The sequence below is a fragment of the Trachemys scripta genome, chromosome 1 (assembly GCF_013100865.1).
Source record: "Trachemys scripta elegans isolate TJP31775 chromosome 1, CAS_Tse_1.0, whole genome shotgun sequence".
Classification (NCBI taxonomy): Eukaryota; Metazoa; Chordata; order Testudines; family Emydidae; genus Trachemys; species Trachemys scripta.
Genome location: NC_048298.1, coordinates 51,274,763 through 51,418,941, shown reverse-complemented (window position 1 = coordinate 51,418,941; position 144,179 = coordinate 51,274,763). Strand labels below are relative to the sequence as shown.

Sequence of the window (144,179 nt, the reverse complement as noted above, 5' to 3'; positions counted from 1 at the left end):
TTCCAATTATTTTAAATGTTCTAAAAATACACAGTATATAACCACAATATATATAAATGGTGGTTTTAAACACGCCATTTAATGGAAGTTACCCAGAATGTGTTAAACATATCAATTTGTTTTGTACCATAGATAAAACTCAACTATATTCCTTTCTAACCTCTCTTTCTGGCCTTTGTCTACTGTCAGCATCTCATCAGGGGCTCATATAGACTGCAAGGTCACAAGTGGTTTTCAAACTTTTTTTCTGGTGACCCAATTGAAGAAAATTGTTGATGTCCGCCACCCAACGGAGCTGGGGATGAGGGGTTTAGGGTGTGGGAGAGGCTCAGGGCTAGGACAGAGGGTTGGTATCAGGAATGAGGGGTTCAGGGTATGGGGGGGAGTGTCTCTGAGCTGGGGCACAGGGTTGGGGTGCGGGAGGGGGTCAGGGCTCTGGGGTGGGGTTGGGGCTGAGGGGCTTGGGGTGCAGGAGGGGGCTCTGGGTTTGGGGGATTCAGGGCTGGGGCAGAGGGTTGGGGTGCAGGAGGGGGTTAGGCCTCTGGGCTGGGAGTGCAGGCTCTGGGGTGGGGCTGGGGATGAGAGGTTTGGGGTGCAGGAAGGGACTCTGGGTTTTGGGGGTTCAGGGCTGGGGCAAGGGATTGGGGTGCGGGGTTGGGGCGCAGGGTTACCTTGGGCGGCTCCTGATCAGTGGCGCAGTGGGGGTGATAAGGCAGGCTTCCTGACTGTCCTTGCACCGCAGACCACACTGCACCCCAGAAGCAGCCAGCAGCAGGTCCAGCTCCTACGCAGAAGCCGCTCCGCACTGCTCTCGCCTGCAGGCACCGTCCCCCACCCCCAGCTCCCACTGGCCAGGAACCAGCCAACGGGAGTACGAAGCTGGTGCCTGGGGCAGGGCTAGTGTGCAGAGCCCCTACTTTCTATTCCTTCTACTGTTCTTCTCCAAGTAACTAATCTTTTCTGCTTCTGAACTTCTTTCTGGGGATTCTGCCTTCCCTCCTGATCTATTTTATTTTTCACTTTCACCTCTATTAGCTATCTTTTCTACTGTTGTTTCTCCAATTCATACCACAATCTTACACCCCAATTGGTTCCCAAAGGTGTACATTTTTCTTCAATCCATTCAACTCTCAATGCTCCATCAAAAACTATTGTCCTTTCTCCTCAAATCTCTTAAGTATTTTATTCTCAAGTCTCTCACTTTCATTGCTACTTTCTATTCAAGCCTCCAGTACTTTTTGCCCTTGACCCTTTCATTTACATGATCGCTTTTCACATAATAGATTTTGTTCTCTACCCACCAACTTCTACAGCCTTTCCTTTCCACATATACCACACTTTCCACATTACAGTATTTTCCCCAGTGACAATAGCAGGAGAAGAGGTTCTCATCACTCAGTGCCTTTTGTTAAAATGATTCATCCTTACAGGTGAGCTAACACACTACCATTGAGTTTTCGGTCATAAAACGTTGTGTGAAGTTAATTTGTGCATCTGCTGGTCATATAGTGTACCTTAATCTGTCCAAACCCTGTAGCAAATTTTGATTTGTCCATCAATCAATCTGATGCATTTAAGCTATTAAATGTCTCTTTGTTGGTGTTTTTGCTAAAAAATGTTTTGCTGATCTTTATATTGGTGTAAATGGCATCTTACTGGCCACTTTAAAAAAAAAAAAAAAAAAGTCCCTTCCCAGAGTATTTTACAATCTAAATTAAACAAACAGCACGGATGACAACAAACAGGAATGGCGAGATACTGAGGGGGAGAGGGAAATGAGAAACAATGCCTATAACAGTGAAAGATCATGCTACTCTAATTTTTATAAGCATCTTGGTAACCCCTTTCTGGGATAATTATGTTTTAAAATTAATATTCATATTTGGGGATATTGTCTAAAACGAGGACCTGAATACAGATCAGTGATATTAATTTATCCAGCAATTAAGTTACAAATCAATTCTATTTATTCTAAGGAAAAATATTAAACAACTACAGATATAACTATATTTAGAAACAGCTGAAATAAAAATGTCTCAATATATTTTAATGGTGCGGCAAACACCACATAATTAGGGCTAACTTATTCTTCCTTATGCCTCACCAAAATTCTGAGATCTTATGATTAGACTTATTAAAAAAAAAAAAAAAAACAGACGAGAAGCCAAGTTAGTCTTAATTGTGTCTTGTTTAATTGACAATTTGAAAGGCAAACTCTTTTCTAATGCAGCTGTTTTTTAAAATTATCACGTCTTTATTTCTGAACTGTTCTTTTTCCTCATTTGACTTTTTTTGCACACATCTGAGAGATTTTGGATCAAATACTAAGTATAGTTGCTTAAAGCAGAAAAGGGGTACTGTGAGCTCTTACAGGAACATTTTATAATTCAAACTGTTATGTTTCATACTAAACGTTAACAAGGAGAAAGCTGTAATCACATTATGAATTGAACCATTTCAAAACAAACAAATGCAGGAAGTAATAGAAGATCCAGATGAACATTTCTGTATGTATTCAACAAGCACAACAAGAGGAAGGCTGAAGAGTGGTCAAGATGAGTATTTGCAATGCAATTAGGCTAGACAAGTAAATCTGAATGTATGCCAGCTGCAAGGGCTTGCCCTTAATTCACACAATCAAATGTCTAGTGTTGCACAGTGTCTAGCATCACTACCAACAATCTTAAAAATCTCATCAGATAACTCGATGTTTACTGAGCATTTTAATCAAGGACTGAACACATTTCTAGCTATACTATGTAGCGCGCTCTCTCTGTTGGTCCATCACCATCTGTCACTTATAGCTTCCATAAATACAAATTTTTTCAATTCAAACAAACTCACTCAGCACTCAAACTAAGCTATCATTCAAATTTCGACATGAGAGCTGAATTCCTTTTTTAGTGTTCTTCAACTCTGACCCAGCTGTACCCCCTCCTTCACTGAAAAGGGCAAAGACAACAACCCAGCAAGTGGGACAGGCAAAACAGACCTCCTTTGTTCACTTTTTTTCCCCCTCTCAGTTTTCTATTGAGGTAAATAACTGAAAAGCTCAGCCAGCCTTCAGTGGCTCAGAAGAATGAAATATAGCTAGCTTGCAACTATGCTTTACTAAGCAACAAACAGTATGATGAAACTTAAGGAGCATCATTTCAATCTTAAAGAACAATGTACTGAAGCTTAGAACATCTTTTAAATGATAGTAGGAATAGTTCAATCTACAACATTAATCAAACGTATACATAAACTGACAATATCTTTAATATGACACACAATAGGCTCTATTTGCTTCCTATCTTAAAATTCAGTAATCACTAATATAAAGAAAATAGATTCAATTTTTTACATTCTATCAGCCCACTCAAGAAGGCAATATCAAATCCATTGCATATTGCAGAGCAGATGACCTGCTACTTCATTCCCTCAATTTACACTCCTGGGATATATATTTTTCAATATTGCTTTCCATTTCTTTCCTGTTCTCTACATAAAACAGCATGTAAACATACATGCAATAAGAACTATTACCAGCCTGTCTTAATGCAACTTAATAACAATGTCTGCTTCGACTGTGTTTGGCTTTGTTATCTGACAGCCAAGAAAAACATAGGGTAAATAATATCTCAATTCAAGGTGATTTGGGGCAATTGGGGAAATTATAGACCTACAGATATGCAAAACAGATTTATTTAACATTGCTTTTTGATATTTATTCTGTAGTTTAATCTATGTAATAGGCCAATTAGCCTTTTTAGGACTCAGTATTTCTTATATTCAAATAGTAACTGTAGAGATTCACGTCTCTGGCTTTAAAAAAAAATCACCTTTGACTACTTGAAATTTGAATCCTACACACCAATAAAACAAGTAAATTAGGGTGATGCTGCCGCTCTCCTATTAATTCTGCTGAACAATTATGATCTTGTAGCTAAAGCTTATGCTGTCATCTTTGCAGAGTTCACATTAGAAGGCAATACCCCAATACAGCAGGACCTAACTAGCAGCACCAGCAAAGTAGTAAACATCCACCTGAATGTTTACACCATTATCCTTTTCTCACTTACAAGCCTTCTTCCTAACAACCACAGAATTAATATCAATTAGACAATCTTTTCCACACTGGAGATAAAGCATGCTAATTAATGGTCAGATTCTGATGCCCTTACTAAGGATGAGTGTTCTCTTATTTTGCCAGTATTTCCATTGAGGTCAGTGAGACTAATTGCATAGTAAGGGCATCAGACTCTTACCAGTTGGGAGAATATATAGGGTAATATTTAATTTTAATGGCCTCAATATAAAAAAATTCCTATATTTACATTAATTTTACATCAGATTATCATTTCACAGATATTTCTGACCTGAAAGATTTGTTTGTGTTGTAATTTGTATTAAAATATTCACTTGTTTAACAATAAGTCATTTGCTCGGTAATTAAACATTTTAAAAGGAGTACAGCCATCAACCAATTGCATATAGATTTCCCTGAAATGCTTATATTATAACCCACCTCAAATACATGATAAGAGATAAAATAGTTTGAATTAAAAATAGGATGTCTGTTGCCCCCGCAAATTGGTTTTCAAATAAATTCTTGCATCAGTATTGTACCATCTAAACAACTTCTTCCATTTTTCAGCTCACATTTATAGATAATTTGTTGACCAAAATTTGAGACTTTTCTCTCAGCACATATAGAGAACTGAAATCTAAAATGAGGGTCAGAGGCCTACTGACACTGAGCAGTGCCCAGCTCTGTGCCTAGCCTATCGATTTCCGTTTTAAAGTGTAATGTTAATTATGTCAAACAACTGGACAAGATGAAGAAGTTGATCATACAGCTACTGGAATTAATGGAAGTTTTACCATTGACTTCAATGAGTGCAGGATTGGGTTTTAAAGTTTTATCCACTGTTCCACACTATATACTAAACACATTTTTAATTTGAGTCTAAACAGCAAAACAGAGAAGAAAATACTACTAGGCTGAAGAATGGGAACACCATCAAGAAAGAGCTAATCTTCGCTGCCTCACTCAAAAGGTTTTGTATGAGTAATGAGTGCAAATTGGACCCTACTTAAACAGAAAAATTCACATCCTTGATAGTATTAGACTCCCATACTACAGTCTCACACCATTTGTATGTCCTTTACAATACAATACAAACACCAAAGAAATGTTTTGCACTACCTTTCTTAATCAGATGGCCAATATGAAGCAGCACTGGAGATCTGACTGAAGCACAATATTGTCTTAAATTTTTAACAGCTTGGAAATCTTGTGATTTTTTTTTGGATAATCAGATATAATTTACTATTGAACTCCAAGGCCTAGATTGAAACACATTTAACACTTCAAAAATAACCTTTTGTGCTCAATGGTATAGTAAGAGATCAAAGTCAGGTTAATTATTACTTTTTAACTAAAGGTAAATACATTTACCACACAGACTTTATGTTCGTTTTCTGCCAGTTACCATTAAAAGGTAAGAAGCAGAGAAACGGTGCAGATGAACACTTCGGTATCTATGTACATTAAGCTGTTGCAACCAATTATAGGGTATACAGTATTTACCAGTATGTGCATATAAATTTAACCACAAGGAAAATGCAGAAAGACAGTTAGTGATGGAGCTGCAGGGAATCTTTGGGTTAAAAATAAATGGTTTGAGAGTATACAGTGTATTCAGTAAAACTACAACGATATATTTGACAGGTTTCAAATTAAGCTAGATTGTGCTGGTCTAGTTCTAATGTCCATCTATATAATAGGATACAGCTAAGAAGAAAAAATAGCACTCACGAATGATAATTCACTATTGCTTTAGTAGCAGTGAATGATCCCCCAGCAATATGCTCAGTACTCATCAGAAAACTGCTCTACAGCCAGGAAAGGCGTTTAGCAGCGTGCATGGGGCTCTTCAATCCTAATCCTAGGCGGTTTGCTACTTCAGCATAGACAGCTCCTTCCCTCCGTATATTGTTAGGGAGACGGGAGCAGGGGGCGGAGTGGGTGGGAGGAGAGGGCACCAGCTACAGCGGCCTGCCTGAGCCAAGGGAGGCAGCTCCTTTCCTTCGCCGCTGCGCATTTGCAATGCACTTACGTGCAAGGGTGAGAAAAGGCGGCCTGCGGGAGGCAGGGGAAGAGGGCGCCCCGCAAAGCAGGCAGCCTGTTGCCCCCTTCTGTGCGCGTGAAATGGCGACTCCCAGGCCGGCTCAGCGGAGCGCGCCGCGGGCGAGGCCAGCCCGGCGGGGCTGGATCCCGGTCAGCGGAGAAGGAGCGCGACGCGCGCAGCGTCTCCGGCCATGGCCGGGCGGAGGCAGCAGGGATGGGAGAGACGCTCCCAGCCCCAGCATCAGTGCGGGCGTCGGCACAGTCAGTCCCGTCCCCCATGCACCCACCCGGGCCCCGCACACCGGCCCCCGCGCAGCTCCTGCCACCTGCCGCTCGCAGGCCGTGCCCCGGCACCAGGCGGCCCGCACCGCACCTGTAGCGCTGCCAGGGCTCGGGCCATGCCCGGGAGCCGCACAGGCACCCACGCCGCGGGGCGGGGAGCTAGGGAAACACACACACGCCTGTGCGCACGTCCCTGGAGATGGGGGTGTATAAATAGCTACATACAGCCCGTGGCCACGACGCTCACGCGCACACAACCCTCGGGTGACGGGACGCCGGTCTCGCTCGCCAGCCGGCCCGGAGCAAGGCTCCCCGGCCGCTGACCGCACCGCGTACCCCTCCGTGCCCGCCAGCCCCCGGAGCCCGGCAGGGACAGTCCAGAGAGCGGGGCTGGGCGTGCGCCCGCCGGGCTACCTGGGCATTTGGGGGCAGCCGGCGCGGGACACCGGGGGGCGGAGGGGCGCGGGTTCCCCATGCCCGGCGCTGCAGCGGCGCCGCCTCTCCCCGCTGCCGCAGGGCACGGCGAGGCGGTGGCTTCTCCCCAGGCTCCCCCCGCGGAGGCTACTCACGGGTGGCTGCGGCCCCGCTGCCCGGCTCGGGATGGTGGTACGGCGCGCACCTCCCGCGGCGAGCCCCTGGCCCTGCTCCCCGCTCGGCAGGCTGGAGCAAAGCGCTCCGGCAGGCGCGCTCCCGAGCCTATCCCCACCGCCCCCGACAGTTCCGCGGGGCGCGCGCGCGCCCGCCTGGAGGGAGCTGGGCAGGCTGGGGGCGCGCGCGAGCGTGCACGCCGGGGAGCCGGCCGGCGGCGAGCTGCTCTCCCCCGAACACCTGACAGGGTGGGAGGCGGCGGGCCTCGGCCGCCTGGACTCGTTAATGCCACGCTGCGCGCGCCCCGGCTCAGGACCTTGTGCCGCACGGATGCATGAATACAATTGCCCCTGCAACTTGTCCCAGCCTCAGTCTGGCCAGACGGAAGAACAGGCACTCGTATCACAGGCGGGTGCCCTAAAGAAAGGTGTTCCTAGACATCTACAGCTGATAGAAGGGTTTCCAAAATTGGGGGAGGGGCTATTCCACCTGAAACATATTTTTCTAAACAGACTAATCTCTCCCGCAGTGTTTGGTAAAGAATAAACCAACTCGCCTTTTCGTAGTCTTTATGAAACTGGCTATGAACAGCAAACCAGAGACTAGTCTGTTTGCACCCTCGCCCGGGAGAAAGATGCAAAACGCCGACCACGGGCATGAGAACCACAAAAGGAAGAGAGGGGGTGGATGCTCTTCCCGCAGTAACAGTCGGGCGTTGTTAATAGGAACAGAGGTCCCGATTCCGCAAAGGGACCAGTACAAACAGACCTTACACCCAATTCAAAGTCCAATTCAAAGACATTGTTTTAAATACACGGTATTTTTAACCTTTAAATGGATAATTTAGAGTAGTTCCTAGCTGGAGCTAGGGATTATTATTGGTATTTATTAAGTGTATTACAATAGCACCTAGGAACTCTAGTCATTGTACATGACCCTGTCGTGCTAGGTGCATCAATTGCAATTGCTTGCAATTTAAGTAGTGCTATTTTACATCCGGAAGCTGACTTTCAGAGTTAATATAGTCATTACGTATTAACAGTCCTGATCACGAAATATTTACATATGCTTAACTTTTCACAAAAATAGTCCCATTGAACTCAATTGCCCTACTCACCTGCATATAGTTGAACACAAGTGTTTGCAGGATTGGAGCCAATACTTTTGCTCTGGCACTGTACAACAATGCAAAAAATAAAATCATTTTTAAAATACCAAACTCGTGCAACTGAAGCTTAATATGGGCCACATTCTGGGAAATGCTGTATTTCCTGTAAAATGATGATGAGCCATTACAGCTCCTTCCTACAGGCTGTGACTAGAAGGTTTTTCATTCTCATTCTGCAGGCCACCTTCCACATCCCTCTCTTGATACCAATCCCTTGATTTCTCCACTTCATTCTTTATTCCAACTGTCCTGAGGACTATCTGAAAGGGCTCCAAGGACCAGACTAGAGTCTAGAACAGCCAATAGCCTATCCAAATTCTATACTACTAAATTTCAAACCATTCACAAGTAAATTTAATCTACATTCTCAATACTTCCATAGCTCTAGAAAGTTTAGATTCATAGATTCTAGGAATGGAAGGGACCTTGAGAGGTCATCGAGTCCAGTCCCCTGCCCTCATGGCAGGACCAAATACTGTCTAGACCATCCCTGATAGACATTTATCTAACCTACTCTTAAATATCTCCAGAGATGGAGATTCCACAACCTCCCTAGGCAATTTATTCCAGTGTTTAACCACCCTGACAGGAACTTTTTCCGAATGTCCAACCTAAACCTCCCTGCTGCAGTTTAAGCCCATTGCTTCTTGTTCTATCCTTAGAGACTAAGGTGAACAAGTTTTCTCTCTCCTCCTTATGACACCCTTTTAGATACCTGAAAACTGTTATCATGTCCCCTCTCAGTCTTTTCTTTTTCAAACTAAACAAGCCCAATTATTTCAGCCTTCCTTCGTAGGTCATGTTCTCAAGACCTTTAATCATTCTTGTTGCTCTTCTCTGGACCCTCTCCAATTTCTCCACATCTTTCTTGAAATGTGGTGCCCAGAACTGGACACAATACTCCAGTTGAGGCCTAACCAGCGCAGAGTAGAGCGGAAGAATGACTTCTCATGTCTTGCTCACAACACACCTGTTAATACATCCCAGAATCATGTTTGCTTTTTTTGCAACAGCATCACACTGTTAACTCATATTTAGCTTGTGGTCCACTATAACCCCTAGATCCCTTTCTGCCGTACTCCTTCCTAGACAGTCTCTTCCCATTCTGTATGTGTGAAACTGATTTTTCCTTCCTAAGTGGAGCACTGTGCATTTGTCTTTATTAAACTTCATCCTGTTTACCTCAGACCATTTCTCCAATTTGTCCAGATCATTTTGAATTATGACCCTGTCCTCCAAAGCAGTTGCAATCCCTCCCAGTTTGGTATCATCCGCAAACTTAATAAGCGTACTTTCTATGCCAATATCTAAGTCATTAATGAAGATATTGAACAGAGACGGTCCCAAAACAGATCCCTGTGGAACCCCACTTGTTATGCCTTTCCAGCAGGATTGGGAACCATTAATAACAGCTTTCTGAGTACGGTATCCAGCCAGTTATGCACCCACCTTATAGTAGCTTCATCTAAATTGTATTTGCCTAGTTTATCGATAAGAATATCATGCAAGACTGTATCAAATGATTTACTGAAGTCTAGGTATACCACAGCCACAGCTTCTCCCTTATCCACAAGACTCATTATCCTATCAAAGAAAGCTATCAGATTGGTTTGACACGATTTGTTCTTTACAAATCCATGCTGGCTATTCCCTATCACCTTACCACCTTCCAAGTGTTGGCAGATGATTTCCTTAATTACTTGCTCCATTATCTTCCCTGGCACAGAAGTTAAACTAACTGGTCTGTAGTTACCTGGGTTGTTTTTATTTCCCTTTTTATAGATGGGCACTATATTTGCCCTTTTCCAGTCTTCTGGAATCTCTCCCGTCTCCCATGATTTTCCAAAGATAATAGCTAGAGGCTCAGATACCTCCTCTATTAGCTCCTTGAGTATTCTAGGATGCATTTCATCAGGCCTGGGTGACTTGCAGGCATCCAACTTTTCTAAATGATTTTTAACTTGTTCTTTTTTTATTTTATCTGCTAAACCTACCCCCTTCCCATTAGCATTCACTATGTTAGGCATTCCTTCAGACTTCTCGGTGAAGACCGAAACAAAGTAGTCATTAAGCATCTCTGCCATTTCCAGGTTTCCTGTTGCTGTTTCTCCCTCTTCTTTGAGCAGTGGGCCTACCCTGTCTTTGGTCTTCCTCTTGCTTCTAATGTATTGATAAAAAATCTTCTTGTTTCCCTTTATTCCCGTAGCTAGTTTCAGCTGATTTTGTGTCTTTGCCTTTCTAATCTTGCCCCTGAATTCCTGTGTTGTTTGCCTATATTCATCCTTTGTAATCTGTCCTAGTTTCCATTTTTTATATGACTCCTTTTTATTTTTTAGATCATGCAAGATCTTGTGGTTAAGCCAAGGTGGTCTTTTGCCACATTTTCTATCTTTCCTAACCAGCGGAATAGCTTGCTTTTGGGCCCTTAATAGTGTCCCTTTGAAAAACTGCCAACTCTCCTCAGTCGTTTTTCCCCTCAGTCTTGATTCCCATGGGACCTTACCTATCAGCTCTCTGAGCTTACCAAAATCCGCCTTCCTGAAATCCATTGTCTCTATTTTGCTGTACTCCCTTCTACCCTTCCTTAGAATTGCAAACTCTATGATTTCATGATCACTTTCATCCAAGCTGCCTTCTACTTTCAAATTCTCAATTAGTTCCTCCCTATTTGTTAAAATCAAGTCTAGAACAGCTTCCCCCCAGTAGCTTTTTCAAACTTCTGAAATAAAAAGTTGTCTGCAATGCAGTCCAAGAACTTATTGGATAGTCTGTGCCCCGCTGTGTTATTTTCCAAACATATATCTGTATAGTTGAAGTCCCCCATCACCACCAAATCTTGGGCTTTGGATGATTTTGTTAGTTGTTTAAAAAAAGCCTCATCCACCTCTTCCACCTGGTTAGGTGGCCTGTAGTAGACTCCTAGCATGACGAACAGGAATACTTGTGGCACCTTAGAGACTAACAAATTTAAATAAATTTGTTAGTCTCTAAGGTGCCACAAGTATTCCTGTTCTTTTTGCGGATACAGACTAACACGGCTGCTACTCTGAATCCTAGCATGACATCACCCATGTTTTTTACCCCTTTTAGCCTAACCCAGAGACTCTCAACGTTTTCCTATGTCCATCTCCACCTCTGTCCAAGTGTGTACATTTTTAATATATAAGGCAACACCTCCTCCCTTTTCCCCCTGTCTATCCTTCCTGAGCAAGCTGTACCCATCCACATCAACATTCCAATCATTGGAAGTTGGATACTTCCTAGACATAAAGATGAATCAACCCACAAGATGAATTCTATGGCACTAACTTAATAGTGCAGAACACAATGTTTGCAGTATGCAAAAAGCTTATCCTAAATCTACTGACTGTACCAACAAAGTCATCATTACAACTGTGGCAATGTTAAAGCTGTACTACTGAAAACACAGTGGATAAATGACAGGTTCTATAAATGATGCAGCACAAGTTCTAGGATTTTACTAAATTGATCTCCACTTTAGATTCCATAGATACTAAGTTCAAGTCAATCAATGTTGTGCAAGATATTGGATATTATCAGTTTGTTGTCCAAGATTAGATGGATGAGGGAAAGTCTATCTAGACTAATTAACAGTGTTAACATTTAAAAAAAAGAAACAGTAAGCACTCACATCGTACACCATGATGTAATTTACTTCTACTTCTGCACTTACACAGCCTTCGGATATAGCATTCACTGATTCTCATCTAACTTATTTTTGTTTATCATGCATGTAGTAAAAATTCAATTTAAAAACCCAACAACCTACAAGAGGAAGCCAGGGGGCCTAGAACGCCATGGTGCTGCCTAACTTACCCTTCCCATTGGACACAGTTCTCTTAAGAGATGTGTTGTCTCCCAGAGTGAGGAAGTTCAGGCACGAAATGCTGAGAGCAGCATTAACATCCAGAAAGATGTCTGCTTGCGTTCCCACCAGATTCTGAGAGTGACCTTGCAGAGCTACAGCAATGAGCGTCTCAGACTTTGAAGGCGAGAGAGCACGTATTACAGCTTCTGCTCTTTTACACCCTTTCGTGTGCATATAACAGATCTTAGTACAATATTAAGGATACAATCACACAAGTCACAAAATTCAAAGTCATGGTTTCCACAGTAATTTAAGCTCCGAAAGTTGTGTGTGAGATAGAATATATATTACACACACAACTTTCTAATGTAGACATTCAGTAGCATAAACAATAATCTAGAATACCAACTATTTATGATGTGCGGAGTTTAAGCTTCTGAGGGAACCTTCACTTTTCTTCATCTAAGATTTCAGAATGATTCTCTGTAGCTTTGCATTCTATGAAGTCATTTTACTACCATTCTGGTTTTGTAATGTTTTACTCTCACTTTGCTGAGTGTAAGTGACTGCACAAGCTGCCAGGCAGTTGAAAATCCATCCCTCAGTCTTTGTGCTGCATTAACACTATATTTTTCCATTTTACATACTGCATTAAATACTACATTTATTAACTCTTTGATATTTGTCAATTTTTGGTCACTTAAACACCAGTCAGGTGATATAAAATGGCATATGACACTCATATAATTGACATATAGAAGGCTTTCTTATAAGTACCTGTGCTATAGCGTAGGGAAATATACTATGTATATAGGCATAGAGTCCATTATGGATATCAGACATGGCATGGACTCCTGTGAAGCATGGGTAGGAAGAAGCTACCAGCTAACATTTGCTGAGTGCTGATATAGAGTGGAGGATGGTATCAGCTGAAAAAAAATTTTAAACATTTTGCTCTTGATCCAACTCTCATTAAAGAAAATGGAAAGACTCCCACTGACAGTAATGTGAGTTAGTTCAAGTTCTACAACACCAGTTGCTTTGATGTCCCTCATGCTGATGTATGGAGCAGAATGCGGTGAAGGTAAGAGATAAAAATGTCAAAAGCACCTGAGTGACTTATTGAGTTATATTGAAAGTATATGGGTCTTAGGCTCCTAAGTGACTCAGGCACCATCCCTGCCATATCCTGGGCACCTTTTAAGGTGGGAGTCGCCAGTTCAAGTGTTCCCCTGACCTCTTCTTTTACAATAAGCCACACAACAAACTGATTTAGCAAACTGTTTTATATTTATAACTTGGTATATTTTCATCTAACTAATGTTTTATTATTACTAATTTCTCTCAGAGGGTCTGCTAATACAGTATATTCACTTTCCTTAATGGTTATTTCTGGCTTGCTGTACTAATGCATATAGAAAACTGGTATTTCTAGGCATCAGATAAACTGTGATATAAATAGAGGAAAACTAAATAATGCAAAGCAGAAAAAGACAAGATCAAAAGCTCTAGTGCTAAAGGTCTAATGTAAAAGCTGCACTGTTTGGTATACAGTAACAAGGTTACGTTTCACAGCATGCCACCTAGGATATATTCTTCTGATGTAAGATGTAGAGAACTTGTCTGGAAAATAATCACACTGAAGATGAAAAAGAGAGAATGCACATGTTGTGCTGTGTTATGAAGAACTTGGTTCTTGAAAATAATTAATATCTAATTTACAGCTTCAGTGCATAATAAATATCAATTTCATTGTCCACAAACTATTTTAATGGGTCCAGTTGATAATTGTTTTTTTAATTAAACTGAAGGGTATGCCACAGAATACTCCATGGCAGATACTCCATGGCAAACTAGTTGTTTTTATTGATGTCAAAATTATGCTCATTGAGATCAAAAGAATATTGCCTACTCTATATTTATTTATTATATTTGTAACCAACTGGGTGAAAATTTATCTCCATTGAAGTCAATGGGAGTTTTGGCATTAACTTCACTGGAGCCAGGACTTTATCGAGAGTGTACAGGGGCAGATGTTATGTAGTCTGCAAACTCTAAATATTTCTTGTGTGCATGACTGCATCATTCACCTTTCTCTGTTGTAAAAAACATCTCACTCAAAAGTTTTTAAAAATAGGAAGCCTAAAGTCAGGCTTAACCTTGAGAAATTTATCTAAAACACTTCACAGGTTAATCATATAATATCTGGAGTTTTACAAAACAGAAAGTGAGCATGGGGGCAACTCTCCTTTTAAGGCTGTCAATTTTGATTAGTGCGTGAACTAATTTTTGTGAGTGAAACAGTTTTGCATTACTCCGTATGTCCTGATCCAGCAAAGATTTATGCACCCCTTTAGCCTTACATATGGCCAGTAAACTTATTGACTTCAGTGAGACTACCCAGTGTGTAAAGTTAATTGTGTGTTTAAGTACACCTCTACCACGATATACCGCTGTCCTCGGGAGCCAAAATATCTTACTGCATTATAGGTGAAACCGCGTTATATTGAACTTCCTTTGATCCACCGGAGTGCACAGTCCCCCTCCCTCCCCCCCGGAGCACAGCTTTACCAAGTTATATCCGAATTTGTGTTATATCGGGTCGTGTTATATTGAGGTAATAGGAGGAAACGTTGTTAAAAAATTGCACCATATAAAAAAAAGTCAGATGGAAGTGATGCCGGGGGACTTTAACCAGAATGATGCCCTAAAGAACTTCGGTAGTTTGATTTCCTGAGATACTCTTTATTCTAAATCCTTTGGAGCTTCCAAAAAGGAGATGCCATTGGATCTCATACAGGCTGTTGCCCTAAAGGTATATATATACACGTTTTGATAATTTGAAGCAGTTTAAGTGAGAAAATCTCTGGATAAATTTGTAGGGTCTGTTATGATTCCCTGAGGAAGATAGTCTTTGAATTTTAGTTTGATGGCCTTGTAGCTTTTTTTTTTTTTAAGTAAATGATTCATTTCAGGTTTTAGTCAACCATTATAATGATTTGAATAATGCTAATGAAATTAATGTTGTAGCCATGTGGGTCCTAGGATATTACCTCATCCGCCTTATCTCTATACTGAAATTAGATCAAATTACATTTAAAAAATCATTTTTGATTTCTAATTCTTAAACTAATGCACTTCATTTTTGAGAGCTGCACAATTAGGGCCCAATCCAACTCCTATTGAGCGAAGTATGAGTATTTCCATTGACTTCAGTTTAATTGGATGGAGCGTTTATTCGCAGATTAATCACCATTATTTAGTTTCTTTTGCTAAGCAACTAAACATTTTCCCTAGAATCTGTTAACAGGACAGCATCAAGATAAAGAATTATACTTTACAAGTTTCCTTACCTATGTTATTAGTAATGCCTGAAACTATTAAAAAGTGAAAATTTTCCTATTTGACTTTACTTTTCAACATTATTATTGTTATTCACAAGAATGCAAGAGAGATCCTTGCCCCCACAAGCATACAGTCCATATAGACAAAACACAGAGGGCATGGGGAAAAGCAACATACAAGCCAAATTCCTGATCCTGCAAACACTTAAGCATAGGCTTAATTTCATGCATGTAAGCAGTGTCATGGAAGACAATTGGGTCTACTCAGATGCCTAAAATTAAGCACACGCTTAAGTGTCTGTAGGATTACAGACAAGAGACTGAGGTGATGTTTGGCACATGTCTTGCTAGGTATAGGATTTTTGTAGGTTTCATCATCCCTACCTATCACCACCATCCCCAAAGTGGTCTGGCGGGTCCTGCTGGGCCCAGAGACAGCAACTGTTCTTATTTTTGCATTTAATTCTGCTTGGATTTTCAGTTTCTCATATACTAATGTGTGATTGGTGTGTTTAGGTTTTTGGCACAACAGAGGAGTACATTCAATTCCATTTAAATATTCAACAATAAAAAATGACAAATAGTTACATTTTATAACAACATGTTTTTAAAACCTAAATTTGGAATCGAAAATTAAATAAATAAATAAATAAATTAATTAATGGAAATATCCTATATCCTAGGACTGGAAGGTCATTAAGTCCAGTCCAGTCCCCTGCCTTCACTAGCAGAACCAAGTACTGATTGTTACCCCAGACCCCTAAGTGGCCCCCCTCAAGGAGGGTACTCACAACCCTGGGTTTAGCAGGCCTGTGCTCAAACCACTGAGCTATCTCTCCCCCCCATCTAAATTTTACATCTATACTTGGCTAATACACTATCCTCGCATAGATAGGCCAGATTATATTAGTGTGTGTATTGGTTCCCAACACAGAAATAAAGGGTTTGTTTGTTTATTAAGGCAGGGGAAAGGGGGTAAAAATCACCCAGTATTCTTACCCTCAGTGAAAGGAAACACTTCTCTAGATTTCCAAACTTAAATTATATTTCTCCTCACTAAAAGTAGATACATAACATGAATAAATCAACAGTAAATTGAATCAGTCTCTTTGCTTTAGTACAGGGGTCGGCAACCTTTCAGAAGTGGTGTGCCAAGTCTTCATTTATTCACTCTAATTTAAGGTTTTGTGTGCCTGTAATACATTATAACGTTTTTAGAAGGTCTCTTTCTATAAATCTATAATATTGTTGTATGTAAAGTAAATAAGGTTTTTAAAATGTTTAAGAAGCTTCATTTAAAATTAAATTAAAATGCAGAGCCCCCCGGACCGGTGGCCAGGACCCAGGCAGTGTGAGTGCCACTGAAAATCAGCTTGCGTGCCGCCTTTGGCACGCATGCCATAGGTTGCCTACCCCTGCTTTAGTACATAGTTCATTTAGTTAGCAACAGAGCCCATCCTGCAAAATTACACACTAAAAATTACCATTGATTTCTGCTTTAGGTTCTGTGTGGCCATGTGCAAAGTCCTATATAAGGCCCACATTGTATTTCAGACTTGCATGTCTGGGGGAAGAGGAATTGGAACGTTTTGAAGCTGATCAAGTTGGGAATAGAGAGAGTTTTTCATTTTCTCCCAAAGGAGATGGACAGTGTTGGGTTCAAATTCTACAGTCCTCACTTATTTAGTATTAGTGTCCACACATCATAATGCAAACATAGGTAAAATATGTAGACTGATTAGCCAAACTGCATGTATTAACACATGGTAATAATGTTTGTCAGCAAATACTAGAAGATAAAATCTTCATTCTTTCCCTGTTCTTGCCCCTATGTAGTTGCATCTTTTCCTCAATCCTTCTGTGTCCATTTTTTCCTTAGACTAATTTTACTATTATTTTCACACTTTTGAAAATCTTATAATTTGTATTACCGTAGAGCCTAGAGGCCCCATTTATGTATGAGAAACCTCCTTGTGCTAGGCACTGTACAAACACAGAACAAAAAAAGGCTCAAAAAGCTTAAAATGTCCAGTTGCTTTGGCGCCCTCCATACTTTTTCTCATCCAACTTAAAGACAGCTCTCTCTTTTTCAGCGCCCTAAAAGATATTTTTTATCCTTCATTTCTCTATTCCTATTACTTACTGCATATATTTTCAATCTTTGATTTTCTTCTCTCCTCTCTTGAACCCCTTCTTCCAATCTCCCACTTCACATTCTTTAACAATCTGTCTCTCTCTTGCCACCATTTTCTCTCTTTTCTCCCCTGGTTAGTCTCACCTCCTTTCTGCCTACACCCTCAGCCCCACTCAGTCCTTTTGCATTATGCCACAAAACTATTTTGTCTTTCCACTCTTATCATCTGGCCAGCAGGGCTGGTGCTACCATTTAGGCAAACTAGGCGGTTGCCGAGGGCGTCAAGATTTGAGGGCGTCCAAAAAGCAGTGCCCTCAATTTTTTTTTTTTTACAGCGTTCCTACTCCCCGAGCGGTTGCCGCTCCACTTCTCCCACCTCCCAGGCTTGCAGTGCCAATCAGCTGTTTGGCACCGCAAGCCTGGGAGGGGAGGAGAATTAGAGCAGGGGCGGCGTGCTCGGGGAGGAGGCGGAGCAGAGGTGAGCTAGGGTGGGGAGCTGCCGCACGGTTCCCCGGGGGGGGCAGCTGATGCGGGGGGTGCCTCAGGGCGGGGAGCTGCCGCAAGGTTGGTGTGGGGGCACAAGGTGGAACTTGCACCGGTCCTGCTGGCCAGAAGCCCTCTTTGATTCCTTCTTCAGAGTGAAATAAAGGGGGGTACCTGCTATTGAAAATGCTGGTAGTGAGGTCTGGTGTCTCTCTGTTTCACTACTCTCCACTGGAGGACCCAGCCTACAGCAATCCTCATTATGTCAGACCTCTCCTGTCTATGGACCATATTGTGCTATCGACTTTCAAGCAGAACTTCCCATTGAAATTAGTGGAAAGCTCTGGTAAATAAGTGAGGGCATGAAACATGGCCGGGGTGCTGGGATTCTGATCCCAGGGGAAGCAGTAGGGTGCCGATCACAACAGGTCCTCTGAAAGCTCAGTCAGAATGAGAGAGTGATTGTGTGTTGCCAACCCTCCAGGATTGTCCTGGAGTCTCCAGGAATTAAAGATTAACTTTTCATTAAAGAATATGTATATGATGAAATCTCGAGGAATATATCCAACCAAAACTGGCAACCCTACGCTGATTTCTTCAAATCTCCTTACTCTACACTAGCAGTGCTCCCCATTCAGGCCACTTATCCAAGCTGTTCAATTCTACACTTTTTATACGCATAAACTTAGTTTGCTTTTCAGAGCAAAATGTAGTATTAGTGCCAGCTGCTATTCATGCTGTTTTACAGCAAGCAGTGTTATGAGGAAAAAAAAAATTTTGAGAATAGGATTGTCACATATTGACCAGACAAAAATTGAACAAGTCCCAAAGCTAGCTCCATCACCATGAGACCTCTGGAAATCCACATCCAGCGTTCCAGTTGGAATCTAAAGATATTAGTCCCCCAGTTTAGTGCATGAACAAGTATTGTAGCCTTGGGGACAGAGAATAAGATCCCCTGGTATGCATACTAGCTACATACACTCAAGTTCAAACATCTATAATATTAGCTTATATTCCACCCACTCCCATTCCTTAGTGAATTACAAAGAATTCCTTTATTTCTTTCAATCTACGATAGCACCATTTAATTATAGTATTTTCCTCTCTCCACTGATAATTCCCTTTTCTTCTACTTTCTTTGTTCCCCTATCTTTTATCCGCAGCACATTCTTAATGTCAGTCCACCTTCTAAGGAAACTACTTCCTCCTCTCCTGTATCATCTAGGTCTGTCTCCCATATGCTTGCTAAATTACCTCCAACCCCTTTGCCACTGGTTTGGTACCTGCCCCAACTTCTCTGAAGTTATATTTTTATTTTACAAGTGCCTTCCCCAACTCTCCAAAAACAACCCCCCCTTTCTGACCAATTCTCCAACACTACTTATCTTCCTTTATTTTAGCTACATGATTAAAAAAAGGAGCTCTCTCTATGCTCTTCAGTCATCTCTCACTGAAAAAGAGAAAGCTATATTATTGTTTCAGTTATTTGCTGAATGTCTTAAAGTATCTTCCAAGAGATAAGCAAGAAACATTTGTGTTCAACTCAGCCTTTTAGAAATACCCTAACATTGTCATTTTTGAACATGAGAGACAAGGTTATTTCTTGTTTTATTATAGCACTCTGTGTTATTTTTTGTTCAGTGACACAAACTCAAACTCAAAAAGTAACTACGAGAATTACCTTACCCATGTATAATTTGTCCACGAATAAACAGGAAAATAGTTGAGGACAAAGATTATTACTGTAATCTTTTAGCAATTAATAGCTACAGCAGCATTAACTTTCAAAAGTAGGCATTCATGCACTGACATTTTAAAATGAACAAGAGTGCTAGAAGAGGGGGTGGAGGAAGGGAGTCAAAGTTAGAATACAAACCACACAAAATTAGCCTGTAAGACAGAGCTAGTGAGAGTTTGTCAGAAATTGGAGCTAATGCATGGAAAGTGCTGAGTTTCTCTGGGACAGGGATAATGAAGAACCTAAAGTAACAGAGAAAGTCATGTCTGAACTCAGACAGGAACACTAACATACCTTCCATTCCTAGGGAAATAAACCTAGACCCTGATTTTCACCAGATGTTGTCCTAGACTTTAATAGTAAGATGAGACTGGACCTACAACAAGGCAAGATGACTTGCCTGAGCAGATCTAATGCAATCCTAGACATCTTCACTGAGATGAGAGGGATCAGATGCATCTGGCAGCAGTTGACTGCTCGCCAGCAACTACCAATGCAGCCTGTTTAGTAACAATAGAGACATTTAAGTAGAGATTAGAGCTATATTTTCCTGACACAGATACCTACCAGTACACATAAGTAGTATATTTAACAGAATAAAGGCCAAAAAAGATGTAAAACACTAACATTGAAGCTGCTGTAATGTCATCCCCTACCTATGAGGTAAGGTGACTACAGACAAGAGGTTAACATTACCATATAAAATAGCCATAAAGGGTATTGTTTAATTCAAATTAAATGAAGGCTTGCAATCTGATATTACTGTAAAGCTATTCAAGTATATCTGCATCAGATTAGAAAATATAAAACCTGCTGTGTTACTGTTTGAGGTGATGAGATTTACAAGGAGCAATGTGTTTGGCTTTTGAAAATAATAACCTGACATGGTGACCTACCTTTTTTGTTTCTTTTTAGGTGTCTGGGGAGGAAAAGCTGTCCAGGAATTGTCACGGCAAATAAAATACATATATTTAGGGAGCCCTGAGAGTCACACTCCTAAATGGGAGATTAAGGGATTAAGAGTTCTATTTGTTGCCCTATCCAACCCTGGTCATGTCCCACTTAATTTTTGGTTTCTCCTCTGCATTGGGAATCCTTTTACTTGCTTTCTCTGAGCAAGAAGAGACACAAATAGTGTATGACTAGTCCAACCATCCTTCTAGATCATTGCAATATCTGTCTTTCTAATCTGCTCCAGAACAAAAGAATGTTTTTTTAACCCCTTTTCCTGTAAAAGGACTAACTGGATAACTGAGTGGTAACTGATGTAGAGTAGCCTTAATTCAGGAGGAGCAGATCTGTTATGCAGTTGGTCACTTCCTGAATATGGCTGCTGTTAGGCACCAGCCAGCCTAGCCGTAGTGATTTAATGACTAAGCAGTCGACAGAAATGGAATGTGAGTAATTCTGTTCTATCGGAGTGACACAGCAAAGGTCTGGAATAGTATAAGGCTGTAGCAATGCTACATGATTTTAACTAATAGATTCTGGATATATTCTGAATTCTTGAACCAGTATTCTGCTTTTCGTTTAATATTTGGTTTTATGTGAATAATTCCTACTTACTCTGAGTCATCTCAATGTAAGTCTATAGCAGCTGTACTGAACTGGGGAGAAAAGACATTTTTTTGACTGTCTGCAATGTGCTTAGTCAGTATAGAGGAAAAGACCGTTCCTTCCCCAAAGATCTTACAGTCTGACGTAGGGAAGACACAAAATACATTGGATGATCAGGAACTGGGAATCCAGTTCAAAATGGGGCAGGGATGTTGATTTTAGTGAATACTGTGCGCCAGCGTGGTCTCACAGCAGTCACACTAAACTCCTTGATACTCAACTGAATAACACCATGCGCATGGTGTCAAAGGATGCTCAAATTGACTCCAGTTCACTGGCTCCCAGTGCTATAGCACATCCAGCCTCCACAGATTTGAAGAGCTGCCCAGACATCTCGCTTTCTCAACCATGTCAGTGCAAACACAAGGATCCCGTTCAACGATGACTTCAGAACCTGCCAAACACAAGATTAAAATCCTGTAACCCTCTATGGAACCGCATCAAGACCCTTACACTCAACTTTGACGCTGAGGTTCAATGGAGAACCACATGAAGCGTTTTGACCACTCAAAACAAACAGTTCAGCATTGACCATTCAGAGGAACCATTGGGTTTTGATTTATGTTGGAGAGACTGGTGCAGATTGAATCGCATCAGGACATCTCATGGGAGATGTGGACATACCCTTTTTAAATGGAAAATGGGGCAAACACCTGTACGTGACGGTGGTCACCAGGCACAAACAATGGAGCACATCATATCTGAGTGTCCCCTTTGTTCTTTCGCTGGGGGCCTGAAGGACATTTACTAGCTCACTGCTGTGGCAATGTGCTGGCTATCTAATCTAGATGTAAATTTGTAGTCATTGCTACCTACCCAAGCCCTACAAAAGAAGAAGATTTTTGATTATAACTAGTGGCATAAACACAACACTTTATATTATATTTTTTATCCATGTGGATAAATACACTTCCTCCTGGACTGCCTTACCTGCACTCTCTACACTAAACCCCTTTGCCAGGGATTTACAACATTACAAGCCAGCTGCAAACATCTGCTATTTTTAAAATTCAACCTCCTAGGGAAATGTTTCCTTTCCCTCCCATCCCAATGCGTGCAATTCACACAAATCTGCAATAGCCCAAAGCCAGGCATTATTCAGCACTGCCCCATGACAGGTTTAAGTCTAATATCTAGCTAACTTGTACAGCTATAATGGAAAACTCTATAACATTCACCCCCCTTCAGCATCAATGGGCCACAACAGCACTTGCTTCCAGCTAAGTTCTCAGATTTTAAAGTTGTGACAAGGCTATCCATAGCAAAATTATGTTAAGTCATTTTCAGAGGTTTCAAGTTTAATTTCCCTCTTATTCCTAAACTTACCTCATGGTAACAGAGCTACATGATTTTCCAGGTAGAAGGATAAAAATTAGTTCTAATATAACTTTCAAACTCTCAAACCTTCCTAAACTTTTTTTTTCTGCAACACTTGTGACTACTGACTCCTTGTTTATTGGACTGTATGATTGTTTGTCTTATCTGTCTTTCTCTCTTCTACCTCCCTATTTCCCAGTGCCTGACATAGCTGAAAAAGAAGCCAGACACAGTCTACAAAACAGCTCTGAACTGACAAGACCGAGTTCCTGGTTCCAGCTGAGCAGCCACATTAATCCACTGAACAGGAACCAATCCATCAGTTTTGCTGGAAAAAAAAAAAAGACCATATACTTGAGATATATTCTTATCAGGTTATAAAGCAATTACCTTAGTGTGACCGGGGTCCCAGTGGGGGCCAGCTATGGTCACTCAATTATGGTGAACTGCAAAGAATGGGGCAGAAAATCCCCCAAAAGCTGGTGGATATTCCAATACTTAGATTTACCAAGCTGGCATAAAACAGCTTCTTTATTATCTTACTGGTTACTCAGAAGTCCAAACAACACAGTTCCCTTAAAGCAGGGGTTCTCAAATTGGGGGGGTCGGGACCCCTCAGGGGGTCCTAAGGTTATTACATGGAGGGTCACGAGCTCTCCGCCTCCAACCCAAACCCTGCTTTGCAGCCAGCATTTATAATGGTGTTAAATATAAATAATTATTTAATTAATAAGCGGGGGGAGGGGGGGTCGCACTCAGAGGCTTGCTATGTGAAAGGGGTCACCAATACAAAAGTTTGAGAACCACTGCCTTAAAGTGATCCAGCCTCAGGACTCCATCTAGGTACCTAAGCCAAATATGATGATTTCTGAAAATCTTATTTCAGCATATAAAATAAACGGTTCTACCAATCCCAAAGGATCGGACACATTACCTCCCAGGTTATTGAATATTCCAGATCTTACCCAAATACACACTACAGCAAAATTCTTATTAATTAAACTAAAATTTATTAAAAACCAAAAGAGAGATAGTGTATGGTTAAAAGATCAATATACATACAGACATAAGTTCAATTCTTAATATTCAGATTCATAGCAGAGATGGTAAGCTTTGTAGTTGCAAAGAGTTTTTTCAGAAATAGTCCATAAGTTATAGTTCAATGTTTATATTTCAGGGTGATCCAGCTGGAACTGGGATTTCAGTCCTTGTGGCTTAGGCTTCCCCTGCATGAAACCTCGAGCAGATCTGAAATGAACAGGATCAGGACCCAAGCGTCTTTTTATACAGTGTTCTGGCATCCACTTGATCACACAGTCCTGGTTAAACAATAGGCTTTTGGTGCTTTCTAAACACCACCAGTAATTAGTTACACAAATTAACATAGAGTAATTTATGCATTAGGCAGTCTATTACAATCTTCAAAGAGGCATATAGACAATGACATTATTTTACCCAAGATTCATCTAAACGTTAATATTCCCTTTTGATCTCTGAATTAATAGTTATAGTGACAGAAAGGAACTGTCTGTTTACATTCTATAAAGTCATACTATAAAGACAATGGATTTCAAGAAGGCAGGCTTTAGCAAACTCAGGGAGTTAGTAGGTAAAATCCCATGGGAAGCAAGTCTAAGGGGAAAAACAATGGAAGACAGTTGGCAGTTTTTCAAAGAGACATTATGAAGGGCACAAGAGCAAACTATACCACTGTGTAGGAAAGATAGGAAGTATGGCAAGAGACCACCCTGGCTTAACCAGGTGATCTTCAATGATCTAAAACTCAAAAAAGTCAGTCCTACAAAAGTGGAAACTCGGTCAAATTACAGAGGATGAATATAAACAAATAAACACAAGTATGTAGGGACAAAATTAGAAAAGCCAAGGCACAAAACAAGATCAAACTAGCTAGGGACATAAAAGGAAATAAGAAAACATTCTACAGATACATTAGAAGCAAGAGGAAGACCAAGGACAGAGTACTCAATAAGGGGGGAAAGACAATAACAGAAAATGTGGAAATGCAGAGTTACTTAATGACTTCTTTGTTTCGGTTTTCACCAAGAAGGTTGGTGGCAATTGGATGTCTAACATAGTGAATGCCAGTGAAAATGAGGCTAGATCAGAATCTAAAATAGGGAAAGAACAAGTCAAAAATTACTTAGACAAGTTAGATATCTTCAAAATCACCAAGAACTGATGAAATGCATCCTAGAATACTCAAGGAGCTGACTGAGGAGATATCGGAGCCATTAGCAATTATCTTTGAAAAGTCATGGAAGACGGAGAAATTCCAGAAGACTGGAAAAGGGCAAATATAGTGCCCATCTATAAAAAGGGAAATAAGGACAACCCAGGGACTTACAGACCAGTCAGCTTAATTTATGTACCCGGAAAGATAATAGAGCAAATAATTAAGCAATCAATTTACAAACACCTAGAAGATAATGAGGTGATAAACAACAGTCCTCATGGATTTGTCAAGAACAAATTGTGTCAAACCAACCTGATACCATTCTTTGACAGGGTAACAAGCCTTGTAGACGGGGGGAAGCAGTAAATATGGTATATCTTGACTTGATTAAGGCTTTTGATACTGTCTTGCATGACCTTCTCATAAACAAACTAGGGAACTACAACCTAGATGCAGCTACTATAAGGTGGGTGCATAACTGGTTGGAAAATCGTTCCCAAAAAGTAGTTATCAGTGGTTCACAGTCATGCTGGAAGGGCATAACAAGTGGGGTCCTGCAGGGATTGGTTCTTGGTCTGGTTCTGTTCAAGATCTTCAACAATGATTTAGATATAGGCATAGAGAGTACACTTATAAAATTTGCGGATGATACCAAGCTGGGAGGTGTTGCAAGTGCTTTGGAGGATAGGATTAAAATTCAAAATGATCTGGACAAACAGTCTGAAGTAAATAGAATGAAATTCAATAAGGACAAATGCAAAGTACTCCACTTAGGAAGGAAGAATCAGTTGCACACATACAAAATGGGAAATGACTGCCTAGGAAGGAGTACTGCGGAAAGAGATCTGGGGGTCATAGTGGATCACAAGCTAACTATGAGTCAACAGTGTAATGCTGTTGCAAACAAAATGAACATCATTCTGGGATGTATTAGCAGGAGTATTGTAAGCAAGACACGAGAAGTAATTATTCCACTCTACTCCGCGCTGATTAGGCCTCAACTGGAATATTGTGTCCAGTTCTGGGCACCACATTTCAGGAAAGATGTGGACAAATTGGAGAAAGTCCAGAGAAGAGCAACAAAAATGATTGAAGCTCTAGAAAACATGACCTATGAGGGAAGATTGAAAAAAAATGGGTTTGTTTAGTCTGGAGAAGAGAAGACTGAGAGGGGTCATGATAATAGTTTTCAAGTACATAAAAGGTTGTTACAAGGAGAAGGGAGAAAAATTGTTCTTCTTAACCTCTGAGGATAGGACAAGAAGCAATGGACTTAAATTGCAGCAAGGACAGTTTAGTTTGGACATTAGGAAAAAATTCCTAACTGTCAGAGTGGTTAAGCACTGGAATAAATTGCCTAGGGAAGTTGTGGACTCTGCATCATTGGGGATTTTTAAGAGCAAGTTGGATAAACACCTGTCAGGAATGGTCTAGATAATACTTAGTTCTGCCTTGAGTGGGGGGGACTGGACTAGATGACCTCTCAAGGTCCCTTCCAGTTCTATGATTTTATGCTAGCATTAAAGATACACACAATTAGTATCACTTCTAACATCTAACAATATAGGTTTGCATTTCAAAGTTCTAGTTTACCTAGCCATAGCATGGCCCCAATTACCATTTCTAATATGTCTTTAAAGGTCAGCTTTGGGTCATTTAACCTGCAAACTGTTTAACCCTCCTGACCATGAGTTACCCTTTATATAAGATTCGTTGCAAGTATAGAACGGTGTTAGAAATAATGGCTTGCATAATTATATTTTAATCAGACAATGTCACACTTAGTACTTTACTAGCAAAACTCTGAGAAAATCTGGAGATGCTGAAGGAGTTATCTAAATAAGGGTATTTTAGCTTTATGTTAATAGATACAGGCATGATCCAAGCCTTTCTCCCCCCCCTCACAACTTAGTGAATCTTAAAACCTAAATTGTAGATTTACTAAGATCAGCATGTTACTTTATTGGCTTGCCAGCTGCTGTATCTCTAGCTATCCTCAATGGTGTTATTTGAGAAAAATCAAAACAAACAATGGTATGGTCTTTCCTCCTCAAATTCCATTTCAATTATGATGTTTCTTAGGCTACTACAGTTATATGATACTGTATTTGGTTTCCTTTTTAGAATGCTTGAACTGAAATTAAGCTATAATTATAAAGTATTCTTATAAGAAACTGTATTAAATTAAATTACAATTCAAAAGACAAACTGTATATACCAAAGAATATTTTTAAATATACTTTGCTCCCAGTGATTACAAGAACATTTAAACTCATGGTTTGATATGTTGTTGTGCTGAAAGATGCCAATGGCTGCTATCAGCAGAGTGTTGGATCCCAAGATAATCAGAAATCATATTAAAGCCAGTGGATGTGTCAATCACTCTCCTTCAAGTTCAGCAGGAAGAACGATCAAGCCCCTTTATATAGTAAAGACAGCTGCAAATAATTGAGGCTATCACCCAAGGACTAGGCTGTGTGGCATGCCAGAAACCTGGTTGCAAAGGCATGGACTAGGAGATTGGGTTATAGCCTGTGTGTAGTAGAGCAGAAGGAGGCTGGAGGAGTTGTGAGCATGATCTCCAGAGGAAACATAGCAACAGAGTTTCTTAGGCACAGAGATCACAAAAGTCACAATTGAGGGTTTCTGAGCAAGGAAACTGCCTGCTGTTGCTTATTTCTACTGTGTTCGGGAAAACAGGACTTCTTTTTTGGTAAAGAAACAATATTACATCAAGAACACCTGACTCATATAACTGAGGTTCTCATCTTACTGGAAACAACCTTGCAGGGCCCTAAACTTGGCTAGCTACTTGGGCCACTCTACTTCGTGTGGGGCCTGATCTGGTAGGCAGCCTCTATGCACATCTAGTGGATCAGGTCCCATTCAACATCCAGCTGGAGGAAATGATGCTCACCTTATAACTCTTAGTCTAGTGGTTAGAGCACTCACTTAGCATGTAGGAGAGTCAGGTTCAATTCTCCTCTCCTTGCTAGAGGAGAAGAAAGGATTTGAATAGGGATCCTGCCTGATTTGCTTATGTTCTTAGGACAATAAAAGAGGCTCCAAACATAGAACCTTAAAAAACAAAAACAAATGACAAACTTTATTTCCCTCCCCTGGCAGGTGAAACTGCCCCCGCATTCCCTTCCACTCATGTTATTGAAGAGTTACAGATGACCTGTGGACTTCCTATGTCTCTGGGGTAGCATAAAGGAAATCCGGTTATATTTATATTGATTGATTTTAAAAGACTTTGAGATCCAAGGAGCTTAGTGGTTAAATGGGTAGGCTTAAGAATGATAAACAAGATATCTATACCTGTTTCTTCCTTTGTTTGAGCTTTTCCTTCCTATTGCCTCTCATGATGAGATAAGAGTTCTGTGTCACTTCTGCAAAAGACCTGATACCATCTTCATCTAAATTTAAGCAGGGAACTTCACCCGTTACCCTTCCCCCCCCCCCCCCGTGCCATTATTGATTATTTTTGCACAAGACACACCCAATTCTGAACACACTTCTAGCAGGTAAAATTCCTTTCACTCTACTTTTCAAATGTATTTGTAAATGTTAAGTTTACACATTCATTGTACAGTGTAAATTATATTATTTTAGGGACAGATTTGGCTACCTTTATTCAGTCTGATTAGGGCTGTCAAATGATTAAAAAAATTAATTGCGATTAATCACACTGTTAATAATATAATACCATTTATTTAAATATTTTTGGATGTTTTCTACATTCTCAAATATATTGATTTCAATTACAACACAGAATACAAAGTGTACAGTGCTCACTTAATATTTATTTTTAATTACAAGTATTTGCACTGTAAAAAACCCAAAAGAAATAGTATTTTGCAATTCACCTAATACAAGTACTATAGTGCAATCTCTTTATCATGAAAGTTGAACTTACAAATGAAGAATTATGTACAAAATAAACTGCATTCAAAAATAAAACACTATAAAATTTTAGAGACTGCAAGTCCACTCAGTCCTACTTCTCGTTCAGCCAATCAAGTATGTTTACATTTGCAGGAGATAATGCTGCCCGTTTTTTGTTTACAATGTCACCTGAAAGTGAGAACAGGCGTTCTCATGGTACTGTTGTAGCTGGCATCGCAATATATTTACGTACCAGATGTGCTAAAGATTCATATGTCCCTTCATGCTTCAACTACCATTCCAGAGTACGTGCTTCCATGCTGATGATGGCTTCTACTCAATAACAATCCAAAGTAGTGTGGACTGACACATGTTCATTTTCATTATCTGAGTCAGATGCCACCAGCAGAAGGTTGATTTTCTTTTTTGGTGGTTCGGGTTCTGTAGTTTTTGCACTGGAGTGTTGCTCTTTTAAGGCTTCTGAAAGCATGCTGCACACCCCGTCCCAATCAGATTTTGGAAGGCACTTGATATTCTTAAACCTTGGGTCGAGTACTGTAGCTAGGGTGACCAGATGAGAGGAACAAAATATCGGGACACCGGGGGAGGGGGAAGTCCACCGGCGGAGCAAAAAAAAAAGCCAAGTGCTGCCAGTCCCGATTTTATCAGGACGTCTGGTCACCCTATCTGTAGCTATCTTTAGAAATCTCACATTGGTACCTTCTTTGCATTTTGTCAGATCTGCAGTGAAAGTGTTCTTAAAATGAACCACATTTGGTGGGTCAACTGAGACTGCTATAACATGAAATATATGGCAGAATGTAGGTAAAACAGAGCAAGGGACATACAATTCTCCCCCAAGGAGTTCAGTCACAAATTGAATACATTATTTTTTTTAACAAGCGTCATCAGCATGGAAGCATGTCCTCTGGAATGGTGGCCAAAGCACAAAGGGGCAAACAAATTTTTAGCATATCTGGCATGTAAATACCTTGCAATGACAGCTACAAAAGTAGGAGCATTGCCAGCAGATCGAGGGAAGTGATTATTCCTCTCTATATTGTACTGGTGAGGCCACGTCTGGAGTATTGTATCCAGTTTTCGGCCCCCCACTACAAAAAGGATGAGGACAAATTGGAGAGAGTCCAGTGGAGGGCAACAAAAATGATTAGTGGGCTGGAGCACATGACTTATGAGGAGAGGCTGAGGGAACCGGGCTTATTTAGTCTGCAGAAGAGAAGAGTGAGGGGGGATTTGATAGCAGCTTTCAACTACATGAAGGGGGATTCCAAGGAGGATGAAGCTCTGCTGTTCTCAGTGGTGGCAGATGACAGAACAAGGAGCAATGGTCTTAAGTTGCAGTGGGGAGGTCTAGGTTGGATATTAGGAAACACTATTTCCCTAAGAGGGTGGTGAAGAACTGAAATGGGTTACCTAAGGAGGTGGTGGAATCTCCATCCTTAGAGGTTTTTAAGGCCAGGCTTGACAAAGCCCCAGCTGGGATGATTTAGTTGGGGTTGGCCCTGCTTTGAGCAGGGGATTGGACTAGATGACCTCCTGAGGTCTCTTCCAACCCTAATTTTCTGTGATTCTAGAAAGAGGGCAGCATTATTTCCTGTAAATGTAAACAAACTTGTTTGTCTTTAGTGACTGGCTGAACAAGGAGGACTGAGTGGACTTGTAGGCTCTGAAGTTTTATATTGTTGTTTTTGTATACTTTTTGATTTCAATTATAACGCAGAATAGAATATATGTGGAAATGTAGAAAACATCCAAAATATTTAATACATTTCAATTGGTATTCTATTGTTTAACAGTGCAATTAAAACTGCAATTAATCGTGATTAATTTTTTTGAGTTAATCGCGTGAGATAACTGTGATTAATTGACAACCCTAATTCTGATTAGTACCTTACTCCAGAAGTAGTCCCATAGTTTGTACTACACACAAGGTGAAATCCTGGCTGCAGTGAAATCAATGGTAAGGATATCACTCTTTCTTTTAAAGCATTTTAATTCACCTTTAAATTTGACATCTATTTTTGTCCACTGTCTAAAATTGGGCATTGCCATTTTTTCTCTAGCTTGAAAATTTCAGTACCTCTCTGCCTTTTCTGATTCAGTCTTTCTTGTTTTCCCACCCTTTGTTATTCTCTCCAGTTTGTCGTTTTTTAAAGAAATGTGGTAACAAAACCTATTACAATATGCTGTTTGAGGGCTTACATGCTAAGCATAGCAAGATTAAAATCTTGTTCTTCCATCTACATATTCCTATTCATACAACCCTATGATATGATACTAGAAGTTTATTTTTTCCCTCAGCAGTGTCATTTTGTTGATTTTTTTTCAATTTGTTAACCGTGATATCTCCCAGAGCTTTCGCTGTGGTGCTGCACCAAGCTGTGTGCCTCCAGCTTGTGCTTTTGCATTATTCTTCCCCCATGATCAAAATTACATTTGTTCTTGTTAGAGTCTCATTTTATTGGTTTTAGTCAATTTCTTCAATTTAACAAAATCATAAGGCATTTAAATCCCATTGTTCAAAGTATTTGTGATCCCTCACAGCTCAGTGCAACCTATGCAGTTAATTAAGACATTCTCTAGGCCATCCTCCAAGTCATTATAATTTTCCTGCAATTCTATCTAACCCAGTGGTTCTCAACCAGGGGTATGTGTACCCCTGGGGTACGCAGAGGTCTTCCTGGGGGTACATCAACTCATCTAGATATTTGCCTAGTTTTACAACAGGCTACATAAAAAGCACTAGCATAGTCAGTATAAACTAAAATTTCATACAATGACTTGTGTATACTGCTCTATAGACGACATACTGAAACGCAAGTACAAATATTTATATTCTAATTGATTTATTTTATAATTATATGGTAAAAATAAGAAAGTAAGCAATTTTTCAGTAATAGTGTGCTGGGACACTTGTATATTTATGTCTGATTTTGTAAGCAAGTGAAGAGGTGAAACTTGGGGGTACGCAAGACAAATCAAACTCCTGAAAGGGGTACAGTAGTCTGGAAAGGTAGAGAGCCATCTAGCCCACTTTTTTTTAGCACCTCTGTGAGCATACCAAAGTGCACCAGAGCTCCACATGAATATACAATCTTAATTTATGTGTAAGGTTGTGGGAACATGTCCAGAGCAGATGAGATTCCAATAAACTGTTACCGTTTTTCTTGAAGTAACTAAATAGGCAATCACAAATGTATGACCCCTGTATATTTTCACTTGGCCCAAAGGGGAAATCATGCTCCTAATTCATGCTTGTACAGTGCATTTTGTCCTGAGGATCAAGGTGTTTACTATGAAAGGATTTTGTACATTTGTCTTAGGAATGTGTGTGTATAATGGTGTGAAAGAGTCAGAATTAATTCTACTCTGCAGCTCAGCTCACTTTTATGTATAATTTATAAGTACACCTAACGAGAGAAATAGAGCTACAGTAAATAATGTTGTTACACTATAAAGAATAGAAGAAAAATTGTTACAAAAAAAGACCAGATACAGGCTAGCAGCAGAAAAGATTTAATAGAATAAAATCCAGTTCCAGCTCCAATTGAAGCAAAAGCAGAACTCCTTTGGGAGCAAAGTGAATTTGCAAGTGTTACAAATAAAGGTTGAGAGCCATCTAACCCACAGGGAGGGGAGAAAAGTGAGGTAGGCACTGTGCCATACTTTATCCTAAAATGTCCATTTTGCCAAAGTACATTGACAGAATGGCTTGTCTTTTCATCAAACACCTCCTGTGCCTCCTTCAGTGGTGTATAGGTTTTTTTTTTTTTTAACCTCCCCTTACTTACTCCACAGATCACAGGAAAGACTGCCAGTGAACTAAACAGATTCTTGCCATTCCTTTGGCTTTAAGGATACTTGAGGGTGAAGATCCTGAAGAGAGGATAGGAACTGTACAATTCTTTGCCCCACCAAGGCCCTATAGGTTGCACTTACCTCTGTAGCACTCCTTGGTGTCCGGTCATGGCATTGCAGGGGAATTAGCCTCTAGTGACCCCTAATGACCACTTCCTTGGCCCCACAATGGCCTGTTGCTGTCTGAGTCTTCCCAGTCCTTCCCCAGAGATTATGGCAGTTTTCTTCAGAGCTTTCCCTACTACCTGTAGGCAATCTCTCACCGCCTCCTTCGCAAGAACCTAACATGCTTCCTGAGGGTCTCTTCCAGCATGAATTCCCCAGACTCTTTCCAGAGAAGAAACACCCCTTGTTCCTCTCTCTTGATCACTTCCTTTGCCTGTGTTCACAGCTCTGTTTAAGTAACCCCCCTCTCTGATCTCTTCAAGCTAGGGTCAGTCATATAATTAAGTCCATCAGCCTCAGCTGGGGGATAGCTGTCTGGTCACAGCAAGGCTGAGCCCAGCTTGCCTTAAAGGGCAAACCAGGCTGTAGCAAAGACTATAGAAATGTTCTTTTTAAGTAGTTAACGTTAGTCTTTGTTCTGGGAACCCTTTCTGGTGCATGAGGAGTGTTCATAATAAAAAATGACAAATGACCAATATACTTCATTCTTTCACCCAATTACTGTGGCATTTTATTTTTCTAATCTTTCCCCAGATCAAGGAAAAACCCAACCTCACTCCCATCCTCTGGTGCCACAAATTACAAAGGCTTCTTTGGCCTTCAGGAATCTGAAATTTATTCGTATCATGGCGATCATTAAAACACTTTAGCCCAGGGTTACACGTGGTCTTTAACAGAACTTACTAGCTTCAAAGACAAAAAGAAACCTGGAAATCGTGGAGGGTCTTATAAAGGTTGAGGAAGGAAGAACAGGTGGGGCAGAGAGGTGACAAGAGTCTCTCATGTGAAATTTGAAAGCCTAGATTTTGTTTTCCCCTAATCACACCATGAGATATGTGGCACCCTGCTGAGAGGAATGCACGATCTCAGTAGTAGCTTCCTCTTCCTGCTCTGAATCCCTCTTAGAGCCACTCCCTCAAAAGGGTTATTAGAGACAGGCTAATGCAGCTACCTATGATTTAAAAAGACATACACAGCAGTAGGCAATCAAAGGAAGTGAGTCATTCTGGGTAACTGAATTATGTAACAGAAGATCTAGACTTTGGTTACTCCGCTATCCACTCCTAAAAGGCAAAATGGAAGACGGGCTTTTGAAAGGCCTCCAATGCGGTTTTGCTTCTTGACATACTAACACTTTGAAGTTCAATATTTTATCCATGTTTAAAGCACCCATCAGACAAGCCTGACCCAGGGACGGATCCTGCAACTTTTACTGACACAAATTGTCCTACTAGAGTCATTAGGGCTACTCAAGTGAACAAAAAGATGCAAGACTGAAGGCTAGATTTTTAAAAGGTATTTAGGCACCTAGAAGTTCCTAGATTTCCAGTAACACCATATTCACATGGTGGGTTTAAAAAAGAAAAAAGTGCCATTGCAGCCTGTCACAGCCCTGGTAAATTTCTCTGGGCTGGACACTCACAACACTGCTGTGTTTGGCTCCCATTGCGCCTGACTCATGGGTTTTAGGCTTCCTGAGACTAAACTGTGGGCAAGCACTGCCTCTGGGTTTTTGGGCACACTCTGAGGGGTACAGATTCTCTGTCAAGCACCCCCTTCTGAGAGCTGAGGCCCCACTGCCTTTGTCCTAAGACTACTGCTGCCTCCCTCAAACTCCCCAGTAGCTTAAGCACACCCTTTCCCAGAGCTTCAACCTTGTGGGCATTCTGGTTTACTACTTACCACTCCAGAAACACAATAGTTGAAGCACACAACACACAGGGCTTTGCAAAGTTTTAACACAATTACTGTTACTTTATATAGCATAAAAATATACAGATTTAAACAAAATACTAAAACACCTATCTGCTATTCCCTGCCTCTGTTTCTTCACTTTAAGTGTTCTTTGGGCTTAGGCCCGTCTCTTAAGGAGCCTAGGAATGGATCCTTCCTCTCCTACTTTCATCTTGCACATGGCTTCTCCCCTGGAATATGGAGTCTCCTCTTACTCTGGCAGCCGGCCTTTTGCTTCTGGTCTCTTCTCCCTCTCTAAAATGCCCTGCAAAAGACTTTTTTTTTTTTTTTAAATATAATAACTGCCAGTACCCTTTGTCAGGTGACCCCCTGCTCTGTCTGGGCAGACTGGTTCTTTTGGACAGAAACTAACTCTCTGTGCCAGGGTGCGTCTATGAGACTAGAGGACCATCAAAGTTTAATGATCCTCCATCGTTAGCCCTGTGACACTACCCCTTGGAATTTCAGTATAACATGGAGGAAAAAAAGACAACAGAGAAGGCATGCTAGCTCCACTTCCAAAATGAAGTTTGTAGTTTGATAACGACACACACAGTTTATAATCTCAAACTGGAATTCATAAATTGTACATAGACAGATTCCCCAAATCTTCACACAGCTACACCGTTTCTAGGGGTCCAATTATACTTGTCATTTTCTTTAACATATTCTCACAGAAATCATATAAATAAGGCTAGTGGAATGGGCCACAAAGATGGGTATAATAAAATTAAAACAAAATATTTTTTCCAAAAGCAACCTTTTAAGCTACATATAAACACACAACACTAGTGTCAACCGAATACTGGGGGAATGCACACATGGATTTCAAGGCATAAAAGAAAATACATTTTATTTGAACTTATTTACTCCATGCATCATCTTTACAGGAAAAGTATATACACTGATTTCTAAAGTTTGGTGCTATCCGATTCTGAGATTTCAATGTGTTAAGAAAGTCACTACTGCAGCATGAGAAGTGGATTATTTCAAGAGTTTATTTCCTTTATTATGTGACAAGAATATTTGCTGGGATGAGGTTTGAGAGTTATTTTCAAACAACGAATAATTTATTCTGGAGCTGAACCTATAAAAGTTAATGCACAGCACATCTTAAAATTACAGAAAAAATACTGGTTGATTTTGAGTATTTTATACCTTTTTATAATCAGCAAACATCTTACTGGACAAAGTTAACTGTTACACACAAAAAATGCATATTAAAAACAAATTATTTTAACATTATCTTTGAAATGGAAAAGTGCATTTACGTGGGCCCAGCTTTAGGTTTTCATAAACTGAAAGGATATTACCTTCACTGGCAGTAAAACAGCTTGTAGTATATATTGCAGAGACTACAATATACTTCTAGAAATCAGTTTGATTTTTGTTTTTATTTTAAATTCAGTAATAGGTAAATAAACAATGTGTTACTGTCAACATGATTATGGTATATATTTACAAAAATGTATAGCACATTTGTTTTTCATAATTGTTAATCTTAGGTGGCACAAAGTGAGCTACGTGTAATGAATCTAAAATAGGCCTGCATGAACAGCCAAAAAAACCACCAGTATTTCACTAAAATTAACCAGTACAACAGTAATGTTTCTAAATCTCAAAAAAGGAACACCACGAAACCTTATTCCAAGGATGTGTGTACAAAGCAGGCAGCACTATACCAGTGCTTGACTGAGAAGTGCTTTCTCCAGCATTCCCTGGACTTTGACAGCTATCCAGAATTATACAGTAACGATGTATGCACAGATCCCTTATAGAATTGGCTGGATTCTCTGGAACGGTATATATGAGTTTTCGTTAATTATATATTCACAGTTTGGAAAAAAATGGAAGTCCTTCACACATATAGGCTTTTAACCTTATCCACTCATTCAATTTCTGCAAAACTGTTTTTTCTTGTGTTAGGATTTTGGCAGCTTTTTTAATTTTTTCTTCATTTCGTTCTAAATACCGTATTCCATCTGTCCGCAACTGATTGAGTTTTTCCTTCCGATTTTCATCTAGAGGTATGTCTTCATTCATCAGAGGATTAAATCTAAAATAGGTATCTGGAGGTAACAGGCCATCCAGCATAGTATGGACTTCTGGTTTAAAACAAAGATAGTAAAATGTTAAATCCTAATTAAGTTTCTGACAAATCAAGGGAAAAGCAGTCCTACAAATTCGGCTTGCTTTTGCAGACTAATTAACTTCACAGCAGCTTCACCCCCACCAATCACCTCCTTCAATCTCTCCTCCCTCTCCACTGTTTCTTAGACATAGTAGCTCTCATATCACCAAATTGCTTAGATAAGCTTCTCTTCCTTTCCTACTTCTACACTAGGTGAACAACTCAGCTACCTCTCCACTTCACCATTTTACACTGATGAGAGGCAAAGTAAAATTAATAAGAGACCAAATCCGGCTTGCCTTACTGAGTAGTCTCACATTGTTGCTCTGCTCATACATGGAACTAAGCAGCAGGAGAACTATAAAGACGTGTGGGTACTTTTTAAATCACTGTGTATCAGTTCACTCTGAGTCTGGGTTTCCAGTAAGTGTTGATACGGACAAAACATTCTTTCAGAATCCACATTTCTGCATCTTATAAAATGGAGAAAGGTACAACCATCTAATTATGTAATTCTATTGTGCTCCCATGCCTGGGTGAGATTTTGCTCTCAGATGTGTGTGAATGGCTCCCATTGACATCAAAGACACACTCATTGACAGACAGAACTTGGTCCTTAGAGCGAAGAGGGCGTTTTTAAAAGTGTCACAAGTTTCAGAAGACAAATGAATGTTCTGGATCAACTGCTTTAATATTTCTCTGCGAACAGTTGAAACTATATACACAGAAAGTGTCCCCTATTTCCTTTATCCCTGAAATGATTTCCAGGATTGCTCTTCTTCTGAAGGCCAAATTAAAACAAACAAACACACACTGTTTGATTACTATAATTCTCAGCCAAATTCTTATTCTGATTTCTAGGGTTTGTAACCTTTCTTGATGTAGTTTTGTATTCCTAATGCCTCATCAGCATTATGGTTACATTGTTGAGATGTGATGTATTCATCAATTAAAGACAGCTTAGTAATAGCATACTCAAGGTGCAGACTCAGAGAGAGAATTTAAATGCATATTTCACAAGCTCTATAATTACCCAGTACATCCATAATAATAACTAAAAATAAAAAGCCAATATCAGAGGTAATAAAGAGAGGGAAAATGATAAATTTAAAATATAGCAAGAAAATGGAAATATTTATGACGTATGGTGAAAACAAATTACTGAAAAAAATTATTCTTTAAATCTCCATTTTCCTGCTTTGGTCTAAACTGACTGGTCATCTACACTAAAGCTGAAATCCAACTGCATATGGCAGGCAAAGAGATTAACAATGTAATCCCAATTTGAAAAAAGTTATGAAATTTTCCCTGGACTAAAAGTGCACAAGACACATTTACATTTTCTTTATTGCATATATTTTCATGGTATTATATGTTTTCTGATGTACTGTATTTCTAATGATAACAAGTGACATCCTGAGAACCATAAATAGTTAAAAACAATTAGAGACAAGACGACAAATCATTAGATACTAACCTTCTGTGTCAGTTGCGCTGCTGATAACATTTGTAAGTTTGGTTTTCAGACTTGTGTATGTGATGCTGTTCTTCCTCTCGCTTTCGTATCTACCAGTGCCCAACGATATTACGCACTGCAGTGGGACATTTGGCCAAAGGCATTTGCTCTCATGGACAGCCAAAGCAGTGGGATTATTCAGAAGCAGGCCTCCATCCTACAAATTAATATTATATTAAGCTGCTTGCATTTTCATTATAAATTAATACTGCAAAACTGAAACACGACAAATCAATGAAACAGAACAAATGGGAACTTGGTGAGTGATGTGATTGGTCTGTGGTTTGGTCTCCATGAGGGTCATTGTGGTTTGGCTTCTGGGACCTGAATAGGACAGGTGAGACAGGATTGATTTGTATCTCTGCGAGGACCATGTGGCTGGAACCTTGCGTCTGTGATCTGTGCCTGCCATGCGGGCAGGGGACTGGACTCGATGACCTCTCGAGGTCCCTTCCAGTCCTATAATCTAATCTATGAATCAGCCCCTACCCCCCTGCGTTTGAAGTCTTTGTGTGGTTAATCCCTCCCTCTTTTTGAGGGGGTGGATTCAAGCAGTGAGGCTTAGTACAGAAGTCAGTTGCTAAACAGGCATACAGGAAGGGCAAATGGCAGTTTTGAAGGGAATGCAAGAGGTGCTCTAGGTACAGGTCTAAGTTCAATAATGCAATGGCAAGGAGGAGACAGTGACCTGCAAGGACTATGCCGTACTTGCTTTCCCGCATGAAGCCAAAAGGGACTTCCTCCATGTGAAGAAATTGGAGATACTGTGTAATAATTCACAAATATTGCACATCAATCTATTATTGGGATGTTTACTGTATGAATATAGTGGTTTAGCTTAATAGAGGTCTGTAATGAAAACAAGCAGGAAATGAGAGAATGGCTCAAGTTAAACCACTTCTCAGCAAACAGTTGAGGATTGTTAAGAGACAATGCCAGGAAAAAACTGGGGAGCATAAAAGATCAAAAGGACCAGCAGTTTAAAAAAAGGGGACTAGAGAGAGAGAGAGAGGGAGGGAGGGGGGGGAGTTGTTTGGGGAAACCAGGATGAGAAATAGGCACCTGCTGTGGTGTCTGAAGAAACTGGACCTGCTAGGTTACCTTAAAGGGATGGAAAGCCTTTAAGGTAAGACAGACATCTGTAGATGGTTTCAAAATCCCTTTCTCTAAATGCTTTTTCCCTAATGTTAAAATAAACAATACTTGGGTTTTAATAAGGTCATTTGATCATGACAGATGCTATATACTATTGGTCACAGACTCTGTAATGGGAGAACTGGGTAAGCATGATTTATACATAGGGTACCATAGTCCAGGACACAGTCTAAGAGTGGGAGAATAGTGGAATTCCATCCCAGGATAGGTAAAGGCCCGAGCCCTGACACATAAAGGGTTATATTCAGAGAAACCAGGAAGGGAACAGAGGTACAGTTAGCTTTTAACTGTGACACTCTGTATGAAGTGCAAGTTGGTGGCTGTGCTGGAAGACAAGATTTGTGGTGGGGAAGAACAAATACTGACTCTGCAGAGCATGATCAAAGCTGAAGAGCGCTTGGACAGCCAGATTCAGGAAGCATCACCATCCCAGATTCAAGGAAAGAAAAGGAAGTGGTAACAAAGGAATTAGAGAGCGCAGAAACCAGGGAGAGGGAGAGGCACTGGCACTCTATGTCAAAAATGGCATTACCTGTTTGAGTCACTGACCACTCTGAAACAAAATTTTCCTGAATGCTTATGGATCATTGTCCTAATAGATAACACACAAGATGAGTTGTTACCAATTGGGGCCTGCTACAGACCACCAAAATCACACTAGAGAAGAAGGATGACGGGTTCCTCCAATTTACATAAGAGTGGCCATACTGGGTCAGACCAAAGGTCCATCTAGCCCAGTATTCTGTCTTCCGACAGTGGCCAATGCCAGGTACTCCAGAGGGAATGAACAGAACAGGTAATCATCAAGTGATCCATTCTGTGTCGCCCATTCCCAGCTTCTGGCAAAAAGAGGCTAGGGACACCATCCCTGTCCATCCTAGCCAATAGCCATTGATGGACCTATCCCCCATTAATTTATCTAGTTCTTTTTTGAACACTGTTATAATCCTGGCCTTCACAACATCCTCTGGCAAAGAGTTCCACTGGTTGACTGTGTTGTGTGAAGAAATACTTCCTTTTGTTTGTTTTAAACCTGCTGCCTATTAATTTCATTTGGTGACCCCCTAGTTCTTGTGCTTTGAGAAGGCGTAAATAACACTTCCTTATTTACTTTCTCCACACCAGTCATGATTTTATAGCTCTCAATCATATCACCCCCAGTCATCTCTTTTCCAAGCTGAAAAGTCCCAGTCTTACTAATCTCTCCTCATATGGAAGCTGTTTGATACCCCTAATAATTTTTGTTGCCCTTTTCCAATTCCAATAGATCTTTTTGAGATGGGGCGACCACATCTACATGCAGTATTCAAGATGTCAGTGTACCATGTGAGTTTTTTAAATTGGTACTCTCGTCCTATGATTTTATCCCTGTGTAATATTGTTTGATCTTGCAGCTTTGACAAGTTGTAATGTTGTGTAATTGCACAATTGTATTGGCTATACTGTGAAATGTACGATATTTGGTAATATACAAATTAAGTTGTTTAAGTACTGTGGCCACTGCAAGCATGAACTAAAAGGCTCCTATTTTGCATTAACATAACCCTGTTCAAAGATTACATTATTATTTTAAGCATGTACTTAAATCCCATTGATTCTAATGGCATTTAAGCATGTGCTTAAGTGCCTGTCCTGAGTTGGGATACTTTCCTATTTCAGGACCAACACCACTTTCTAATAAGTGGACATCAAATAATGTTAAATAGCAACAGAGTTACTTATTACAGTTACAGTAAAATCAGAACAATTCACTGTGATCATTATTACAATGAACACCAAAGGATGTAATAAAGATTTACCACATATTATGCATTGCTGCTCTGGCTTCCAATATTATTCTGTTCAAGTCTCTAACCTTTAACCATTGCATTTTAAATAGGGATCATGATATGTCTTCCAAGTTTTTGTTTGTTAAAGAAAAGACGAATGTTAAAAGCTGTGTAGCTTTGGAAGAAGCGTGAGAGAAAGGGAGGAAGTTTGAAGGAGAACAAAGGGATAAGGGGAGCTGTATGGAGAACTGCAGAAGCAAAAGGGGCATTTTCCTTTTTATTTAAATAGAAAAATCAAATTATGCAAAATCAAAGTTGGAAAAATGAATTACAAGACTATAAATACATATAATGGCACTGGAACTACAAGGTGTATTAATAGACTGTAGTTACAAGGCTATAAATATGTATTATGGCACTATAACTACTAGATGCATTTATAGACTGTAGAGATCTAAAAATTTTTATAAATAGAGAAAAATATGATGGCTGATGTCTTATGACAATTATATTTTATGCATTCAGAGAAGAGGATTAACTCACTTGAGTCCTACCAAAGTCCTGTCTGTAAAAATACTATAATAAAATATATATACTGCAGAAAATGTCTGAAGCCATTTTAGTCCTCAAAAAGCAGACAAGATATAGACACCTTTCACTTTCAGGTGCCCCAAAGGTTGTTCTTCAAGTGCTAATATGATTACACATATAACCAATGCAATTTTTGCAGCAACCACAGTGGTGCTTTTCTTAACAGGATTGTGTGTGTTAATATGTATATTTCAGTGACAATTAAATTTTATGTCAAAAACATTTAAGAAACAATACAAAAATGCAAGCCCTTTTCCAGATAGTGGTCAAATAAAAGCCTTGCTACAATTTCATACAATCAAATCAGATTTTTTGCAGAAAATAGTCTGATTGCCTGAAATTGGCTTGTTCTACAAAGCTACTTCACATGCAATTTCAAATGTTTCAATATTTTTTAAAAAAGGAACTAAATATTTTCTGGAATCAAAATGTGTTCTACTAACTGTAAAATGACCTTTAAAAGTTTACCAAGACTAGTGAGTCACTAAACACTTATGCACTTGGAAAACTACTTCACTGGAGCTGATGTCACATTATCCTTTACTAAGCAATTAGCCCTTACAATAACTGTGACACATACTCAAACATATTTTTCATCTTTCAAACCAACCAAAAGAATTTGATATAAAATCCAAATGCTGAAAAGGACTTCATACATGGGGAAAAACATCACAAAAATAAAAATACTGTGAAAGTCTGAAGTAGTCCAGTCAAAATGGAAAACATAATCAAGTTCAACAAGCAGCAGTTGAATTTGAATTCCTTGTAAATGTACAGTTTAAAATTTCACCTTTAGGTTTCTTTTGGGTAGAAGCATGGTTTTTAATATTTCTGCATTTAATGTTATATTTAAAAGTTCCAAATAATAACATTCTCACTGGCTATGTAAAACTGAGTTATCTCTGGAGAAAACAGACCAATTTGCCACTAATTTTGATACTTTTTTTCAACCAGTTATTTTCTTATTGCAAGTACATATCAATTATTGTACATTTATTTCACCCTTGAAGCTCAGAGATATGTTATAACTGTGATAGACACTCATCTTGGAATAACACCTTTTACTCTGGTGTGAATGTTGGATTTATATCACAGCTAAGACTCACACCAATGGTTTAAAACCCCAATAAACTCTCCTGTTGGAGGGCAGATTATTTTAATGAAAGTGGACCTCCTAGTTCTGAAAGCTGAATTTTGATACGAGGCAAGTAGTCTTTTTTTCCTGTGATTGTAGCTCTATTTGTGTCTGGCCCAACTAACCATTACTCAAAGCACGTTAATAGCTCCGTCGAATTGTGACCTGTTTAAGGGCCTGATTCTGCTTCCACTAAAATGAATTAGACTATAGTGGGGGCAGGATCAGATACCACAGCTTTGTCTAAACTACAGACCTTACAGCGGCACAGCTGTACCACTGCAGCCGCTCTGCTGTAAGGTCTCCTGTGTAGCCACTCTATGCTATGTCAGCAGGAGAGCATCTCCACACCGATGCTTTTGTCGGTCGTGTGTGTGTGTTTTTCACATCCCTGACCAACAAAAGTTTTACCGACAAAAGGACTAGTGTAGACAAAGCCTCAGTCGCTTGATTAATAGAGTGAAAACAGATACCAGAGGAGGGTAGCTTACAACCTCCTCTTACTGCAGAGATGCAGTCCAATAATGCGTGTGTGTCAACATTACACCGCTACGAATCTACAATCTTTCTTCAATGTGCTGCTGTGATGAGTTATGGGACCTTTTTCCCAACTCAGGAATGTGCTCAAGTGCTTTCCTAAAGCCCCTCACATTTGGAATTCACTTCCCCCTTGTTCAAAACAGCCCAAATCTGCTTTCCTTCTAGGCATGGTACAAGCCCATTGTTCTGAGCAGGCACTGGAAAAGACTAAGGAAATGGAGGTTTTTTTGGAATCTGAGGAGAAATTTTATTTGTGCATATTAGCGCTTGTCTGTATGAGGTTTAGCTGGTGTTTTGTTGGAGTTGATTTTAGTGGATAAGGACTGCACTTTTAACTGATGAGAGAGCCGTCTAGGGCCTGGGATTGGATTTAAACTACAATAATAAAACCTAACAAAATCATGTCCAATAATATTTAAATAATGTAAATAGAGATTATAGTTACAGTACAATGTAAAATAAAAACATATCAGCTCTTAACACTGGCCCATCAAATCACAAGAATAACCAAAGATGCATTCATACTCTAGCGTAGTTTGGAATAATAAATAATTTAGAGTAGATTCACGTTCAACAGAAACTTTTTTTTTTTTTTTTAAACTACAGCTGCAATGGATAAATAAGTGCTGTGAAAACAGGATTATTGGCTTGATGAGGTTTTTTTTTTTATTAAGCTTTCATTTGGATCTACAAAAACTCTTTGAACTGTTGTTGGACTGGTTTGCACATTTTGCTCAAAACACAGCTGAAGCGAAGTGTCTCGTTTTGGTACACCCTATCCTCTTTTATTGTTAATCTGTGTTCTATACAAAAAAATCCCAACCCAAAACCAAAGTATAGTGTTGTCCTATGAATAATTAGCTTCTTCACAGACTTTAATCTAAAACTTCAATATTTGTATTTTCCCTGCTTATTTTCTTAATCTTAGAATAGAGTATGTTAACTGAATCACATCTACTCATTCTAGTGAATTTCATTTACATTTCATTACAGTTCTGATTTTCACACACACACAACCCTCCCCCATGTGCTGTAGAGAAGAATATGTGACTTGTTGCCAAAAACTGAATGGAATTATTATCACCTGTAAAGTAGGCAAATCCATTAAAGCAATAATGCTAAAGTGAACTTCATGTTGTGATATTACTAAGTCTGGGTGTGTAGCCATGACCAAGGCCAAAGGAGTATGCAATGTACACAACCACTGGAATGTTCCCAGCACAATATGCACCTGAAGTATCTTCCAGGGATAACAGACCTATGCAAAGAGTTTTAAAAGTGTGTGTGTGTGTGTATATATATGTATACTTACACACTCCTTCCTTCCCCACCCACTTTCCCCCCCTAAAAACTTGTATTACAAAGATCCTGGCATTGAGAACACACAGAGTAAAGATTACATTTGTATTCTATAAAAAGGGGAAGCCAATTTCAGCTGCACACAAACAAAGTTAGAAATTGTGCACAGCTTCCAATTCAGATTTTTAAAGTTGAAGGCATGAGTGGGCTATGGACTGAGGTTAAAGAGAAGTGCTGCCCAAATATGGGTGCCAGCAGCTCTAAAGGAAGAAAAAGGAAGTTTTACAAAAAAAGATTCTCTCCAAAATTTAGCTTAGTCGATGGGTCTCTTCCCAAAAGAATAGTTAAAATTAGAGCACACACAAAGATCCCAAATTACCTCATATATATTTGAGATATTAAAGATGAAATCTTGACACTATTGAAGTCAATGGGTGTTTACTTCAATGGGGCCGGGATTTCAACATAAATTTTAAAATCCCTCCTATAGTGAAGAAAGGTAGGGCATGAAACAGGCGCTGATATCAAAAGTAGGATGTAATGCCACCTTATCTGAAAATGCATACTTTTTAAATACTAGTGATTATATAACAGGGTAAGATTTAAAACAGCCTAAATTATTGTCTATTAAAAATAATGGGAGTTACAATACTTGAAGAGGAAATAACTAACAGGGAAGTTCTATAAACAATCATTTAATTTATTTGTGTCTAATCAAAGTAATTGGCAAAGTAATCATGACTACCAACAAGGTTGCACATCCTATGTGGCACGAGACTTATTCCTACTAGCTGTTTATTCTAATAAAAATTCAATGATTTTATGTTGCCCCGATTTTAAATTGTGAATTTTTGTATCGACAATTAATAAATGAGTTATAGAAGTTGGGGAAGGGGAGGAGGAACTGGAAGTTAATCGCTGAATACAGACAGTTGAGAGTGAGTCACGGGAAGTTTTGGAGATCTTGGAGCAAGTATGGATGTTGGTAGTGGGGAGAGCAATGTATTTCCTCTTTCCCTCCCCCTTTTGGGCCAGGGCAGAGGAAACAAATTGGGGTTGTGTGTATGAAGGTTTGGTTCTTTCCCCCCCCCTTGAACTAGTTACATGACTGCATCCTGTTCCCAATCTGCTACTAATTTAAACAAAGACAAAAACATAATAGAAAGCTGTTTCTGTTAAAATGAACACTGGTGAAAGAGTAAATGTTGACAGTTAATGTCATCATTTGGCTTCAGAATTAACATCTTATTGACATTAGTGAGGTATGTTCGGACTTACCATAGCTATTGTTTCAGGCCTTCTGCAGACTCAGGAAGACATTACCATATCAATTTACATTTGGTTCACATTGTGAGACTTTTCTTTGTAACCGTTAGGGTTATATACTTAAAAAACAAAAAAAAAATCCTAGATTGTGGAGCACTGTTATGCAGCACTTAAATAATGATCTGCAATGATCTTCAGCCATGTATATACATTGTATACAGGGCATTAGCTATAGACAATGCAGTTACAATGAAGGATTTCCAAATGTCTTTATATAATAAACACTTAAATCAAGTATTTAGAATCTGAAAGTTCATTTAATTTGTTTCCTCACTTCATATTGGTGAAGATTGGAAACTAAAATGTTTTCATTGAAACAAAACATCTTTAAATAGTCAATACATAAGTCCTGAATGACTGACCTAAATATTGCATAAAGTGGATCACTTCATGGGATCATGATGAGCTTTTCATGTTTGTCTGAGACTCTACACGACACTGCAAAAATAATTCCTTATTCAATTGTATTCATAAAACACTGAGATTATCACAATCTTCTTTACAACATACTAATCCTTGGCTGGAGTTTGAGAGTATCTATTTTTATTAAGCAACAGAGGATCCTATGGCACCTTTAAGACTAACGGAAGTATTGGAGCATAAGCTTTCGTGGGTGAATGCCCACTTCATCAGATACAAGTAATAGAAATTTCCAGAGGCAAGTATAAATTAGTATGGAGATAACGAGGTTCAATCAGGGAGGGTGAGGTGCTCTGCTAGCAGTTGAGGTGTGAACACCAAGGGAGGAGAAACTGCTTCTGTAGTTGGATAGCCCATTCATAGTCTTTGTTTAATCCTGCTTTTAGCAGTATGGAATGGAAATCTATCAACCTCATGAAGAAACTTGCACAAATACAGACAGATATCTTCCTTTCCAAATGCAAACGGATGGACATCATACCAAATGGACTGAAGTTGAAAAATCCATTGCTATCTACATACTGCACAGACCACAGTGAGAGATTATGGCATACACTATCAAAGAAACAGAGGAACCACTTGATCAGCATCCCATACAGCAAACAGAAAAACATCAAGAAAGAGCTCTCCAACCTGGAGACTTTCATAAATAACCAAACCTCCACACAAATGGACTTTACTACAATAAGACAGGAGATCTACATTACACACTTCACCTCTCTACAAAGGAAAAAGGACCGTAAGCTGTCTAAAATCCTACCTGCCACATGGGGCCAAAACAGGGGTACCCCTAACTCACCCAGCAATATCATCAATTTATCCAGCTACACACTAAATCCAGCAGAAGTGTCTGTTCTATCTCAGGGACTCTCTTTTTGCCCCAGCACTCCCACGAACATGATACAGTTCTGCGGTGATCTGGAAGTCTACTTTCGCCGCCTCCGACTCAAAGAATACTTTCAAGATAATACTGAACAGCGCACTGATACACAGATACCCTCCCACCAACAACACAGGAAGAAGAACTCCACATGGACTCCTCCTGAGGGTCGAAATGACAGTCTGGACCTATACATAGAATGCTTCCGCCGACGTGCACAGGCAGAAATTGTGGAGAAACAACATCGCTTGCCTCATTACCTAAGTCGTGCAGAACGCAATGCCATCCACAGCCTCAGAAACCACCCTGACATTATCATTAAAGAGGCTGATAAAGGAGGTGCTGTTGTCATCATGAACAGGTCCGACTACCAGAAGGAGGCTGCCAGACAACTCTCCAATACCAAATTCTACAGGCCACTTTCCTCAGATCCCACTGAGGAATACACTAAGAAACTGCACCATCTACTCAGGACACTCCCTACACTAACACAGGAACAAATCAACATACCCTTAGAGCCCCGACCGGGGTTATTCTATCTACTACCCAATATCCACAAACCTGGAAATCCTGGACGCCCCATCATCTTGGGCATTGGCACTCTCACTGAAGGACTGTCTGGATATGTGGACTCCCTACTCAGACCCTAAGCCACCAGCACTCCCAGCTATCTCCGTGACACCACAGATTTCCTGAGAAAACTACAATGCATTGGTGACCTCCCAGAAAACACCATGCTAGCCACCATAGATGTAGAGTCTCTCTACACAAACATCCCACACACAGATGGAATACAAGCTGTCAGGAACAGTATCCCTGATGATGACACAGCACAACTTGTTGCTGAGCTCTGTGACTTTATCCTCACGCACAATTATTTCAAATTTGGTGACAATATATACCTCCAGACCAGTGGCACCGCCATGGGCTCTTGCATGGCCCCACAATATGCCAACATTTTTATGGCTGACCTGGAACAATGCTTCCTCAGCTCTCGTCCACTCACGCCCCTACGCTACACTGATGACATCTGTGGACCCATGGGAAGGAGACCCTGGAAGAATTCCACCACGATTTCAACAGCTTCCACCCCACCATCAACCTCAGCCTGGACCAATCTACATGGGAGGTCTACTTTCTAGACACCACAGTACAAATAAGCGATGGCTATGTTAACACCACCCTATACCGAAAACCCACCGACCGCTACATCTACCTTCATGCCTCCAGCTTCCACCCCGGACACACCACACGATCCATCATCTACAGCCAAGCGCTGAGGTACAACCGCATCTGCTCCAACCCTTCAGACAGAGACCAACACCTACAAGATCTTCACCAAGCATTCTCAAAACTACGATACCCACACAAGGAAATAAAGAAACAAATCAACAGAGCCAGACGTGTACCCAGAAGCCTCCTGCTACAAGACAGGCCCAAAAAAGAAACCAACAGAACTCCACTGGCCATCACCTACAGTCCTCAGCTTAAACCTCTACAACGCATCAGTGATCTACAACCCATCTTGGACAATGAACCCTCACTTTCACAGACCTTGGGAGGCAGGCCAGTCCTCGCCCACAGACAACCCGCCAACCTTAAGCATATTCTCACCAGCAACCACGCACCGCACCATAACAACTCTAACTCAGGAACCAACCCATGCAACAAACCTCGATGCCAACTCTGCCCACATATCTACACCAGCAACACCATCACAGGACCTAACCAGATCAGCTACATCATCACCGGCTCATTCACCTGCATGTCCACCAATGTTATATATGCCATCATGTGCCAGCAATGCCCCTCTGCTATGTACATTGGCCAAACTGGACAGTCACTACGCAAGAGGATAAATGGACACAAGTCAGATATCAGGAATGACAATATACAAAAACCTGCAGGAGAACACTTCAACCTCCCTGGCCACACAATAGCAGATCTAAAGGTAGCCATCTTACAGCAAAAGAACTTCAGGACCAGACTCCAAAGAGAAACTGTTGAGCTCCAGTTCATTTGCAAATTTGACACCATCAGATCAGGATTAAACAAAGACTGTGAATGGCTATCCAACTACAGAAGCAGTTTCTCCTCCCTTGGTGTTCACACCTCAACTGCTAGCAGAGCACCTCACCCTCCCTGATTGAACTAACCTCGTTATCTCCATACTGATTTATACCTGCCTCTGGAAATTTCCATTACTTGCGTCTGAAGAAGTGGGCATTCACCCACGAAAGCTTATACTCCAATACTTCTGTTAGTCTTAAATGTGCCACAGGACCCTCTGTTGCTTTTTCAGACTAACATGGCTACCCTTCTATTTTTATTGTCAATTTGATTTGGGTATCTGCTAATATTCATTTAGTTTCTTTCTTCATTTGCTGAGCATGTTCCGTATTGGTTACTATTTTAAGTGCTTTTTTTCCATGGTTGTAAGCATTCTTAGCTTCTAAAAGTCAGGCATTAGTATAATAGACACAAACCAAAAGGTAGGCTAATCATTCAGTTTGGCTCATGTCCTTTCAGTGCTATGGAATATCAGATAGACTAAAATTAAAGAAAATGCAGAGGTACTAAAACAATGTCAGGTAAAAATGCCAAAGTTCTACATTAACGAGGAGTTGATGAGTAAATAGGATAAACTTGACCAATCCCTGGGTGCAAGGATTATATTTGTGGGCCAAAATCTGAAGATTTGCTCTTGACTTCTTGCCTTTATTTTAAAAAGAAATTATGTCAAGTTTGTCAGTTTGATTTAAAGACCCAGTTTCCACTGTCTCTGCCTTTTTGAACCCTTTATCAATCACCTTTCTGAAGCATTTCATCTATTTGAATATTGGAGGTGAAATTATCACCATTCCCAGCATTCTTCTGCAGCAAAGAACACCAATGACAGGCCAAGGGTAGTATACTGGTATGTGAAAAGACTTACCCAAGCTATTGATGTTTGACTCTTGCTTGAAGAGATGGAGCAATACAAGTTCATGATTGTGTGAAATCAAGTAACGGAATGAGGCTATGAAACACCTTGGTAAGTACAATACAATTATACAGTGGAGTGGCCATCAGTGAAAAGAATGTGGGAACTATGTACAAGAGTCTAGCAGCTGTGGTGACAAGCTGCATTTTCTAACCTATAGACTAGCTTGTTTTTCATCTACATGTATAATCAGCTGCACTTAAACCATGATGAACTTTTGAATACTCCCAGGTATAACAATTAGTGAATGCAAGGCATCAACAAGAAGTATGGAATGTATCAGAAGAAGCATGTACAGTAGACTTTAACATGCATTCTGACATCTCTACCTTTAAGATCAAATATTCATTTCTCTCTTTATGTTTTCAAAATAGTGATCTACACTTATAACACACATTTCATGGACCCACTGTGCATACATGCATTCTACTGTCTCAAAGCCTCCCTCAACTTTCAGCTTATCCTAAGGAAAGATCAAGAAACAACTCAAACAAACCTGTTCTTGCTTTACCAGACTGAAAATGTTTTCATCAAGATTAAATTATATCCCAAACAAAATTACCAATTTAAGGTGTAATTGTCCAAGCTCACAAGCACCTCATGTGTGGGCCTGAGCCTTATCAACTCCTGTAAAATTCAGGAGGGGAGGGGAGGATCAGCTCCTTTCAGAATGTACAGAACACATTCCAGTATAAAGCCTCATGTTTTTATTTATACAGAATACTGTGTACATCATGGAAGCATATATAATCAGTTAGTTTAGATTTAAAGTGAACATTTGTTTAAAAAATTGTATTTTCAGAAGCTGAACTTTAGTGTCAGCCTAAATCACATGTCATAATATAAATGAAATGGTCATTACCCATAGGGATTGGTACGTTGGAATCCATGATGAAAAGGGTGACTACAATTTACTGCCACTCTTCAAATGACTATTTGGTTAACAAGCATCCATATAAAGTATGTGCAAATGTCCAGGTTTCTATCAGACTACTGGGCAATTGGCCAGAGCTGACAAGTGGCTCATTCCCTTTATTCTCTCTGGTTCTTATGTTGTCTTTCCTTGCCCTACATTTTGACATCTCTTCCCTTTGTTTACACTCACAACAGCTGCAAGTCCCCCTCTTCTCTTAACCAAACATACGAGTCATCCCTGCCCTTTGGTGCTTCTCCATTCTTAGGATGCTCTATCCTGTCATGCTGCTGCAGTCAGTGAGATAGCGAATAAGTCAGACTTATTAACATTATGATTTTTGCAACCCCTGTCCAGATGTAAGTCAGCTTTGCTGCCAGAACACTGAGCATAATGAAGTGGTACAGCAGGGAAAGAGTATGTAAATGAGCACTGACAAAGATTTTCCAATAGGTGTTCAGTTAACATCCCTTGCTCAACAGCAAATCAACTAGTTTCATACTGGACAATATACAATTTTTCATACAGTGACAAATTTTACCAGAGCCTTTTATAAAAGTAATTCAGTATTATCTTTTAATTTTTAATAATATATTCATAGATCTAATGTTATTTAGTGTGACATGAAAATTCAACAACAAACATTACACTGTATGAATTTTTTCCGTGAAGTTTTGAATGTGTGCTCTTGGTTAGAATAGTAATTTCAAGTCTGGGGGAAAGATAAGAATTTTACTTCTAAAGCACTAGAACTCACAGTTACAGCTTGATACTGCCAAAGGAACTGGTATGTGCCAGTTACAACGAAAAAGCAAATACGATGCAATAAATAGGGTGTGGGAAATCAAATGGATGAGATTCTAAATGCAGCCATTTGTAGTTTTGCCCTATTTATTCTTTTGGAAGGAGATGGTCAAGTTTTTAAAAGCTCCTCCAAAATTTACAGTATACACACAAATGTACAAGCTTTTACATAAAGTGAGATAGAAAATATACACAATTCAACATATACAGATCCTGAAAGATACTGAGTCCCATTGAAGTCCAACACACAAAGGGTAATTTTAGGCATTTCTGGTTGATTTGTACATGTCAAATTTAAATATTTGAAGTTGATGGGGTTTGCATGCACCCTGTCTTTCTCAGGACCAGGCCTTTAGAGCAGTGGTTTTCAAATCTCTTAAACCCATTCTGCCCCTCCCCCAAAAATTCACACCTTCTCTCCATGTTACAAAACAGATTCACTAATAGTTGTGGGACATTCCTCTCTTCAGTTTTACTGGTGCAGATTTGAGGGGGCTCAGACTCTTGCAGAGCTTTTTTAAAAAAAAAAAACCCAACAGATTTTCTTGTAACTGCATAGTAGCCTAGGAAATGATTTCTTGTGACCAGCCTGCAAGATCCTAGTTTGCAGCAGTAAGAATAGGTATTTTTTGTGGGCATATCCTTTGGATTAAGTTAAAAACCAAACAAAACCAAATTGACGAAAACCAATTTTCCCCCTCACCCCCCCAAAAAAACAACCCTAACCAGCCAACTACTATCGGTTTCAAAGGTAAAGAATTAAAATTATGATATGAAAGTCAACTGTGGCAAGGATGGGTAAGTATTATAAAGGAGGCAGACAGACTTCTAAAGTCATAGGGAAATCTCACACATGCTAGAAACCAGAAGCAGTGGAACAGGAATGAGGTGGGAAGAAGGCTAGCATCCCCACAATGGAAATACTGGAGGGTGGCAGCTGATGGATGTCCCCTGCCCCCCCAGTGTTTTCCACCACCACAATATCTCACAGAGGATAGACTGGAGCAGCCACCACAGTGCACAAGGATTGGGCTGGTCACTAGGAACAGCTCTCCGCTCTCTGCCTTCTAGCCACCACTAGTCCCAGCAGAGGCACCTAGCCCAGGGGAGGGGCAGAAGCACATGTGCCAGCTGTTGGGGTGGAGGACAGGCCACCCAGGCAGTGGGGCATCACAGCACAGGATGCCAGCCACCACAGGGCACCAGCTGCCAAGGAACTGCCATAGGAATGGCAATAGGAATTGCTGGGATGCCCCTTTCCAGGGTGGAGATGGCTGCTCTCCCTGCTAACCCCCCCCACAACCCCCTTGCCCCCCCCCCTACCCTCCCCCCCCCCCCCCCTATTCACAGCAATCTTATGCCCCCCCATTAGAAACTCAAGAGCACAGAACAAGTACTGTTGACCTCATGGGAGGTCTTCTCTTCCCTTGCAGGTCACAAACTGCACTTGAATAATCCTGGTCTTAGAGTATATAAATAATCAGTAAGGATCAAATCAAAATACATTACAATATTACATATTGTACTAAACAATAGAAACTTAATTACAGTTTAATTGTGTCATACTTCACTGTTGGCAGTCAGCTGTTTGTTTGTATGTTCATAGACAGTCATTATATTTCTTAAATTTGTCAAACTCAGTTTGTGCCTTGAAATTTTCTATGGCATTCTGTATACTGCACAGATTCACTATAATGCTATTAAGCTCTATGAAAAAAATAATTTACCATTATATATGTCTTGGTACAGCCAAGTCTGATATTTGGGAGCTGAGTCTGTTGGCTCCATAGTAACCATTTCATTTCACTGCTTGTGCAGACATGCTTTGAATTTCTAGTTTACTTTTACAGACTTGCTCTGTTGTTTTCCTTCATTATATTTGTGAAAACGTGGAGACAGAACTAATACAAGACTATTGCAGGCAAAGGCAAGATTTTGAAAGGACTTCTTGAAAGTATTTTTCAAGTCTAAACCTAAAATCAACATAATTAACAGAGATTAAAGTTAAGGCTTATTCTTGGGTTGAGGCATATGAAAAGCTTCTACATTGTTAAAGGGCTACTTTCTAAAAAAATTAAATAGATTAAAAACTCTATCCTAGTTTCCAATAAGTGAGTGTGCACTGCCAAGTATATTGTAAATTCAGTTAATGTGCTTGCATAAGTGGCAGTGGACATCCTCAGACCAGAAGACAGGACCAAGCCTAGAGACCAAATTTATGCAGCACCTTTTGATATGTGCAATATTTCTGGTTTGGGGAGAGAGACAGAGAAAGTGAGAGACCGACTCTACAGCCCAGTGGTTACAGCATTTACCTCGCAGGTGGGAGAGGCAGATTCATGTCCCTACTCCAAGAAATATTATTTTTACAAATTGGAACAGCTCCAACAGAAGAGATTGAGAGAGAGACCCAACCCCTGAACTCCCAATAGCCTTGTGGTTAGGACACACTTGCCTCCCTTGGCTATCTTTTGTGCAGATTAGGCATAATCTGAGCATGTTTAATGGATTGGGTCCCACAGGTGACACAGACAGAGAAAATGCCCAGTTTGAGAATGCTGCTAGGGCTGAGGTGTGAAGTAGTGTGCTGAATATCTCAGTGGTATTGGGATTTAGGCATTTTTGACATGCCCACCAGGGGAAATTTAGCTGCCTACAGAGTTAGGCAGCAGCTGGGTGTGGATTTGTGAATGTCAGTGGTGCCTAAATGTTGGATTTAGTTACCTAGAAAGCCAGTTAGGTGCTTAAATCTCTTTGTCAATCTAGCCCTTACATTTGTTCAGGAAATTATTACTGGTCTGCTAAATCCTAGTTTTTTCAAAGATATGCTCGAATTCAAGATTTTTCTTTTACATATAAAAGGAGTCTAACAAACCAAATCCAATAATACCATAAACTAATCCCTGAATTACCCCCAATAGGGACATACTTCTGATGTAAGTGCATTAAACAATCCAATTGTCATCAGGCTGATTATTCTTACCTATTCCTTCTGAATGTGTGTGTGAAGAACTTCTAATTTGTGGCGTATAATTTTAGGTGAACTATGCTCTAGAAGAATAAAAATCAGTTTTAAAAATGTTTTCTTTAATAAAAAAATAGCAAAGCTTAACCACTTTGGAAGTGCTACTGAATATGAGCTCCCCAGCGGGCACATGAAATCCTTAGGGACTGTCAGTCCCCTCCATAAGCTATTTTCAAAAGTAGGGAAAATGGAAATTACACACACTAAATAATGGAGGGCTAGAATTGCCTCACTTTTGCTTTGATGGTGGTGGGCGGCCAGGGGTGGTGATATTTTTATCTTAAAACCAGAAACTTGACATACAAATTTTCATGAGGCTCTGGAACTAACTACTTATAGTTTCATTTTAATGCTAGGACTGTTCCATTTTAAAAGTTACAGTTGGAGAGGGGAAGGGGGAAAAGTAGTTTTTAATCTTAATAAAATGTATGTTTTATAGCAAATTGATCTAGTGGCCTAAAGGTAACCCTTATCATATGAATAAAGTATTTCATTCACAGTTTATTTGAAAAGAATACACACTTTTGCTAAACAATAGAGATGCCTTCAGGTCACCAGATTCATTTATAATGTATGCTGTGTGTTACTGTATTCTAAAATAGGGAATTAATTGATGATGGATAACACATACTTTCCTTCCACGGACCAAATGCATCCATCATTTTAAGAATAAACCTATTCTTTTACCATCCAGAAAGACAAAGACCCTCCTTCAAATTGCTCTCAAATGTAGCCGTGTAAATTGATAAGTAAAAGACTCATCATAATATTAACCAAACTATGATTTTCATTCAGTTTTTTATTTTTAAAAGTTTAATACCAGAAAAAAAATGCTAAATAGAGCTTTGAGAAGTGATTGCTGTAATCTGGCTGCTTAATGGAACACATTAGTGCCACTAGAACTGGCTAAAGGAACTATTTAAAAAAAAATTCTTTGCATATGGTAAGTAAAACCATATTACAAATTAAATAAAACGTAAATAGGAAATTTTTTCCCTCTCCATGTATATTAATCTTATTGCAAAAATAATTCTGGTAAAAAAAGCCTCCTTTGCTATCTAGTCTGACTTTTAAATATCATACAAAATGGATGTAAATGGCACACAAGCTGCATTATGATCAAAGACAGGATTACTTTATGCTGGATGAGATAATGTCTCCTCTTAATTTTGCCTTCGACTGAGAAGAAAACTCGGCAGACAGTAACAATGTATAGAAAAGTAAACTGACTAAGTTTCACAGTATAGCATTAACAGAATTTCTGAAACTCTTGAAATTTCACATAGTACATACTGTGTATTTAAGGAAAGTATGATTAATCAATATTGCACTCAAAAATACAAATAAGAGGTCTTATGAATATGAATTAACACTATATAACTAAAGCTTGAAAGTCCTTTCATGTACACACTTATACGTAGGATAACTGTTATATTGAAATTAAAAATGTAAAGAATTCTATTCAGATAAAAATTGGTTCTCTTACTAAAATGATATACTGTCCCATATAATAAATCCTGTCTTGAAAACCATTTTCTCATGAATACTGGCTGATACTGTAACACACAAATGAACAAACATCTATGGATGTCACACACAAATGTCACTCTACAAATTCTTAACTAGGCATATGAATGCTATTGCTTTTAGAAGTTAAACATTAAAAAAAAGTTTTTCAAATAGCAATGTTTGTTCAGGGCATTTCTTTGGGATTAATGATATGCTGGGGTTAATGGGCTGATTATCTTGAGCTAGCAACTCCTCTCAGCCACTCATTAATCAACAAGAAATGGTCAGCTGGTTGGTAGTTACTGCTGAATTAGTGGCTGCATACTAAATATTGAGAAAATACTCAGATATCTTACTGATGCACATTTGCTAAATATTGACTAGCATATTAAAGAACAATGATTGATCATAAAATATACTGTTAGCTGTTTCATATAAAACATAGTATATATATCATAAATTGAAGTCTGTACACCATTTAATGAACCAGGAGCACACATCACCAAACAATACACAATACACCTCCTATTTTATGAACTAATTGGAGATTGAGTTCATTAAAATGAAAAGTTTATAAAATGTTATATCTCAAAATTAGTTACTACTGTGCATAAGTTAACTTATGAATCATTCAACGATAATGCACATAAAAAAGGGTAACAAAATGTACAGTGTTTCTTGGCCATCATGAAAGAGAACACTGAAGAACACAGTGATGCTCACACACTACCTTTTCAAAGCAGGAGTCATCTGATACCAAGGTGCCTTCACCCGAGCGTGGGAAGGTAAATATACCCAACACAGAGTGTGGGTGACCTCTGCTCACTGCCCAAGAACATATATGTGAACACAGATGAGGGATATGGGTTTTTCTTCTTGTTGGATAAAAATAGTTCATGTAACTGGCTGTTCATAAAATCAGTGTGCGCAGAATTGGGGAGTTCTACTGTTCTATGATATACAACATACAACTTCCCTGCTTCATCGGGATGTTGTAAGGGTTCAATTCTTATAAAAATGCTTGACCTTACATTTATAGAGTTTAAGAAGAGACGGGACTACTAGATCACCTGGTGCAATCTCCTATATATCACAGGACATAAAATTTCCACCTACTTTTCATTTGTTTAAAGCCCTATAAATTGTGTTTGGCTAAAACAGATCTTTCAGAAAGGCATGCAGTCTTGATTTAAAAACTTCAAGACATGGTCAATCCACCACTTCCTTTTTTAAATTTGTTTCAGTGGTTAATAACCCTCTCTGTTAAAAAATCTGTGCCCAATTTCTAATTTGAATGTGTCTGGCTTCAGCTTCCAGTCATTGGTTCTTGGTAAGCCTTTCTCCTCTAGATTTAAAACCCAACAACCAATTTAGTACCCAATATTTTCTCCACATAAAGATACTTATACACTGTGATCAAGTCACCTCTCAATCTTCTTTTTGATAAAGTAATCAGACTGAATTTTGTAAGTCTCGCATTAAGGCATTTTCCCAGCCCTTGAATAAATTTTGTGGCTCTTTGGGGGATTTTTCAACATACTTTTTAAAATGTGGACAACAGAACTGGTCACAGTAGTCCAGTATCAGTCTAATAAATGCTGTATACACAGGAAAGATCCTTTTCAGCATCAGTGCTTTCCAGAATCCAAAACCCCATTCTATAGGCAGGGTCTGCATTCCTTCTTTCTAGATGTATAACTTTGCTTTTGGCAGTATCAAAACACATTTTGTTTGAATTGGTCCAACTGACCAAGGGATCCAGATTACTCTGTATGGCTGCCCTATCATTATTTACTACTATCTTTATGTCATCTGCAAATTTTATCAGCAGCGATATTATATTTACTTCCAGATCATTGATAAAAATGTTGAAAAGTGTTGGGACTAGTATCAATCCCAACAGAACCCAACTAGAAAACTCTCCCATTCACTAATAGTCTCTGTCCATAGTACTGAGATCACTTGACAGTGCAACTAGGGCTGTCCTTGCTAAATGAAGACCTGAAACAGACTAGAAGGTGTCTAGAATGTTGGCGGTAGTGATGAGCTGCTAAAGTTTGCTAGCCACCAACTTAAATGAATTTACCACAAGAGGGAGAAAGATTAGTGACTGAAGAGTAGTTGACATGCTTGGTGGAATTAAATGATTGTTTCTTGACCATGAGACAGATTGATGCATGTTATAGAGATGATGGAAATAAACCTTCCTTGAGGGAACAGCTGTCAACAGTGGCTCTAAGTATTCTCCTCTGGCTTTTACTAGCAATGAAAACCACAAGTCCACATCATATGCTTCCTTCTGTGCTTCCAGTACCTCTGTTAGAAACACTAGCTTAAATTCTGTTTGGAAAGGTGAAGTGTTTTTCACCTTTTATCTCCAGTTGGTTTGATAGAGACTGTTTCCGATACACTTCATTCTTTTAGCATTCTTATAGCATGTAGCATTTAAGTGTGGAACTTTACAGTTGTCTAGACTGGTTAGATGGCTCACTAACTGAACCAGTGCTGAAGGCTGATATTTTGTGGAAGTCCTGGTGGAAAAGGAACATGATTCTTTACTCTCCCGTTCCGAAATGGCATGGATATCATACAAACCCTTTATGATGCAACTGAATGGACTCAGATTTAGTTCTTCATTATACCACCCTCTTCTGCTTTGTGTAGATTTGCGTTGTATTGAATAACTAGCTGGATGAGCTGCATCAATAAAGTTCTACAAATTCACAAATCTAAATTATTTTCATCTAACAATACCAAAAAAGTTACCATAAGCCAGCTATAAATGCTCCAATAATTAAATTCACAACTACAAAAAGATATCATCCAACTGCACAATAAATAAAAATTAACAAACCACCAACATAGCAGCAAGACATAGTTCCTCTCCACTTTGCCCAAACACCCTATACTCTCAAACCTCCCCAGAAGCCTTAACAAACAGAAATTTACACATGTCCATATACTTGGCGCATAAAGGTAAATTCCTCCTCTCCTAAACAGTAAAGAAAATTTCTAGTAGGACTAGAGGAAAGTGCATGTGACAACAACTGCACTGAGACAAGAGATAAAAATAAATATTTGGAGTTCTTAATTTCAAAATTAATTTAGTTTAATTTTATAAAATTGAGAGAAGACATACCTATTACGCTGCATCCTATCTAACCCTTTATTGCACATCCATCACCATAGTATATCCCAGGCATGGCCAAACTGTTGCTCGTGAGCCACATGTGGCTCTTTTACTCTTAAAGTGTGGCTCACAGAGTCCCCCATCTACCCCCCTCCCCCAATCTGCCTACAAGACCGGGCAGGGTGGAGCTCAGGGCTTCTGCTCTGCAACGGGGTGGTAGGACTAGGGGCTTTTGCCCTGCAACGGGGTGATAAGACTATGGGCTTTAGCCCAGCGGGAGAGGTGGGGGGAAGTCAGGGCAGAAGCCCCACATCCCAAGATGACCTACATTCTAAGTCATCTCCTTAGAAGATGGGAGGCAGTCTGGAGTTTAATTTTGAAAGCTGTAAGTTTAAAACCAGTTGGGGTAGGGATTCACTGAGCAAGTCACTTTTGAGAGCCTCTTTATTTGGTGCAAATGTTGAGTATCTCTGCAGGTTTGTTGCCTTTAGCTACTAGGAGAAAAAAAGTCAGGAAAATAACTGGGAATTATATTGTTTTCTCTTTAATTTTATCAAGAGCCTGCTTGAAGTTCTAGGCACTTCAGTATATTACTTTAACATTTAAATTTTTTTTTCTATATTACAGAAGATATTTCCATTATTTTTTAGGTTGCATCTTTACTAGCCGCCTTCTTCATATTTCCCATTATTCCATGTTCACAGGTGAAATTCCACTATTTGCAGTACTAATGTATACTAGTTGACAGCAATTTAACTACCATATTATCTAACCCTACCCAGAACAGGTCTAGATGACATGGTGGTTAAATCATTAGTGGCTTGCCTACACTAGTGCTCCCTCAAGCAGAGTTGTACTATATTAGAGCAATCATGGGAAGTCTGAAGAAATCTGCTAGTGAAGGGGAGCCCTTAGTGTTAATGAGTATATTTTGTCTTAAGAAAGAAGATCTATTTCTGTTTTAAATCTTTATTTTTTAATTATTCTATGGTACAAGTTTAATTTTTCCTGTGAAATCAAACAACTGAAATGTACATAATAATTTTGGTTAAATCTTAGCCTGCTCTATTATTTAACTGACAATTTGCTTAACATACCATGCTGCCCACTCAAATGACATTACTGAGTATCCCAAACAGTGAATGTTTTTCATACTGAAGAAAAAAGAAGATATAAGAAACTGCTTTCCCTTCGGGGGGAAGTGAAGGGGGAAAAAAAAACCAAAAAAACTTTCAATGGTAGCAAGAAGACAGAGATGCTAACAGATCATGGATGTCTACAGTTTAATATCAGATTTCTTTTTATATATAGATAGTAGTATAACTCCATATCTTGACATCATGACTGGGTATCCCTAGACTTTCATGGTTACTGCTGAAGCATGCTAGAGGGATAAAATCCCTTTGAATGTTTAATGTGTTCCTCTTTTGAACCACAAAGAGCATTAATCCTCCTCTCATCTACCAACAGCTGCACTGTTTTTCCTACTTGCTAGGGCGTAACATGATAGCACTGTACAATTGGGCAAATACAAACATTGATAGTTGTTTTTGGCAATATAAACTATATAAACTTTATAGCAGCCGATCTCCATCCAACAAATAGGAAAAATATGTAGGCATCTGATGCCTGTGAGATGTAGCAATCCCATACTCTGTCGATATATGTAATGAAAGAATTAAATTTAAGAAATAATGAGCATAATAAATTTCTGAGCCTTTCCAAAATTTGACCGCAACCAGTTCAGCGAGCCATGTTGTACTGTTTGCCTAGAAATAGATTGAGAGAGAGAGAGAGAGAGAGAGAAAAAGAAATTTTTTTAATGAGAAACCGATAGCCATGGTTAGATTCAGACACAGTTCAGGAATGCATTGTTCAACATTCCCTATGCCGCTCTGCCAATGCATCTCAATCCTGGCCTTGCTTCAGTCATCCAACTACTTTATACAGTTCCAGCTAGGACTCCAGTTTCAACAAATATCAGACAACATTAGTGGGGGAAACAGAAAGGCCGACTACCTATAAAAATCTACAAAAAAATTTGGAATGTCCGAATAAATATATTTCTGGGGTATTCATCCTGATACCCCAGAGTCAGGTCTTTTTTTGCAAGCAGAATTGAAGGATGCAACCAACCGACAAACTGATGCAATATTTTGTCCCTAAGTAATCCTTATCAAAAACTGAAAGGCCAAAAGCCATACATGATAATGTTTCAGTTATAATATAACTTTCACTGACATTTTAACAACCATTTTGACACCTTGACTGGGTCTCCAGGGACCTCTACAGAATTTTTTTTAAACTGCAAAAATTGTAACCATGTCTCCATATACTATTCATGTGAACAGAGAATTAGTATTGTTGAAAAAAGACAACACAATGATGAGCTATTCTGAGCGGTGAGAGGACATTTTCCAAGCCATTTGAAAAACTCATTTTTAAAAGAAAACACTACAAATATTAAAGCCTTTGACGCAGGCCATTACTTCCAATTGAAGTAATGCCTCCTGGTTCTGAGACCCATTGCAAACATATCTATATCATTTATTTGATATAAGCATTCTATATAATTTCTGTAAAAAAAAACACCCAACATTTTTTTAGTATGCATTTCATTTCCAGACGAGTCTAAGAGTACACAGTATTCAAAGCTCCTAAAATATAGCCACAATTTTCCCCATCAAATTGATAAATGAACAGATGTAATGTAAAAAAAGTAATACCAGGTGACAAAATGGAATGATTCCTCTCTATATTAAAAATCAAAAGGAAAAAATCTTTTCTGCAGTATTTTGGTCAATGAGACTGGTGGATGTAGGTAATGAAAATATGAATACTTAGTGTTCCAGATAGTGTACAACTGAGGGATTTCTAAGGTAGATATCACCATGATTCATAGATTCATAGATTCTAGGACTGGAAGGGACCTCGAGAGGTCATCGAGTCCAGTCCCCTGCCCGCATGGCAGGACCAAATACTGTCTAGACCATCCCTGATAGACATTTATCTAACCTACTCTTAAATATCTCCAGAGATGGAGATTCCACAACCTCCCTAGGCAATTTATTCCAGTGTTTAACCACCCTGACAGTTAGAAACTTTTTCCTAATATCCAACCTAGACCTCCCTTGCTGCAGTTTAAACCCATTGCTTCTGGTTCTATCCATAGAGGCTAAGGTGAACAGGTTTTCTCCCTCCTCCTTATGACACCCTTTTAGATACCTGAAAACTGCTATCATGTCCCCTCTCAGTCTTCTCTTTTCCAAACTAAACAAACCCAATTCTTTCAGCCTTCCTTCATAGGTCATGTTCTCTAGACCTTTAATCATTCTTGTTGCTCTTCTCTGGACCCTTTCCAATTTCTCCACATCTTTTTTAAAATGCAGCGCCCAGAACTGGACACAATACTCCAGCTGAGGCCTAACCAGAGTAGAGCGGAAGAATGACTTCTTGTGTCTTGCTCACAACACACCTGTTAATACATCCCAGGATCATGTTTGCTTTTTTTGCAACAGCATTACACTGTTGACTCATATTTAGCTTGTGGTCCACTATAACCCCTAGATCCCTTTCTGCCGTACTCCTTCCTAGACAGTCTCTTCCCATTCTGTATGTGTGAAACTGATTTTTCCTTCCTAAGTGGAGTACTTTGCATTTGTCTTTGTTAAACTTCATCCTGTTTACCTCAGACCATTTCTCCAATTTGTCCAGATCATTTTGAATTATGACCCTGTCCTCCAAAGCAGTTGCAATCCCTCCCAGTTTGGTATCATCCGCAAACTTAATAAGCATACTTTCTATGCCAATATCTAAGTCGTTGATGAAGATATTGAGCAGAGCCGGTCCCAAAACAGACCCCTGCGGTACCCCACTCGTTACGCCTTTCCAGCAGGATTGGGAACCATTAATAACAACTCTCTGAGTACGGTTATCCAGCCAGTTATGCACCCACCTTATAGTAGCCCCATCTAAATTGTATTTGCGCAGTTTATCGATAAGAATATCATGCGAGATTGTATCAAATGCCTTACTAAAGTCTAGGTATACCACATCCACAGCTTCTCCCTTATCCACAAGACTCGTTATCCTATCGAAGAAAGCTATCAGATTGGTTTGACATGATTTGTTCTTCACAAATCCATGCTGGCTGTTCCCTATCACCTTACCACCTTCCAAGTGTTTGCAGATGATTTCCTTAATTACTTGCTCCATTATCTTCCCTGGCACAGAAGTTAAACTAACTGGTCTGTAGTTTCCTGGGTTGTTTTTATTTCCCTTTTTATAGATGGGCACAATATTTGCCCTTTTCCAGTCTTCTGGAATCTCTCCAGTCTCCCATGATTTTCCAAAGATAATAGCTAGAGGCTCAGATACCTCCTCTATTAGCTCCTTGAGTATTCTAGGATGCATTTCATCAGGCCCAGGTGACTTGCAGGCATCTAACTTTTCTAAGTGATTTTTAACTTGTTCTTTTTTTATTTTATCCGCTAAACCTACCCCCTTCTCATTAGCATTCACTATGTTAGGCATTCCTTCAGACTTCTCGGTGAAGACCGAAACAAAGTAGTCATTAAGCATCTCTGCCATTTCCAAGTTTCCTGTTACTGTTTCTCCCTCTTCACTAAGCAGCGGGCCTACCCGGTCTTTGGTCTTCCTCTTGCTTCTAATGTATTGATAAAAAGTCTTCTTGTTTCCTTTTATTCCTGTAGCTAGTTTGAGCTCATTTTGTGCCTTTGCCTTTCTAATCTTGCCCCTGGATTCCTGTGTTGTTTGCCTATATTCATCCTTTGTAATCTGTCCTAGTTTCCATTTTTTATACGACTCCTTTTTATTTTTTAGATCGTCCAAGATCTCGTGGTTAAGCCAAGGTGGTCTTTTGCCACATTTTCTATCTTTCCTAACCAGCGGAATAGCTTGCTTTTGGGCCCTTAATAGTGTCCCTTTGAAAAACTGCCTACTCTCCTCAATCGTTTTTCCCCTCAGTCTTGATTCCCATGGGACCTTACCTATCAGCTCTCTGAGCTTACCAAAATCCGTCTTCCTGAAATCCATTGTCTCTATTTTGCTTTTCTCCCTTCTACCCTTCCTTAGAATTGCAAACTCTATGATTTCATGATCACTTTCACCCAGGCTGCCTTCTACTTTCAAATTCTCAGCGAGTTCCTCCCTATTTGTTAAAATCAAGTCTAGAACAGCTTCCCCCCTAGTAGCTTTTTCAACCTTCTGAAATAAAAAGTTGTCTCCAATGCAGTCCAAGAATTTGTTGGATAGTCTGTGCCCTGCTGTGTTATTTTCCCAACATATATCCGGACAGTTGAAGTCCCCCATCACCACCAAATCTTGGGCTTTGGATGATTTTGTTAGTTGCTTGAAAAAAGCCTCATCCACCTCTTCCACCTGGTTAGGTGGCCTGTAGTAGACTCCTAGTTGATGTAGATATCAACACCATAGTAAAGGCATGCATACTAGGATTTTCCCCAAATTCTACCAGAGTCCAGGCAACCTTGATAAGTCATAAAAAGAAGAACAGGAGTACTTGTGGCACCTTAGAGACTAACAAATTTATTTCGTGGACTACAGTCCACGAAAGCTTATGCTCTAATAAATTTGTTAGTCTCTAAGGTGCCACAAGTACTCCTGTTCTTCTTTTTGCGGATACAGACTAACACGGCTGCTACTCTGAAACCTGTTGATAAGTCATGTACCAGTTCACTTGTCTAATATACCTTGCACACATTGGCAAAGTAAGATTTGAAAGGAGTGCAATGGGAAGGCTGATTCCCTCTGACTGCATCCTTTAGAACTCTATAGCAAAGTCTTCTGCCCCTCTAGAGATAGAGCTCCCTTGGTGCTTGCTCTCCAATGCCATTTGTCATCCATGATTTTTAACTCTCAAAACGTAAGTAGGCAAGTGGATATGTTGAGAGCTGACCTTAGGAAAGCAGAGAGGAAATAAACCATCAAGGTCTCCCTACCTGAGCTGGAGAAGTTTCAAACTAAACAAGCACTGAGCTGACTGTATACCACTAACTTGGAGAAAGGATGCACAGCACCTTTGAAAGTTTTAAAAGAACTCTATAAAGTTGTATATTGTATGCACTGATTGCTGATGTCTGACATAATGTCTTCTAAGTTCCAGTCTGTTAGTTTACCATCTTCTTTCCATTAGAGGAAACAGTTTGTTTAGTACTGGAAACATGCTCAGCCCTATACAATACACAAAAATAAAAAAACCTGTTCCTGCCCCCAAAAGCTTAGACTGAAAGAATGGGAAACCCAGAGGTGGAATAATTTAGAGTATCCCACCACATCCCACACCTCTTGTCTCCTAATAATTAAAATAAACAAAGTGAGCTTTTTGGAAAGATCTGAATGAGAAATGAGTGGTGATTTTGTGAATTGGGAGGACTTTCCACACAAAGGACCAGAATGGAAAAAATAGAGATGGGAGTAGAAAAATAGAATTAATAGGGTACTGAGTCTGGCACCAGCAGCTTTCGATAACTGTAGTCAATGGACATGATTCTTGGTTACAACAAGGTCCCTTACATGCTCTGGCAGTTTAAAGGGGCCTTAAAGTGAGTATATCATCATCTTTAAGGCCCTTTACACTGCCTGGGTGGTGTAAAGTGGCCATGGTGCCCCATCATATTGCAACAATGACCATCAAAATATTCTATTGAGGGAAAAATCATTCTACTTTTTTAACCATTTTTCATATAGAAATAGACTTTGATGTGAACAGTGCTCTCAGCCCAAGGAAAGGTGAGAAGAGGAAGAAAAGTGTTTCACCTAGCTTAACAGTGACCCAACAAGCAGTTATGGAGCAGCTTGGAAGGCCTCCAAAAGCAAAGGCAGCCCCCTTTCCAGTCCTCCTTGACCAGATGGGAGATGCACATACTGCTAGGTCTCAAGCAGCGCTCAGCTTCATAATAAATGTGATGTATGTGTCCATTTTTCTTTTAAAAATACAACTGTTACAAAATAATAACCTCAGTCAGCACTGGTGAAAAGTGTTTACCTGGTTATAGTCACATATATCACCCCCAAAAAGAAACAGCCTCAAACAAACAAACATATTAAGAAAATGGAAGGATTCTCGGGATCTGACTGAAGTGGCAAATGTTCATACTCAAATACTACTTAAATTATAAAGTCACTATTTTTAAACATTCCATAATTTATTAGGATTTAATATATTGTTTTCCCAACTACTAAACACATTTCATGCTAGAAACATATGAACTAAGACATGTTACCTGACACATTTAAAATTAAAAGACTGGAAAAAACACAAAGTGCACAGTAAGGAATAATCCCTCTCTTGTAGGACGATGTGCTGGGTCACCTAATAAGTTTTTCCTCTGAATATACCTTAAAAAACATACTCCATACAATAGATACACTAATGCAAACATGATTTTTTAAAACAGAAAGTCAGCATTTCAAAAACTCTATTGACATAATTTGATACCCTCAATTCCTATTTTATTCCAAACAAAACAAGATATTACGGAGTACCATGGGGCTACTCTTAAGCATCAGGCTAAGATCCATTCCTTCAATAGTGCTGACTCTCTGAATTAGACATCCAGAATATTCCTACTATGTTATGTTATGTTACGTTATGTAAGTGCTAATTATGTGCTTGGTGCTGCAAATGGCACAAATTAAAAAAAAAAAAAAGCAGTCAGTGTTCTGAGGAGCTTACAATTTTAAGAGTCCAAGCCTGCAAACAGTTACCAGGCACATCTTTATTTCTGGACATAGCTCCACTGAAGTCTTGTGTTTCATCCAATTTAGTTTTAAAATATGCCAAGAGAGTGTCTTCCACCACTTTCTTTGGAAGACTACTCCCACTGCCAAATTCCTTAGTGATCTCTCACTGTGAGGAAGATTAGCTGATGGGCCTATGCACAGAAGTTTTCAGGATCAGGCCCTAAGAACAGACACAAATATGACTCACTAGGAAATTCAGAGGACAACTTGTTGGCTAAAATGTGCTGTGTTCTCTTCTAGCAGCTGACCCTCATGCAGTGATCGAGGGTACTAAAGTTACAACATAATGGACCTTCTCCTTTAACTCATGCAGTAGAAGCCTGTGCTTTTGGCGCTGAATATCTCAGGTTCAATCTCCACTGATGACTCTTTCTGACAGCCAGAAAAATATCTGTCCGCAACAAAAGTTTTAAGTGCATTCTACCTGTATCAGGTAACTGTATGCTATAAAAAAGACCTTTGAAAATCAGAAGACCTGCAGGACTGGCAGTAAAGAGCGCATTGGAGGAAAGAAACAACACAGAAAGACTGAAGAGAACTATTAAAGAAATGTATGCGTCTCTTTCTACTTTCTCACAAATCAGTTAAAAGGTAACAGTACCTTAAAATGGAACAGGCTGTTGACATAAGACATTGGCTTATTCAAGTTTTAATAACTATACATTTCTGCTGAACTAGTTAAAAGTGGGTGCTGCCAAAAGAGATGCTGTGACAGCAGGCCTATTCTCATAACATAGCATGTGGTCTTGGACTGCAAGGGAAATTCTCTTAGGAGTTATGACTGTCAATGAGGGGAATTGAAATAATAAATTATAAACTTCACTAGTGTAGGGAACACTGAACAGTACTAATTTATATTTTTCACGCTTTATGCTATTCTTTAATATTAGTTATAACATCCGCTTAGTGAAATAATGCTTAATGAATTACCAGTTGTAAATAGGAACTTAGAAGCAATTTGCAACTCTTGTATAGTTTCCTCCCAGAATCAGAAGAATTTGAAGGCGAGAGTGGAGTATGTGTGTGCAGAGAGGGTTGGTGAGTGAGAGAGAGAGACAGACATTCTCTCTCTTCATGCTTTTTAACTCTTCTGTAATTGATAAGGAAACTAAGAGTTTCCTTTCCTTCCCCTAACCTTCCTGGATTTTCTCTCTGCTTCCACTTCCTAATAATTACTAAGATTAGAATTAAACATGATAATAGTTCTTACATATTCATCTCCAAATATAATGTAACAGGATATTTATTTATGCAGATGTCAACTTACCTGATGAAGATCATTACCCAACGCATACTCCTGAAAGTAACCTGGTGCAGCAGATGATGCTCTAATGGCTTGCCATAATTTATACTGACAACCTCCAATGTAGTGAGACTTGACACCTGGAAGGTGGTTATAGTTTCTAAACACAAATGCTTTCAGTGGTGTTCCTCTGTTTACAATAGTGCTTACTGCAGCTACCTAGTAGGTTAGAAAAATAAAGATAATTTCAGATACCTACACTATATCTCCCACAGCTACAAGATTTAAACATTAGCTTTGTACATCATGCTGTGGGTACAAGTACACCTGACAATACAACCATTAAAGTAAAACAGGAAAATAAAATTCACATGACTAGCTTGAACAAAAATTAATCCCTTGTAATTTACAACCCTCATAAACCAATTTTTTTTTTATTGGGTATAGTCAAGAAATTTTCTTCTTTGTTTCTATCCTATGTCATGTTCTATTGCCCTTCTGGTTGTGAAATATGGACATTGCTCCCTGTGGAGCTCACCAACGCTTCTCCCACATCAACCAGAGTCACAGCCGCAGAATTGAGATACCTCCTCCCCAAGATTCTGCTCACCCGTAAAAGCTAGAGAAACTCAAACTCTGAGGTAAAGACAGCATCCTGTATTATTTTTATCTTTAAAAAGAAGACGACAGAACTTAATGGAAAGAAAGCACGGAAGGAAAAGTTTTGTTTGTTTGTTTTTGAATTGGAGGTGGTAGTAGAAAGAACATACAGACTTTTAATTCCCTATTCCTCTTCCAAACAGGCATCATGAGTTACCAGTACCGTATGCTACAAGTCAAGAGAAAATAGGTCTCTGTATTAACTAAGAAAGTTTGTAAATCAGTGAAATATCTTTTCTTGACCTTGTTATTTTCAGTGAGAAATAATGAGAAATAATTATCTCTATTTGCTATTCTGTTTTTCACAAGCTCTATCAACTAAAATTTTACAGAAAATAGTCACATGCCTGACATAAAATGATGTTGCTGTTTTTTAGTAAGTTATAGGCAAAGGCAAATGTTGGAGAAAAAAAATATTGTTTAAAGACAAGTCTCTATGTCTAACAAGTGTTTTATTATTTTTAACTTATGTGGATCTTATTTCCAACTTCTTGGAGCGACTATAAAATAGTTATTTCTAATCAACACAAAGAACTACATTAAAGGGTGGTCAAGGCTGCAAAGAGGAACATTCAAAAAGTCAGAAAATAGCACTATCCAAGTAAAAATGATGCGCAACACGTACCTAATATTACAAGCCTCAACAGAAGTAACTAGATTCTCCAGTCTAGCACAGAGGCTCATATCTTAATAATTCATGTATAAAGTGCACCTTTGTATTACACTTGTGGCATGCTTCCTTATCTCAGGAAAACAAAAGATTCACTATATTTCAACAAAAAATAATCAAATTACAATGTAACTAAAATAACTAGGGTCATAAGTAGTATGAAATTCTCCTACATTTTATAGTTCTGGAATTTTCCATAAAGATACTAAAATATCATGGACAAAAGAATTGTGCATGTCATTCCAAGTGGGAAAGAGAAAGTAGTCCTTCCCAGAAAGAAAGGTCTGGAAGCAACGATCAGAATGTTTTAGGGAGATGCTTACCCATAATTATATTCGCTATTTACTAAATGCTTACCATATGATGGTAAGAATTTGCAAGATCTTTAACTGATGATGCATAGCTCATGGCTGGGATTGTCTAAAACAATGCCTCTTGGCAAATTAGTGGGTGGGTGATACTATTTGCATACTAGTTTACAAAGTAGTCTTTGTTTTTGTGAAAGTATTACTCATCAGCACTTGAAGCTGAAGTTATGATATCAGCGTATTAACTCCCATCTCTCAGTTGCACAATTACAAGTAAATCACTATATTCACAGAAAATATAGCTTCACCAGGAAAAAAAACAATATATGTGTAAAACTTCTATATGACAGTGATTAAGGTACAAATGATGAAGTACAATTTTCTGTTCACCCCAAAAGGGTCGTCTTCTGCTCCCATTGAAGCCAACAGCAAAACTTTCATTGTCTTCAATGGGAATAGGATCACACTGAAAAACTCATATTTGGTTTTTTAACACCTACACATTTTTCACTTCAGGATATAATCCTAATCTGCGAAGTACTAAATGCTTCCTGCAAGGCACTAAACATCCAACTCTTACTGAATTCAATAGGAGTTGAGAGCAACCTCATACGGTTGCATGTTTTATTTGGATAATACTATAGCCCTGTCACCACTAAAGTGGTTACTTTGAATAACTAACAGTTTCATATCTATTTATATACCGTATTTTCCGGCGTATAAGACGACTGGGCGTATAAGACGACCCCCAACTTTTCCAGTTAAAATATAGAGTTTGGGATATACTCGCCGTATAAGACTACCCCTCTTTCAACGCACACCAAAAAAAAATTAAAAAAACATCAGATTTGATTTCAATATGGTAATTTTAATTCAAATGCTTATGACATGCAGGTACTTAGCAGGAAAACTGTCACTTATAAACATAAGGCTGTTTGTCATCAAACATGTAAACATAAAACAGTGCAAGTGGATTAAACTTTTCCTAATTCACTCTAAAGCTGAAAGGAAGGATAAGACAATAAACCCATGGGAGCTGCCATGCTGTTTGTTTTCTAAGCTGTCAACCAAACTGGAACTGATGATGATAGGAGGAAGATAACAAACAAAGGAGAGAGAGCAAGTGCCGGGCAAGTCCCTGGCGAGTTAGCAACGCCCATCATAACTGCAAGCTACGGTATTTTTACAGGTTTTGCTGGCGTGACAGTTTCCCTTTAAAAGCCTTCAAAATCCTCCTGTTCGTCATCTGATATCATAAGTACATCAATGACCTCTTGTGATACATTTGTAAGGCAGTCATCGTGTGGATCGAATTCCGTATCAGATGGTGTGGTCTCAGCTTCGGCTTCCTCTTCATCTTGCCACAAGTAGTCGTCCTCCATACCATCTAATGAATTTGATATGCCACACTTCTTGAAAGACTTGATTACTGTTTCTGCATCAATATCATTCCAGGCTTTTATGACAAACTTGCACAAAACATCCAACTGTGGAGCACGCATGTTTCCTCCTTTTGTGAATGACTTTTCGCTGCTAACCATCCATTCATTCCACTGTTCTTGAATGCGATCTTTAAATGGCTTGTTTAGGCACACATCCAGTGGCTGTACCAACGATGTCAATCCTGCAGGAATAACTGCCGCATCTGTGTTTAGTCTTGCAAGCATTTGCTTGGTGCTGGGAGTTAAATGAGCCCTGAACATATCCCACACCAGTAGACTACATTTTTGAATAAGTCCACCTGGTCGCCTGCTCCATACATTATCAAGCCATAGCTTTACCCCTTCTTCATCCATCCAGCCTTTTTCATTCACATGTACAAAACAACCAACAGGGAACTTGAATTTCGGCATTGTTTTTCTTTTAAAAATAATCATTGATCTCAGTTTGGCGCCATCAGCTGTGCATCCCAGTACCACTGTAAAACTGGACTTCTCATGTCCTGTTGTTTTAATTAAAATTGTTTTTTCACCTTTTTGATGGACAGTTTTATTTCCAACCATATCAAAATTCATTGGAGTTTCATCCATATTTCCAATACTACTTAACGCATAGCCATGTTTAGTGCGCTGTTGTATTACGTATCGATGGAAACTATTTACTTTGCTATCAAGATCTGCAGGTAATTTTGGGGCAATTCTCATCTTTTGCCTCAGTACCATATTATGCCTTCCCATGAATCTAGTACACCAGGATACAGTGGCCTTAAATCTGTTGCTGTGATCTGGGTTAGATTTGGCCCACTGAAGTGCAAACAAATGTATTTTATTTCGTGTCACTACATAACCGTTTTGGCGATGCTCATTCACCATGTCTGCTACATGTTTTTCGAGTTCTGGCCAATGTGGAGTGCCTCTTCTTAATGCACACTTACCCCTTGGCATACTCTTTAATGCTTTTTCATTTGCTTTCCAGTCCCGAACCATCTTTTCTGTTACTCCATATTGTCTTGCAGCAGCGCAGTTATTATGTTCCATGGCAAAGTTTACAACTTTAAGTTTGAAACTGGCTTCATATTTCTTTCTTCTTGCTGGTGGAGCCATGATGGGGTTTTGACTGTTGGACATTTGTATACTGTACTGTATGTACTGGTGCTATACTGTATGAACAGGTACAGATACTGGTGCTGTACTGTATGTGGTACCCAGTATACAACAACCAGCCAATCACGGCAAGCGATGTACCTTACCGGCGATTGGCTGGTTGTTGTATACAAAGCCTGCTTGGATTGGTCAGCTCTCCCTGCCTGCCCAGCCCTCCCTGTCTCCAAGACTATCAGAGCGATAGCACAAACACGCCTCTTTCACCCGTCTGGCCCGCCCTTGTATCCTATTACCTCCTTCTCTGCCTCTCAGATCTCGCACATGCGCGCCTGCGCCGCTTCACTGCAGTCCTCAGGAGCGAGATCTGAGAGGCAGAGAAGGAGGTACGGTAATAGGATACAAGGGTGGGCCAGACGGGTGAAAGAGGCGTGTTTTTCTGGGCACAGCGCCGCTCTCTCTCTTTTTTCCATATCCCGGGCGTCCCGGACGCCTGCAGCTTGCTCCGCCCTTCACTTACACCTTCCCGGTGAGGCGCCCCCTCACCTCGTCATCGGGTGGGGATGCGGCCGCGGCCGTTTTTGAACTCCCCCCACCATGTGCGGCGACCGCAGATTCTCCAGTCCGGCTCGGAAGTTTCAGCACCCGCCCTATAAGACGACACCCGGCGTATAAGACGACCCCCGACTTTTGAGAAGATTTTCCTGGGTTAAAAAGTAGTCTTATATGCCAGAAAATACAGTACTCATTTTATTACTCAGGAACTTAGAAAGGCAAGATCTCAGTTCAAAGATAACTTTCAAATCAAGTCAGTATAGGACATCTCCCTCAAAAAGTAATATGTCATTCCAGCTTTTTCCATGTCCTCCTTTTACACACAGAGCATAAGGAGAGTCAGTTGAGCTCAAGTCTATTTTCAGAAGAATCTGAACCTTTACCGTTTAATTATAAAACATTGAATATAGTACTATAATGACACTAAGGCACCTTTAATTACCAAATTGTTCTTAACCATGTACATAAGAACATAAGAATGGCCGTACTGGTCCAGACCAAAGATCCATCTAGCCCAGTATCCTGTCTACTGCAAGTGGCCAATGCCAGGTGCCCCACAGGGAGTGAACCTAACAGGTAATGATCAAGTGATCTCTCTCCTACCATCCATCTCCACCCTCTGACAAACAGAGGCTAGGGACACCATTCCTTACCCATCCTGGCTAATAGCCATTAATGGACTTAACCTCCATGAATTTATCCAGTTCTCTTTTAAATGCTGTTATAGTCGTAGCCTTCACAACCTCCCCAGGCAAGGAGTTCCACAAGTTGACTGTGCGCTGTGTGAAGAAGAACTTCCTTTTACTTGTTTTAAACCTGCTGCCCATTAATTTCATTTGGTGGCCCTTAGTTCTTGTATTATGGGAATAAGTAAATAACTTTTCCTTATCTACTTTCTCCACATCACTCATGATTTTATATATCTCTATCATATCCCCCCCTAGTCTCCTCTTTTCCAAGCTGAAAAGTCCTAGTCTCTTTAATCTCTCCTCATATGGGACCCGTTCCAAACCGTTAATCATTTTAGTTGCCCTTCTCTGAACCTTTTCTAGTGCCAGGATATCTTTTTTGAGATGAGGAGACCACATCTGTGCGCAGTATTCATGATGTGGGCATGCCATCGATTTATATAAGGGCAATAATATATTCTCTATCTTATTCTCTATCCGCTTTTTAATGATTCCTAACATCTCGCTTGCTTTTTTGACCGCCTCTGCACACTGCGTGGACATCTTCAGAGAACTAGCCACGATGACTCCAAGATCTTTTTCCTGATTCGTTGTAGCTAAATTAGCCCCCATCATATTGTATGTATAGTTGGGGTTATTTTTTCCATTTCTTTTCATTTATCCACATTAAATTTCATTTGCCATTTTGTTGCCCAATCACTTAGTTTTCTGAGATCTTTTTGAAGTTCTTCACAGTCTGCTTTGGTCTTAATTATCTTGAGCAGTTTAGTATCGTCTGTAAACTTTGCCACCTCACTTTTTACCCCTTTCTCCAGATCATTTATGAATAAGTTTAATAGGACTGGTCCTAGGACTGACCCTTGGGGAACACCACTAGTTACCCCTCTCCATTCTGAGAATTTACCATTTATTCCTATCCTTTGTTCCCTGTCCTTTAACCAGTTCTCAATCCATGAAAGCACCTTCCCTTTTATCCCATGATAACTTAATTTATGTAAGCCTTTGGTGAGGGACCTTGTCAAAGGCTTTCTGGAAATCTAAGTATACTATGTCCACTGGATCCCCCTTGTCTACATGTTTGTTGACCCCTTCAAAGAACTCTAATAGATTAGTAAGACACGATTTCCCTTTACTATTTGTACTAAAATGTACTATTTTATTTCTTCTCCTTCCTAATAACAAAAACAAAATACCCTCTCCTTTCTCATTTTTCTCTCTTGTGCTGTGCTATATATAACTCCTTCAATTAATTAGTGCCCTTCATATACGACAGGCAAACAGATCACTACCTACCAAAGGGACAAGAGGAAACCTGGTGATCAAATGGGGAGAGACTACTAGCTCTCTCACACCACCCACAGGAAGAAAGTTAACAGTCAACATCACAGGACTGCAAGGAAACACTGAAAGGATTCTAGGACAAAATAGCAAATCTCTGTAGAATCCAAGATGTGATATAAAAGTGAGGGTAGTTGAGAAGTATGTATTAGTAGTCGGTTCACAAACATCATCTCATGGGAATTAATGTATCTAAAATCAGGACACTTATCAGCTAAGAAGTACAAGACTACTACAGCAGGGTTGGCAAATATTTAAGATATCTTGTGGAATTTTAATTTTTAAATGGGGATTGTTTTTATAGATACTTTTCAGAGTATAGGTTACAAAAATCATGCAATTTGTACAAATAACATTTGTCAAGTGATGGCACTGTCACCCAAAGCTATATGTTCCTAATACATTTTTTTAAGTACAATATTAGTTCTTGAAAATCTTCACTTACCTTAGGACATCTGGGATTTCTTGCAGTTTCAATCATGAGATCCGATCCCATTCTATCTCTATATAACAGGTAAAAAAATGAAAACGCATCACCAGTTTGGCATCATCAGAACAATAAATTAGTCAAAAGAGACAAGTAGGGTGAGGTAATATTTTATTATACTAACTTCTGTTGGTGAGAGAGAAGTTTTTGAGTTTACACAGAGCTCTTCTTCAGGTTTGGGAAACTTACTCAGTGTGTCACAGCTAAACACAAGATGGAACAGATTGTGTAGCATAAATAGTTAAAACATATTTCAAGGGACTGTTCAAGGTGAAGTGGCCTGTTATCTCTCCCACCATGTCTCTCTAATATCTTGGGACCGACACGGCTACCCCACCACTGCATAATCAAAACTAGTCATTTATGCCCACTTTTACTTCTGGTATTTTCTATTTAAAATACACAAGGTGAAATCCTGGCTGCATTGAAGTATATGGGAGTTTTGCCATGACTTCAACAGACCCCAGATTTCACGCACTGTATTTTCTCAGCAGTTGGAAACGATGAATTCATTATTCAGATGATTTGAAAAGAATGACTGAGGCCTCAGTACAACAAAGTATTTAAGCATGTACTTAATTTAAAATCAATGGGACTGGTAATTAAAGTTAGGAACGTGCTAGAGTGCTTTGACTGTTTGGGACTTTAAAAGGAAATTCTTAAATGTAGTGGTTTTACTTTAATGAAAGTCATTCTTGCTGAGGTGTTGACCATTATCAAACAAGAAATAAAAACATCTTTCTTGAAAAAAGAAAAAAACCCATCACTATTACAATTTTTTTAGAATATAAGCACGCAGCAAGAAAACAGAAGTTAAAATATCTATTCTTCATTCTGCATAGATTCTTTACAACTCTTCCAACTGTTAAGGAGAAACCATGTGAATCATCCAAAGCTGAATCCATCATCATATCAACTTTAGGGTTAGTGCTGCAGCATCTGAGTCAGAAGATGACCTCATTACATGATCCAAGACTGGTTTGGGTAGAAGCATGGAAGCAGCACTGTGCCAAGGGCCTTGTATCAGAAGATACCTCTGATCTTCCGTCTCAGCTAACAAAATTCATTTACACCTTAAAATAGACATTCTTGTGGGACAGCTTGAAAAATCTACACGTTACGGACAGTAGGCTCTTGCCCAAGCCAAATTCCCTCAGCTTCTGCAGAATACAAGATTTCATTTACATAAAAATATTCTAGCCCTCCTGATAATCAAAAAAAACTTTCTGAACACAGCCCAAGTTTAAACCAATGGGGTGCTGTCTTCCTAAGTCTGCAAAGACAGTTCCAGTGCTGCCACAGTCATTAGTTAAGGTGGTTCTGTGACCCAGCCAACTCTTGGTGCCAACTGGCAGAGGGCACAGGGAGTGCATAGGTATTTACAGGGATCCTCTGGGTCAGATATACACATAATAGTTCATCAAAGGGTGGCATGTAAGGTCTGTACTGAGAGCTGGTATCCCATTGATTGTTATAATCATTGAGAAACATATGTACGGATAATATTTAAGGAGTTACATATCTACACCAAAAATTATGTTCTTAAGGTCTTGACATTAAAGCAGGTCACAAGGAGGTGACATATTCAGACATGTTCCTTTCATACAAGAGCTAGTAGACACCTATCTCCCTATCTGGCCATTGTGTATTGTACGCCTATTTGCATGAAAGAATACAATGAGAGATTGTGAAAATCTACAAGAAAGGAAATCTACAAGACAAAAAAAACACCATGGGGATTGTTCATGTGGATGAATAAAAGACACAGTATGGGACTAGTATAGTTTGGGAAGCAAAGAAACACTGGAGTCCTTCACCTAGGAGGGAAGTGGACAGCATTTGTATCTCATGAAGAGATGGATCACAGCCAAACCTGGCTGTAAAGCGCTGCAATGATTTTGGGGGAGCATTACTCTACTATACATGACAGTATTTCAGTCTACGTTCTAGAATGAATGTTATGATTTTACTTTATATTTAACCACTTTTTTCCAATACTTGTACTTGCTACTACATGAATCTCTTTAAATACTTGATTTCACTATAAACATACCTAAGTGCTGTGTGTTAAGTGGGGCACTGATCTAAGATAGAACTGGTAAACTGAGATGTCCTATTTTTTGAAAGCAGCAGATCTGAATTCCTTGAGTGTCCAGTGGACCAGGAACTGGACATGCCAGGAAAATGCTCAAGGGCTGGAGTGTACCAATTGCTAACCTGTAGAGAAACCACAATGCTTAAAGGGGAGTGCTTGTGTTGCCCATGGGCAGTGGAGCTGGGGAGTTGACTGTTTATTTGGGGTTGGCATTCATTGATTTGTTTACAGAGACTAGAATGTGCGGATCGAAGTAGAGGACCAGTGGAAGACCAAGTAAAAGGGGTGCATGGCTTGGGTGAGACTTGGGATATGGAACTGCCCTTGGGAAGTGTGGCTTGGACCACTGGTGTATTTCACCCCAAAAAGTAGGCTTAGCCTTTGGGATAGTAGACGTTGGGTAATTTTTCAAGACCAACTCAGGCAGAGAAAGTTTACTGTTGCACCAGCAACCACTACAAATTTGTTAGCATTTTTATTATAACTCTGGATATTCTTAACATTCACATAAGTGTCCAATTAATTTTTGAATCTTGCTAAGCATACGGCCTCAACAACATCCCATGGCAATGAGTTCCACAGTCTAATTTTCATCCAATGGTACAAGTCATAGTCTGTTACTAGTTTTGAATTAGCCTATTTTTTAAATTTCATTGAATATCCTCTTGTTTTTGGGTTACCTTCTCTATACTATTCATTATTTTATATTACTTTTGTCATGCCCCCTTGTCTCCTTTCAAAAGGAAACAATCCCAATCTTTTCAATCTCTCTTCCTTTAAGAGTTTTTCCATGACACAAATAATAGGTCACCCTTTTCTAAGCCTCCTCTAACTCTTCTATCATTTCTGAAATGAGGTGACTTGTACTGCATACAGTTTCGTCACTAAGGCTGCACCATTGATTCACATAATGGAATCATAATATTTTCTGTATTATCCAATCTAGTTCTTATGCATCCAAATATCCTGTTTGTTTAACATCTAGTGTGCGGAGCCATTGCTCATCCCTATTTGCATATGATTTGGGGTAAAATACAGGCAAGTAAATTTATTGATATGAAAATCTGAAATTACCTTAAAGAGAAACCTCGAAAGAGTCTGTAAATACACCTTATCTTTAAAGAAGACTGTGTACAGTGGTTTGGATGTGAGGATGTGCAGTTCGGAGACCCTTCTGGCAGAAGTGATAGCAATTAGGAAAACCACATTCCAGGAAAGGTATAATAAGGAGCACTCTGTTAGAGGAGCCCATATGTTTAGACAAAACTAAGTTCAAATCCCAAGGGGAAATGGGCTCCCTTAGTTGAGGGTACAATCTTTCCATGCCTTTAAGGAGTCTAATTGTCATGTCATTAGAAAAAAAACAGAACAGTTATCCAGAAAGCTAATATTGCTGCCACGTGAACACTGCTACAGGAAAATTGCTAAGTTTGTACTGTTTCAGGTGCAGCAGATAGTTGAGTTTTTCCTTGATGGATGAATGTACCAGTGAGGACTTGTTTGACAAGTCCAGATGTAGAACGGCTTTCATTTTGACAGGTAGGTGGCTCTGGTGGAAGGATTTCTGATATCTAGGAAGACCTGGTGGACTTGCTCCAAGCAAGCCTGCTCTTTGGGATTTAGCCATGGAACTTCCAAGACATCAAATGAAGGGATTGCAGGTTCAAGTGCAGCAGCCAAGAGTGGTCCTGAGAGATCAAATCTGGGTGCAACAGGAGTGAGATTGGAGTCTCCACTGAGAGATCCAGTAGAATAGAGAGCCAGTGTTAGCAGGGTTATGCTGTGGCTATTACTACCCAGGAGTGGTCCCACTTGATTTTTAGTAGTGCTCTATGTGGGAGTAGGATTGGGGGAAAAGCAAAATAAAGCTTTCCCATCTAGGGTAGCAGGAAGGCATCTGAGATGGAATCTGTCCTGTGGCCTGGTAGGGTACAGAACTGGTGACATTTTTTGTTGTACTTATTCGTAATTAGGTAAATTTGGGGAGTACCCCACTGCTGGAAAATGTATCTGGCTACATCTGGATGAAGAGACCACTCACGGTGACTGGAGAAAGACTGGCTCAGGTGATCTGCTAGTTCGTTCTGCGCAGGGTGGATTTGATTTAAATCAAATGGATTTAAATCACTAGTCAGGAAGACTCGATTTAATCATGGATTTCTACATAAATGCATTCTTGTTGGTTGTTTAACCTTAATACATATTCTTCACAACTTCAGAGATAAATATAGGTTTCATTTTTAGAAGGTACACACTATACATTTTTAAACAGTGATTTGTTTCATTTGGGCAACCAGGCCTTGCATTTCTTTGTTGCTCTGTTTGCGTTTTGCATGCATGCCTGTCTTGCCCATAGGTAGAGGAACTTCATTAAAATATTCCCAAACTGAGTCTCTTTTATGGCCTGCTGCCATTATTGGTTTTCCCTTCTAGTGAGAGAATGGTGTGGTAGATCTCAAATCAATGAAGGCTACACTCAAAAAGACCTCAAGACTTCTGGAATATGCTGCTCAAACAGTTTCCCCTTTGTTTCTACTGCCTGTCCCTCTCTTCTCACACTGTTTTCCAGACTTCTTCTCCTTGTCCAGATCTATTCCGTCCCCAACAATCTTCTATTCATTCAACTTTTTGAAACTTTGCACTTTTAGAGAGAGGTAAGGGATTGATTCTGTGTACACAAATAGGGTTGAGGTCTGTTATTTATCACCTCTATATATTATTTATTTAAAAACATTTTTGCTGTTAACAAGCATGTTATCTCCAGAGACACAAAATGACAGTTTGAGAACTGCAAAACTAAGCATCTCTGATGGCATCTTCTAGACTGAGCACTGAGTCTCACTGGGTAGATAGAAAGATTAACCTAAATAATCTATACAGAAGTCCCTGGAATCCCATAAGATTGGGTCCCTAATCCATGAACTATTGGAACTCATTTACAAAACTTTTCTTAAAAACTACATTAATATATTGTCTCATAATATAGAATTAGAATTTATAATCCATGATGAGATATCTTTGAGCTATAATGTATCTTAAATTAAAACTATCGTTAGATAGAGTTTTTCCTCAAAAAGCATTTTATCAAAATAATCCGATTTAAATAAAAAAAAAATCAATCTGATTTTTTGATTTTTTTTTTAAATCACTGATTTTTATTCACCCTGGTTCTGCGCCCCCGGAAGGTATGAGGCCTCGAGGTTGATTGAATGGGCTATATAAAATTCCCACAGATGAATTTCTTTCTGACACAGAAGGGATGATTGAGCTCCTCCCTTCCTGTTGAGTAAAACATTGCTGCCATGTTATCTATAAAGACAAACAGGTTTCTCCCTGCAATGAGAGGTAGGAAACCCTGACAGGAAAGATGAATCACCCTGAGCTCTCTGACATTGACATGAAGAGCAAGTTCTATTGAGGACCAAAGATCCTGAGTTCAGAGGGGCCCTAGGTGAGCTCCCCACGCTGGAGCCGAAATATCTAAAACCAGAGTAATTGATGGCTGAGGGCAGAGGAAGGGAACACCCACACAAACGCTGATTCATTGCTGGATTCAACCACCAATTCAGCAAAATTAGAACCTGCAAAGGTACCGTCAGCCCAGTGTCCAAGTGTAGATGACTTGGTGAGTACACTGAGTCCAGCCACGTCTGAAGGGGTCTAACGTGCGGCCTCGTATGTTGTACTACATATGTGCACAAGTCCATGTGCCCTACAAGTCTCACAGTTTCAGACTATTGTGGCTGGATGAGTCTTGAGGGTGGTCATGAGAGATCAAATAGCTTGGAATATGGACTCTGGCAGAAAAGCTCTAACCTGGGTAGTGTCCAACATAGCCCCTACAAACTCTATCCTTTGTACCAAGCAAATGATAGACTTAGCTGCATTGATCAGTAGTCCTAAGGCCTTGAAGGTTGACTGAATAAAACCATCACTGGATATAATCTGAGTTTTGGACTAGCCCTTGACTAGTCAGTTGTCCAAGTAAGAGTAGATCGGCACTCCTTGTCTCTTGAGGAACGATGCTACAATGGTCATACATTCTGTCAACACCTGAGGAGCTGCAGGTAAGCCAAACTGAAGCATTGTGATCAGGTAATGCAAGTGCTTCACTATGACTCTGAGGAACATTTTGTGAAAGGAGGCATCTCTTAAACCAAGGTCAGTGTACCAGTCTCCAGAGAGGGAATAATGGATGCCAGGATGATCATGTAAAACTTGATCTTTTTGAGATAGCTATTTAGATGCAGATCTAAAACAGATCTGAGATCTCCCTTGGCTTTTGGGATTAGAAATAATGGAAGTAGAAACCCTTCCCTCTTAAATTCTGAGGAATCTCCTCTATGGCTTCCACCTGAAGGAAAGATTGAACATCCTGGACCAGAAGTTCTTCGTGAGAGAAAGAGGGACAGGGAGGGAGTAGAAGAAACAAACTGGAGCACTTTTATAGCACTGAACATCCAACAGCCCATGGTGATATGGGAACAAGCATTGAGAAAATGGGAAACAAAGGAAAAATGGGGTTTGGCATCCTTGGAACTGGTATGGCATCCTCAAGCATGCCATCCCAACACCTGCTTAGAACCCCTTGGATGTGTAGGTGGGACAGGCATTGAAGCAGAGGTCGGAGGAAAAGGTGGTCTAGGCCTATAATCTTTCTCTGCAGGTCCTTTTGGACAACTGGAATAGAATACCAGAGGAGTTGCTAAGGCCTGAAGTGCTTTCTGGAAGGGCTGGGGTATATAACCCAAGGGACTTTACAGTTGCCCTCAAGTCCTTTAATCCATGGAGCTTAACATCAGTTTGCTCCAAAAAGAGCGAGGATCCTTTGAAGGACAGGTCCTGCATAGCTTGTTGGACTTCCCATGGGAGCCCAACGGACTGCACTCAGGAGCTCCAATGCACGCCATTGTTGAAGCCATGGACCAGGTGCCCAAGTCAAAAATGTCTACAGCAGCTTGCAGTGAGGCCCTTACCACCAATTTTCCCTCATCCACTAGCAAGGAGAACTCCTGCCTAGCATCTTCTGGGAGCATGTCTTTAAATTTCAGCATGGAGTCCCATAAATTAAAGTCATACCTGCCCAAAAGTGCATGCTGGTTTTCAATCCTGAGCTGCAACCGCCCAGTAGAATGAACTTTCCTATCAAACAGGTCTAACTTCTTTGAGTCTTCTGATTTTAGGGGGTTGTGCTCTGATGTCCCTGCCTTTCCCTCTAATTGGCAGCAGATACAACCACGATGGAAACCCTGAGATCGTAAAAAAAAGAAATCTAACTAAATACTAATAACCTTAATAACTATCTATTTATAATACAAGAGAGCACAGTCCACTGAGAGAACTTGCAAATGCAAGAAGAACAGTTCCAGTGACCATCACAGGTGGTAAGAAGGAACTGAGAGGGATTAAGGTTGGCTCGGCTCTTTATACCAATGTCAGCAGTATGTAGCAGCACTGGGGGCTCAGGCCACCCCAGTAGGTACCACCGAGGGAAAACTTCCGGCAACTGTGTGTGTACACTAAGAGTGGAATGCACATAGGCAATCACTAAAAGCTCTTATTTAAGTGATATCTTTCCATGCAGAATGTGCCACAATGCAGCTCTTGCAGTGATCCTATACCCCCATCCCAAGGTGGGTCAAGTCACTTGACTCCATCTTGTCTAAACCTGAAAATATGCAGAAGTTGGACCACTAAAACCACAGAAAATCACAAGCTGGTGAGAGACTGGACCTGTAACACTTTGTCACTCAAAATAGGCATCTTATGCCAATCCAAGGCCAACCCTGAAGATGCATATATTTTCTATTTCAGCCAGAGGCTGGAGAAGAAAGAAGTTATTGTAAAATGTTTGCTCCACATTTTCATCTCTTTAAAATACTGAATGTGGCGTTAAACCAGCATTTGTTTTCAAGGATTAAACTATGTCCCCAATCTTCTTCCAGATAGTGAAGCAATTCAGGTATAATTTTCTTCCAATAGATGCGACCTTCAATATTGTGTGGCTTTCAAAGCAACAGTGCAGAAGACAGACTTCCCAGAATAGCACGATGTGGCAAGTTCTCCATTATACTACTGTTTGGGTAACAAGTTGCTTCTACTTTATGTACAGTTGCAAACTTGCCGTCAGTAGATACTATTTGGTAGCACAGATATGGTCCAGAACATCAATTTTTTGAGGTAAGCAAATGTGTCAGCCAACCTTGCTCTACCAGCTACAGATGGCTGCTTGAGACAAACTTGACTCACAAATACTCAACTGTCTTAACACAGATGTAATGCTGTGTTTTCTACAAGGAAGTGTTATCATCGAGGGAGAGAGTTAGCACCCAGCGAAAGTGATCCTTTCTGGTAATGAATAGGGAGTTCTAGTCCATCTCAGCTTTAGAATGTCCTCTAAACAAATACTCACTGCTTTCACCAGTAAATACCTGAAGATAATATTGTAATACCCAATCTCAGGTGCTGACATAAAAGCTACTCAAAAGAGGCAAGGAACAAAACAGAATGGGTACTGAAAAATCAGGATTAAAATGTATTGGCAAGTCTACATATGGAAGCTTGTCATTATTGTTTGATAGATAATCAATGTTATTTATCTCTCATTTTTAAGAGCCCAAAAGTTTAAAATGTAAACAATTTTCCTCCATAATGTTTACATAGGTTTTCTTAACTTTACTATTTCCAAAAATCAAGCCACTCTAAATATATAATGAATTATGAATACTAAAACTATTTTAAATATGAATGTGAAGCAATTTAATTAAAAAGCAAAAACAAAACAAAAAAACCCCGACATTAACACTAAATACATTTCTTCAACAAATGATTTCCTAATTTGTTATCTGTTATTACACACACAGAAAAACCAACTGCTCCTCACTTTATAGACCGATTTTACACAGCAACAGGTACATCTTTTCATCACAATATATTTTTGTGGTTTTTATTTTCTTTTTAAAGAAAAAGGCAATGGGTAGGAAAATTCAAACTGTAGCATTTAAAGTGGGAGGCAGGGTGCTTGACACAGCCTATTATTTCACTTTTAGCATTTTTCCTGTACGGAAAATGCACAGCATGTGGCAAGCAATATTTGTAGCAGACATGTAATGAGTCAGAATGAGCAAAGTTGGAAAGTATATGGGCATAAAATCAGAAAGCTGTATATCACAGCTCATTTTATTCCCTGGAAACAGAAGAATGATTGCATTAAAGGCTTTCAGATACTTTGGCTAAATGAAAACAATCAGCTTTTCAAAAGATATTGGTATAATGTACCTGCCCTTTTAGAGCTGTGTTTTTAAACTTTTGCTTACAATTAAAGCAGCAACGAGATCACAGATTTTCAGAAATGATTTAAAATCCATTTTAACTTACTTGAGCATCTTTTCCCAGATATCACTGTCATAAAATGCATGGTTCCAACCCATTTTCATTGTCCCAACAATGACATTCTGCTTAAACACATCTGATCCTAATTTGTGATACAGTTCCTCACATTCATCCAGAGGGATATGGAATAACCCCAACATAAATGCTAATATAGCACCTGAAAAAAATAAAATAAAATTTTAAATGTAACTTGGGATGACACTATGATGCTGTATTATTTATTTTAATATAATACGTTTCAGAAGCAATGATAATTCACATATTATAATATTTTCCTTTAAAAGGTATGATCAATTGACGTTTGTGTCACAGGCTCATTTTTTTGTTCAAAGATTATATCAATTTGTTTGGAGGGACATAATTGATAGAGACAGCTTTTACTTTCAGCAATAAAATTACAGAAAGTTTTGTCAAAGAAACGATAAAATATACTTTGATTTATTATTGCAAAAAGTTACGATATAAATATCAAGTTAAGTTTCTTTTTTTATTTGAGAGGGCAACCTAGTATGTGAAGTCTAGGCTATATGTAACAGCCCAAAATCAAATCATGCTGTTTATTTTTCACCCTTTACATACAGAATGTCTAACAAACTCATCAGTTCAGTAAAGATATTAAATAAAAATATAAAGATTCCAGGAAAGCTCTGAAAAATTAAAAGCTTAGAGTGCTTTGTAATACACAGTATTTCTTTGCAACTGATTTGTAGTTAGCCATTCATTCATAGTGCCATGTAGCGTGTATCAAAATAGCCTGACCCTGAACTGCTGAGAAAAAAGGTTCAATGATATTTGAAGAGTATGCTTGCAGAATACCACAGAATGGACTTGAGACAATGCTGACAAGTGCATCACAGCAGTGGCTTTAAGGGGAGGGCCAGCATCTATGACAGCATGGAATTTTTGTTCTACTGTGTTAACACAAATACACCGAGGGAGCATTCCTTATCATTACTAAGAAATGTTACTTGCACTGCAATCTAGAGGCACTCTGCAGCTAGCACAAAAGAAAAGCATAGATGTATTGAAGTGAACCTGAGCTCTAGTCAGATGCAGAGTTTATGCTACAGTAAACCAGATGATACTGCAAATGTGGGCAAGGAAACAAATAATCTATATACTGTATAGACATTAGGAATCTGGGTATAAAATAAAATTGGATTCAAATTGGTGCAGTTCAGGAAAATATTGTAAAACTACAGATTTTTTAAAACGGGGGGGGGGGGGAGGGAGAATATTTGGACAGAAGTAATGTCAAAAAATGCATACATATAAAGAACAGCAGGACCATAGATTAGATATGGACTGGCAATGTGATATTATGACTGAACCTCTCTCCCCCTCCCAGGCCTCCACAAAAACCCACAGCAAGGCCATTGGGGGCTCATATGTAGAGGTATAGTATCAGGAAAAGGGTGTTAATAATTTCCCTTTATAAAAAAATTATGAGACAGATTTTAATTTGACTAGTAGACAATTAAGATAGTGGGGAGAGAATTTAGTAATATCTGAAGAGTTTCAATGCTGGTGAGGGAGAAAAATTGTTAAGGAGAGGCAAAAAGGTATAAATTAGGAGTAATTAGATTAAATTGGGTAAAAGAAAATTTAGGCTCAATATCCCCCCCAAAAAAGAGTCCTAGATATAACTGAGATAGTTATTAGGAAATGTCTAATTAGTAGAATAATCTCCCCAAAGGAAGCAGTCAAAGCTCCATAGCTCGAGTCATTTAAAAACTAGACTTCTCAGAAGAAAATATGTAATAGGGAAAAATCCTGCATTCACACATTAATATTATCTATACTGCCTGGTCAGGTTAGGCTGTATCGTAGCCTGCTATCATAATGGCAGTAGATGGTACCACCTGCGACTGGCCAAAGTCTCAGGAAGCACCAATGGCTTTGGACGGACGCACATGTGGGGAGTGTAGTGCGACAGCCGATGGAGGTAATGGCATCTAAAGGCTGGAGGATTCAATTACGATTTAACCAATGCAGCCACAAACCTGAGGTAAAGTAATGGCAAACCACCTTTTATATTTTCTCTCACAAGAACTAACATGGGAGAACAAAGGTAACACGATCCATGTGTGGTGCTGAATGGTGAGGAATATCTCCCCCACACACAGGCCAGAAGGCATGATAAATTACACTGGGGAAGAGGTTCTGACCATATAAGAGTACTGATGGCAGTTATGGTGCTGTACCAAATGCTTCAGGAAATACAGTGCCTGATATTTGCTTGAAGGTAAGGAATAACCTGATTTTCATAAACTAATCATCAGAGTAAAGTATATATGACCAGAGGATCGCTATTGTGACCGAAGAATTGGAAAGATGTAAGATAGCTGTATGTGGAATCTCAAAGCTATGATGGAATTGTAGAGGTCATTTCATGATGATAAATGGTAGAGGTCATTTCACATACTATTCAGGATCCAAGAAAGCAACAGAATATGGTATTATATTTATCTTATCTAAGGAGATATCCAAGTGTGCGCTTTGATAGAACCCATCAACAATTGACTCATTATAATTTGCCTTCGAACTAAGCCAGTTAATATGTCGATCATACAGGTTTACGACCCAACAGCAGCATCTGATGACACAATACATAGATTCTACACATGGTTTGAAGAGACACTCATTCAACACCAAGCAAAGACATCACCCTTGTAACTGGGAACTTAAAAGCAAAAACCGGAGCTATATGCAGTCATAAAGAAGTAATGGGAACAATAGTCTTTGTTTACAAAATGAGAGAGGAAGGCTCCAATCATCTGGTCATTACAAACACCATCTTCACCCAACATCCTAAACATTTATATACATGGAGGTAAGCTGATGGTACAACAAAGAACCAAACAGACTATCAAATAATATTGGGAGATTAAGTATCCAATGGACAAAGACTTTCCCAAGTGCAGACTGCAGGTCAGACCATCAAATTGTTAGCATCAAATAATGTAAAAACAAGATGATAAGAGTTTTGGTGCACTCGGGAAAGTCTTTGTCCATTGGACGCTCGATCTCCCATGTCCTGATATCTGTTTGGTTCTTTGTTGTGCAGTCAGTTGATCTCCACGTATATAAAATGTCTAGGATGTTGGGTGAAGATGGTATTTATAATGACTAAATGATTGGAGCCTTCCTCTCTCATTTTGTAAATGGGAGGTGAGCTGAGTGTGAAATTAGGGATGGATTAAGAAGGCTTCCAAAAATTATGCTATGATGTCACTAGTATTCAGACATGAATAAATAGCCTTTACTTGAAACTGCCTATTAGATCTGGAAGTTCTTTCTAATATTTATGATTCAACTCAGTACTTCCTCATGGAAAGTCAAACTGCAATATTTCAAGTCATGATGCCTGCTAACATATTCTGGGAACAGATTACACTGGATGAGATATATAGAACAGGAGAAATGACGTACTTAAATTTCTAAAGTGAAGTATACTGTTTTGTACCTAAGCTGTATTGTGTTGTAACCTATCATATACCACTTACATTGTTACTGACTTGACATCACTTTTTGAAAAGTGAACACCAGGGTGATTAATTGGTCAGTTTTGACCTTAAAAAAAATCTGTTATACTAAGATGGTTTTGGAACCCTTCTTCTTTTCTAGGGAGAAGCATCAGCCCCCCTCTTGAGGTTGTTTTCTAAATCAACACATGGGGTAGTAGCAGGAGCTCCTGAAAATAACACACCGCTGTTTGAACAGTAGCTTAAGATGTACAGCATGGATGGGCAAAGACGCTTTGGTGCCCACCCTAACATAATATGGCAGCTTGGGTGAGAAATATCACCTCCCAAGAATGAGATGATTAGAGTGGAGACCACTAAAGGGGAGATCAAAAGGCTGGTTGACAGAAAACCAATTCTATGAGGGAAGAGAAGACAAAGGATGGAGGGAGACATAGGTGCTGTATCCTCTTCAAGTGAGTGGCAGATCAGATGGTTGCCAGAAGAGTAGCGACAAGCAGGCCAGGATAGCAGATTGGCATGGGACAAGAGGAAGAACAGGAGCTCAGCACCTTTCTGTAATTGTTGTTCACCCTGTGATAGTTCTCTCTTTTGCAGAGGAAACTGCTTATCTGCCCCCTCCCACAAGCTGCCAGAACTCAGAAGAGGAGCACAACTGCTTCCTCTCCCCTGGCCCCAAATTCACTGCACATCTTCAGCCTTGTCTCTTCAGGCACATTGACATCTGCCCCCTAGAGTCCAACTCCTGCTGATATACAGGAAAGAATCTCAGCAAGTAGCAAGGCTTTTCCCTGGACACGGGGAGGCAAACGACTCAAATTAAAACACTATTTTAAAAAAAGACCAAGATTACAAATATATTTACCATGACACTCACTTTTTAAAGAAATAGCATGTTTAAAAAGTACATCCAGCCATGGTAATAATATGTACACACGATCATAATACATATAGTGCTGACATATTAATATATTCATGACAAGCCTTACCACTTCTCTCACAATCATTCAGTTATTGTGCACAACTTACAGATCCTTTATAATTTTTGTGTGCAAAAAGTATCCCCTTTATTTAAAAAAATTATAAGTTCTATTAGGCATAATTGAGTTTCCTAGATATTTTTAGTGTGTACTACGTAGAATCAGATCAACAAGCACTGTCTTCTATACTGAGGTGCACATTTTTAGTCACTCAAACCTTATAACAATTATGAACCACCTCAATAAAATTGTGTGTCTATTAAGCATCTTGGAATGTGATGCCAAAGAGATAGTGGATTTCAATCCCCCTCCCAAAACAGCAAGACCCAGGAAACCTCCTAAATATCAAGGAAAAGAAGGTGTACATACATAACGTATTATTATTGCATCTGTTACATTTGTTTGTAGACCCTTTGTGGTATTGCTCAAAACCTGCAATACTCCTCATCAGTATTTATGGGACACCAAACATCTTGATAGGTAGGTGTTAAAGAGCAATTTCTTCACAAATGAATTCCTCTCATAGTTTGATGGCTCAACATAAAATTAGATTGAAATCACGTGGTAATAAACGAGCATTCTGTGTGTCATCTACAATTCTACTTGGCAAAAAATTATAGCCAAGTAACCTAGGTCTTAAATTATGCTGTAAATACAAAAGCAAAAAATAACATATTCCCTAACAAAAGAACTGGCTTGCATTTATAAAGATGGAGTTGTTTTCCTGGGGGAAAAAACGATTTTTCAAAAACAAGATTTTCTTATTTTTACTTTTATTAAGTTTATCATATAAAAATCCATAATGTGAATACTAATTACCTGTGCTTACACCACAAACGTAGTCAAAAAGTTCATGAACAGGCTTTCCAGTAAGTTCTTCTAGTTTACGTAAAGTCTGAAGTGCTACTAAACCCCTGAAACATATTAAAGCAACATCACAGAGAATGGTAGTTTGGTTACGTCTTACACAGAGCTAAACGTGTATACAGTTTGAATAAGCAACAACGAAGACAGGATGTAATAAGTCTACAAGGTTTTAATACAAAGGAGGAAGAGGAATTTTGTAGTTTGACAATTATAATGAGGAATAATAGGATGCAATCAGAAAGGGAAAGATATACGTTAAATACCAGTGACTAATGATTTTGGGTGCCTAACTTAAGAGCCCTTGAAGGAGACTCGTGCTCCCTGGTGCTCAGTACATTCTGAAAATCAAGCCAAATTAAGGTACTCAAAATGACTAGTCACTTTTTAAAACCTGTCTAGAAAGTGACCTGTAGGAAGCAATCCTGCAGATAATCTAATATGACTTCTCCATCTCTAACTTTTATTATCTGGAAACTAAAGTACAGGAAATAAGATATCAGTGGATGAAACACAAATGGGTACCATAAAACTGATTTTACATTTTGATTACATAAGAAAATGCATTTAAATTTTACTTTAAAAGTTGAAGAATTTTGCAGATTTGCCTTAAGACACCAAAAAAAATTAAGTTTGCAAATTTTCTATTCCCTTGCTTTAGAAATCATGCCATAAAAAATAAAATTACAATATGAAGAGACCTATAAGTTTTAGCATCTAAATCCTTGAAAATTAAAGGATTTACAAATAATTTTATACTGAAGTCAATAGAAATTTAGTCCCCTGTTTTCATAAACTTAGTTTCTACTGCACAGATCTAACTCATGGGAAAAAAGTCAAGGCTGCATAGTGAAAACGTAAAGCTGTCGAAAAATTAAAACCAAGTACAAAAACTGGAATATTTTATTTGGGTAGGATTAATGTCTCATAAAATGGGAAACAATCTGTTGTCATTCACCTTTATAGCTCATTGTTACAAAACCAGACAAGATGATAGTGATTAAAAGAAACTAATCCTTGAAGGAAGCTTTATAATTTTTATGCTGTTGGTTGTCAAAATAAATTCAGGTCCTAGTGGCCAGGAAGCCAGATTTCCCCCAAAAAGGCAACTGGCACATCCCTTGGCACTCTGACCACTGAGTCTAAAGAATAAATAGGAAGAAACAACTTTTCAGCCTGAAGATTATCCCTCTAGAGCAGAATTAAAGTAACGTGGCACGATGTCATGAAAAAATACACACACCCACTGCATGTATGTCTATTCTATGGATACATAAAAGACTTCCGTATCTAATATAGTTAATCTGGCCTCTTTGTAAATAATAAAACCATGCAAATATTCAAATATTTGCATAATTGTAAAGCAGAAAAGCGAGTGCCTTTTGTTAAAACTACACTGGTATTTACATTTTTAATGAAGACTGAGCCTATTGCTAACTTTTTATGATCTTGAGACCCCGAGCTGCAGGCTTCATGGGTCCTCTGCCAAAGCATCACAGCAACCTACAATTGTCTGAATTAAGCTGGACTCTGCAAGTCTTATTCATGCTAGAAAGGACTGAAGTAACACTCCTTAGAATGTAATCTCCTTGTAGAATGAACCCTGTCATCAAACATGTCTGTCCAGTTTAGAGCATACTATCAGTGCTAGATAAATTAAATATAGGACTGAAAAGAGCCATTGCATTATATAAATCTATTTTCACCATGTCAACTGTCTCAAGGCTTTTTCTTTTGCGTTGAAGTTTTCATGCTCTAAGTGGAATGGTGATTTTCTTTAGGAAAACATTAACAAAAGTCAGCTGAGTAGCTTTGGAGTTATGCTAAAGGGGTGACAAGGCATATCCATTAAAAAAGAAAAAAAATTATTTCCATACTCAAGTAACCAAAACAGTATAGTTTTGGAACTTAAAACTTGTCATGGACTTAGTCCTAAATAACTGCCTTTGAAGTGAATGAAGAAATTTTACTCCTGAGGGCATTCTGTGCCAAAAAATTAAAAATTCTGCGCCAAGAAAAAAAAAAAATTCTGCACACATTTTAAAATTCTGAAAAAGTCTGCAAATTTTATTTGACGAATACACCTCTACCCCAATATAACGCGACCCAATATAACACGGTAAAGCAGCGCTCCGGGGGTGGGGCTGCACACTCTGGTGGATCAAAGCAAGTTCAATATAACGCGGTTTCACCTATAATGCAGTAAGATTTTTTGGCTCCCAAGGACAGCGTTATATCGCGGTAGAGGTGTAAATGTGGAAGCTCCAGCATGGCATTGGGGAACACAGGCCACAGGCTGCACAGAGGTGGGAGATCACTGTGAGCAGGCAGGCCCAGAAAGGCAGGATCCAAGTGTGAAGGGGCTTAGTGTGGAGGGATCCAGGTGTGCGTTGAGAGGGTTCTGTGTGGGGCAATCTGGGTGCGGGTGGCTCAGTGGTGGATCCAGGTGCAGGGTGATTTGGATGCATAGGGGCTTGTTGAGTGTGCAATGGAAATGGGACTCTGAAGGGGGTGGCTAGGTGAAGGTGGTTGGGGCTCAGCATGGGGGTCTAGGTATGAGGGGATAGAGCTCGTCAGGTGAGTCTGGGTGTCGGAGGGGGGGATGAGTGAGGGGTCCAGATGCTGGGGTAGTGGGGTTCAGTGGGGTGGGGATCCATGTGCAGGTGGCTGGGGCTCGGCAGGGTGGGGATTTGGGTGTGGGTGGCTCGTCAGGATAGTCCAGGTGCAGGGGGAGTGGGGCTTGGCAGGGTGGGGATTTGGGTTGGGTGGCTCGTCAGGATAGTCCAGGTGCAGGGGGAGTGGGGCTCATCAGAAGGGTTCTGGGGGCGGGGGGGGGGGAGGAGGGAAGTGAGGCTCGGTGGGAGGGTCTGAGTATGAGGGGGTCTGGATACACAGGATTGGGTAGATGGGGGAGCAGCTCCCTATACAGTGATCCCTCCCCGCGCAGCTGAGAAGCAATGGGTGCAGGAAGTGCAGGGGGAGGAGGATAGGAAGAGTTTGCAGAGCTTCCTACAGCCGGGGGAGAAATCTGGGGGTGGATCTGACACGGCCCCAGATGCCGTGCAGGGGAAGAGGAAGTCCTGCCCTCCCCAGCCCAGCACAGGGTCGGAGCCATTGGCCGGGTCTTCCCCAGTCCTGCCCATGCCCCACAGTGATTTACTTCTCTGCTGGCTGCCCTGGACACCAGAAACATACTGCTTGGGCGGTCGCATGACCATTCTTGTGGCTTCCCTTTGCTTCCCATCACAAAGTCATTTTTCTGCAGGGAAGCAAAGAAAACTGCGGGGGACATAAATTCTGTGCATGCGAAGTGGCGCAGAATTCCCCCCAGAGTAAGAAATACTGTGCAGCTATACCTATAAGCTACTGGCCAATATTTCACTTTCCATTGGGGATTATCTGTAACCCACATTTTTTGAACATGTTTGAAAGCACTTGTTCTTTTTGAAAAATTTAGGACCCAAACCTGCAAACACTTATGCACATGCTTCAGTTCATACATGTTAGTAGTTTCACGGAGTTCAATGACACCACTCACATATGCAAAGTTAAGCATGTGCATAAGTGTTTTCAGGATTGGAACTTTAGTCATCAAGTAAGTTAGGAAGAGGGAGGAAAAAAAAAAAGGATCAGTGACTGGCGGTGGAAGAGGATGCATGAATCAGTAGGCCTTTAAATATTGCTTTCTTCACCACACCATTTATTCTTCTATAGATGACAATACCAGCGGAGCTGCTAAAACAGAATACCTGAAAAGCTGCTACTTGCTATACCCAATGTGAGAGAGTAGTGTGCTTTTGTGTTATCCTTGCTCCAGGAACTACATGTGTATTTGTTTGTCTTACTGCGAGTTTATTACCGTAAGCAAATACATTTATTTTTCATTTTTATACCAATTATGAAGTTTTGTAAACTGATTCTTCCAACCAATTAGCAACTTTGCACTCTAACCAGCATAATGCACAATGGAACCCTTTAAGATTAAAAAAAAATAAATTAATTTTTTTAGAATGTCTAATCTCAGGTACCAGAAGTATTAAGATCAATCATAAATTAACAACAGAAAGACTTTTTACAAAAAGAATCTTACATTTGTTTCCTTTACTTGCCTCCATAAACAAACTAGGGATCGATTCCCACAAACACTTATGTACATAGTTTACTTCACACAGGTGAGTTATCTTAGGGGATCAACAGGACCAAGCACGCATGTAAAGTTAAGCACACACACAAATGTTTGTAGGATCAGGTTCTAGAGGTTAGAGTTTGACTGCAATTTTACCTACATTTGCAGTTTACAAAGGGATAAAGAGTTTCTGTCATACCTTGTTCCTCCTCCATCAATAGTGAGAATTCGAATTCCCCAGGCTTTCACAGGATCTGTATATCCAATTATAGCCAAAGCCTCCATAACGGCAGCATGAAGAGTTTCATCAGTTCCTTGTTTCAGCTGTAGTAAGCATGGAATTATTTTTTCCTATAGTTGAAATGAAAAAAGTTGTATTTAGACTAAGTGTTAATACCAAAAAACTTCCACCTTTAATTTACTAGTTTAAAATTTAAATTTAAATGCAAAGTTTAACTTAAAATAAAAAATAGCTTTTTTTTTTTAGGAAATTTACAATCTCAGGACGGGAAGGGGAGGAAAAAGTCCAACACCATGTGTCTTGTGTATTCACGAGAAACTTTATATCATAATGCAAAAATCAAGGGTGAAAGTTAAAAACGTCTAATATCTATTACAACTACAGCTACGGGGGTTTTAGAGTTAGGATGTTAATTTTGGCATACTAGCCAAATAGCAACTCAGGTAATTACATTAGCCCAGATCCAAAAAGGAACTTAAGCACAGCAATGAATTCTAGTCACATAGCCACACACTGGAATCGGCAAACCCTGCGCCAGACACCTAGGCTCCCTATACAATGCATGGAGAGAGAGAGAGAGGTGCCTGAAAATGGGATGCACAAAAACCAGCATGCTCAGTGAGCAGATGTGTAAGCTAGCCCATATCAGACACTGAGGAGAGGGGAACATCCTAGGCCCTGCCCCCTCAGGGACATAGGAGCCTATCTCTGGGCTGGAGGGAGGTACCTACCCCTGGGCAGTGGGTGGACACTTTCAGGGAGGCTAGCCTCCTGGCTCTGCCCCATCCACACGAGACCCCACCCCACCCCTCAGGCACTCCCTGCCCTGCCTCCCTGCCAGAAAAGCCCCAGGCCCATCAGAAACTCAAACCCCTTTTCCCCCGCCACTGGAGGAGCCCCAGACTGGTCCCAGCTGTGCCAGCAGGCCTACTTGAGCACCGGCCTGGCTGTGCCGGCCCCAGCCCAGCCACGCCGGCCCCGGCAACCCAAGCACCCCTGAGCCATCCAGAGCCACACTGGCTGACCGACTCGAACCCCAACCACACCGGGAAACTGACCTAAGTCCCAGGCCAGCTCCAGCTGTACCGGCCCGAGTAGCCCCAGCACCCCAAGCAGCCTCAGGCTGGCCTGAGGTGTGCTGGCCAACGGACACGAGCCCTGGGCCAGCCCCTGCTGCATTAGCCCAAGCTGCATCAGCCACGGGCCAGCCCCAGCAGCTCCAAACTCAGGGCCGACCTAAGCCACACCAGCTGGAGAATGGGAAAGGCAGTGCACTTCCCCCAGCTGCCCATCGGAAGAACGCTGAGCTTTTCATATACACACCCATTATACCCACTGCCTACATACCTATAGCTGCTTGGAATGCACAGCTGGGAACCCTCTGCTAGAATCAGGTATCTTAGGTGTATAAGCCATTTCTTGAAAGAACAGCAGTGGCCCCTGGCTAACTCCACACAGAACAGCCAGTGGGTCAGGGTGGGAAGTGAAAGAGGAGTCATCCCCTCTTAGAACCTTTAGCCTAGTGGTCAGGGTACTCATTGCAGGATGTGGGAGACCTTGGCCTGGATCAAAAAAGGGATTGGAACAGGGGTTTCTCATCTATCAGGGCTATTCTGATGTGGGTCTCCTGTTGAAGCTGTTCCATCTTGGATAAACAATTAAATATGCATTAGGCTAGAGAGACAGAACGACTGTAGTTCAGTGGCTAAGGCACTCGTCTAAGAAACAGGAATCCCCTGTTTAAATCCCGTTCTCTTCAAGCAGAGGGAGGAAGTGAACTGGGGTTTCCCACATCCGGTGTGAGTACCCTATACATTGTACTAAGGGTTATAAGTATGACCCTACCAAATTCATGGCCTTGAATAACGCATAACAGACTGTGAAATCTGATCTCCCCCATGATACCTAGCTATTGTACGGGAGGGGCAGGGCTGGGGGTACCCCAGCTGGGGACTCCCACCATGTGCTGGGCTCCAGTTGCTAGTCCCAGCTGGGTTGGGGAGGGATAGGACTTCCTCTTTACCTGGAAGGGCAGCTCCTGGGGCCGGTCAGACCCACCTCTGGGCTCTGGTGAGCCGGACACTGAAGGAAGCACAACCGCAAAGCTCTTGTAGGGAAGGGGCAGGACCGGGGATGACCCATCTGGGGTCTCCTAATATGCAACATGCTCCAGCTGCTAGTCCCAGCCAGGCTATGGCGGAATGGGACTTCCCCTTCCCCTGCAGGGGCCCCTGCCCTTCCCCTAGTGCAGCCAGGGGAGGTTCCTAGAGGTGGATCTAAGCACCGGCCTGGCTTCTCCAGGAGCGGCCCATGCAAGGGAAGAGGAAGTCCTGTCCCTCCACAGCCCTGCTGGGATTAGCAGCTGAAGACTGGTGCACAGTATGAGACCCCGCCTTGCCCCTCCCCATCTCTGGGCTCAGGAGTTCAAGGGGCCTTGTGTTGGCTGTAGGGAGGAGGCGGGATGGACCATGGTGTCCCACTGACCTTGAGCGGTCACCCACCCATAAGGCAAGCCCTGCCCCCAAAAAAGTGGCAACCCCCCTTTACTCTGTGATCCCCCCATAACCCTCTTTTGGGTCGGGACTTCCATGGTTACAACATCATGAAATTTCAGATGTAAACATCTGAAACTGGCTATTTAAAAAGTCCTATGACCATGAAATTGACCAAAATGGCCCATGAATTTTGTAGGGTCGTAGTTATAAGGGTAGCCTCCTTCTCCACCATGCCATTTTGTGTGGCGTTAAGGATGCTATGAGCACACCTTCTGAATCAGGCCCCTGCAGACAAGAGGCAGGGGAACACCTGTCTCCACCTGGTTTGAGAATTGTGCTGGGGTTTAGGTGTGAGATTAGGCATCTGGAAGCCTGCCTGATGCAGTGGCACACATGCCCAGAGACAAGAAATTTAGGTATCTACTGAATTTAGATGCCTACAGGATTAGGGGAAGGGTAAGTGGGAGTTTTGTGCATCACAGTAATGCCTAAATCTGGGATCTGGGCCATTTCTGGATCTGGACCATTCTGCCTAAATTCTTCCTTTTGTTTTGAACAGATATGGTATTCATAGTTTGTTATGAACTATAATGCCAAAATCTAAGGTGTTTATTAAGACAAAATAAAGCTCTCTCAGACAGGAAAAGCCTTCAAATCCTTTTAGTTGTATGAAGAAAAGTTTCTGTTCTGTCATACTGAACAGTCTATTAGGTTTATTACTGCTATTCATTATTTGTATTACAGGAGCACACAAAGGACCTCAATTAGGATACGGGTTCTGTTATGGCAATGTACACAGTATTGCTTTGAGAACTAAAGAATTCCTTAACAATTAACGTATAGGAGAATTAAAAGTCCAAGGTTTTCTCCAAAGCAGACATTAACTGTCAATGATGATGGCTTCCATATGAATCTCTTGGAGGTAATACATTAGCAATAAAAAAAAATTGAAGATACTCACATAGTACAAGTATAAGATACAACAGTTTAAGAAGAAAAAACAAAGCAATAGATTATACATTTATCTATTTTATGATAAAACATCTGTCATTACATAAGAACTTATTATCTATCTGTAGTTGATAGGTTGAGCGTGAAAGTGATTTGTACCTTAATAGCAACTCCTCTGGTTTCTGGAAATTCCAGAAGGTGGTAAGTCAATTCTTCAATCCTGTTGATAGAGACTCTTCGGTTAGAAGATCTTCGTAAGGCCTGAACTAAAGCCCGTGTTCTGTTATCAATACTCACTCTTGCAATAATCTAAAGATAAACAGATATGTATATTAAGAATATGAAACTGCTCCAAGAAGATATATACAAAACTTGACAAGACTTTTTCAGAATTTTTGTTTTCTTAGATTACTCCAAGAAGAGATGAATGGCTTATAATGGAATACCACTATAGGCTTCAAGGAAGGTGGTTTTATGTTTGTTTGTTTGGGTTTTTTTTACTGAACTGATCTCTGGTTCTTCATTTACATAAACTAGAAGAGCCTATTATAAATCTGGCTCACAGTGACGGTCCTTCAAATAACTTGGTTCAATGTTTCACCTATGCAGATGAGATTTCAATGTAGCTTTGAAATGATAACATTATAACATGCCTCTGACAACTATAGTAGCTAAAAAACCCAGTATTCATAAATACTAAGCAAATACTTGCCTTTTCTCTCTGAAGAGACAAACGCTTTTCTTTCCCTTCTGCAGTTTTGATCTCTTTGCCGCCATCCTCTTCATCTTTCAAAGACTCTTTGCGTTCTTGTGATTTATCTTCTGAGGCGACTTTTGTCTCAAATCTCAACTTGGGGACCAGACTGCCTACATAACTGTCTACAAAAGCTTGTACACTGTTACTAGGGTATGAAAGGAAGCTTGCAATGCTCTTTTTAGTGGAAGTTGGAAGAGCAATATTTGTCTTTTCAGCATCTTGAATCTCAGCAGCAGAAATTAAAGTGGATGCTGAACTCATCCTATTTTCATTACTCATTATGTCACTTTCTGGTGAATCGAGTTTATTTCTGAGTTCGTTCTTAGAGTATTGTAGAAAAGCATTTCCTTTTTTCTCTTGATCCATAACAGTATTAATGCCAAAGTACCAGTTGATATGATTTGCTAAAAAGTTGTAAGTCTCTCCAAAATTTGTAGTGAAGTAGCTTACATGAAAAAGGTTGTTTTTAATATCTACAGAATCTTTTAAAGTATCTTGATTAGTGCCACTTCTACTTATCAATGTAGACTCTGAGTTTTCATCTGTGTGAACAAAGTTCTTTACAATTTGACTATTGTTGTAATCTCCCTGAGCTCCAGCACATGTAGTTCGTTTATCATTTTCTAGGTTTACCTGGAGATTGTTTTCCTGAACATTATTTTCAAATGCTTTCCCCAATATGCCAGAGTGGGGCTTGAATCGAGCTATTCGTGCAACCAGTTCACTGTGGGTGCCAGAAACAGCCTTTGAAACAGATTCAAAAGTGTTCTTAATTCGTGACATACGATTATTCACTTTTGTTAGTCCCTTAGGAGAAGTGCTATGTTTAGAAACTCTATAATACAAAAAGTCATGGCTATAATTGTGTTTACTACACTCTAGTGTTTTGCTTCTGGTCCATTTACATTGAGTTTTGCTTGTATGAAAAACTCTAAGTGGAATACCATGACTAATCCTCCAATAAAGTTTAGGTCTACACAAGTAGTACAGCTGCTTGTTTCTCTGCTTCCCCCAAAGGCTTCTTGTGTTAATCAGGAGATACAAATATTCATTTAAAGGCAAATTAACTGACATTACTTATAAATATTTATGTCTTTCATATGTTGCTTCTTTACTTCACACCAGAAAGCTTATCTCAGAAAAGTCACACTTCATGATGTTATCTGAAATGGAAAAACATTAGTTAAAATAAAGATTAGAAGTAGTTTACAAGTGAATACAATTTAGTTCTCTTTCTACTTAAATAGGGAACAAACATATTCAAATGAGAAATTCTCAGGAGTACTGTATTGCCCAGAGTATTTGGTAATGACATACAGAACCTTCCCACTTTAAGTTATTAGTTTAAATGCACCCCAAGGCAATAAGCAGCAACCAAAGTCACTCAAAATATGTGTTAGCTCATGGGAAATCAGAAGGTAGCCCCCATACAGTTTCTAATAGACAGGTGAGCAGAGACCAAGGGTAACATGGAAATGTCATCCCTAAAAATGATTTTTCCAGTCAAGGTGTTGTATGTGTTCTGTGAATAAATAGTTGACTTTACACTTTAGGACTGCAAATCCAGCACATTCCACCAATAAAAATAATATCTTGAATACCTTTCATCCTGAATCTTATAAATCTCATACAACCTATACACTGAGATTTAACACACCACTGAAGAACCGCCACTTCTGGAGTGAAATGCAAATACTATACAATAGCTGCTGCACCAGCTGAAAGTGTAGGAAGAATTCAGGCAAGCAGATTATTACTCCAACTAGAATTTGGCCAAACATCAGGATTTAACACCTCTGTTCTTGTGAGTACTGCCATAAGTAGTCAGGACACAGTTTGCAAAAGCTGAGGAAGCCATATTTTGAGATGCATGGCTGCAGACAGGTAAGTGATGTACATGCACAGCGCACAAATACATAGACTATGTATACACAGAATACACAGATATGGTATACGTGCACACACATTCATACACAGTATAAACATAGTGACAGGTACACATAGGCAGGATACTTAGCTATCACATACCCAATACATGCTACAAACACAGACAAGAACACAGGACACTCACTAGTACTAAGATACAACTGCATTTGCTCCAACCCCTCAGACAGAGAAACACTTACAGGATCTCTATTAAGCGTTCTTAAAACTACAATGCCCACCTGGTGAAGTGAAGAAATAGATTGACAGAGCCAGAAGGATACCCAGAAATCACCTACTACAGTACAGGCCCAACAACCTCAGCCTGGACCAGTCCACACAAGAGATCCACTTCCTGGACACTACAGTACAAATAAGTGATGGTCACATAAACACCACTCTATACCGGAAACCTACTGACCGCTATACGTACCTACATGCCTCCAGCTTCCATCCAAGACACATCATACGATCCATTGTCTACAGCCAAGCCCTAAGATACAACCGAATTTGCTCCAACCCCTCAGACAGAGACAAACACCTACAAGATCTTTATCAAGCATTCGTAAAACTACAATACCCACCTGGGGAAGTGAGGAAACAGATTGACAGAGCAAGACGGGTACCCAGAAATCACCTACTACAGGACAGGCCCAACAAGGACAATAACAGAACACCACTGGCCATCACATACAGCCCCCAGCTAAAACCTCTCCAGCGCATTATCCACGACCTACAACCTATCCTGGAAAATGATCCCTCACTCTCACAGACCTTGGGAGGCAGGCCAGTCCTTGCTTACAGACAACCCCCCAACCTGAAGCAAATACTCACCAACAACTACACACCACACCACAGAAACACCAACCCAGGAACCTATCCCTGTAGCAAACCTCGTTGCCTACTCTGTCCCCATATCTACTCTGGCAACAGCATCAGAGGACCCAACCACATCAGCCACACCATCAGGGGCTCATTCACCTGCACATCCACTAATGTCATATATGCCATCATGTGCCAGCAATGCCCCTCTGCCATGTACATTGGCCAAACCGGACAGTCCCTCCGCAAAAGAATAAATGGACACAAATCGGACATCAGGAATGGCAACATACACAAGCCAGTAAGTGAACACTTCAATCTTCCTGGTCATTCTATCACAGATTTAAAAGTCACTGTCATTGAACAAAAAAACTTCAGAAACAGACTTCAAAGAGAAACAGCAGAACTAAAATTCATTTGCAAATTCAACACCATTAATCTGGGCTTGAATAGGGATTGGGAGTGGCTGGCTCACTACAGAAGCAGCTTTTCCTCTCCTGGAATTGACACCTCCTCATCTATTATTGGGAGTGGACTACATCCACCCTGATTGAATTGGCCTTGTCAACACTGGTTCGCCACTTGTGAAGTAACTCCCTGCTCTCCATGTGTCTGTATATAATGCCTGCATCTGTAGCTTTCACTCTATGCATCCGAAGAAGTGAGGTTTTTACTCACGAAAGCTTATGCCCAAATAAATCTGTTAGTCTTTAAGGTGCCACCAGACTCTTTGTTGTTTTTGTAGATACAGACTAACACGGCTACCCCCTGATACTTAACCCAGGAACCTATCCCTGCAACAAACTTCGTTGCCAACTCTGTCCGCATATCTATTCAAGGGACATCATCATAGGACCTAACCATATCAGCCATACCATCAGTGGCTCGTTCACCTGCACATCTAGCAATGTGATATATGCCATCATGTGCCAGCAATGCCCCTCTGCCATGTACATTGTCTGGTTTGACCAATCTCTACGCAAAAGAATAAATGGACACAAATCAGACGTCAAGAATTATAACATTCAAAAATCAGTCAGAGAACACTTCAGTCTCCCTGGACACTCAATAACAGACTTAAAAATGGCAATTCTTTAACAAAAAAACTTCAAAAACAGACTCCAATGAGCAACTGCAGAACTGGAATTAATTTGCAAACTGGACACCATCAAATTAGATCCGAATAAAGACTGCGAGTGGATGGATCATTAGAAAAACTAATTTCTCCCTACTGTTACTCACACCTTCTTGTCAACTGTTTGAAATGGGCCACCCTCGTTACCACTACAAAAGTGATTTTTCCTCCCTTGGTATTCTACTGTTAAGAACTAAATTGTCCCATTAGCACTGACCCCCCACTTGGTAAGGCAACTCCTATATTTTCATGTACTGTGTATATATTTCTGCTACTGCATTTTCCACTCCATGCATCTAATGAAGTGGGTTTTAGCCTACAAAAGCTTATGCCCAAATAAATTTGTTAATCTCTAACCACAAGTACGCCTCGTTGTTTTCACTGCTGGTATAAGCACCATAACACACAAACAGGGCACACACACGGTATAAGCACAGAGAGATATATACATGATATACAGCGGACAAGATACATGGCATATGCACATACAGGACACAAATATGCAATATAAACACAGTGACATCACACACACAAGATAAACATGGTCCAAAGGCTGTGATACACACAAAGGCAGGACAAAGTGATAGGCACCCAATGACACGGGACACCTGCACAGAGACACAGTGCCAAATACAGTATAAACAAGTAGTGTGACACATGGGGCCAAGGGGAGGACACACCCAGTGTGACATGCGGGGTTGGGGGGCAGGGCACACCCAGGGATACACACCCAGTGTGACATGCGGGGTTGGGGGGCAGGGCACACCCAGGGATACACACCCAGTGTCACACACGTAGATACACTCACCCCGAGACAGGCTTGCCACAGTCTCGCTTGTTCACCCTCCCGTCCCCAGACGGGCCTGACACAGTCTCTCGCCCGCCCCGAGACGCGCACAGCACAGGTGCCCGGACACACGCCCGGGGAGCCGGGCAGGCGTGTGCCGAGCGCGGGGCAGGCCCGGCCCGGCCGCGCTGAGCGGAGCCCGCTGACACTTACCCCGGGAGACCCGGCCCCAGGCCGGCGCGGGGTGGCACCTCTTGGGCGATGGCAAGACCCCGAGGAGGCCCCGCGACCTGCCGCCCCCCTCTCAGACGGGGCAGCGCCGGGGCCGATCCCCGTCGCTCCTGGCGTGCGGGCCGCGGCGGGTCCCTCACAGCGGCGGGGCCTGGAGACCGGCTCAAAACAACAACACAGCGACAGGCAGGAACCGGAGGCACGCCAGCGCGCATGCGCCGGACCCCGGAACCAGCTGAGGGGCGCTGCGCGTCGTCCCTTCCGCCCAGCGCTGCGTGAGAGACCCGCCCCGCACCCACCCCCGCGCCCGCTCCTGTCCTCCGCTGAGCCTGTCTCCCAGCGCACCACCCCAGCCTCGCTACCCGCAGATCAAAGCCCGGGGCTCTGGGCAGGCTGGGCCCACCTGGCAGCCCCGAGTGGCTCTGTTACACAAGACTCGCTGTGCTAGGTCAGCCGGATGGTACATCTAGTCCAGTATCCTGTCTGCTAACAGTGGCCAATGGCCGGTGTTTTAGAGGGAATGACCAGGGCAATTTGTCCGGTGCCCTATTCCCTGACCCCCAGCCCTAGCTTCTGGCACTCACAGTGTGGGGTTGTATCCCTGACCATCTTGGCTAATACCCATTGATGGACCTTATCTCAATTTTTTTTTTTAACCCAGCTACAGTTTTGGTCTTCACAATATCCTGTGTCAACAAGTTCCATGGTTGACTGCGTTATGTGAAAAAGTACTTCCTTTGGTTTGTTTTAAACCTGTGCCTATTTATTTTGTTGGGTGATCCTTCGGTGTTGTGTTGTGTGAAGGAGTAAATAACACTTCCTTATTCACTTTCTATAGACCTCTATCTTATCCCCCCTTAGTCATCTCTTTTCCAAGCTGAAAAGTTTCAGTTTTATTAATCCCACTCATATGGAACTTCTTCCCAGCTGGGGCTCCCCCAGCCCTGCCCCTTCCCATGGAATGGATCAGATTTCATGGTCTGTGACATGTTTTTCCAGCCATGAATTTTTGTCGCCCTTCTCTGTACCTTTTCCAATTCTAATATATCTTTTTTGTGATAGGGTGACTAAAACTGCACACAGAATTCAAGGTACCATGGATTTACATAGTGGCATTGTGATATTTTGTGATGTCTTATCTGTCACTTTTCTAATAGTTCCTAACATTTTGCTTGCTTTTTTGACTGCTGCTGCACATTGAGCAGATGTTTTCAGAGAGCTATCCACAACGACGCTAAGATCTTTCTTGAGCGGTAACAGCTAATTTAGATCCCATCATTTTGTATGTATAATTGAGATTATGTTTTCCAGTGTTCATTACTTTGCATTTATCAACATTAAATTTCATCTGTCATTTTGTTGCCACTCATCTAGTTTAGTAAGATCCCCGTGTACCTCTTTGTGGTCAATTTTGGACTTAACTATCTGAAATAATTTTGTATTATCTGCAAATTATACCACCTTGCTGCTTAGCCCTTTTACCACATCATTTATGAATATATTGAACAGCACTGGTTCCAGTACTGATCCCTGGAGGACATCACTATTTACTTCTCTCTATTCTGAAAACTGACCATTTATTCCTACCCTTTGTTTCCTGTCTTCTAACCAGTTAGTGATCCATGAGAGGACCTTTCCTCTTCTCCCATGACTTCTTATTATGCTTAAGAGCCTTTGCTGATGGAGCTTGTCAAAGGCTTTCTGAAAGTCCAAATACACTATATCCACAGGATCACCATTGTCCATGTGTTTGTTGACACCCTCAAACAATTCTAATAGATTAGTGAGGCATGTTTTCCCTCTACAAAAGTCGTGTTGACTCTTCTTCAACAAACCGTGTTCATCTGTATGTCTGATAATTCACTGTGATGGGTTGGGTCACAGAGACCCCCTTGGGACTGCCACCTGATGTGCTGAGACTACCTTTGAGCCCGTTTTCCCTGGCAGCTTGGGACTTCAGTACCCTGTCTTATTGAGCCAGTCATGCTAGCCTGCTACAAACACAGACCCAGATCTGAACCATATCCCCCACAAGCTGCAGACTTAACTGAAAACAGCTTAACAAGTGCTCTGTCTCTAGCACCCAGTTCCCAATGGGAGCCAAACCCAAAATAAATCTGTTTTACTCTATATAAAGCTGATACAGGGTAAACTCATAAATTGTCCATCCTCTCTAACACTGATAGAGAGATATGCACAGCTGTTTGCTCTCCAAGGAACTAATTACTTGCTCTGGATCAATTAATAAGCAAAAAGTGATTTTATTAAGTATAAAAAGTAGGATTTAAGTGGTTCCAAGTAATAACAGACAGAATCAAGTAAGTTACCAAGCAAAATAAAACAAAAACATGCAAGTAAATAAATAAAAAAAATTAATGGAGATATTCTATCTCCTAGAACTGAAAGGGACCTTGAAAGGTCATCGAGTCCAGCCCCCTGCCTTCTCTAGCAGGACCATGTACTGATTTTGCCCCAGATCCCTAAGTGGCCCCCTCAAGGATTAAACTTACAACCATGGGTTTAGCAGGCCAATGCTCAAACCACTGAACTATCCCTCCCCCTAGGTCTAAGCCTAATACATTAAGAAACTGAATACAGGTAAATCTCACCCTCAGAGATGTTCCAGTAAGCTTCTTTCACAGACTAGACCCCTTCCTAGTCTGGGCCCAATCCTTTCCCCGGTACAGTCCTTGTTCCAGCTCAGGTGGTAGCTAGGGGATTTTTCATGACTGCAGCCTCCTTTGTTCTGTTCCATCCCCTTCTATAGCTTTGGCACAAGACGGGAATCTTTTGTCTCTCTGGGTCCCCACCACTCCTTCTAAATGGAAAAGCCCCAGGTTTAAGATGGATTCCAGATGGCTTGCAAGTAAACAGCGCCACCTACAGTCAATTGTCCTAGTTAATGGGAGCCATCAAGATTCCAAACCACCATTAATGGCCCACACTTTGCATAATTACAATAGGACCTCAGAGTTATATTTCATATTTCTAGTTTCAGATACAAGAATGATACATTCATACAAATAGGATGAACCCAGTAGATTATAAATTTTGTAATGATACCTTACAAGAGACCTTTTGCATGAAGCATATTCCAGTTACATTATATTCACACTTATTAGCATATTTTCATAAAATCATATAGAGTGCAATGTCACACTGGTTTTTACTATAGTTTCATCCAATTTGCCTCTGAGGTGCCTCATCTCTGAAAAGGCTTTATAGATTAGAACCAAGGTTGTAGTTCAGGCTGGAGACCATTGGGGAGTCTGTGGATCTATTGAGGCACTGGATATGGGCAGGTGAGAGCCGTGTGTGTCAGGTTTTCTTATCTAGGTCCACTTTACATGTAGTGCCAGATGCAGCTTCCACATGATGATCGTGCTCAGTCATAGATAAATTGACTTGCGCAGGCCTGATCTACACATGATGAAAATGTGGATGATTTTTTTCATGGATCAGATGGCACTGCCTCCTTCAGCTGTGAACTCAAAGGGGACTTAAATGTTAGGCACTCATAGCACTGACTTAGGTGCCCAGGCTCCTACAGTGGGGAAAAGTTAAGCACCTCTGAATGAACTCTACAAAAGCAAGCATGTTAAGCAGAGAGTCACCTAACCTAGTCAATATCAAATGCTGAAGGGTGGCATGGAGGGAAGGCATGATGAGGGCTAAACCTCTGTACTTCAAAGGGACTTAAGTACCTAAATCCACACCAGAGGGAGGTGCAGAACTCAATGTAAGATTCATAGCTATGAACCTTCTTCTGGAGACAGGCACTTAAGCTCTTTCTCAACAAATACCAAGGAGGTGATGGTGGTTGGTGGTAGTGTTCCTCTTTTTCTCGGTAGCCCATAGATTTGTTGTAGAAATCTGGATCTTTTTTAGCATTTAAAACTAAAGAGAAAGGAAAATCAAAGTCTTTTCACCAATAGTTCTCAAACAAAACAAAAAAAGGATATATTTGTTGAATAAATTTGTAATGACTATTTCACCCAGGGCTTGTCTACACTGGCCTGCTAAATTGGCGTTGTTCCTATTGATGCAGTGGCATGAATTTAGCGGATCTGGTGAAGACGCAATAAGTTGACGGGAGAGCAAAGTCTTATTTATTGAAATAAATTTTAGGTGACTAAATTATATTCAATAAAGCAAGACAGAAAGCATTACAGTATATATATATATATATATATTGTAGTGCATTAACAAACATTTTAACATTGTGCTTCTTCAATTCAAAAAAGTAGTGCATTAACTAACATATACATGTAGTAAGGGCCAATTACATTGAGATTATACATTTAAATGGCACAGGGGACTACAGAGACTGTATAACAAATACAGTGTTGTGGTATTGATACACACTGACCCTTTCATACATATGCATAAGGCTTTTAACATTAGACTTATTACAAAGTAGCATACAAATAACCTATGCACATGTATAAAATACCATTACAATTAGGGCTGTCAATTAATCGCAGTCAACTCACGCAATTAACTCAAAAATTAATCATGATTAATTGCAGTTTTAATCTCACTGTTAAACAATAGAATACCAATTGAAATTTATTAAATATTTTGGATGTTTTTTTACACTTTCATATATATTGTATTCTGTGTTGTAATTGAAATCTGTGTATAGTATTTTTATTACAAATATTTGCACTGTACAGTGATAAACAAAAGAAATAGTATTTTTAATTCACCTTATACAAATTCAGTACTGTAGTGCAATCTCTTTGTCATGAAAGTGCAATTTACAAATGTAGATTTTTTTTTTGTTACATAACTGCACTCAAAAACAAAACAATGTAAAACTTCAGAGCCTACAAGTCCACTGAGTCCTGCTTCTTGTTCAGCCAGTCGCTCAAACAAGTTTGTTTACATTTCAGGAGATAATGCTGCCTGCTTCTTATTTACAATGTCACTTGAAAGTGAGAACAGGCATTTGCATGGCACTTTTGTAGATGGCATTGCAAGGTATTTACGTGCCAGATATGCAAAACATTCGTATACCCCTTCATGCTTCGGCTACCATTCCAGAAGACATGATTCCATGCTGATGATGCTCATTAAAAAAAAAGCTTAATTAAATTTGTGACTGAGCTCCTTGGGGGAGAATTGTAGGTCCCCTACTCTGTTTTATCCACATTATGCCATATATTTCATGTTATAGCAGTCTCGGATGATGACCCAGCACATGTTGTTCATTTTAAGAACACTTTCACTGCAGATTTGACAAAACTCAAAGAAGGTACCAATGTGAGATTTCTAAAGATAGCTATAGTACCTGACCCAAGGTTTAAGAATCTAAGTTCCTCCCAAAATCTGAGAGGGACGAGGTGTGGAAGACGCTTTCAGAAGTCTTAAAAGAGCAACACTCCGATGCAAAAACTACAGGACCCAAACCACCAAAAAAGAAAATCAACCTTCTGCTAGTGACATGTGACTCAGATAATTAAAATGAACATGTGACGATCCACATTGCTTTGGACTGTTATTGAGCAGAACCCGTTATCAGCATGGACACGTGTCCTCTGGTTGAAGCATGAAGGGACATATTAATCTTTAGCGCATCTGGTACGTAAATATCTTGCGATGCCATCTACAACAGTGCCATGAGAACACCTGTTCTTACTTTCAGGTGACATTGTAAACAAGAAGTGGGCAGCATTATCTCCTGCAAATGTAAATAAACTTGTTTGTCTGAGCAATTGGCTGAACAAGAAGTAGGACTAAGTAGACTTGCAGGCTTTAAAATTTTACATTGTTTTATTTTTGAATTCAGTATTTTTGTACATAATCCTACATTTGTAAGTTCAACTTTCATGATAATCACCACTGTGCATTCAAGCAGGGAGGAGTTTGTCAGGCTGAGAGAAGAAGGCAATGCTTTCTGGCTTGGGGGAGGAGGAAAGATGTAAAGTTGCTGGAAAAGCAGTCAGCGTGGTGGATGACTCACCACCTAGGAATGAGGGGCTTAAAAAGGTCAGCTTCTTTACTCAGTTCAGGCTGGGCAGCAGGCAAAGAGGCTCCCGTGCATGGCTTGCTGCAGGACCACGTGGAAGCCAGCATGTGAAACAGCTGGCTCCCAGGCACCAGCGGAGGAAGCACGTGCCGGGGGCAGCACATGCTAAGGGGCGGCATTCCATCCATTCTTGGGGCGGCACAGTACGGACGGCTTTTTTATTTTATTTTTTTGCTTTGGCAGTTCGGGTGGCAGACCGAGCACAGCTTGGGGCAGCAAAAATGGTAGAGCCGGCCCTGATAGCTCCAGGGGCACGGAGAAGGGTGAGCTCGGGAAAACAGGGGACTGTTACCCCCCTAGCCCCAGAGACAGGGAAGGGCAGGCAGAGGCAAATTACACAGAAAGGGGACAGTGGAAAGAAGGGAAGCTAGCATCCTCCTGCCCCAGGTACTTCCACCCACAGGCAGGCTGGAAGCTGCAATCGGGGAGGGTGAATTTGCAAGCGAGGGAGGCTAGTCAGTGTCTGAAACAATCAACGTGCTTTGGTTGTGGGGGAGGGGAGGGGAAGGGAGAGGAAGGCAAGGAAATTTAATTGTTTCATGTACCAGCCGTGCTGCAAGTGGATGTATCAGGCTGCAATTCTTTCGGGCTCGGGTTGCTGCTCAGGTGCTTGTACCTTTGCTTAAAAGGGTGCAAGCAGAGGCAGCAGTGGTAGTGCAGGGCAGTCCCAATGCAGACCAAGGGCTGGAAGGAGACCCAAGGCAGACAGTATTGCAGCAGGGGCGAGGGGGGTTCACAAGTACGGGGGCTGCTAATGCCCAGGGTGGTGTGTTTAATAACCCAAGGCATAACCCAGGGCAGCCTCATGGACTGAGGAAGGGAAATGACCGAAAGGAAGCATCCACACATGCAGGAGGGCAGGCAGTGTGCATTAATGGGGTACTCAGCAGAGCTCTGCAGCAAATGGTCAGTGAAGTTGTTTCTGAGGTTTTCCTTCACAGCATTACACCACTTCCAAAGGGCTTGAGGTCACCCAAAGCCAGGATGTTCTCTTCCACCGAACACAAGGGACGGCGGTAATGCTTCTATGTAGTTTAATCTTTCCCTTATGAAAGTACAAATGCCTCCTCTACCTAGTTTTCAGTCTTACCTAAAGGCAATATACCCTAGAATTTTGAAAGCAATCTTTTCAACCAACCATGTTTCTTGGATACAAGTGATATCTGGTTCAGTTCTCATTTCAAGTATATTTTCTTTTACTTCTTGATCATGTGCTATCAAACTGTGTGCATCACAACAAAATATCATAATTCCTATACTGGTCATATTTCAACATCACCCTCATTTAAGATTGCACAAATATGATCCATTGACATATTGCTAACATACAAGTATTTTCCCACAGCCCTTGGTATAATTTTCATTTTTCCCATTTGTAATGTGCAATTTCTCACTTATCACAAATGCAATAAACCTCTTTTTCCACTACCAATATATCATTGCTGATTCCTTCTTCAGAATTTATCATATTCTTTATAGAATGAGGCTGTATCTTCAGTTCCTCTTTTCCTGTGATGATTTTCTCTTCCTTCTCCGCTGAATGTTTTGAGAGTCTCCTTAGAGCTTCTGCATAAGATATATTATTAACAATTTTTGCATCTCTTTAGTTTGTTTTGCCACAATACATCCTCTATATGCTGGACTGTAATTCCCAATGCAATTACTACACTTGACCTCCCCATCTACACAATTTTCATAGGAGTGCTCATCCCCACATTTACTACATCTTGTTTTCCCTTTACCAAACATGTCACATGTCCATATTGGGACACTTATAATCAGGGGTTTGGAGTGGAGCCTGGAGCTGGAGTGCGGAGCAGCTCCGGAGCAGTGGAGCTGCAGGTTTTTGCCTGGAGCTGGAACAGAGCCGGAGCTCAGCTCCAAAGCCCTGCTTACCTTAGGGGAGGAGGATATAAGGCTTGGTTCTAAAAATCTGATGCCCTAGTATTATTTTATCAGGTAGAGTCTCTTCCTTAAATGTAATCAGTACAGCTTTTGATGGCTTTTTTTCTCCTCTTTTACTAAGGCCTGATCTATGCTATAAAATTAGGCTGAAGTAAGCCGCTTTGCATCGACCTAGTTGTGTATATGTCTACACTTACATTTGTCTCCCATCAACAGAAGCTCCCCATTATGCTGCCACCACCTCCCTGAGCGGCATTGAGCTATGGTTGATGTACTGAGGTCGTGCAAGTATAGACACTGCGTTCTCTATGCTGATCCTAACAGTCCTCCAACAGCTGTCCCACAATGCCCAACACTGACCGCTCTGGTCATAATTTTGACCTCCACTGCCCAGAAGTCAGGCAGACTGGAAGGCCCCAGGTCCCTTTAAAGCCCCGCAAATTTTTGAAGTGTCTTTTCCTGATTGTCCAGGTTGGTGAGCATACTTAACAGCTCTCCATTGTGCAACTGTCTCACTGACCATGCCAGCTACTCACTCCAAACATGCTCCAGCTTGGAGTAGACAGAAGATATTGGATCTTCTGGCCTAAGGGGAGAAGAGTCTGTGCAAGCACAGCTATAGACCAGCCATAGAACTGTAGACATCTACGAGCAAACTGGAGATGCAGGAAAAGGAGTACAACAGGGACCAGCAGCAGTGCCATGTGAAAGCGAAGGAACTGTGGCAGGCATACCAGAGAGGCCAACAGTCAATCCAGTACCAAGCTGCAGACCTGCTGCTTTTACAAAGAACTACATGCCATACTTGGCAGAGAAATCATCATGTTTCCCAATGATTCAGTTCTTGCAGCTCTGCAAATACTGGAGGATTGTGTGTCCTGTGCTTCCAAAACTCATGACAGTAGTGCAGAGCTGTCCAGGCTCCGTGCTTTTATAAGAGATGGTGGACAGTAAGGAGGGACATGCGGGTTTGTGGGATTTTGAAAAAAAAACAACACGTGAAAATTATGGGATGGAGACAGTTGCCCACTTTGATCCCAGTCACCCCTGTGCAACTTGTTTCTGCCCCACCATGCATTGCCAAAACTTCCCAAAGGAGAAAGTGCTGAACGGTTGCACACTGGGATGCCTACCCCTGGAGCACTGCACTGTATCTATACAAGTAATCCTGTTGAGTACCTGCACTGCGAACAATACACAAGCAATATACTAATTACAACAACTTTATGCTGACATAATTTGCATCAAAGTTTGTATTGTAGACCTGGCCTAATTAGCTGCTTACTTTTAACACTATCTTCTAGGCTTTTTGTTATCTCATTGGTCAGTTCCAGTGGTACCCTGTATATTATCCCCTTCATTTCAGTCAAACATTTTGGTAGATGGCAACTTATTTTAACTTTCCCTAAAGTTTTAGTTTGTTAGGCATTTATCAGCCTACTCTTTGTATTCACATGCAGCTAAAAAATCCCTATTTGCATTTTTCTGGCTTTTACTATATCCCCTATGCTTTCTTAAAACCAGTCATAGCTACTTGCACAGTGTTAACATCATCTATTCTTGTTTTCTTTGGTAGTGGCCTTAGTTATAACATTTTGGTTTATTTATTTTCTCAGCTTTGCTTTTTCAACTATGTCACCATCATTTGAGTCTGCTACTGTTTTTTCTACTTTGTATCCATTCACCCTCTCTACTAAGCTCTTCTTAATTTTCTGGAGTTACCTTTTTTGTGGGGGGTCAGACAATCTTCCATGGCAGCCCACAGCCAGTCCTGGCTCCAGTACTCCTCCCATCCCAGCCTCCTAATAATCCTCATTAACAACTCTCAGACTGAGCTCACTCAGCACTTTTATAAGTCACAGGGGCCCATTAACTATCACCTGATCTTCCTTAGTCCTGCCCCCTCAGACTGGGAAGCAGCTAAATAATTATTGCACAGGTGTGGCTGGCCCCATCTCCCCTTAAAGGATCCTCGGAAACAATTATATCAATTTTCTAGGCACCTAACTCAGGATTTATGGATCACAATGCTGTTCCTATGATTTTCTAGGCACCTAAAAGTTAGGCGCCGCAACACTCAGTGCACAACACAAGTGTCTTTTGTGGTCTGGACCATACTGCTTAGCATCATGAAGAGTCCTATTAGATTCTACACTTAGTAGTCTGTGTCCGACAGTCCCTAACAGCATGAGTCTGTTCCCAGATGAAGTTAATGGTGAAAGTTGGTTGACATTTGTCACAGTTCAGGGCAACAGCATCTGTATTTCCCTTCAATGGTCCAGTAAGGGCACCTTCTCCTAGGCTTCCAGTTCCCCAGCTGTTGCCTTTTTGGGATGGAGACCTGGGTCTCCCTCTCTTCTGACCAGGGTATTTCCAGGCTGCACAGTTTGCTGCCTTCACTATGTTATTTCCAGCAGAGACAGGCTGCCCAAGCACACCTGCTTGCTGTCTCTTCAGAGATGGCTAACAGAGTGACTGCCCACAGTTACAGATACCACACAGCTCTTTTCATGCAAACTTGTTTTAATCTTAAGGTAAAAGTGCTACAGAGGACACATTAAAAACAATAAAAGAACCTATACACATTAACAAGCTTGCAAGAGATCACCCGAACCATAACAAGCTCTAGCAGGAACAGTCCTTCAAAACCCCACAAAGGAGTCTCCTCTCTCCTACAGTCACAAATGCATAACAGTCTCTGCTCAGAGCTAGCACCCAGTCTTATGGGCCTCAATAGGCCAAGTCCTTCCAATCCATCTCTAAGGATTGGGGCTCTCTGTGGACCAGAGGTCCTGTCTGTTTGCTGGATCAGTTTGCCCTGAGCCAGTTTAAAACCAGGCTATTTATCCAAAAATCCATTTTTGTCTGTTGGTCCCTGGAGAATCTAGTTTGAACTAGTATATGCATACCACTCCAGGGGGTGGCTTCAAAGGTCTGATGATGGAGGAATTACATTATCATCTCACCCTCGTAGTAGAAAAGGTACATACAATAACACACACACAATTGCATTTTTAATATAGTGGACCCCAAAAGTATTTAACCTAATTCAATAAGGTTTAACTTAATTCATTAAAGTTTATCTTCATTCCATAAGGTTTGTCCAGGATATTGCTAGATATTGCCAGTCTGCTTGACTCCAATATCTCAAATTCATCTTTGGGGAAAATACTGTGTTTTTCACATTAACATAGTTTAACAGTAGTCAGAAGCTTTATAGTATTCTTCATTAAAAAAAAATTAAATACAGAATAGATATATTCTGCATCCTAACACTAGATGGCAGCCAAAAGTGGCAAAAAGCCCCTTTCTTTCAAAACTGTCATGTAAGGATTAATTGACAATTTGATTTTATACACTGAAAGTTCTCAGAATATTAAGAATGGAGAATACTGGATGGGTGTAAAAGTTATGATCTTATCACATTAGATGCTTTGAGCTCCTTTCAGTCATACTGTGGTTTCTGGCATGGATGCTGTTAATTGACTAGAACATTTTCTGTGTTATAGCTAGGCTCTCTCATTGCTTTCCCCCCCCACCAGCCACATCCCTACAGTATTTTCCACCCTCTTTAGGGAATAATCAAAATATTTTAATTTTAGGCTTAAACAACTGAGCCAGATACATAGTAAGCCTACTGAGAAGACTTTTATTAACAATGATCCCCATGGCTGTGCTTGTTCCTAGTAGCTTCTGAAAACAAACGATGCAAAACCTGATTTTGTGATACACTGAGTGTCTTCAGCTCTCATTAGCTTAATGGAAAATAAAGGGTGCTCAGCATCTTACAAGATGGAGACTTGATGTGATATTAATTTGTAAGTGAACCCCAATTTGCATGAAGAAAAGACTAAAATGACATAGTTGTAGAAAAGGCAGTTCAAGTTGATAGAAAGTTACAAACTGGGACTTGTAGACATTACAGAAATCAATCCATTTAAGGGACAGGAGAAACTTTCTGAGCAGTTACACACTTCCCTCTCTGTCCTAAATCCAACTGCACATACTTAAAAAGAGGTTTTGAGGAATTCTTGTATCAGACAAGTCAGAGGCCTTAAAGGAACAATAACAACATAAGGACACATTCATCCCTTAATGATAGAATCATAGAAATGTAGGTCTGACAGGGACCTTGAGAGATCCTCAAGTCCAGCCCCCTGTGTTGGAGCTGGGCCAAGTAACCCTAGATCATCCCTGACAGGTGTTCATTCAACTTGCTTTTAAACTCTCCAATGGTGGGCACTTCACAACCTCCCTTGGAAGCCTGTTCCAGAATTTAACTGCCCTTATAATTAGAAAGGTTTTCCTAATATCTAACCTAAACGTCCCTTACTGTAGATTAAGGATATGACTTCTTGTCCTACCTTCAGTGGACATGGAGAACAATTGATCACAGTCCTCTTTCTAAGGTCCCCCCTCAGTCTTCTTTTCTCAAGACTAAACATGCCCAGTTTTGCTAACCTTTGTTAAGCTTTTATCATTTTTTGTTGTTTTCCTCTGGATTCTCTCTAGTTTGTCCACATCTTTCCCAGAATTGGACACACCAGTGTCCTCACCAGTGCCTACTGGAGTGGGACAATTATCTTCCAAGCTTTACATACAACACTCTTGTTAATACACCCCAGAATATTAGCCTGTTTTGCAGCATTACATTGTTGACTCTCATTCAATTTGTGATCCACTATAATTCCTAGATCCTTTTCAGCAGTACTACCACCTCACAAGTTATTCCCCATTTTGTAGCTGTGTATTTGATTTTTCCTTCCCAAATGAAGGACTTCAATCTGAAATCAGATGAAATTTGGTAAAAACAAGTGTAATTCTCCAATTTGTCAAGGTCATTTTGAATTCAAATCCTATCTTTCAATGTGCTTGCAACCCCTCCAAGATTGGTGTCATCCATAAATTTTATAAGCATATGTTCCACTCCATTATATAAAAATATTTACTAGTATGAGACCCAGGACTGACCCTTGCAGGGCCCCACTAGATATGTCCTCCCAGTGACTGCAAACCAATGATAACTATTCTGAGTGCTATCTGTCAACCAGTTGTGCACCCCCCTTTTAGTAATATAATCTAGACCACATTTCCCTGGTTTGCTTATGAGAATGGCATGTGGGACTGTGTTCAAAAGCCTTACTGAAGTCAAGATATGTCATGTGTTCTGCCTCTCTCTATTTGCTTCAGGTTGGGGGGCTGTCTGTAAGTGAGGACTGGCCTGCCTCCCAAGGTCTCACAGACCCCCAACCTGAAGCAAATACTCACCAGCAACTACACACCACAACACAACACAGAAACACTAACCCAGGATCTTTATCAAGCATTCTTAAAACTACAATACCCACCTGGGGAAGTGAAGAAACAGATTGACAGAGCGAGACGGGTACCCAGAAATCACCTACTACAGGACAGGCCCAACAAAGAAAATAACAGAACACCACTGGCTATCATGTACGGCCCCCAGCTAAAACCTCTCCAGCATATTATCAGCGATCTACAACCTATCTTGGAAAACCATCCCTCACTCTCACAGACCTTGGGAGGCAGGACAATCCTCGCTTACAGACAACTCCTCAACCTGAAGCAAATACTCACCAGCAACTACACACCACACCATGGAAACACCAATCCCTGTAGCAAACCTCGTTGCCTACTCTGTCCCCATATCTACTCTAGCAACACCATCAGAGGACCCAACCACATCAGCCACGCCATCAAAGGCTCATTCACCTGCACATCTACTAATGTTATATATGCCGCCATGTGCCAGCAATGCCCGTCTGCCATGTACATTGGCCAAACCGGACAGTCCCTACGTAAAAGAATAAATGGACACAAATTGGACATCAGGAATGGTAACATACAAAAGCCAGTAGAAGAACACTTCAATCTTCCTGGACATTCTATAACAGATTTAGAAGTGGCTATACTTGAACAAAAAAACTTCAGAAACAGATTTCAAAGAGAAACAGAAGAACTAAAATTCATTTGCAAATTTAACACCATTAATTTGGGCTTGATTAGGGACTGGGAGTGGCTGGCTCATTACAAAAGCAGCTTTGCCTCTCCTGGAATTGACACCTCCTCATCTATTATTGGGAGTGGACTACATCCACCCGGATTGAATTGGCCCTGTCAACACTGGTGCTCCACTTGTGAGGTAGCTCCCGTCTCTTTATGTGTCATTATATAATGCCTGCATCTGTAATTTTCACTCCATGCATCTGAAGAAGTGGTTGTTTACCCATGAAAGCTTATGCCCAAATAAATCTGTTAGTCTTTTAAGGTGCCACCAGATTCCTTGTTGTTTTTGTGGATACAGACTAACATGGCTACCCCCGATACAAACTAATTTTTTGACAATTTGTTCCAGTATCTTTCCAGGTATCAAATTGAGGCTGACAGTTCTATAATTCCTTGGTTCTTCCCCCCGGCCCTTTTTGAGAGAGAGGTACTATGTTTTCCCTTTTTCAGTCCTCTGGCACCTCACGCATCCTCCATGAGTTCTCAAAGATAATCACTAATGGTTCTGCGATTGCTTCAACTAGTTCTGTAAGTATTCTATGGTAAATTTTACCTGAATATTTTACTTTAATACATCTCCTTATCTAAATATTCTTTAACCTTTTCTTTCCCTATTTTGTCTGGCATTCCTTCTCCCTTGTTAATATTATGTTGAGTGTTTGATCACAATTGGCCTTTGTAGCGAAGACTGAAGCAAAATAAACATTAAACACCTCAGTCTTCTAGATATCATCTGTTATTAGCTCTCCTTCCCCTGCTAAGGAAAGGACCTACACTTGCCTTTGTCTTTCTCTTGCTCCCAATGTATTTAAAGAACCTCTTATTGCCTTTATGTCCCTTGCTAGGTGTAACTCATGTAACTCTTCTGCCAGATGGAGCCAGAAGCAACAAAGGGTGGGTTCAGTATCTAGGGCAGGGGTTCTCAAACTGGAGATCGTGAGGTTATTACATGGGGGGGTCGTGAGCTGTCAGCCTCCACCCCAAGCCCCGCTTTGACTCCAGCATTTATAATGGTGTTAAATATACAAATAAGTGTTTGTGAGAGTGGTCACACTCAGAGGCTTGCTATGTGAAAGGGGTCACCAGTAAAAAAGTTTGAGAACCACTGATCTAGGGGTTCCTTTTTCACCAATACAACACAAAACCGTCTCGAGCCCCCACCAGTGACCTGGGACAATTACCCACCACCCTCTGGGCACCTCTAAGAGGCAATACTTCCCCTCTTGCAAGCCCAGAGTCTGAGTGTAGCAAAACCTTTTAATAAAAGAAGGGAATGAATTCAGCATTAATTTGGGAAAACACTGCAACTAGGGTTCATAAACCTAAACCATGAACAAAAGACCCACCCCCAAGTAAGTTGGGCAGTGTTCTTTTCCCCTCAAGTTCTTAACTCCAGCAACCAAAAAAGTCCTTTAACATGCCTGTCCTTTCTTTGCACCCCACTCACAGTTGCTATACATGACAAGAGTTCAGAGGGTCATCCGCAGAGTTCACCTCCCACCCTGGATGGAAGCAGGGGTAAGGAAGCACCTTACATGCTCTGATGCTTGGGCACCTACTTGCCACTCTGCCAGCCAATTGCCGCACTCTGTGGGGCTCTGCTCTGGCCCTCTCCACCAGCCACCCTGCTGGCCGCTCGCTGTGCCTCTCTGCCAGCCGCTGTGCTGGCTGCGCCTCTCCGCCAGCTGCATGGCTGGCCACTCACTGCACTTCTCCACCAGCTGCCCACTCACCGTGTCTCTCTGCCAGCCAACCTGGCTAGCCACTTACCAAGAGGTCTTCAGGGCCCACCACTTAACACAGCTCTCAGTGATTTCAGCTGTTAGTGGGGAAGCCTCACTGTTGGTGCACACTGAGCAGTCTCTTGCAAGAGAGATGTTATCCCAGAATAGGTCTAATACTTAGACCTAGGTATCAGTGATTTCAGCTCTGCAGCATGTAACAAGACTCTTAATTGAGTCTAAATTAGCTTTTTTATTATACTGTGGAGAAAGGAAGGGTCAAGTAGTGTCTAGGAGCCTTAAACGGGGCCTGCACTACCAGGTACAAGTACCTGTTCCCACCCTCTCAACTCATTGGGATTCGGAACCCATGTCCCATGCCTTCCGAGTGACATTCAGTTGAGGGTGAGTCCCTCCATTGGGGTATGCCAGGTACAGTTCTGCTGCCCTTGATTCACACAACAAGGATAACAACCCTTTATTGCTCCTGCCCCAATAACAAGGAGATGTGATCATTTGGGCAAGCTATCCCATCATGATGAGCATCTAGGCAGGGTAGGTGTGCCAATGCAAACGAGATCAGCTCCTGAAGTCCTTTTCCACAGCTTACCATTAGATGTCAGGGGAGAGCTCATTCAGACTCTGCTTACACTCATATTATGCCTTAGCCTTTCTGATTTTGTGCCTACATGCTTGTGCAAGTCTTTTGTACTCCTCCTTAGCAATTCATCCATGTTTCCACTATCTGTAAGATTTTTATTTTCAGTCATTAAAGAGCTCTTGATGGCGCATATTGGCCTCTTACTATCTTTCCTTCGCATAGGGATAGTTTGCAGTTGTGCCTTTAATATTGTCTCCTTCAGAAAATGCCAGCTCTCCTGAACTCCTTTATCCCTTCAATTTTCTTCCTACGGTACCTTGTCTATGAGTTCTGAGTTTGTTAAAGTCTGCTTTTTTGAAATCCATTGTCCTTATTCTGTTGCTGTCCCTCCCTGCCTTTCCTTAGTATCATGAAATCTATCATTTCATGATCACTTTCACCCAAATTGCTTTCCAGCTTCAGATTCATAACTAATTCCTCCCTGTTGTTCAGAATCAAGTCCAAAAATGACTCTGATGTACAGTTGCTGGAGCGAATATGTAAACCTTCTGCCAGGATGGTTTAGCAGCTAAAAGGCCTGGACTGAAACATCTAGGGTCTTCAATAATTAACAGATATCATGGCTCAAGCCCTCACTCAAAAAACCTGGGAAAACTAAATTACCTCCCCTGGGTATCCTTGATAGACACTGGTTCTCCACTCGCAAGCACTAGTCTGATATTTGTATAATTCCAAAGTAAAAAGAAGCCATCGTTCCAGGACTGTATTTAGTGAGTACAGCATTACATGCAAAATGTACTAAGTTAAGAAATAAGTGCAACCCCCTGGCCCCCTTCCCTCCAAAAAAATTTGCTTAGAGCTGCAGAAAAAACCCAACTGAAAAGTGTGTTGGCCAAGTTTGTGTAAAACAACTTGACCCACACTTCAACTCAGAAGATTCCATTTCAATTTTCACCCCTAGTTTAATCCAGGCCTACCAGAAAGCTTGCTACCGGAAGATTTGAAACCAGTTGTACTAAGCCAGTGATATTGCCTACAAATGCTGTTTTTAATTAAAAATCTTTATTTTTAAATGTATTTATTCTGGTAATTAAGGTTGTGGCCCGTCCTAAAAGAGGTTCCAGGGAAAGCCGTGACTAGCTAACTTTCCCTTGAAAGGACATGGATACAGCTTTCCGATTTAAGAATAGACAGTCAAGCAGTAAATCTTTCAAAAACAAAAATAGTATTTATTTAGAAGTGAGTGGTTACAGTCAAAGAGTAGAGATAGATAAGACAGGGTTACAGTTTAAAAGGGAATGAAGTGGCACGGCAAATAAAAACAACCCTGCATTAACAATTTCAGTTTAATTCTATGGCACATAACAATATAATCATTTACTTAACACTCTATGCCTTATGACAATATACCAATTAAACATGTGACATTATATCAGTTAAACATTTGATACTAAAGACTTAACACTAACACTTAACACTAACCATCCAACAAATGCTGATCAGGCAATTATTAGATGGGTAGAGAGAAGATGTCACTCAGACCACGAACATCCAGCTTGATTTACACGTCGCACCCATACGCCATGTTAAGATAAAAGACAATTAAACTTACAGAAGCCTTATTAAAAAGTGCTTCCAAGTCGTCTTACAAGAGTCCTTCTGCTATGTCAGTAGCTAGAGATCACAGTTCATAGGTGGTGGATCGCAAGTGATAGTGGCTGCGTTGGGTGGCTGCTTGCTCCTGCTGAGGTAAAGTTTCTCCTCAGATGACAGATACGGAAGCCGTTGGTAGCTGCTGTGGTAGCTGCTGTCGTGGCTTCCTGCTGGTGGAGTGGCAGAAACGGCCATTGCCAGGGCAACCTCAGAACCCTGTGGGGATTGCTGCTGTTGCTGTAAGAGCTGCTTAAGAATGATAATAGCGAGAGAGGGCTGCGGTGCTGCTAAAGCTGCTAGGGTAGAAGGGCCGTTAGCTACTTATGAAAACCATTACTTGTGGCTTGTGATGTTGCTTCCACAGTATCTGCTTTGAGAGTGCTGGCTGCTAGTGAGCGCTATCGATGCTTGTGATCATGGGTAGCTAGCTCCTTCTGCTGCTGTAAGGCAATAGTTAGCTTTCTTACCCAGCAGCGTTCTGTTGGTGTGGTTGCTGCAGCTCTGTGAACGTCTTATTCGTTTCGTTCTCCTTCAGGTCCCTGTTCCTACAAGGTTTTAGCCTGCTGGTTTCAGAGTTACAGCCGTGTTAGTCTGTATCCGCAAAAAGAAGAACAGGAGTACTTGTGGCACCTTAGAGACTAACAAATTTATTAGAGCATAAGCTTTCGTGGACTACAGCCCACTTCTTCGGATGCATAACTGGTTGTCGCCTTTAAATATGATTCCAGCTCATTAGTCATTAATTTATTATCATAATTCAACAAATCAGCTTTTGGGGATTTGCATATGCTAATTTATGTCACATGTTCCAATGTGACACTCAAGTTTAGCCAATCAGCATTCAGAGATTAGCATATGCTAATTAGTCAAGTGTACAGAAAGCTCCTCCTCCTCCTCCTATAAGACTTCTATGGGCTCAATGTATTCCTATGGAGTTTTTCAGCTGACCTTTAGATGAACCCTAGCTACTTCCTGACTGGAAGTCCCTCTTGGGCTACAATTTCTATTTCTATGGGATTTTGCTGAATCAATACCTTGCCTTGATTGCATCATCTCTATTAATTTTTATGGGCTCTCATACATTCCTATACAATTGCCCATTACATTACATAACCCTATAGCTGCCATTATTGTATGTTCTAATTTAAACTATTCTTAATTTTTATTTATAAGCATTATGCTAACTAAATGTAGCAAGCCACTCCTGACTTGCTGTCGGAGATAAAGTCTGGTAGGACTTGAGAACGGACTGCCAAGCTCAACCACCAATACCTGAATCCTTTTCAGATCATCAAACAAATAAACTCAGTGTCCTTCAAGGTTCAACTCCTAGAATCTCTAAGAGTTACCCCATCTTGTATGATTCCCTCCTCAAGCTGTTCATTGACAATCCCTTCCCTGATGGGGTTGACTCTCCTCCAGCATCAATAAAAGTCCAGAGGCAGGAGGAACATAAAGTCCATCAGGTCCTTGACTCCCAACAGGTTCGGGGGAAGCTGCAGTATCTGGTAGCCAGGAAGATGTATGGGCCAGAGGAGTGATTTCAGGAACCAGAAGAAAATGTTCATGCTCCCAACTTCCTGTAGGAATTTCACCAAAGATACACTGACAAGCCAGTGCTAATGGCCTTTAAGAGGAGATGGCTCCGGGCACAGTGGCCTGGCAATCCAATGAGCTCGGCTGGGCCCAATAAGCTCTCACTAAGTGACTGGACAGAAGAGCCAGCAGATCATCATTTAAGCTTGGTAGCAACAGCAGCACAGTAGCTTCTCAATGCATTCTACTCCCCCAACTGTGCCAGACCTGCTTCCTGTACCAGCCCTTGCTCCAACCTTCGCCTGTTCCCACTCCTGTTCTGACCACTATGTCGCACCACCTACACCCCGGTGTGTGATATGTCTCCAGGGAACATTTGAAAAGGTCTTCTTATACACTGAGGAAACTATATGACTAAGACTTTTAAAAACCATGACCTGCTTTAACACTGCAAACCCAGCATAATGAAGGTAGAAAGCCTGTACTGAATACTGGACAGGCCCTGTATTGTGCTTAATAAATGAAGTGGTGCATATGATACAGTCAGGGTCCAGAACCAAGCTCAAGTTTATTCATAAGAATCATCTAAGGAGTGACAAAGAGAGAGAAATTTTCAAAGTTATCCCCAAAGACTGAACCTATAATTTCAGAAGAGTACCCCAATGCAGTTATGACAAGAATGTAGATTCCATTGGAGCAGGATAGAGAGAAGATTTGTCTACATGAGGTCACTCAAGAAAGTTAAGGCCAATTAACTAAGAGTGTGAAGTTAATACACATAAGTTAAAGTGCATAAAACCCCTATGTGGACATTTTAATTCAGAAGTAAACAGGAAGAAGCTAAAATGAAGTAAAACCACTTTACTTCTGATTGAGCGAGTCCACACAGAAATGTAATGTACTTTAACATCTCATCTTTAGTTAATTCATCTTAACTCCTCCTGTGCATTGGGTAAAAGACTTCAGAGGTTAATTGACACACATCACATAAGGAAATACAAATAAAGTGTACTGAAATAAATTATACCTAAGGTGAAGTAAAACTTTATATCAGTAGGACAACTTTCAGAGTCAGGCAAAGGTAACAGAGTCTGTCTGTCACATAATAAGCTGGGCCTTTAAGAGAGGTGGGCTCAGTCACACCTGTGTCCCCTTGTCAGGTACTTCTCCACAAGGACTCCTGACTCCCAGTAACATACTCCAGTCACAAGAACATGCATACCCTAACCCCAGGGCAAGATATATGTTTCAATTCATGTTTAGTTTTCTTGTAAATCCACGTATGTCTTTTGGGACTGAGGGGGAAGATGAGATGATAATAAATCTATTATTATCCCCTTTTGTCAATAACTATATGCAAAATTCATACCAAATAGAGAAACTGGGGGAAAATATCACAGTCTTACTACTGCTGTCACACAAAGCCCTGGCAGAGCTCTCCATTGCTGGAGACTCATCAGGCTGCTGCATTTGGGCCTCACAAGCTGAGCCTGCATGCTCTTAAACTTCCCTTGGTCTCCACAAACTGCAAAACTCTTTCTAATTTACCTCTCTGGCGCACTGCCTGGACACAGGCTCTCTCTGTTACTCCTTCACAGAAATGGATCCCCACAGTATATCAGCCCTGGGCCTCCAGGTGCAGTACTGACCCTCCTGGCACCCTCAGAACTTAATCGTGACCTTTCTCAGAGCTCCAACCTTTTAGGCACTCTAGATTTACAGTTCACTTCTTTAGAGACACATTATATTGAAAGCAAATAAATACACAGACTTTTTAAGGGGTCTCAAAACCAATCACTCTTTACATTAGCTAGCACAAGAAATATAACATCTAAAGAGAATAATAAACACACCTGTATGCATTTCTCTACCTCAGTTTCTGCACCACTCTGAGCTTTCTTTGGGTTTAGGTCACTAAGTAATTCAGGATACTTCCTGTCGTCCTGCCTATGACTTCTCCTCAAGAACATGGAGTCTCTCTGGTCTCTTCTCCCGCTCTCTCCAAAGTGGCCAGTGAGAGACTCTCTTTTTTAATTTTCAGCCCCACTTTGTCAGGTGATTCACTGATCAGCCTTAATAGGTGATCTGTTGGTTAGACCAGGTCTACACTACAGGCCTATATTGGTATTGTGACATGCTTTATCTCAAAATAGCATCCTGTAAACCCCACATTCCTCATTTGTAGATGGTTGTGATGTTTCATACAAAGCATACCTTGTAAAGTACCAAATGAATGGTCATGATCTGCTGAAACTCATTGTTTTGTCAAAATACGTATATCATTATGGTGTATGAAATTATGAGATTTTGCTATATGGTTGTTTTTGAAATATGTTGTGTGTCTGGGACATGCCCACAGTTAGCTCTCCAGTGACAACAAAGGTGATGACCAAATGGGCATTAAGCAACCATCATGAGCCAATGACAAGCAGGAGAACTGTAAACAAGAGATTTACAATTCTGTAAGAGACAGTTGCGCAAGCACCACAATGAGGATTGCTCAACTGTATGACCCAGTTGCGCAAGCACCACATAATGGGGATTGCTCAACTCTGTGACTCAGCAAGGCCCACCAGGGCATGTCTGGGCCAGTACTTTTCCAGGGACATGAATTAAGAGTGTAAAATAAGGGGCAGGGGCACCAGGAGATCACCTCTCTCCTCCTTCACCTACACTGAAGGCAACAAGATTGCTGGGAAGACAAAGACTTTGAAAACTGAGGAGATTGGGCCCAGGCTGAGGAGGAAATTTATCCTGTGTATTAAAAACTGTAAGCTGCCTGTAACATCTATTAGGGTGAGAAAAGCTGTTTGATTCAGCTCTTGCTTAGTCTAAAAGTTTAGGATTTAGAATGTGTGTTTACTTTTTATCTTCTTAAGGTAACTATCTTTGACCTTTATGCCTACCACTTATAATCACTTAAAATCTATCTTTCTGTAGTTAATAAACTTATTTTAATATTTTATCCTTACCAGTGAGTTTGACTAAAGTGCTTAGGGAATTTGCTCAGCTTACAAAGGCTGGTTCATGTCCACTATCCTTTGATGAAATGGTGAACTAATTAATGAGCTTACATTGTTCAAGAGAAGGTTTGCTGCTTGTCACTAGCAAACCATCGTGAAAGGCAGCCCAGGCTGGAGAGTTAAGGGGGTCATAGTGGTTTCACAGTTCCAGGTTGTACCCCGGGGATCCCGTCACAGGTAATCTACATTGCTCAGAGGTGTGAAAATTCTACACCCTTGAGTGACATAGTGATACCGACCTAACCCCCTGTGTAGACAGCACTACATTCATGGGAGAGCTTTTCCCATAGAGATAGCTACCATCTCTCGGGGAGGTGGATTAAATACACCAATGGGAGAAGCTCTTTCGTCAACATAGTAACATCTTCACTAAAATGCTACAGGGGCACAGCTACCCCAGTGCAATTGTGCTGCTGTAGAGTTGTACGTGAAAACAAACTCTTAGTTGCCAAACCCTCTAGAGTTCATACTTCAAAAACTGGTTTCCCCTGGGCAGTATCCATCTCTTTGTGCAAGGTCCATCTGCTCCATTTAAATCACCAATCAACATTTAACAACTTGCCTTTGCGCTTAGGTGACCAGATAGCAAGTATGAAAAATCAGGAGAGGGGTGGGGGGGTAATAGGTGCCTATTGTAAGAAAAAGCTCCAAATATCAAGACTGTCCCTATAAAATCGGTGACATCTGGTCACCCTATTCCGATTGTCTACACTTAAAAGGGTTGCAGCGGGAGCAGCTGCACTGATGCAGCTGCCTTACTGTAGCACTTTGGTATATGCTGTGACGGTGTACCCCATAGGGCTTCATGGGAATATGCTTATGAATGTATATATGATATAACTGGAATATGTTTTATGCTACATATGCCATGTAACATATCTATGTAAAGGTTATGATCTACTGAATACATTCCTCCTATTTTATGCATGTTTCATTTTTGTATTTGAAGTTAGGAATATTGGCTGTATACGTGCTTGATTTCTAAGTAGCCTTAGTAAGCATTTGGTCAGCTTCTTGAGAAAGGAATGTGCAAATTAAGTGCCCAGTCAAGAACCACTTAAGCCAACAATGAACTCGAATATGCTAATCCCCATCGGAGCTTTTCCAAGAATGTGGCTTGGCTGGTAAGAAACTCAGTCATGCATGGACATGTGACTTGCCCACTTGACTCCAAAACTCCATCTTGGAGCTGGACTTTGCATAGGAGAGAGGAGGGGGTCTCCAACCACAAGAGAAAGTCTATTTAAGCCTGTGGGAGACCCCTCCATTTTGTCTTCAGCTGGCTAAAGACATAGCCTTTCCACCCCCAAGGATACCTGAAAGAAACTGGAACAAAGGACAATAACTACAGGGGGTGTGAGTGATTGCTGGACCCAGACTAGAAGGAGACTAGTCTGTAAAAGGAAGCTTCCTGGAATTCCTCTAAGGGTGAGGTTTTTATCTGTACTCAGTTTTCTTATGTATTAGACTCAGACATGCGTGTTTTATTTTATTTTACTTGGTAATTCACTTTGTTCTGTCTGCTATTACTTGGAACCACTTAAATCCTACTTTCTGTATTTAATAAAATCACTGTTTACTTATTAATTAACCCAGAGAATGTATTAATACCTTGGGGGGGGAGCAAACAGCTGTGATATCTCTCTATCAGTGTTATAGAGGGCGAACAATTTATGAGTAAAACAGATTTATTTGGGGTTTAGACCCCATTGGGAGTTGGGCATATGAGTGTTAAAGACTGGAACACTTCTGCAAGCTACTTTCAGTTAAGTCTGCAGCTTTGCGGCACATGGTTCAGACCCTGGGTCGGTGTTGGACCAGACTGGCATGTCTGGCTCAACAAGACAGGGTGCTGGAGACCCAGGTTGGCAGGGAAAACAGGGGCAGAGGTGGTCTTGGCACATCAGTTGGCAGTTCCCAAGAGGGTTTCTGTGATCCAACCCATCACAGATGCTAGCTACGCTGACAGGAGGGCTTCTCCCATTGGTGTAGGTACTCCACTTCTCTGAGAGATAGTAACTATGCCGACGGGAGAAGCCCTCCCATCAACATAGCACTGGCAACACCAGGAGATAGGTCGATATAACTGTGTCACTCAGGGGTGTAGAAAATCCATACCCCTGAGCAACATAGTTATACCAATATAAGCTGCTAGTGTAGATTAAGCCTTTGTTGGCCATGTGCCACCACCCCTTAGAATTTAGTCCAAGATAGAGGCATAAAGGCAACAAAAAAGGCAGCAAGCCCCACTTTCAAAATGGAGTTTGCAATCTGATACAGATACACAGAGTCCCCCATATAAAACAGAATTCATAAGCTATACTTAGACAAGATTCCTCAAATCATCAAAATAATTTACTCCACATAGAGAAAAGAAAAATATTAGACAGTTTATTTTAAAACCTTTAAACAACTGTACAGGTTGTAGGACTGGTGTTTAGAAGTGGTCTTATAGACTGCTATATCATTCATGTCTCTTCAGTGGTTGGATTTCCCACAGAATGTTCCTGCGCTCCCTCCCATTCCCTGTCATTAAAACATCAGCAGGCTTGCAGTCGCAATAGATGTAATGTATTCCATGTGTTATTTTTCTTTTTGCTTAGAAAAGAATCCAGAATTCTTGCAATAAAAGATTATTTTAAACCATTTAAGTCTCTTCTTTTCTAGATCAGCTGACTGACATCTGAAAACAGAAAAATCAATGGAAAAAATCTCTCTCTCTCTCTTTGTGTTCGCAGCTTTTAAGATATGGTCTTTGTCTCAGGGATCTAAGAGAGTTAGAGTGACCATGCAGCCAGACTCAGGGACCTAAGTTTTCCATCCACATGTAAATATTTATGACTAAAGTCCTAGTTATTATACTGAGGAATACAGTTTTGGTTTACATAACATTTATATTTGGAAAAGCTCTCATGGGTAAAAATATGTAAGTATGATTTTGGCCGCACTGAAATAAGTGATTTGATTATTTCAAGCCTCTGTGGTTCTCATTTTATTTATATATATATCCCAATTATATTAGTTGTTTTCCTATTGGCTAAGACAACTACAGCCTACCAAATGATTATGAAGTTACATAAGACTCTATTTGAAGACTATATAAAGCCTTTTTTTCACTCTAGCAAGAGAGAGAAGTCTATCAAGATGCAGGTTTGCTGTTTCAGGTTCATTCATGCATGGAGATTTGTTTCAAGACACACTGAAACCTGAACCAGTGCTGATATATTTACTAGTCCGTACTTCAGAGCTATCAACCTGAGTCGTGAGTAACAGCTACTGTAAGTAGCTTCTGTGCGCTATGAAGAATTTTTCAGTTCCTGTGCAAGCTAATGAATATCAGTCTGAAAGTCTTTTTCCTCAGCTTATCCTGAATCTGACAAATAAGTCAGATCCAGTTGGAAGACAAGAAAGAGATGAGCAATTAGCTCAGTTAGAGATTGCTGTGTTGGGAGTAATATTTATGACAGCATCTGTGGGCAATTTTATTCTCATACTGGTACTGTGGAGGAGAAGAAAGAAGTTATCTAGGATGTATGTATTCATGCTTCACCTGAGCATAGCGGACTTAGTGGTAGCATTTTTTCAAGTACTTCCCCAACTAATATGGGATATTACAGACATTTTCATAGGGCCAGATGCATTGTGCAGAACTATCAAATATTTGCAGTTGTTGGGCATGTTTGCCTCTACTTATATGATAGTGGTCATGACAGTGGACAGATATCAAGCAGTATGCTATCCCATGGTCACTTTCCAAAAGAAAAGGGCTCTTTGGAATGCTGCCATTTGCACCAGCTGGTCTATATCACTGCTTTTTAGTCTTCCACAAGTATTTATCTTTTCCAAGACTGAAATATCTCCAGATATTTTTGAATGCTGGGGTGAGTTCATCCAACCTTGGGGCTTAAAGGCATATGTAACTTGGATTTTTGTAGCTATTTTCTTCATTCCCACAGCTATCCTTACCATATGCCAGGTTAAGATCTGCAAAATAATACTAATGAACATACATGTGAAAAAAAGGAATGAATCTGAAGCAATAAATCAGAAGCAAGTCCTGCCATTCCAAGGAAGCAGTATTAACTGTATTTCAAAGGCTATGATCAAGACTGTAAAAATGACAGTGGTGACAGTTATTGCATATGTCCTTTGTTGGGCACCTTTCTTCATTGTACAGTTGTGGTCTGTATGGTACCCCAGTGGCATTACTGAAGGTAAGATACTCCTTTTTCTTATCAATAACTATAGTAGACTACCACATTGCTACATTTCCTCTTTATATATACATATTATTTAGGTTCAACGATGTGTAATCATTTTATGTATGATTAAATTTGAAGGACTAGTTTGTTTGCATACTGTATTAATGATGTATAGGGCTCTACCAAATTCAGGGTCCATTTTGGTCAATTTCACAGCCATAGGATTTTAAAAATAATAAATTTCATGGTTTCAGATATTTAAATTTGAAATTTCATGGTTTTGTAATTTTAGGGGTCCTGACCAGTGTTCCCTCTATTTTTTTCCACAGATGTGCGGAATGAATTTTGTTATGTGCACCAATATGGAGGTGATGCGTCACACATCACCTCCATATTGGTGCACATAACAAAATTCATGTGGTGTGGGTGGGGTGGAGGGGTTCGGAGTGTGGGAGGGAGATCAGGGCTGGGGCAGAGGGTTGTGGTGCAGAGGTGTGAGAGCTCCATCTGGGGGTGTGGGCTCTGGGGTGGGGCTGGGGATGAGGGGCTTGGGGGTGCAGGAGGCTATGACGGGGAGAGAGAGGACTCCCCCCAGCTCTCTCCTTGTAGCAATATTTGGGCTGGAGGAAGGGGCGGGGATTGGGGGTAGGGGTGGAGTGGGGGCGGGGCTTGGGCAGGGTCGAGCACCGCCCCAGGCTAGAGGGGAAGTCGGCGCCTATGGCACACCCCTCCCCCGGCTGTGGCAGGTCGGCTGCATGGGTTCCCTGAGTGCCTGTGCAGCACTAAATAAGCTGCTGCACAGCCACGCAGCTTACAGGGAACTTAGGTCCTGACCGAAAAAGGAGTTGTGTGTGTGTGTGTGTGGGGGGGTCACAAGGTTATTGAAGGGGGGTTGCAGTACTGCTACCCTTACATCTGCGCTGCTGCTGGTGGCAGTGCTTCCTTCAGAGCTTGGTGGCTGGAGAGCGGCGGCTGCTGGCCGTGAGCCCAGCTCTGAAGGTAGCACCACTGCCAGCAGCAGCACAGAAGTAAGGACGGCATGGTATTGCCACCCTTATTTCTGTGCTGCTGCCTTCACAGCAGCTGCCGCTCTCCTGCCGCCCAGCTCTGAAGGCAGTGCAGAAGTAAGGGTGGCAATACCGCAGCCCCCCTAAAATAAGCTTACAACCTGTCCCCCGCAACCACCTTTTGGGTCAGGACACCTAGTTTGAGAACGCTGGTCTCTCCTCATGAAAGCTGTATAGTATAGGGTAAAAGCACACAGAAGACCAGATTTCATGGGGTAGACCAAATTTCACAATCCGTGAGACGTTTTTCATGGCCATGAATAATGATGTACAATAGCTGGTAACATATTACACTGCATAATCAAAAATCATCTTGGGGGTTACTTAATGTGTGTGTACACATGTACAAACATATGCTTTCAATAAGGCTTTTTTTCTGCTGGGAAGGCTAACCAAGATTAATTAGCATTTAATTATTAGTAAACAACACAGTGAAAATGTTATAAGTTTTATTTGTACTAGCAAGAGATCAATATATACATTTAGAGATTTTAGAGATTATGGAATTACTTTTTTTGTATATTAGGGAAATTAAAGGCAATATAGCATTTTAGCTTTAATTAATAAAATAATTATTCAAATTAATAAAATAAATATTTCTGGTTTACTATTTATAACAGCAACACTATAAAACCTCTGAAATGTTTTTGAATATTGAAATGTTCTTAGCTGTGAAATATCTTCAGTGAACTATGGAACAATTACAAATTGTGTAAGGGTTGATATTTGTAATGAAAACAAAGCTAAAATATAAAAGAATAAAATGCTGTACACAATATTAATATTTTCAAAATTATATTGCTACTCTTTTGTTAAAAACGGACTCCCTATCAACTTCATTTCTAAAGTTTAGCTGTTGAAAGATAAAATACGGATATAAATCAGACAAAATTATACTATAAATTTTTAAAATTAGACTATAATCTTGTCTTCTGAAAAGATCTCACGTTATGATCTTTGTTTTAAAAGTTCTTTCTAGAGGTATGCATTTCTGAGATGGTACAGTATTTACATAGATTAAGGTAACAAGCAACCACATTAACATTTAGATTTATATGGGGTAAGAAGAGTTATGCAAAAATATCTATTTCTGAAATACATCTTATGCATATGCAGCTACAATGTATTATATACTGTAGATAGCTACAGAATTACAATTTTTTATAACCATTGAATAAACTGAAATCTCCTAATGTTATTTTAACTTTTTCTCTATTGCAAAATGCTAAACTGATCCTACAATAGTTACATTAATTAATTTAAGAACATGTACATCAAAGAGCATCAATTCATAAGAACATTACCACTTTCTGGCATGTCGTATTTACATGGTATTTCTCCAATTCTTTCATTCCAGGTGCAGCATTTACCATCATCATGCTCCTGGGGAATTTGAATAGTTGTGCCAATCCGTGGATTTACATGTATTTTTGTGGCCACATTCCATATTGTGCCAAAAAGCAGTCAAAAAACATCTCAGCTCAGGAAGAATCTGTGATCACAGGAAGCATTAATTTGGTAGACAGGGAACCAGAAGAAAACCTAACTTGTGTATAAATATAAACTTCTTTTTGTTGCTTTGATACATTAATTACATTCAACTTTTATGTGAATATTTTATCTCTATCTTTTGTTATCTGAGGAATGGAGTGAGTTGAAAAATTGTCCTTCACTGTATAAATATATTTTTCTTAAATATTGTAGCATACACTGCATTGCAAGAATTCCAGTGTTGTGTAAGCCTGACTTTTAACAGTTACATTGCACTATAACATTCAAATGAATTCATATAACTATTGGCAAAGATATGTAGAGCTATTTTATATACTTCATTTCTGTCTACAAAAACTGCTTTCTGTTCTCTAATTTTGGATTGCCAAAAGATTTCTACAAGAGTGATGACAAACTGTGATATTGTTGAAAAGGAGAATCCTATCATTAGATTTGAATGTGTGATATGGAAATAGAAGCATGAATAGTTCAGGAAAAATTTGGGGGAAATATTTGAGAAACCTTGAGAAGGCATCAGAAAGTCACTAAAACCCTCTGTCAGCTTTAATTAAACACTTTATAAAAATGTGTCTGCCCTGGGGAGTTAAATGTCACAGAGTCTTTATACATTGCTCTTGCAACTCTGGACATCTTGGGTCACAAGTGCTCAGGCACTATGGTAATGTTCCAGTATAAGGAGAATGGTGGCCTCATTGTAATTCCCATTTATATATAATACAAAAGAACCACATAGGACTAGATTCTCTATCAAGTCGCCTGGTGCAAAGACAGGTTTGCAGTGAATTTGCACCCTATCTAAACAGACACAGTGGGTGACTTTGAGCCATTTTTGAATTCTGCATATATTTGTGCAGAGTGCATTCAGACCTGTCTGGTCTCCTAGCACCCATCTGCTAGCACTGAATGTGCATCTAGGATAGGCAGCTTGACAGGTAATTTCTGAACCATATAGCACTCTATAGGCTTAGTTGCAGAGAAAAAATAATATTTCACCTTCATGGTAGAAAGTAGTCACTTACCCAAGATCTGCAGTATCTTTATCTAGATTGCTATTTGCTGGCTGAAATGTGGATATCCTATGCAGATAGGTATTTCTTCCCTTTTTCAATGTCTGCAGTCTATTCAAGAGAGCGTGGACTGGAATATTAGTAGGTCTGTCACAGGCTAAGACAGAGATGCATTGGCAAAGGATCTCTGGGGATGTTTGCACATCATCTGCCTATATTATGTCTAGCCCAAATCAGTGCTATTCTTCATTTTCATGAGTGCTAACATTCTTAAATGTTCAGGAAAAAAGCCTATAAAAGTGTACTTGATATCTGCTCTTTTAATATTCTAAGACATAAAGAGAGAAATACTCTGTATTACACAATCATCATAAGAGCTAGTGGGTATTTTAAGCAGAAAATGTACCAAACACTTGGACCAAATCCTGACAAGTGCTGATATACAGTGAGCTGTTGTACACTGGATTGATGTGTGGGGTATTGATTGTATTTCCCATTAGTGATGGGCCTCAGTGACAATAGCAATGTACTAATAATGAGTGGTGTTCTCATTTATCTCAAATTGCAGATGCCAGTCTTTTGCAGTGAAGGTCCAAGATTCAGACCCCACAGATGACTGGGTTTCTATCTATGCAGCCACTGAATGTCTACAACTCTCAATAAAATCAGCTCCCAGTGAGGATCTCTCATGATGATTTAACCCTTTGGTTGTATGTTTCTGTCCTTTCTATTTGATTTTATTTTAGCTTGTTAAATTTCATATAACAGAAAAATATTCAAAATATATATTACAAATATTTCTGTAACTAGCTTTGTCAATTGGATTTTCAGCAAAACATGTATCATATTCAGTCAGTTTAAATTAACTATAGCTAATAATCTGCACATAATAATCTGAAATATTAATATTGAAAAATCTATTCCTAAATGTCATTTGGTTGTTTTTATTTGTTTGTTGACTTTTTGTTTGTTTTTGCAACTCAGGGACAAGGATAAACAATTTATTAAGAAAAAATGGGAATGATAATTGGAAATCATTTAAAAAACACCTCACTAGATGCCCCCAAAGCCACAATCCCACAATTAAGGAAGAAGATTGTACTGGTTAAAAGAATACCCGGTTTAGAGAAGAAGTGAAGGAAGCTATACAAATAATTAAAAAAAAAATAACAAATGGAAGAAAGGGGAAGATGACAGTAATGAATATAAATCAGAAATTAGGAATTGTAGAAAATTGATAAGGGAAGCACAAGGACACAAAGAGCAATCTATGATCAACAGCGTTAAAGACAATAAGGAGTTTTTTAAAAGTATTAGGAACCAAAATAATCCTGACAATGGTATTGGCCCAATACTAGATGGAAATGATAGAATTATCAATAATAATGCAGAAAAGACAGACATGTTAAATAAATGTTTCCATTCTGTATTTGGGGGAAAAAGATTATGTAATCTCATCATATAGTGATGATCAAACTTTTTCCATTTCTCTGGAGGATGTTAAACAAAAGTACTAAAGTTAGACATTTTTCAATCAGAAGTTCTAGATAACTTGTATCCAAGAGTTTTATAAGGGCTGGCTTAGCAGATCACTGGAGGGAGCATCAATGTTGCTTTACAATACATCTTTGAGCAGTGACGAAGTTCCAGAAGACTGGAATAAAACTACTGTTGTGCCAATTTTTAAAAGGGTAAATGGAATAAATGGGATGACCTGGGTAATTATAGGCCTGTCAGCCTGACATCAATTCTGAGCAAGATAATGGAGCAGCTATTATGGGACTCAATAAAGAATGAAAGGAGGATAATGTAATTAATGCAAATCAACATGGATGGGTTCATGGAAAAGAGATCTTGTCAAACTAACTTGATTTTTTTTTATGAGATTACAGGTTGATAAAGATAATAGTGTTAATGTAATATACTTAGATTTTTGTAAGGCGTTTGACTTGGTACTGGATGACATTTTGATTAAAAAACGAGAACAATATAAAATTAACCTAGTATACATTAAATAGATTAAAAACTAGCTAATTGATAGGTCTCAAAATGTAACTGTAAACAGGGTACCATCATCAAGTGAGTGTGTGTATCCAGTGGGGTTCCGCAGGAATCAGTTCTTGGCTGTATCATATTTAACATTTTTATCAATGCCCAGGAAGAAATAGCACTAAAAAAGTTTGCAGATGACACAAAAATTGGGGGAGTGGTACATAATGAAGAGGACAGGTCACTGATATAGAGCAATTTGGATCAACTGGTAAATTGGGCACAAGAAACATTATGCATTTCAATATAGTTAAATAGAAATGTATACATCTAGGGACAAAGAGTGTAGGCCATACTTAAAGGATGGGGGACTCTATCATGGGAAGCAGTGACTCTGAAAAAGGTTTGGGAATTGTCATGGATAATCAGCTGAACATGAGCTTCCAATGTGATGCTGTGGCCAAAAGGGCTAATGCAGTGGTGGGCAACCTGTGGCCTGCGGGCCACATGCAGCACATCAGGGCAATCTGATTGCGGACCACGAGATGATTTGCTTCCCATAGCTCCCATTGGCAGGAATGGTGAACTGCGACCACTGGGAGCTGCGGGGGGCTGTGCTTGCGGACGGTCAACATCAGCAAAATGTCTCACGGCCTACAATCAGATTACCCTGATGGGCCGGTTGCCCACCACTGGGATAATGTGATCCTTGGCTGCATAAACAGGGGAATCTTGAATAGGAGTAGAGAGATTATTTTACATCTATATTTGGCACTGGTGTGATCGCTGCTAGAGTACTGTGTCCATTTCTGGTGCCCACAATACAGGAAGGAGGTTGATAAATTGGAGAGGGTTCTGAGAAGAACCATGAGAATGATTAAAGGATTAGAAAACATGATTGATTGAACTCCATGAGTCTATTTAGTTTAACAAAGAGAAGTTTAAGGTGTGACTTGATTATGGTCTATACGTATCCACATGGGGAACAAATAAGGGGGGCGAGGGATAGCTCAGTGGTTTGAGCATTGGCTTACCAAACCCAGGGTTGTGAGTTCAATCCTTGAGGGGGCCACCTAGGGATCTGGGGCAAAATCAGTACTTGGTCCTGCTAGTGAAGGCAGCAGGGTGGACTCAATGACCTTTCAAGGTCCCTTCCGGTTCTAGGAGATAGGATATCTCCACTTTAAAAAAATTTAATAATGGGCTTTTCAATCTAGCAGAGAAAGGTATAACATGACCCAATGGCTAGAAGATGAAGCTAGACAATTTCAAACTGGAAATAAGGCATAATTTTCAATGGTGAGAGTAATTAACCATTGGAACTATTTACCAAGAGTTGTGGTGGATTCTCCATCACTGACAATTTTTAAATCACAATTGGATATTTTTCTAAAAGATCTGCTCTAAGAATTGTTTTGGGGGAGTTCTCTGGCCTGTGTTATACAGGAGGTCAGATTAGATGATCAAAATGGTCTTTCTGTCCTTGGAATCTATGAACCTATGTTGAAAATGCTACATATCTCTTTGAAAGTCTCAAGTTTTTGTTTTTGTAAGTTATATTACAAAACTTTTGTAAGTTATATTACATTCAGTGGAGCAATGCCAGTTTGCACCAGCTGAGGACCTAGCCTGCAGTATTTAAAAGAATGGCTGCTTTACTATATATTTCATATATTCTTAACCGGATTAACAAATAAACTTGTGGAACCAGATTTTCCAGGCTACAGTAACTCAATGAGTCCTGCCGAAGAAACTTCCTTTTTATCCCTCCATTTGGGAGCAATATTAACTTTTTATATTTCAGATGTTCTGATCACCCAAAGGCAATGAATTTGCCACAACTTATTAAGAGCAGAGGTGACCCCGGTGCCTGGGTGGGACACACTGAGAATGTCACAATCAGGGCAGATGCTCCCCAAAACTGGCAGATTATACTACAATTAGATTCACCAACCAGTATCAAAACTGTGTTCCTATGTTGCCACACTGCTTTACAAGAAGCTAAACAGTTCCCTTTATGCATTCCAGCCTTGGCTCCCGTCTAGACCACCAACTCTAATATAGTGAAAGGTTATTAAAATCCTATTCACCATAAATCACCAATCCCAAAATATCAAACACATTACTCCCCAGGCCAATGAATATTTCAGATCATACCCAAATATATGCTTACAGCCAGTCCTTAATAACTAAATCTAAGATTTATTAAGAAAAGGAAAAAGAAAGAAGAGAGTTAAAATGGTTAAAAGATCAATATATATACAAATGACTTTCAATGTTCATAGATCAGGATCACAGCAGTGATGTTGTAGCTGCTGGCGTGTAAAAGTCTCTCTGGAATCAATTCAATGGGTTATCGTCCAATAGACAGTTCAGGTGTACAGTCTGTTAGAATTTCTCCATCAGAGTTCCAGGATAATCCAGGTATCCTCCTGGAGGCCTCAATCCTATGGCTTAAACCTTCCCTGTTAAAGTTTGAGCAGACCTGAGATAAAGGATCAGGCCCGAAGCTTTCTTTTATAGTTGAGGTAGGGTGGGTGCTGACAGGAAACTCCACCACAGTGGGCTTTGATGAAAGTGAACCAACAGTTTGTGATCTCTATTCAATAGGTACTTTCTCAAACAATGCCTTTAGCAATAGCTATTCAAATTATCAATGCAGTTCACAGGTTGTTTGCTCTTTGGAATTGCAAACTTCCAGGAGAGATTAAGACAATATTAACCAAGTCCCACCTAAATATAACATCCCCTTTTGATCTCCGAGTCAATAGAATGACGAGTGCACCAATGTTCCCTCACTCAATAGAGTAACGAAACATTATAAAACAGGAACAGGATTTAGCATCTATAAGCTAATTAGATCACATTGTTAGATTTCTAATAGGATGCAGGTAAACATAGACATATTTAGCACTTACTCTTTGATTCTCTAACAATACAGACAAACAAGTTAAATATTCTAATCTACTTAACATGGCTTTGATAACTATCCACAAGGAATGGCCTCGTTCACCATTGCAATACCCTTTTGATATGTCCTTAAGGGTTGCTTACAGGTCAACCAGCTTGCTGACTGTATAACCTTTGCTGGCCCAGTGCTACAGCAGGTAACAAAGATTCAGTGTTTGTAATGTGTACAACAAAATAGTCCATCAGTGTTTTTCCTCAATGTTTTTATTTCCTGAGGATCAATGTCATCTCTAAAATAACAAAAAAACAAAATGAAAAAAATCCAACAACAATCAATTTTTCCACTGCCAGAAAAAACAAAAAGGAACAAAACAAAAAACAACAAGCTGGGTTATTCCATCAGTACTGAAGTGTCAAGATTACAACTATAATTACTCCCACTTCTGTTTTCTAAGCAGCTGCTTTATAGAGTTGTCTGCTCTTTTCCTAGGGAATCTGATTGGACTGCAGTCTCCATCCTGCCTCATTATCTTACCTCAAGTACTGGCATTAACTCTGTTTGCTGATGAAAAGGTTGTGACCCTGAACCCTCATGCTGAAGGGACTTCTCCATGCCATTCAGTTCACTATTCATGTGATCACTCACCTAACTTTTGACCAGGAACCTGCTATAACCCCTCATCTAATCCCCTGGACTTCAAGATGTACCTCTGATTTTGTGGGGCCAAACCTAGTATACTGTTGCTTCAAAGCTCTACCTACTGTGTGAAAAGAACAGTAGTACTTGTGGCACCTTAGAGACTAAGAAATTTATTAGAGCATAAGCTTTCGTGGACTACAGCCCACTTCTTCGGATGTATACAGAGGAAAACTGTGTGAAAGCACTGTTCAATCATCTTCAGACCTGATCAGGTGCTGACTCACCTCTGATACTTTGTTTCCCATCCTGGCAGATACACTTATCAGATGTATGAGCCCATATATGTAAACAATTTAAGGCTGGTTGAAAATATTTAATTAAGACTGTTTTTCAATGGAAATTTGGATTTTCACCAAAACATTTTTTTCATGAAAAGTGTCTGCTTTGGGTAGAAAATGTCCATTTTTCTTCAAAAACTGTTCCACCCCTGTTGGAATTATTAATAATTTAAATTATTCATGTTAATATGGGAAATCACTGCAGGGAGCGGGACTGTGGACAGGGGCGGAGGCTAGGAGTGGGGGCGGGAGTGGAGCCAAAGCCAGGCTGCACTTTGTGTACGTACCTCTCTCGTAGGGTACGAGATACCTGAACTACAACTCCCATGCGGCATGGCAGCAGCATATTCAGTTCCAAAATTTTAGCTTTCAGATTAAAGTTTTTAGCTAAAAAATGTTTGGCTTTTGATTTTTCACCAAAGTATAAATTTTCCACAGAAAAAATTCCCAATTTTCTGACCTACTCTAAAATAATTCTGTGATGGGGCAGACAGGTCCCACACTGGCTGTAAGAGGGCTAAGGAGAACCTGTGGGCCCAATTGACCCCACCCTACTATACCTGCAGCAAATGTCAGGCCTGGAGAGGGGAGGTAAAAGGAAGAGATCTAGGCTAGTTGAGTGTTGACTAGGAGGGAGAGCTTTTCTTTTCTTTTCTTTTCTTTTCTTTTCTTTATGGCAGAGAGCCTGAGCTAGCTTGCCAGTTGGATAAGCCCCTGCTAGAAGGAACAACCAGAGCCTGGGGGAAGTAGGGATTGTTAGGAGACAAACCCTGAACAGAAGGGTGGGGTTGCACTAAAAGTTTGTTGGCTTTAATTGGGGAGGCTGGGGGGAGGGAGTTTGTTCCTGATTTCTTTTGGACCTTAATACCCTGGAAAAGGTAGAATTGAAGTGTGCCCTGGCTGGCCGGGGGAAGCACTGCTACCTTGGACCTGACAGAGACATACCAACTGAGATTGCAGCTGGCTGAATTGTGCCCCGAAGGGCCCCAAAGGGATGCCACCTAGGCAACCTGGTTACAGACTCCCTTAAAATCAATGGCTGCCTGGCCTATGCAAGGACTGCAGCAAGAGTTCCACACTGCTGCTGCATATTACAGCCAGGTCCCTTCTCCACACATACACACACACAATTAAGCACTTTTGAAATCAGGATTGTCAGTCGATAGGGACCGTCCTGGCTGGCAACCACAGACCTTAAAGCTGATCATAACATAGGAATTTGTTTTATTTTTAAAGGGAACATTTTAAGTGGATCACTGCTGTCACCTCTAAGCCTCTATTTTATGTGCATACTTCCACAGTGCTAATGATCGTTGCTAATGTTTCTTCGAAATTATGTTGAAGGTTAGAGTTCTTTCCTGCCAATTTCATTACCATTCCTTAGAGTTATGAGCAGCAGACAAAGGTGATGGATGATGATAAACAAGCCAGTTCCTAAGTCTAACAAGTATCATGGGATACAGCCAAAATCTTGTTCTGTTCTCTTCTCCAGGATTAGGAGTTGGCCATCAGTATGTACAAGAAACTTATATTATTATAAAAAGATGAACTATACACACAGTAAAACAGGATTGAAAACATTTTGTGTCTCATAGGGGAAAAAACATAAATTATATTAAACCCAAACCACCTTAAATTTTATCTGCTGGCTCAACTATTGCTACAAGAGGCCTTACCATGTCTCAGTTGACCCAGAAGACAGCCTCCAGATATTTTTTCAAGAATTCTGTGAATGTGACTCAGATTTCCAATGCTTCCCACTTTAGGAAGGAAAGAGAGGATTTGCTGTGGACTCCAGCTCTGAATGAAGCTATGCAGGATATCACCATTTTCCTTTCCCATTCTCTCTGACCACCACTCAGTAAAACAAAGCAACTAAATATTTTCTTCTTCCAGTAAATCACAGCAAACAAAACACCATGTTAATCCAGCTTCCAGCTCCAGACTGCAGAAGGAATGAGACTCCACCCAAAAGGTGTCTGGAATTTCCACCCTGTGTTGCCTTGGCGATGTCATGAGAATAATTCCAAGTTCTATTGTATCTTGCTGAACACTATTACATCACAAGTCACAAGCTTTCTGCGAGTTCAAAATGGAAGTTTATATTTCAATCCATTCTCCTGCATTTACTATAATACTAAATTTTATTTTGTGTTTAGATTGTCTAAGTAACTACATAGTTACTGTACAAAGTTTTCTAATAGTGTATATCGATATTCCCTACTGCAATTTGAACCGTTTAATTGTTGTTCTGCCCTTGGTTAATGAGACTAACTGATCCCCAGCCAATTATAACATCCCTTTACATTCCAGGTTTGAAACTCATTTCATTCCACCTAGTTTCCTTATCTTTATTCAAACTTTCTTAGCCTGTCCTCATGGGTTGTATTTCCAAGACTTTCCTATTTTGGTTTCTCTCCTCTGATTCTCTTGAATTTGTCACTGTATTTTTATAGCACTGTGGTGCCCCAAACTATATAGTGATTTATGGTCTTGCAAGTGTTGAATAGAGGAAAATCACTGAACAGAACGTGGCTGATCATGCAGTATTTCATGAAGCTGTGAATCCATGGTGTCTGCCCTGCTGTTTGCTATGGAAAGAAACAATTCCACATTACTTCTGGCATTCATAGAGCAGCTACATATGAGTAATGAGGCAATGAGTGGTGGGATCGCATTGTTATCAGGGCCGGCTCCAGGCACCAGCTTAACAAGCAGGTGCTTGGGGCGGCCAAGGGAGAGGGGCGGCACCTGCGGCAATTCGGGGGCGGCAGGTCCCTCACTCCCTCTAGGAGCGAAGGACCTGCCGCTGAACTGCCGCCGCCGCTGATCGTGGCTTTTTTTTTTTTACCCCCAATTGCCGCTGCCGATCGCGATCGCGCCTTTTTTTGTTTTTGCTTGGGGCGGCAGAAATGCCGGCCCTGATTGTTATGCAGGTAGGGAATGACAAGCAGTGGCTGTGAAACTTTCAGATGCGCAAAGCCACCGTCCTGGAACTGTGTGCGGAGCTTGTCCCTGTCCTGTGGTGAAAGGACACCAGAATGAGAGCTGCCCTCTTGGTGGAAGATTGTGCGGTGATCATTGTGTAGAAGCTGGCAACTCCAGACTGCTACAAGTCAGTCGTGAATCAGTTTGGAGTTTGAATCAGGAAGGCTTTGAAGCAGCATTTTGACAATGAGTCCCAATAATATGTCTTTCTGTAATGCATTCAGCCAGGCTTTGTTTACTTGCCACATGGAATGACCCTTGTGATGATTGCTTCCTGAGAGTAATTTGTAGTCTGCAAATGTGCCAGTTCCCACTGTGTATGAATTCCAGCAGCAATGATCGTGTGTAGGAGAAAAATAAAGATTCATTTTATTTTATGAGTACATTTTTTATTAAACAGCAGTAACCAATACACAGAATTCATTTATTGCAAGGGACAGGACATTGAGGAGTACTCTCTTAATGGAGGCTCTCATAGCTGTATGTAAGTCCAGCCGTCATTAGGGAAACTGTCCGAAGGAGTGGAGTGAAAGAGGTACTGCTACGGGCCGGGAACATGCAATGAATGTTTGGTGGGAGTTTGGGGAGGGCATGGCACACAGTTCTGTATAGGCTGCAGGGGGACACGTGCATGCATGTATTCTGACTGCAGCACAATCAGAGTCTTCAGCATCTCTGTTTGGTTGTCCATCTGTTTTATCATTTACTCCTGGCCCACTAAAATACGCTCCTGGCCCTTCTTCCTCTCCATGCTATTTTCAATTTTTTGTTAATTATCTTTCTCCAGGCCCTGTGATCATGATCTACAGTGCGAGATGATTAGAGACCTCCCTAAACATGTCCTCCTTACTCCTCCTGTGTCACCTCCA

General features: G+C 40.4%; 2 protein-coding genes across 3 annotated transcripts; one reads left to right on the top strand and one right to left on the bottom strand.

The window, feature by feature from the left end:
- Positions 1-34,984: 34,984 nt before the first annotated feature.
- Positions 34,985-104,374, bottom strand: PNPLA8 (patatin like phospholipase domain containing 8). Of its 2 annotated transcripts, none has more exons than XM_034769430.1 (10): positions 104,143-104,374; positions 99,218-100,425; positions 98,665-98,814; positions 95,018-95,169; positions 90,648-90,742; positions 85,349-85,520; positions 75,835-75,892; positions 68,654-68,848; positions 38,087-38,282; positions 34,985-36,583 (listed from the first exon to the last, which is right to left on the bottom strand). In XM_034769430.1, exons 2-10 carry the CDS (start codon positions 100,334-100,336, stop codon positions 36,309-36,311), a joined length of 2,412 nt encoding a protein of 803 aa, XP_034625321.1. In that variant the 5' UTR covers positions 100,337-100,425; positions 104,143-104,374; the 3' UTR covers positions 34,985-36,308. The 2 variants fall into 2 exon arrangements, with proteins under 2 accessions (XP_034625321.1, XP_034625330.1); XM_034769439.1 differs by lacking the exon at positions 104,143-104,374 and adding an exon at positions 103,951-104,072.
- A 25,311-nt stretch (positions 104,375-129,685) lies between these two features.
- LOC117868415 (arg8-vasotocin receptor-like) lies at positions 129,686-135,207 on the top strand. The gene is made up of 2 exons (XM_034754369.1): positions 129,686-130,871; positions 133,284-135,207. Exons 1-2 carry the CDS (start codon positions 129,956-129,958, stop codon positions 133,481-133,483), a joined length of 1,116 nt encoding a protein of 371 aa, XP_034610260.1. The 5' UTR covers positions 129,686-129,955; the 3' UTR covers positions 133,484-135,207.
- The last annotated feature ends 8,972 nt before the right edge of the window (positions 135,208-144,179 follow it).

Excerpts from the sequence above, each read along its gene's own strand:
- PNPLA8 (XM_034769430.1), bottom strand. The coding sequence starts at position 100,336 with ATGTCAGTTAATTTGCCTTTAAATGAATATTTGTATCTCCTGATTAAC. Across the intron at positions 90,743-95,017 it reads ATTGATGGAGGAGGAACAAG|GGGTTTAGTAGCACTTCAGA; the intron begins GTATGACAGAAA and ends AATATGTTTCAG. Across the intron at positions 36,584-38,086 it reads CAGCGCAACTGACACAGAAG|AAGTCCATACTATGCTGGAT; the intron begins GTTAGTATCTAA and ends GTTTTAAACCAG.
- LOC117868415 (XM_034754369.1), top strand. The coding sequence starts at position 129,956 with ATGAAGAATTTTTCAGTTCCTGTGCAAGCTAATGAATATCAGTCTGAA. Across the intron at positions 130,872-133,283 it reads CCCCAGTGGCATTACTGAAG|GTGCAGCATTTACCATCATC; the intron begins GTAAGATACTCC and ends CTTTCATTCCAG.